The sequence below is a fragment of the Dermacentor andersoni genome, chromosome 2, assembly GCF_023375885.2.
Source record: "Dermacentor andersoni chromosome 2, qqDerAnde1_hic_scaffold, whole genome shotgun sequence".
Taxonomy (NCBI): domain Eukaryota; kingdom Metazoa; phylum Arthropoda; class Arachnida; order Ixodida; family Ixodidae; genus Dermacentor; species Dermacentor andersoni.
This window is the reverse complement of record NC_092815.1, coordinates 150,572,833-150,689,384: the sequence shown is the minus strand read 5'-3', so window position 1 is coordinate 150,689,384 and position 116,552 is coordinate 150,572,833. Positions and strand designations below refer to the sequence as shown.

The 116,552-nt window shown below is 46.0% G+C and overlaps 1 protein-coding gene and 1 long non-coding RNA gene across 2 annotated transcripts; one reads left to right on the top strand and one right to left on the bottom strand.

The window, feature by feature from the left end:
• The first annotated feature begins 4,003 nt into the window (after nucleotides 1-4,003).
• On the top strand, nucleotides 4,004-5,158 carry LOC129387447 (uncharacterized). The gene is made up of 2 exons (XR_008614663.2): nucleotides 4,004-4,589; nucleotides 4,654-5,158. It is a non-coding gene; the product is annotated as an uncharacterized lncRNA (long non-coding RNA).
• Nucleotides 5,159-39,218: 34,060 nt separating this feature from the next.
• On the bottom strand, nucleotides 39,219-88,818 carry LOC129387292 (uncharacterized). Its single transcript, XM_055076140.2, has 5 exons — nucleotides 88,576-88,818; nucleotides 86,321-86,678; nucleotides 73,973-74,205; nucleotides 62,332-62,764; nucleotides 39,219-40,538 (listed from the first exon to the last, which is right to left on the bottom strand). Exons 1-5 carry the CDS (start codon nucleotides 88,640-88,642, stop codon nucleotides 40,244-40,246), a joined length of 1,386 nt encoding a protein of 461 aa, XP_054932115.1. The 5' UTR covers nucleotides 88,643-88,818; the 3' UTR covers nucleotides 39,219-40,243.
• Between the last annotated feature and the right edge of the window lie 27,734 nt (nucleotides 88,819-116,552).

Here is a 116,552-nt window from a genome sequence, read left to right as displayed (position 1 = left end):
CTCAGCAGTATATTAAGGTAAGTGCAGGTTTAAACTGCTAAATACCCAGTGGGGCATAAAGGGATATCAACATAATTTGTGTTGATGTTCAACAGATCTGCAACAATTCTTCCATGGGCTTTCAATGTTGACGAACAACACATTTCAACAATACGTCAATGGGCTTTCAATTTTGAGACTGAACACATCTTCAACAATGCTTCAATGAGTTTTCAACATTGACAAACAACACATTTCAACAATACCTCAATGGACTTTCAATTTTGAGCTTCAACAATGCTTCAATGGGCTTTCAACATTGACAAACAACACATTTCAACAATACGTCAATTGGGTTTCAACATTGACAAACAACACATCTTCAACAATGCTTCAATGGGCTTTCAGCATTGAAGTACACCATAGTTTCAACGATATGCCAATGATCTTTCAAATTGAGAGGCCACAATGATGTTTCCAGTGAATGTCGCGGGCCAATTATCAACACTTGTCAACAGTTTCCTCAATGATGTTTCAACAATTCCTCGATGATCTTTCAAGGTCATTTGTTGACGTTGAACAATGATACGTCAATAACCTTTCAACAATTTTTTTTGTAAGGGTTTTTCACGGAAAGCAGTGACGCTGTCGTACGGCGAGTATCTGGAATAAATGAAACGGAGTGCCATGCGCTGTGTTCTATCAAGTTTGTCAACGAGGTAAGACTGCTGTGAGGACCATACAATACTGGCATACTCAAGTATTGGCTGAACGAGGGTTTTGTAAGCAGTTAATTTGACGTGGGATGGTGCTGTTACCAATTTCCGACGTAAGAAATTGAGCTGTCTAAATGCCTTTGCCCATGTGATACCAATGTGAGTGTCCCATTTCAGCGATCTCGAGAATGTCACACCGAAATATTTTACTGTATCTGATCTTATTATAGCTGTGCCTCTTATGTTGTAAGTGAACATGTCAGGTACCTTTTTATGTGTAAAAGTGATGCATGCTGTTCAGTGGCGTAGCAACAGGGGGGGCCGGGGGGCCGTGGGCCCCGGGTGCAAGGGGGCCAGCGGGGGGGGGGGGGGGGTTGTCGTTTACGTCTGAAGACACCCCTCTTTCCGCTGGCTACACCCATGGGGGGGTGACAAAGAAGACCTATGGGCCCCGGGTGCCAGACGACCTAGCTACGCCACTGATGCTGTTTTACTGATGTTGAACTTCATTCCCCACCTATCACACCAATTCGCAAAGCTGTTTAGTGAGGTGTTTAGTTTAGTTTGATTATTCACAGACCGAACAGTTGTGTAGACAACAAAATCATCTGCAAAAAGACGTACGGTTACGTTGGCTCAACACATCATGTGACGTCGTTGACATACAAAAGAAAGAGCAATGGCCCCAGCACGGACCCCTGTGGTACACCAGAAAAGACTTCAAGGGTTCTGACTCATTCTCGTTTACAGATACATATTGTGATCTGAGTGTGAGGTAAGATGCTATCCACGCAACAGTGCTGGATGCAATGCCAATAAATTTAAGTTTTTCGATCAGTTTACTGTAAGGCACGCGATCGAAGGCTTTGGAGAAATCGACGAATATGGCGTCTGCTTGTAGTCCGGAATTAATTATCTCTGCAAAGTCATGCGAAATTTCCAATAGCTGTGTCACTGCAGAAAGGCCCTTCCGGAAGCCATGCTGTTTAGAGTATATCAGGTTATTGTTTTCTAAGTAACTAATAATGGATTTGTTGATAATGTGCTCCATTAATTTGCAACAGCAGCTTGTTAAAGAAATTGGTCGGTATGTGTCTATGTGCAACCTATTGCCACCTTTGTGAATCGGCATCACTTTTGCGACGAGCCAGTCTGAAGGGAATCTAGCTGCTTGAAGCGGCGCCGTAAAAATCCTGTGTAAGAACGGAGCTAGTTCGGCAGCAAATCGTTTAAAAAACGTATTGGAAATATTATCAGGGCCGGGCATTTTTTTGTGTTAATGTTCAACAGCAGGTTCAGTACGCCTGGTTCAGTTATAACTACGTCAGACATGACTGAATCAGATGCAAACGAAACATCACTTGGACGGGGAGAGCGTGTGAACACGGATTGGAAATGGGTATTAAAAGCGTTAGCAATACTGTGTGCATCATGGGTAAGAGATCCTGCGATTTCACTTTGCACTATTGGGTTTTCAGGTTTTGACAGATAGCGCCAGAATTTGCGCGGCTGATTGTGCATGAAGTTCGTCAAAGTATTCGAGAACAGTTATCTCTCGCTTTTTTAATTCAGACTTCAACACAGCCTAAAGATGCGCGATATTCAGTGGGTTTGGCTTTTTCCTGCGCATCCTTCGCAATTTTCTTTTCAAGTGGATGATACTGCGGGTAATCCAGGAGGTTTTTCTATTTGTTCGTTTACGTATTGTGGGGATAAAATTTTCTTCACAGTGTTTTATGGCACCCTTAAATTTCGCCCACGATCCATTAACATCATACGAAGGCAGTGATGTGAAATCCTCAAACACAGTTTCAAAGTAATCTATGATGCTCACGTCATCTGCTCTTCTATAATTTTTAAAATCAATGTAAGGATGATCTTGGTGACCCATCTGTGACGTTAGCCTAGAAGAGGTAAAAAAAATCATTTTATGATCAGAAATAGCATCTTCTATGCTAATTTCTGGTTTGGGAGTGTTCGAGACAAATGCCAGGTCTAGCACTGATGCGGCGCCTCCCTGCTGCCTTGTTGGATGGTTAACTAGCTGCGATAAAGAGACGCTAAGCATTATTTTCACCAATTGGTCGCAGCTTTCCTTTTCCCTAGCCCCAAACATTAGGTTATCCCATTCTATTCCTGCCAGATTGAAATCAGTGGTTAATATCAGCTTGGTTCTGGCATTTACCTTGTGTGGAGGAAATCGTGCAATTGCATCACGTATTCGACGGAAGCGCTAGGACGCCTGTACACACCACCTATCAGAACAGACAGTCCGCACACGTTAACGGTACACCAGGGGTGCGATCTTGTACGCGTTCCAAAATAGAACGGAGACGGTCCGTTACATCGAGCCGCACACGATTGGTCAATTTGAACCGCGACGAACGCCATGACGTCAATTGTGACGTGAGCCGTGACGTCTTGCTGCTGTCAATCATTCCGTGTTGTATGCTAACGGACGAACGCCACGGAACGGACGCAGAGTCCGTCTGAATCACCATATCTGAATCGATGGAACGGATTAGAACGGCTACCAGACGGCTTGGATTGGATTAGAACGTAAGCACTTGGGACAGTTAGGATCTTTCGTATCCGGTTCAATCCGATTCCGCGCTCCCAACAGTTGGGGAACATATCGTTTGTTTTCTCTGCCGTGCATTTTCGTGTAGCCTGTGCGGCTGCTGCAGTCGCGCAGAGACGATGACCCGAGGTAGATGATGCATTTGAAGACTTGACGGAAGAAGAGTTTCGGCAGTATTTTCGTCTGTTCAAACGAACAGTGCGTAGCTTGTGCGACGAGCTTGACCCTATCATTGGATGCCAGCGAGCCAGTGGCGTTTCCACAGAAAGGAAGGTGTTGTGCGCGCTGCGATTCTTCGGCACCGGAAGCTTCCAGAGGAGCGTTGGTAGCGAGGAGCCCGTAGGCATGGCACAGTCGGCCGTGAGCAGCACCATTCACGAATTGACGGAGGCCATCATTTCCGTGTCTGCCCGGAGAAAGTTGGTACACTTTCCTTTCGCACCGTCTGCCAAGGATGAGGCAAAGGCGGCGTTTGCGCGACGCGGCGCCATTCCAGGCGTGCTAGCGTGCGTCGACGGCACGTTGATCGTCATCATGAAGCCAGAGGGACTCAGCCCGGCCGACACGGCGAGCTTCATGTCGAGAAAGGGTTATTACGCCCTAAACGTCATGTTCGTAAGTACCGTTAGAATTTTTTACTTCAGACTGTGGTCGCCATTTTTACTCGCCCAATGTCCAAACTGGGGCATAACTAGTAATGTAACGATTAAAAAGGACATGCGGGGAACTGTTTAGGAGCTCGTTGAAGTCTGACATGTCGGGAGTAATGATGAGTGCCATGTGTTTGTGTGCATAATCCGTCTGCCGTTCCAAAATTGTGTTTTAAATGTGCAGCAGTCGTAGCGGAAATGGATACCCTGTAGGGAAGACACGGTGGAAGCATTTTGAACACGGAAGTACTTACATCCATTGCATGGGCTGGCTTTGGCTTGTATGGGTGTTCTTGCGCAATATCGGGCCTCAAGTTTTCATTTAGCTATCAATTATTGCGAACCATAGGCGTGCGCACGAGGGGGGCGCATTGCCCCCCCCCCATCTATTGCAAGACCCTGTGCATGACTATGGCTGAAACAGTCTGCCACTTTTACCAGCGTACATGTATTCTTTTCTGCATATGAATGGCAAAACGGATTTCGAGCATATCTGCAGCGCTATTTTGTATTGCTCCCCATTGCAGGCGTGCAACGCGGAATTCCGCATTCTTGTTGGGGACCCCCGGTTCCCTGGTTCGTGCCACGACTTTTGGGTGTGGCAGCATAACCCACTGAATGCACGCCTAGCCACACAACTGCAGCCTGGCGAGTATCTGCTTGGTTAGTATTCGTAATGCGTACCCGTAACTAGGGCAGAGCACTCAGCTGTCACTTTCTGTAATAGGAGACTCAGGATATCCCCTCGAGCCATGGCTGCTTGTTCCAGTACCTGGCAGCCATGCCGGCACCACCTCTGAAGGCCACTACAACCGTGAGCACGCATCCATGCGCAATGCTGTGGATAGATGTATCGGGGTATTGAAAGCAAGTTCCGCTGCTTGCAGCACTTTCGGGCACTGCTATACAGCCCCGATAGAGCAGCCCGAATCATTTATACATGCGTTGCTCTCCATAACATTGCCTTGGACGCGGGCGACTGGGCATTGGACGATTATGGTGGGGAAGTGCCACCAGCTGACGAGCCAGAGGGGACAGGAGACATCCAGGTGCTGGCACCGCACGACGTGTTCCTCAGAGGAAGGCAGCAGTGCAGCGCCGTTGTCATGTATTAGGTTGACCTGTATATGTACTTTTGTGTATTGGACCAGCTACTAGCCACATAGGCTATTGGTCGAACAATTTTTGTACACATTACTTGCCCTGTTTAAATAAAGCTCACTTTTTTATTGTTTGATTGAACCTTTTCTGAAGGACACAGGAATGGTGAGTTTTCATAATACATAATTTATTTATACAAATTGCAGTGCCCTTAGGCTATCACAGGGCTGTGTTTGTACAGCGGAAAATACATTAAAAAATTTGTATACACAACAAGTGCACCTCCATACGGATGGTCAATGTTCCAAATCCACACATCCGACAGATTATGATAATTTAAACACAAACGAAGTACACTTATACGAAGAATCCTTTAAGTAGAATGCCACAGCCGCGGACTCGGAAACAATTGTACCCTCGTCACTATGCAAGAGTCTCCAAGGCTGCCACTTATTAACAGTAGTACTCGTGAAGCAGTCGTAAGGCAATGCTTCATGCGCCTTCATCTCTGAAGAACTGCATTTGCTGCTGCTCCCAAGATAGCGTTATCTTGTGCAATGTGCACATAACAAATTGCTTCTTTCCTCATGTAACATTAGAAATACGACGCTACAACAGCTTGTATGTGTTGTGTGCATCCTGTGATATGCCACTTTCTGCAGATGCAGCAGTTGTTACTTTCTACACATGTTCAAACATGTGTTTGCTTTGCCATAGTTGGTGGTTACAGTAATGGGCAAAGTACTTCTTTCCTAGTGCAACATGAAACACGGTAGCAACGTGAAAGTGCAGCCTTTTCTTTAAGTATCACATGAAATATTAAATGGAAACATCCTTTGACCCCTCATAGTCACGACAGACTTGATGGAAGCAGTACATATGATTGGCACTCTGTGCTCATGCTCACCATCAGCAAAAGGTGCGCAAAATTTTCATAAAACACACCAGAATGAACGAAACCGCGACATCCTGTGCATTCGGACGCTCAGTGTTCATTGGTAGGAGCGAGGCAATATGCTTGCTAGCCATCTCTTGTGCTAGGTGTATCAAAACTTCTGTGCAAGCATGAATACGCAGGCGAGGCAAACAAATAAAGCGTAATCAATGCGGATTCAAACACAAACAAAATGTAACGCTGAGTGTAGTGACAACATTACACTCGTCACATCATGTCCAAATGGGTAGACGTAAATTAACGTAAAAGCGCAAAAATAGACAGGTCAACTTTATCACACTCTATGATGACAAGTAGACCACAAACCTTGTAGTACAACATGCTTCAGGTAGCAAAGCATGTGACAACATTGCAACATCAGCATCACACAATTCGTTTTCACCACGGCACATAAAACTTGCAGTTACATTTACGTGACCTTGCAAGAAAGTATGACTTTCACAGGTATGTCCGTGCCCTTGTCAGTGTTATGAGTCACTGACTAGAAGCATTCATTTCTCGGCAGCAATTGTAGTGCGATCCTAACCGACAGGTGAATGATAATTGTAAAAAGGTGAGTGCACTTGCCAGCTGTGATGAAACATGTTACATAAAACATGAATAATTGGCTCTACAATCTCACAGCACCCAGAAAGTGTCACACGTGAAAGTTATTCTTGCAATGACTCCCTTGGAACGAAGACTAGAGGAAACCAATCACTGGCTTGGTGCAATGATGATGGTCATTTTCATTTGTGAAACTATGCAACTTAAAGAGTGACTAGTTTGGTGCTCTGAAAAAAGAGCACATTGTAGTTGCTGCACCTTAGCGTCACTGTGCCGAAATGAAAATATCACAGTGCAAACACTATGCGGTAACGCTTCGTAATGAGTGCAGTAAGCTACAACACAGTGAAGCAATATAAATATCACAATACAAAACCCATACACAGAAATCGACAACTATTTGTAATGATTCCAGTGTGAATCACAAGGCGCCTTCGAAATGTGTAAATAAAGAAAGCACGCTGGCATTGCAGCTGGATAAGCATAAACAGAAAGAGGCAAATACCACAGAACAAAAATGGGTGCACGCATTACACCTTTCAACCAAAAAATCCCCCTGTATTACTCATAAAGGAAACTCAAACAATAAATAAATAAAACAAACGGAACTGATGAAACACAAATGAATAAAATGATATTGACAGCGATAAATTAATTTCTGTCTTGCTGCAGGTCCGCAGCGATGTCTTGCGCACCTGCAGTACTGATGACGTTGTCGAAGGAAGATGTTCTATCAGTATCGGAAGGCCACCGCCGATGCGCACTTGCCCTTGCACGAACACCTGTAGAAGACGAACAAAGGATTGAGCATTGCGTCTCGGATGGTGCCACCAAGCCCACATCAGGCTGTTCTGCTAAGTTAGCACGTTTCGAAAGCAACCATCGAACCATCTTGGGTCACAGAATATGTGGCAATGTGTTCATACGTGCCGGTCTTCAAGGAACCTCATTCACGCCGACTTTGGTCACCGTAGACGCAGGACGGGGCAAGTACAGCTGTTCTAAGAAACTCTTTCACGCACCCTTGCAGTTTTCTGCCATTCAGTCTGTGCTGGTCTTCAATGAACCTCTCTGATGTCAAGTTGGGTCACATTGTATAAGTCAATATGTGTGTGCCGCGCTTCACTGAACGCCTCTGACGCCAGCTTAGGTAACTAGGTATATGGCACTGGATATGTGCCGCTCTGCGATGTACAAACGATCCCTTAAATTTCTCCGATAACAAGAAGAACTCGACCCAGACCACATTGTCTCCTCAAGGCCAGCAGCAGCGCCAATACTGCACTAGGTTTTCATCGCGATTCAACGAACCCCTCGTCAACTTCGGTGACTTAGCAGTCGCCGCACACTCAGCGGTGACCGCTGAGTAGGCGGCAAGCGAGGCAACAATTCTTAGATTTTGCAAGCACCCGCATGCCACTCCTTTTGTCTCAGAGACCGCGCGCGGACTTCTCGGCAGGACCACTAGATGGCGATTTGTATCCAGAAAGAAGGGAGTGAGAGGAGCCTTCTTGTAGCAGGACACGTTACTTAGACTACGCACGCAGCGACGCGCCATGCACAGGCTTCGCGGCAGCAGGGCGAGAAAGCGCGGAATGTTCTTAAGGAAGCGCCCGGTTGCAGAAGGGGACGAAGAGCGGTGAACGAGCGGCGAACGGGACCTACGACCTTGCGGAGACGGGGAGCAGCTGGATCTTGGTGGAGCACTGTCGGCGTTGATGTTCCTAGTCAGCGTATAGGGCGAGAAAGTACGATTGTCAGGTACATGGCGGTAGTGACTCGGAGACGACCATCGAGGAGGCGACGACCAGTGGTAGCGGCAATGAGGGGCGATGTGTCCAATACTGGAGCAATTAAAACAGATGGGTTTATCATCCGCTGCGCTCCAGTCAGCTGGGTTTCGACGGAGTGGCGGAAAGCTTTGCGTCTTGGAGCGAGCGGCCGGAGAAATTTTGTAGGTGTTTGTATGGCGGACCGAGCAAAGAGATGGAATGCCCAAATTTGCTATTTCATCCCGAACGGCCGCTTGTATAAGGGAGATAGCGGGCACGCTCTCCCGACAGTCGGAACGAATTGGAGCCGGAGCCATGGCCTCAAGCTCACGGCGAACGATGCGCGTGGTATCTTCCGGTCGTGTGGGCGGAACGAACCGCGGCGGGTCTTCGCAAGAAGATGTCGCGGCGGTATTGGGCAATCGGTCGAAAGTTTGAACGATGCGGCGGCCCTTCGCTTGTTCGAAGCGCCGGCACTCCTTTATAATTGCATCCACAGTGGCACAATCCTTGCACATCCGGAGATTGAAGGCATCGTCTGCAATACGTTTCAGTATGTGACCAATCTTGTCTGCCTCGGTGATCTTGTTACCAGCCTTGCGGCAGAGGGCCAGCACATTCTGTATGTACATGACATAGGATTCTGTGGACGTCTGAGCGCGGCACGCAAGTTCTTTTTTTTTGCTGCCAGCTGGCGACCGACAGGTCTGCCAAACAGGTCTAGCATTTTTTCTTTTTAGACATCCCAGCTCGTTAGGTCAGCTTCGTGTGTATCCTACCATTGCTTCGCAGTTCCTCTTAGATAAAATATCACGTTTGCTAGCATGATTGTTGGATCCCACCTGTTGTTGTCGCACACTCACTCGTACATCGTAAGCCAGTCCTCAACGTCGGCGTTGTCCGTGCCACAAAATGTCCCTGGGTCCCGCGGATGAGTGAGGATGACCGTTGGCATGGGCTGCTGAGGCGTTGTCGCTTCTGTCGGTTGATTTGCCATTGTTTCGGCAGGTAGATGACGTCCGCTGCGAAGTTCCGTAATTGTACCCCGCGCCTCCACCAAAATGTTGCAGGAAGAAAGCAGGCCCACGAGTATAAAATGATGTATATTTACAACAGAGGTATATGGCGTTCAGGCAACTGCCAGACTTCGTCTTCCTCTAGTACACTTCAACTTCTTCCTTCTCTTCACCATAAATATATATATATATATATATATATATATATATATATATATATATATATATATATATATTCCAGAAACCAACGAACAAAGACACCAAGGACAGCATAGGGTAAATTGCTGGTGCCTACTTTTTACGAACATTAATGCTAAATGAAATGCCGATGAAAGTGAATGAAAGAACAACTGGCCGCAGGTGCTATACGAACACTCGTCTTCGCATTTAACGTCTGATGCTCTTACCAACTGAGCTACCGCGGCGCCGTTTTCCCTTCCACTATCTGGGGTATTTACGTTTGTCTACAAGAACTAACCCAGGGAGCCTCAGCCAGCGCCGCCACTCACAAACCTTGGCGGCGCATGTGGAACATCCTTTCTGCCCCAGACGTCACGACTACGTGATCTAGTAGGCGAAGACAACTGGTCAATAAACCCAGTTTTAGTAGTACAACAAAATACCCCAAAAAGTGGATGGGAAAATGTCACTGCTGTAGCTAAATTGGTAAGAGAATCGAACATGTAATACCAAAACGTGGCTTCGTCTATAAAGAAAAAGATTACTGTTAAGAAAAGTACACCCAATGGGAATGGAACCGACATCTTCGGCGTGAGAGGCGGATAAGGTACCACTACATCGAAATCCAAAAATGTTTTTTGCCCTTTAATGTGTGACAAGCGGAACTAAAGATATATTACAGAGCGAACATCGATACACGCTCAAAACTTGGGCAAACACACACATCCATCCAACAAGTGCATACACTGAGGCGGAGCTACCTGTGCAGGTTACACACTTCTCATAAAAGCTGCACTTACAGGAAAGAAGGGTATTGTAGATCACGGGTTTTCATTTCAACACTGCGGGTCACCTGCGAAGGCTGATTGCTTACATCTCCGTGCAGCGCTCGCGTCTATTACAAGCTGTAGTCGCTGCAGTTTACTCACAGAGCACTCCTGCACTGCAAGACGAGCGTTACACAGCGCTGGTGCCATTCATGTTCCTGCCGCCAAAGAAGACGTCGCTGCCCCGATTTTCATTTGAGAGCTCCTGCACGTCTCATCGGCTGCCCCATCGCCTAAGTTCCAACAGACGATCCGCATCCTCAGGTGGAAATCGACCATTGGTTTGAAGAAACATCTAGCTTTATTATATTTGGGCACTTATTTTCAAAAATACCGAAACTAATATGCATACGTATGCTATAAAAGATAATCCTAATGCAGCAACAGGCTTCAAGCATTCCCGATTATGCAATGTGGGTAGCCAGTTGGATAGCTCATTAGAAAGACGTAACCTGTGGTAGCTGCGTAGCAGGTGAGCACAACTCAGTGTAGCGGCGCCGCTGCAATTGGTAGCGATGCACATTTTAAAACGCTAAAGCAATTTAAAGCTTCAGACGCAGCGCTTCCATCTGTTACTGCATGATCAGAGGGACCTATTATAAAGACTAAGTAGGTTTTTACAAAATGGTCAAATAATTTTCAGGGTCTCTTGAAAGAAATAGCCTGCGTAACTCAATATGAGTGCATCCAGTTGGGATCGTTCTTCTCAGGCACATATGAAAGTTTGGTTCTAATTACTTGAAACGCAGCGGCACCTTTGTTTTTTGTTTTTATAGACGAGAGACTACCAGGGAACTCATTATTGTTCTTCATAATTACGATTGACTCACTGCATTATAAACGAGAAGAAAAGAGGTTAACTGAGGGGCCCGATTTTTATTAGTCATATCATAAGAACCAACAAACACTGACACCAAGGACAACATAAGGGAAATTACTTGTGCTTAATAAATGAAATAAAGACAAGGATAAATTAATGGCAATTGAAGTGTACGAAAAACAACTTGCCGCAGGTGGGAACCGAACCCACAACCTTCGCATTTCGCGACATTTGTCGTTTCTTTATTTCGTTTATTAAGCACAAGTAATTTCCCATATGTTGTCCTTGGTGTCAGTGTTTTTTGGCTTCTTATGATATCACTGCATTATGCTCATATGTGCACGTTCGTCACTTAGATATCTGTAACGCCGGAATTTCTGCAATATAATAGTCCATTATAGTGAACGGTTTAATTTTAGAGGAGTAACAGCTAGGTTGTATCCGTATAAAAGCTTAGGTTTCTTGAAAACCACAGCGCAGAAACGCTCCTCTCTCAGATGTCCTGTGCACATATACATCACAATGCTCAAACAAACGAGGCATATGTGCAGCGAACCCCGTGCGATCATCGCCACCCCCACCCCACAGGTTCAAGTAGCCGAGGAGTGTGCCATAGCACTCGCCGTAACTTATACCATCCAAAGCTTTCCCTACATAAACCCAGTAACATTTATGAATAACCCACAAGATGCATGCCGAGCGCTTTCTCGAGGCATCATATCTCATCGTGAACCCCAAATCTTAAATGTACTCGCACCCACCCAGCACACCGCCCGCCTTGTCAGGGCGCCCGGGAGGCCAACTCTCCTGTGGAATATCTGCGCTCATGCAGACATTTCACAGGGGAAACCATTCAAGGACCCATTCAAGAATGACCCATTCAAGAACCCATTCAAGGCTGCCCGAGAACCATTCAAGGACGCCGGAGGAAGAGCTGTCCAACCCAGACAAAGCGGACCCACAATTCGTACCCCTCGGGTTATCGAGAGACTCAGGACTTCAATAGACCGGGCTACGACACATCCAACACACCCGATACACCCGCCACGGCATCCGTCCCTATCTCGATAGGACGCCGTGGCATTAAGGCAATTGCAGGCCAATACCTTCTATAATCCCCGCCACCCCCCCCCCCCCTTCTTACATGTACTTTAACCCACATCTTATTCATCCAGTTTGCGCGACAGCGCGACGTTATTTCAGAGAATGCTGAAGTGCCGCCATCCGCTGCATGAACACACACAAAACGCGATCCTTATCCCAAACAGGGATAGCTGGGAGGCTCTGCCAAGAAAGGGTACCGCAGGCGCTGCTCCGCGGGAATGCTAGATGACCATGGGAGACCTGGGCTAAAGACTCCAAGCGTTAAGCTTACGGCGACAATCAAGTTCTCTCTCTCTCCCCCTCCCAAAAACAGAGTTCAGATAAAAACTTTGGACTAGAAATTACGATACAGTGCAAATAGAGCACAGAAAAAGAACGCCAAGCCGAGAATCTTTATCGTGACCAAGGTTACCTTTATGATACCTTTATTAAAATACGATTCAACGTCAGAACAGCAGAGGTGCGACTTTTGCAGCTATGCCTAAAGGGTTAACGCTCGTCGCCCCGAATGCAGACTTCCGTAGCCGCAAGTGTTCGTAAGCAAACGTTCACGCTGCGCCATCCCACATGGTGTTTGTAACAGCGAGCTAGGCACTGTTACCACCGCTTGCTCTTGGTAGTACTGCTGCAGATAGTGAAATTTTCTCCAAAGTCGTTTGGCTGCTTTCCCGCGTGACTGCAAGCAATCTGCCATATCGAGTGCTGAAAGACGTGCGATGGTGCTGGGTGAGATTGACCTTTTTGGCGCTATGGCTCTGCGACTTTACTTTTTCCTCCACTTGAAGGAAGGCGAGTGAACATGGTTGTCAAGTGCAATGTTTGCGACGCTTTCTTCGAGGGACGCGCCCGCTTATTAGACCCAACGTAGTCCTCGTAGCAAGGCGTTGGCTGCCCCGGGAACTCGACGAATGTCGGTGACGAGTTCGGTATCGAGAGTAGCGCGTCGATGTCGTGATTGGCACAGTTTCGCTGCACGTGGTCGTGAAGCTTGTAATTTTTTGCTCGTCAACACCATTAAACGCGTGGTCACGTGACGCATCAAGCGGTCTTGAGGCCGACTCGTCAACCAGGGGCCGTAGCGCTGCTTCTGTGAATCTCGGAATCTCGGGTCTCTGGAAGAGCAGGTCCACCGCCATTAAGGCGCTGACGATGCCTGCAGCCAACGCCGCCACAAAGAACAGACCCTTGAGAGGATGCGGTGGCGGCGCCTTGCCACCTGGACGACGCAGAAATCGGCTGTCCTTGGAGCCGTGGTGGTACTGTGTCCCCGAGTGCAGCTGGTGACATGGTGTCGGCAGCGACTGTGAGCTAGCGCACGACATGAGCGAGGTCGTTGAGTCAGGAAGCGACGCTTGGTCGGGCACCTGGCTCAAGGCGGTGCACGTCAGGGAAAGCGGTGGCATCATGTAGTATTCGGATAGCGCCGGAGTAGACAGACTGCCTCGAGGATGCGGCGTCAGGTCGGCTCGGAAGATCTGCATGGCTGGCTGAGGTGCCAATGTGGTAGTCCACACTAAACATTCGCGCATGGGCGCCGTCAATCTCTATTCTAGAAAAAGAAAACTTTGTTTAATGCCGACTTTAGTCCACGTCGTCTTCTTCGTTGGAGTGTGGCGCTGTCCCATTGCAAACAAGTGGAGAGACGCCTCTTTTTTCTTCTGTTTCCTAGCTTTCTTTTTCTTCGTAATACTGACTTTGTATTGTTTCAGGTTGGTTCTACGTTATAGGCAAGTTCCAGAGTGTTGATCACTTTGCCGCTAACTTTATTTTGAATTGTTTTGCCCTGCATGGTAGTTAACAAGTAAGCGACGGAACACGACGTCAACCCCCAGCAGCAGCTAGCGGTGTGGCCGCGTTCACCAGGCGCCGTATTGTTTTTATGTAATCTTGCTACAATCAGTTAGCTGTCCAGGAGCAGTCGTCAGAGTATATGGCGATGCTGAATACCTGAAAAGGCTTTCTTAAATACGACCTACTTTGTATTTATTATGCAATATCCTTGAACTTCTTTCCGCTGCTTACATTTGTGACCTTGCATTTATTAAAATGTAACAGGCCGGCACAGCACACGCAGAAAAGTCACAGCGCAGGCTTTTGCGGCGAAGTATCTTCGCGTCGCTTTCATGCGAAAGATCTGTACTCTCCGCCTAGCCTCGATGGCGACCTGCTGCAGACCGCTGTGCGGCTGTGCACAGCTGTCAGCTGAGCCCGATGTTGCCTGTTAGCAGCCGCGCACGTAGCTCTACGAATCGATTCTTCAGGTTCATCCCTTGCGAGAAGGCGCCATAACTGGACCGAAGGGTAAACACAGGTACCTAGACTAAGAGGCGCACATGTCGCATCTCTTGACCCGTGGCACTGTACGTTGCTGTTGGTGATGATTATGATCATAATCATCGCTTATTGCAATCCCCTTCAAAACGGGATGGTGACAAATAGTCATCTAGCCTGCTACACCAGGGTAAGCTACATGCAGCATGCAGCTGCTATATGCAACTGCTACCTGTCGGCACACCTTGTGGAACATAACGCAACTGTAATGCAAAGTTTGTATGTATGGACGCTACGCGGCGCGCCCGTCAAATGGCATAAGACGGTGGTAATGATGATGATGATGATGATTTATTGTCGTCTCTTTGAAACGGCACGGTGAAAAACAGTCATCCAGCCTGCTGGAATTACCCAGGTATGTCGTACATGTTTTTCATTACATGATTATTTACACATCTCCATAATCTTCTGTTCCTTCCTCATGAATTCTGTATCTACCTTGCACCGCTACTTATGCATCTGCAACATGGCGTGCCACCTGGTGTAGTAATATGCAACTGTAATGCAAAGGGCGCACGTATAGATGCTACGCGGCGCTAATCTCATATTGCAATGCAAGTGGCACGACACAATATAATAGTGTCACCTAGCCACCTCGATTTGATCATGTACACAATTTATACTTTTCTCCTAGCATTGTTGTTTACATCTCCTTAAACATTTTTTTTCTTCCTCGATCCTTCTTTAACTACATGTCTTGTACTGCTACATGTGCATCTACTACATGGCGTTCTACCATGTGTAATATTATGTAAGTGGAATGCAAAACGCGCACGTATCGACGCTACGCAGCGCGCACGTCACATTGTGTGCCTCCTCGCACTCTAGAACGCGTTTGTAAGGCAGTTTTTCGCCGCATCCCATCAAGCGCTGGCATGGCTCAGTGGTACCTCACCACGCCAGCGCTGAGTAGCTGACCCCCACGAAGTGGGCCCGGGCTCGATCCCGGGGGGAACTATGTATCGTATCGTTCTCCGCGATAGCTGCTACGCACACTAGACACGTGCGTCAAGGGCGGCGGAGGCCGACACCATCTCCACGCCGAAACGACTGTTGGAATGAGCCCATAACAGCTTAGGCTGTAAAAAAACGGCAGCTCATTTATTGTTTCTTAGGTGATCGGTAGCGTTAATGAGAGTAGCACTGTCCCTTACGATGGGTGAGTAATTTTGGGAGCATAAGTTTTATCTCTTATGATGATAATTACAAAAAGCAGCCCAGTTATACGTGCCTTGTGGCACACACCAGGTGGCTAATACCACGTGAAACCTGCCCGGCTGTGACCGCTCTTCTTTTGGTCGAGGCTCCCTTCCTGGTGTGGACGAGGAGGTGACACGAGGCTCGTTTAGCAACAAAGGGTCGTGCTCCGATGGTACCTCGCTGGGCCCTCTGGCCTCCCTGTCGCTTTCCTATGCCTGCCTCTCGATATTTTCCCTTTGTCACATTTGCTGGCATTCTACGAGCATAATCTTGTACCTCTCATACCTGGTCTTATCTCACCAGCTTTGTAATGGTATCGAGTTATGTATTGCTTCTTTAGGTACTTGTTAAGTAACAAGTGATTCATTTTAAGCTCGGAAAACAAGTAGCAAATCTTTCGCGTACATTTGAACCAGCACAAAAAGCCATGCAGCGCTCCTATAAATTCCTACATTTGTCCCTTGCGACGAAGCTGAAAAAAATATAGTTGATGGAGTATAGCATACCGAAACCTCTTTCTGACTATGAGGGATGCCGTACCAGAGGGCTCAGGATTAATTTTGATACCCTGGCGATGTTTAACGTGAACCACGACGCAAGCGCACGGGCGTTTTTGCATTTAGCCTCCATCGAAGTGCGACCGCCGCAGGCGGGATTGGAAGCCGCGATCTAGTGCTCAGCGTGCAACGAAGCTATATCCTACATCGTTTTCTAGTTTTCCTCTACACAAACAGAAAACATTTCAATTTCCCATTTGCAGAACGGTACGCTTGAGAGAGCACCAGTGGAATAACCCAGCGACTGTACTTTATTAACACACGCCCCCAGCTGTCGATCTTACCCCGTACCACACGATGCGCAGCGTTGTCAAAGGTACGTGGTTATTTTTCTCTCGCGAGCCGGCATGCGCTGCACGTAGCATTCCCGTCGCGAGCGCTCTACCAAAACAGTCAGACAAATGTGAAACCTTGTTTATACTGTGGAATACGTGTTTTAGAAGCCCGATGTTTTGAGCGGGACTATTTCTCTGGTCGCGGAACCACTCGGCTGCCGCGGTTAGGTCATCGGGTCTCTGCTGCCTTCTTAACTCGTGCCCGACTAAACCGTGCGAGGCTTCAAATAATAAAAAAAGAACTGTTCAACAGATGGTACAGAGCACAGGAAGATAGACACATTTTCTAAAGAAAACCTCAAAGGCCGAATTCACAAAGCTTCTCGGTCTTAATTGCTGCTTTTCATTGGCTGATCGCCTTCGCGAATAGTATGTTCCCCGTCACTATTAGCTGACAGGAACGCTTTAGCGTAAGAACATTTGGTGAATAGGGTCCCTGAATTCTTGCATACCTTAGTTGTAATGCGGGCAGAATAGGTTACGCTACAATGGAGTTATATATCATATTAATGGCATATTTAGAACTTCCCATACAAGGCCAGCCCCGAGTGGCAGTGTAATCCTATGAAAATAGAGTAAAAACAGCTTTGCGAACCAGCAAAACTGTTCGGATTACACCACGTGCTTGTTTTGTTTGTGAATTAGGAAACGGCTACTACTTAATGGGAAGATTTCAAAGATCCTTCACTAATAAGTCACTGGCGCGTCGTTTTGCCTAAAGCTAAAACAAATTTTTTCTGAACAACCAAATTATTGTGCGCAACGTATGCAATATGTTTGTGGGAATTTCTGTAAGGAGGTCCGTATAATTATACTGGGTGTTCTTCCTAAGTTTACCGATCCCATAACGCAAAAATCTCAACGCGGTAGAAATTAGTAAAGAAGCTCAGCGCAAACATTCTCAGTCAGTGATTGCGTTGAGCAGCTACAATTTCAGCCATCTGTTTGTGCAACATATAAGCCTGGGTATTCTGAATGAACGAATACTAACACAAGAAATACTCTGCAACGGTTTATTATTTGAACGCTCATTTTTTCTGCTCAGTAAGTGCCGTTCATTTTCTGCTCCTGAAACAAAACAAATTTATCAAAAAGTAGCACTTCTAATTTGTTTTTGATGTGAGAAAATCTAGTCGTAAAGCTGTCCATTCAATAGAAATATCTCCTTTATAGACATTTGTATTAACAACGGAACCCATAGTAGGCTTCCGATAGCTAGCGCTCATCGTCCACATACTTTAGCTAGAACGGCAGCTTACATATGCGTCTAAATTTCAGGAAAGCTAGAGACCGGAGTCCTATCATCCAGGTTTAGGTGAGCGCGGTGTAACTCTTCCCGGCTGTGGAGGTGGCAGTTACCCACTGCACGCTATACTTTATGGCACTTGAAAGCAGAAATCGTTCACGTTGCGCTCCTTCAGTAGTAGTTAGGGTTTAACTAGAATAAATAAAATAAATAAAATAAGATCTCTCAGTAATATTGAGAAAGTAGAGCGCGGTATTGCATAACGTTTTCGATACCTCTGTTATGCGAATCAATTTCCTTAGAGACATTCGCTCCGTATAACGCCAGCCTCTGTTAACAAGGACGGCCCCGAGACGAGTGCTTCTGTAACACCCATTTCCATATATCACACAAAAATTACGCACTTCCAAATGCGTCATGCCTTTCTAATATTTGAACGCGTGACAGACACTTCTTAATCGCCTAAAATGGTCCATGTGTCTTCGTTTTCCTTGAGGGTGTCCTCGCCATTGTAGCTTTGTTGCGCACCATCAGTACCTTTTGTTTCTGAGTTCTTTAGTTAGGTAATCATCGCTCGTCATTCACATCCACTTCATGTGTTTTGCTCTTGCAAGTTTCTGCAGTAAGCAGTAAGGAGTTCACCGCAGCCCCACAGGAATACGCTGCAATCATGCATTATATCTGATACACCGGTGGGCGAAAATATGAGTTTCTGCGCAATCCTCCTTATAGTCTGGTCAAGCAGACCATTGCTGTAAATATTATACATGTCCGTAATAAAATGTGGACTGCATTAAAAAAAACAAAATCGCTGTAAGACACGAGCCCTGTGATCTGTAGGTAGCAGCTTTCTATCTTTAATAATAAAATCTATATATATATATATATATATATATATGCGGTACTTCGGCAGCCCGTCTTTTAAGGTGGCAGCCTTTAATGGCTCATTGTCAAAGTCAACTGCCGTTAGCGGAAACTGTCGCAGCTTTCTGGATTGGTCTCCTCTGTGTCGTGACGTCACTGTCACTAGGCGCTGGTGTGCGCCTCCTGATTGGAAGGAAGGAAGGAAATCAACTTTATTCAGGTCCTGCAGGCCACGAGAGCTTTGGGCTCTCATGGAGTGGGCGTCTCCCACGACGGAACCGGGAGGTTGAGTTTCCTGGCGGCGTCGTGGACCTGCTGGACGGCCCAGAGTTGGGGAGCGAGTTCTTCGCTTCGGATTCCTTCTTCAAACTTGCGCTTGTCCTGTTCGTAGTTTACGTGAGCTTGCGAGCATGGCCAGAGTAAATGATAAACGTTAAGGGATGTATTGCAATTGGTGCAATAAGACTTGTCGTAGAGCTCAGGCATGTAATGGTGTAATCTGTTTTGAGTGGGGTATGTGTCTGTTTGTAGCATTCTGAGTGTAACCGCTTGAGCTCGAGTGAGCGTGCGGTGTGGCGTGCTATATTGTCTGCGTTGTAGGTAGTAGTGTTTAGTGATTTCATTGTATGTAGTGGGCGCGTCCTTATTCTCCGATGGTCGGGTGAAGCCGCGCGGTCTGTAAGCGCGCGCGCAGCCTCGTGTGCCGCCTCGTCAAGGTTGGGGACGTCGCCGAGCTTTGGTCCTAAGTGTGCCGGGAACCAGTATATGAAGTGTTTCCTGATTGGCTCTCGCGTGTGTGACGTCACTGCCGTCAAGTGCGGGTGTCGGGGTGGTTCGGCGCCGCGCGGGATTGCTCATCACATCGGCACGCGTGGCGGCCGTGGGTTCTACGGTGCGCCCTGACGTCACTGTCGTCAGGCGCTTGCGGTGGGCTACCGATTGGGCGCTGTGTGGCCTGACGTCACTTCGCGAGGCGCGCGTGGCGACCGTCTGCATGAGTGAGGTCTGGCGGTGGCGGCAGCTCACCTTGCGGTATCGTGTGGGAAGTATGCCTCGTCTCGCCAAACCAGTGTCTCCCAACATGCCACGTGCGGCCGCCACTAAACGCAAGTGGTGCTCAAGAGAGGCTGATCGTATACGTCGCATGCATCAGGGCGGCGAGGCGCGTCCGACACCACAGAGTCCAAGGACGCGACGGCCAGCGCAAGAGAGGCAATGCGTTTGAAGCGACTCGCTGCATCTCCGGGTACCAGGCAAATGAAGCTCGGAAGCGCCGTGACCGCCATCTTGCCGCGGCCAGCCGAGCAAGTACAAGTCAATCAGCGAAGTGGATGATGAGGATGGCTAACTGCACCCCGACACCGCCATGGAAGACGCGTCTCATCCTGATCCACAAACGGCGCTACAAACTACTTTAGCAGACACTTCGTCCCGAACGACTGTTGCAGGCATTTAATAAACAAACATTCACATAATAATGTACGAGTTGTGTGCCTCCGTGGTGTTTCCGGCGCAACAAATTGGCATTGGCAATGGTGTGAGGCTTCCGCCGTTTCACTTTAGTCTCGACAAAGTGTCTTCCGCTTCTTTTCGCTCTAGATCAGCTTTCCGGGCCACACCCCACCAACTACAGATATGCCACGCCAGTCTAGAGCTCCAGTATTACTTCCCAGGGTAACTTAAGCAGGCTGTAAAGCTCATCAAATACAATATACGCTGCAAACTACTGAACTTTGACGGATTTGAGCTCATATATTTAGCCTACCACGAAACCTTAGATATAGCTCCCCTAGTACTCCCCTTAGTACTCCCCTTCTAGATCAAGCCGGCTGCATCCTTTGTAGAGTTGGTCTCACTCGACTAGGCGTACCATTGTTTCTTTAAAGTTTCTTGTATTTAAATGAATCACCTTGTATATGCCTCACCTATTAAGCGGCATAGTCACTTGTAATGTTGTACCCGTGAGCGCATCTCACTTCTTCATATTCACAAATAATTCAGAGCATAATAGCCCCCTGTTCACAATTCTCTATTACATACCTCTAACACATAAATACCTGTAAATATCAGACCACTTCTTATTTAACTTGTTTTAGAGATGCAATACATAGGGCAGATAGGCATAACACTTTGTGTTCTATACACGAACAAGGCAAAATACACTGAGAGTATCCAAACAACCTTATTGCGTTTAAAATTTAAGGCATGAATCATTCTGTGCCAACTTAAAAGCTGAGATCGCAGTATCCGACAACAAATTTTGATACTGTGGAAATTGTGCTTGAATGAGGTACAAGAAGCCAAGCATTTTTTTTTTGTATCGAGACCAATCTTCTCCTTGTGCTACGTTTATTAAATAACTGTTGAACAAGTGCGCTGCAGAGGAGTAACTGGTGCAGCTACACTTCAAAAGTTAAAGCACATTGCCCCCAATACAACCTTCTTCAGCTCCAAGTGTTCGTAAATGAACTTTCACGCTGCGCTTTCCTAGTTGATGCTTGTAACAGCTAGCTGTGCACTGCTGTTACCACCGCTGACTCGCGGTAGTGCCGTTGTAGACAGTGACATTTTGTTTAAAAATGTTTGGTTGCTTTTCAGCGTGACTGCAAGAAGTCTGCCAAATCGAACGCCGAAAGACGTGCGAGAGTGCCGGGTGTGCTTGGACTTTCTTGTGTGACGGCGCTGCGACTGTTTCCTTTTAGCTCTACTTGACGGAAGACGAGTCAACATAGTTGTCAAGTGCGATGTGCGCGACACTTTCTTCGAGGGACGCGCACGCTTGCGAGACCCAACGTAGGCCCTCGATGCACGGCGTCGGCTGCGTCGGGAACTCGAAGAATGTCGGCGACGCGTTTGGTGTTGAGAGCGGCGCGTCGAAGTCGTGATCAGCGCTTCGGTCTCTGTGGACTGACTCTCTCCCTCATCACTTTCCCTATACGCGTATGTCGTGATGCGCGTCGTTCGTCCCACCTCAGTATCACCAACCGCATGGGTACGCGACGCACCACGCGGCATTGCCGACGACTCATCGACAAGAGGCCGTAGCCCCGCTTCCGTGAAACTCGGGTCCTCGGCGAGGCCACTGCTCCGGAAGAGTCGGTCAGCGATGAGTAAGGCGGCCAAGATGCCCCCAGCCAACACCGCGGCCGAGATGAGGCGCTTGAGTCTGTGCGGTGCCAGCGACTTGTCTTCTGGACGACGCAGGACGCTGCTGTTCGTGGAACCCGTACGGGTTCCGTGGTCTCGCTTGGTATCCGGGACGCATTGGTGATGTGGTGTCGGGGATGACGGTGACCCGGCCTCACACGATAGGGGCGAGAGTGTTGAGGCAGTTACCGGCGTTTGGTCTAGTACCTTGCTGACGGCGGTGCACGTCAGGGCAAGAGGTGGCATCAAGTAGTATTCTGAGAGCGCCGGAGCGGACAAGCTGCCTTTAGGATGCGGCATCAGCTCAGCCCGAAAGATCTGCATGGCAGGATGCAGCACCGGTGAAGTAGCTCGCAATGTGCTCACGATGAAATGCGCTTTAGTTGGCGCTGGTTACTCGATGTGGCGGGGGTCGGTGCTTTCTTCAGTAAGCACCTTGGAAAGCACTGGGCCGCTCGGACACCCAAAGATGGTGGCCTTCTTCTTCTTCTTCTTCTTCTACCTGTCTTCCTTGGTCGGTTCAATTCACTGCTTGCTTAGCCACCACCGCCGGCATAAAGGAAGGAAGAAAAAAAATTGCAGGTTCGCTTATAACGTGAAGCAGTGGCATTATATTTGACACAAGTCTTTCCGCAGTAATTCTCGGGCTATTTAGTGTGCTACACTTTGCATTAAACAATGGCACATGCGCGACAACAGCGTGCTTAGCAGAAAAAGAAAATTTTCCTCAGTGTCACCCTGTCGATTCTGGAGGAAGCGCTTTATTTAGATTCTTTCAGATCCCTGCTACTTTATAAGCCAGACAAGGCGCGTCGCAGGACTTCTTTTCGGGAGGGTGGGGGGGGGGGGGGGCAACCCAAGGTAAGTTTTCTATGCAAATAACGAGGGCGTGCAGCTTTACTAGTACAAATGTCAATAACGCGCAGCATTCGCCATAAAGACGCGTAAACCCGCAAAAGAGAAATGAAATAAGCTGTACCTTACAGGTGCACCTTTGAGATACACCTCTCCTTTACTTATCGAACAAGGAACTACGTCAAATGGATTCAACCAAAAAGGAATCGTAAAATAAAGATTACTACAGTAGGGTACAACTTAAAAAAACAGCAGCTGACAACCAAGACACACGGACCGCGCGGGGTTGTGTTACTCCGGCAGCCAATCACAGAAGCAAAAATATCGTCGTCATGCGGCCTTTTCAAAATGGCGTCGTACTTAATACTCCCGGAGCGTCTGCTGTCCTTGAAGAGTCTTTTCATCAGCGGAAGCAATGAGGTATGCAACAGACATGGACAACGTGTATGCAGCCTGACCATTTCACTCTTCAAAAGTCTGCGGCACAGTTCATTTCACTGCTGAATCCGTTTTACTCATGAAACTTCACTGCTAACTGAAGTGAAACATGACAGTAAATATTGCGGCTAAGCAGGCGTTTTATTTCATTTCAATAAAGAAGTAGGCTTTCAGCGTTCCACTATAACAGACGAGTGAAAACGTACAAAATTACGTGCTAATAACTTTACTTTTGTGGTTACTGCCTTATTTAGGTAACAGGAAAAATATGAAGTCCGAATTATTTGCAGCCTCGTGGAGTGGCTGGCGGCTATGAGGGCGTAGGTAGGGCTTCACTGCAGATTTAAGTTGTGTCCGACTATAGTAGCATTTTTTGAATTAGCTCTGGAAGAATTACAGAGAAATAAATATTTGCGGAACAATCAGTTATTTTGCATTACTCGTTTACTGCTCTACCAACTTAAGTGCCCAAACGGACTCGCATTGTCATTTGGAAAGTTGTGTAACGACGTGTTGCCGCCAGTACCATACAGTCGCGTAGAGCGCAGGACGCTGCGGTTCTAGACGTACTGCGCCCCCCGTGGAAGGTTAGAAAAACACCTACATAAGCACAGCAGAGAAGTGGCTACGTCAGCCGGCTCGACTGATACCTGAAGACGCGTCATTCAATACACACGGAATTGTTCTCCACTTCCGGTGGAGTTTTCTGTACTTCCTTTTTAAATAAAAAGATGTTGATCCAGAAATATTTTCACAAACAGTTAAATTTGTTACTTTTCGATTTTCCTTCCTGTTTGGCTGTTGCCTTGGCTGCTGTTGGCTGCTTGGCTGCTGTTGCCTGGTTGCCTTAGTAGATCGCTTAATTTCACAACTACTTCCGACTCTTGTTTCCAGTTGCCAATTTTGCACGAAAAGTGCTGTACAATTAGGGAAAAATCAGACGATGTAACGGGTGACAGTCGTATTGCTTATGGATTAAGGGTTATTGCAGGGTTTGATGATGGACGCTGCTTCGCATGATTTTATTTTCCACCTTATCTGACCCATATCGCGGGTATATAGTTCCGAGGATCTGCCAGCGTCGCGACGAGCGGTCACTCGAGGAAATAATGGAGTGAAAGGAAACGTTAAACGCAAGTGGCGTTTTCTCCGGCCAAAACTCGTTCCACATGCATGCGGACCAGCCGACCACGAACCTAATCACTTTCCTGGTCCCTGCTTGACTCTGCACAAAGAAGGTTGAACTAACGATGCAACAGCGATGCGGGTGACCGTTCAATAGATGGTGACAACTTTCCCGAGTTAATCGTGCGGTCACCGAATCGATGAGAAAATTGTCCTTCACATCCCAGGAGAGGCCAATAACTACCGCCATCGAAAAGTAGTGAAAACGGCAGGAACAAGTTGACCGCCGAATGGCTGACAAGTCTCAACATTGATTAGGCGGCGCGTTATTAATGTGTGTGAGGAGTGGTGGCGTGGGCAGGGAGAGGGGGGAGGACGGTTATGCCGCTCAATTTCGGGGGGTGGGCCGGGCCCTCTGGCATCGGCACAAGCGTGCCTGGCATCGGCACAAGCTTAATAGCAGGTGCAGTAGGTCTCGCACAACCTTGAGCGGTAGAGGCTGGTGTACACAACCACTAGCGAGGCGGAGCAGTTTCCTCTCCAGAAGAATAATGTTTTATTGTTTTTCTCGTGAACGAAAAGAGACCATCCAGGCACCCTTGCGGGAACAAAACGAAATCATCTGGGTAACCAGCCAAAACTTAAGAAATTGCGGTCTCTGGCCGACAACCCTTTCTATAGGACCGCATGATATGCGCTAGTTACTGCCAAACAAGTTACAAAAAAAAAATTGCCTCCGATTTCCTCCTAATGTTCCTTCACAGTATCACTCAAGGTGTAAATTGTAATATGGTGAAATTTAATTTGTAATTTACAATAGCTACGTTCAAATGGCAGGTACAGGCCACCATACGCTTTATTGTGATATTTTGGCGACGAGACAGGGTTGCCTGCGCTCTTTTCAACGGCAGTGGTCCGTGACTTGCGCGGCGCGGATTTTGCGCCGCCTCTAGAGATGGCACCACGCTGCGTGACCAAGCCGGCAGCGTCTAACCCGCCGCGGATGGTTGTTTGGACGATACTTGCAATGAGGTTCAGTAGAACAATGTTCATTTAGGCTCAGTAAGCTTTCCGGCCACCGTCGTGTCGTAGACACGTATGCTTTAGCATCGTTTTTCATTTCATTGAGGTCGCCGTCACAAATGCTTAAGCCGAGCAATGCAGCGCAATGAAAGGAGATGTAGGAAGCGTTTTCCGGAAACCGATCGCTTAGCGACTTATATGCCAGACCTTAAGACTGCTTGACTCTGCCGACAACGCCAGGATTATGCGGCTGTTCACGAAGGTGACAACACTGTCAGGGACAGCGGCCGCCTACCTTAGGCCGCACATTTGCAGCCGACCACTTCGACACGACAAGAAAAAAAAAAAATGTAGCGACAGACGCTGAGCGCGTTGCACTGTTGGAGGAAGAAAAGCGTGGGTAGGAGCCACACACGTGACAGGCAACAACGACTACTAGAACAAAAGCGATTGAATTGGGGCGGCATCATAGGCAACAAAAGACGCCGTATGGACCCAATTGTTTCCTCTCAGTGTCTGCGAGAGGAAGCAATTGCTTCCATATATACCGGTGCGCAGTATGGCGGGGTGCGGTATTGCGCTGTGTAGTGTGGTGGAGGGTGTCATTGCTAACATGCACTATACCTACTTTAAGATTGTGGCTAGTCCCATCTGCAACCAATCTGCTTTGTCGTTAGCCATTTCATGCTTACGTCTACTCTAGATTAGGGGAGGGCCAGCAATTTTTTTTCTTTTCTCTCATATGCTGGCCTTACGCACTTTGTCGCGTTGCCACACTTTGGTGATGTTTCGTGGGTAAGCTGCTGAACGAGTCGTCAACATTTAAGACGTCTACAGGCGCTGCATTATTTCCCAAAATGGGCTTGCTAGACTGGGTACACGCTGCTCTGAAGCAGCCGCCAGAGTTGATGACTATGGTAATTTCAGGAACATATGCTTACTTAAATTTTTGGGGGTGTGTTTTGTATTGAAGATGCAATAAATTCTCTTTGAATTTGTTGGTGCTGTGCGCTTTGGCGATCTTCCATGTATGTGGAGTACCATACTTTGCTACTGGCGTTCGAGGCCACTCACGGAAGTGGCTTTCGGTTAAATATAGGTGCAAACATAATAAACAGTTCTATAAACGTTGTCAAAAGTCAAGGCGACGGAAACAATTTACCATTTATTTACGAACCAGGGCCCATATTCACAAAACACTCTTGGGATAGAGTTGCTTGTAAAAGGAAATTCAACCGAATCCTGATGCTGGACAAAATATTAGTGACGGCGCCCAGCGAATGCTAAAGAGAACTCACGAAAAAGAAACAAAGTGAGTTCTGCCCAAATTTCAGCTACAGTACACAAACGGCGTATGCGCTATGATGCTGATATACACTCACTGTAACCGAACTGTTAGAAACAAAAATGGTTGCGTCAGTTACTAACCAAAAGCGAGTAGCTCCTTGGCAGAAAGGTAACCAGTATTCTACAATGGACAGTTTGTAAAAAAGCCGGAAGTTGCGTTTACTACTCAAAGGATGTGGTAGTCAGGTTGGCAGTCAGAAAGTAACGGACCATGTAACAGCATACATTAACAAAGTAAATTAGTGCGCCCTTCTTGCTTACAAGCGGTTTGCCACTGCCAAGCAATTATTAGGTCGCTTCTGTACTAGAAGATATTTATAGTACGGATGCTAAGAAAAAGAAACAAAAAACGGTGATCACATTGCCACACAGTTCAGTGATGTTGACAACAGAATGAAATAATGGCACGTGAAATTGATGACAGGAACATAAGTGGCATGTAGTAAAGTGCTCTGTATAGAAATGACCCCAAAAATTGAAAATTCAGTCAATCCAAAAACAAAAGCGCCAGAGTAATGATGTATGGTTAGCATTTAAATGTCGAAAATAATGAGGAAACGAGAAAATGAAAGCAAACGAAAAGATAGCTTGTCACTGGTTGGAAACATACAACCTGCGCTTTGCTCGCGCGTTACACTAAAAATGGTCCTAAGTCGACGGCATCAATCCATCCACTGTCTCCGGTATTTATGTGAACTACATCTAGCCCTGGGAGTGCTAGCCAGTGACCGGCGGCGTCACGTAACATGTGAACTCTGGAGCCCACGCACCTGTCTAATAAACCCCCGCATGCTGCCTAAAGGCATCAAGGCTACCAGATCCGAGACTCTCGCTACGAAAGAACGAGAAGGGAAACAGAAGGAATATGTCACGACTATATATTCATGGCCATATAAAGCCATCAAGCAATGAGTCAAGGAAATCATATTATCAATAATTAGCTCTGGTTGAAATCGAAGTGTAGAAAAAAATACGCAGAAAACGGAAAATGAATGCGGACGCAAAAATAACTTGCCATCGATAGGAGACACACCCCCAGCCTCCACATGACGAGTGGTTTCCGCTTACAAGTGCGCTACGGCGGCGGCTATCAAATCCGCCCACTATCGTGAGTTTGTATATGTTTTCGAGTTAGCCCAGGTAGTGTTAGCCAGCGCGACTCAGGGCGATAGAGGGCGGATGTGGAACGTCCTTTATATACCCGACGTTGTCACATAACACGCAAGCTTAGCAGAGCGGGCACGTGACTAGTAAACCCTAGTACGCTACACAATGACGTTAGGTCTGCATATTCGAGACCCTCGCTATGAATTAAAATATACAAACATAACTTTCTTTAGAAAAGAAGGAATGGCGAAGGAGAGCAACGAATCGCAGTTTCTATTGATCGGGATACTATACTTGACACGGCATGTTAACGAATGTCGTATGAGTATACATATTAGTAAGATCTTGATGAGGGCTAGTTGGTTTACACTTAGAACTGAGGTTTAACAGCGCGAAACAGACGAGGACACAAGGAAACAAATAGCACAGACAAGCGCTGACTGCCAACTGGAAGTTTATTTGAAATTCACCGGATATTTATACGTTTTTCAGCATAGGCATGCGCACGCAAGGCGCAAAAACATCTGCAAATCAGCAACATTATAATCTTTCTTCTAAAAATGTTACTTCTTTTCCTGACAAGGCAAGAGAGGGAGCGCTTACACATTTATCTCCTTCCTTTCTAATGTGATAAGCCTCTACTATTTCCCTTTCCTTCTTACCTTTTCTTTTCCCTATGAATATTGTCTTTTGAAATATGGGGGTGCAGTGACATTTGTTACAATGTCCGGCTAAATGACTCCCACAGCGATTCTTTAGGTTACTGCTGGGCTGACGAGCTCTTTCATTGAAGCACTGTCCCGTTTGATCTATATAAGATCTTCCACAGCTGAGCGGTATCTGACAGATAACATTGCACCTGCACTCAGTGAAACGAGTTTTATGATTTGTGGAGCACAGGTGCCTTTCGCGCTTGTTCATGCGATTACACATCAAGGACAGCTTATACGGGGCACTGAAAACCAAATTAACATTATGCCTATTGGAAACTTTCTTTAGATTGTGTGACAACTTGTGTAAATATGGCACCACGTGCGCTAGTCTTTTGTTTTTCTTTTCTTTTTGGATAGTTTCGGAACTTCTTTTTTCTTTCTGCAAAATGGCTTCGCATGCTGAAGTGACCACAGAACTGAGAAAGCTTGCGTTCTGTAATCGCGCTATTTGATTAAAAAAAACTTTGATCGCACTCATGCTCACACGACTTACTAAGTGCTGCCTTAATGCACGTTGTTGCTGTGCCTCTCTTAATCAATTTAGAGTGTGCGCTGTCGTAGCGCAACAAGGTTTTCTTAGATCTGGGATGATATCCCCAGCATACATGCTCGTCCAAAGAAAAACAGAGGTTAATATCTAGAAACTCAATACGGTTGTTAATTGGCAATTCATACGTGAACTTAAGTCCTCCCGATGAGTTGATGAACAAGTCCAAAATTTCTTTAACCGCGTCATGAAAATGCATAGAGGTATCTTTCTCCATAATAATTAAGTAGTCGTCAACATATCTAAAAACTCGCGTTAGAGGCATGTCCACCAACTTAGCAGAAATAACATTGTCAACCGAGGCTAAAAAAATGTCAGATAAAATGGGGGCTGTGGCTGATCCTATACACATGCCAGTGCGTTGGATGTAGAATTGGCGATCATAATTAACAGCAGTTGAATGAAGATAAATATGTAAAAGCGTTAAATAATTGTCGCTGTTCACACCTACAAAATTCTGAAAATTAACTGCTCCGAAATCTTCTATCCTATCGCGCACAGCGCACATCCAACCATCTCGCGGCACAGAATAATATAAGTCATCTGCATCTACTGAAAATGCGGTTAGTGCAGTCCTCTGGCCTTCATTTATCGCCAGGATAACTTCTTCATAGCTTCTTACCAGGAAAGGGCCATTTATCTGCAACTTCTTGAGATGGCCTTGCAGAACTTTTCCTACATGACATTGCCATGACGTCTTCTCGGACACAATAACCCTAAAAAGGTATTCAGGCTTGTGGGTTTTGCAAGTGAAGAAAACATCAAGGAACTCCGTCTCCGTTTTGTTCACAAGCTGCCGTAACGAGCCTAGGTGCAAGTCGTTGAGTAGCTTCAGGGCATCCTTCTTTTGCTTTTTCGGATCGAAAGGAACAGCTTTGAAATTGTTCATAATAGCTAGCTTGTATTTTTGGTTCATAAGGGTTTTAGGCAGAACAACAAAACTGCCTTCTTTATCTGCCTGCAGTACTTCAAGCGCATCATTCTTTAGCTTCTTTACAATGTTCTCTATGGGAGGAATAGCTGATTTTCCACACGGTGCGTGCTTTAGGACGCAGTAACTCGTTCACGGTCTTGATGTACAGCTCTGTCACCTATGCTTCTACCCATGGCTAGGAGCTGTGGACCAGTAAGCTTTGGCTCCAAACTGTATTTCAGGCCTTTTTCCAGGGTCCTCCTAACTTGGTCTGGAATTGTATCCTCCCCAAGCGTGGTGACTACGTAGGCACTGGTGATCCAGTTGCACGGCTTCGGTAAGAAGATCCTGGTGCGTTCTTTTCTCCAACGAGTACTTTCAGCCAATCATTGTATAGTCGTATTTGACGTCATTTCTCAGACTTCAGTAATTTGCACATCCTTTCTGCGTGTCCCCAAGAAGGTTCTACGAAACCAAAAAGGCCTATGATTTCAGGTGGCGTGGTGCGTCTTCTCAAGTAGTAGCTCAAGGAACGCGAATGGCAAGTAGTTATGGCGATGAGGTTGACACATAAGTATGCTGGGTCTTGTAAGGCCGGTGATGAGAGGAAGGAGCCCATTATAAAAGAAATTTGCATTGGTAAGATCTTGATGAGGGCTAGTTGGTTCATACTTAGAAGTGAGGTTACACAGCGCGAAAAAGACGAGGACACAAGGAAACAAATACCACAGACAAGCGCTTACTGCCAACTGGAAGTTTATTTGAAATTCCCCGCACATTTATACCTTTTTCTGCATAGGCATGCGTACACCAGTCGCCAAAACATCTGCAAATCAACAACATTATAATCTTTCTTCCAAAAATGTTGTTTCTTTTGCCGACAAAGCAAGAGAGGGAGTGCTTACACATTATGAATACTATGAAGTTATGAATAATAATGAACTACTTATATATTGTGTTGAGACTAATATTGCCAGTCAGAAAATTGTACGTCATCACGAAACATTCCCGGTCCATCTTTCTGTTGCTCAATGCGTGCTATGTAACCGCTTTTTTTTTTCTAAGCTTGAAGGAAGCCCTAGAACGCGGGCGAAAACTGCCACACGACGCGGCACTTTATGGCTTAACGTCATTAATGCGCTTCCAGAACACGAGCAAAAATTAATCCGATGAATGATATCAACGCAAAATCTGTACAGAGAGAGTAAAGAAACTCTGATTTAGTCGTGCAAAAAGAGCTGGTAGCACAAAATTAAAAAAAAAAAAACATGCTATCCTGCTTGGAGAAAGAGGTAAAGAATCATGGTTTATTGGAAAGAGACCTGAAAAAAAGTGATATTTAAGGGAAGCGAAGGCGTTTCCTTTAGTATTCTTCTCTTCAGCGGGTCGCGCACTAAGCCAGCGAAGAGCCGCTGCAGTCTGTTCTATGTTTAGGTGTATTTTCGAATTAACATTTTAATTATTAGGTTTGCTGTCATTTGGTAAACCAAGTATTTTAACAAGTTGCCGCTGCATGTAAACGTCAATACCGCGATAATAAAAGAGTCATCCATCGTTCCGACATTCTTCGACAAAAATTCACCTCGTTCCACTCTGCTCAAAAAAAGAGGTTTCCTACCTGTGTGACATTCTTTTCTCGCGAAGCTGATCTGTCGATGACAAACCGTCGCATGCTTGACCGCGTGAGGTGACAAACTGCACGCCATTGCTACAGTCACAGTGGGCTGCTTTGCCTCGTTACAGTGAATATGAACCTGCAGTATGAACCTTAGGTTCTTGTGTTCTCTGTAGCCCTGTTTCTGAAGCCGCGGACAAAAAGGCGAACATTCGACGGCAACCATGTAAACAGCACATGGCGCTCCGAAAATGACGCAACTTTTATGGATTGCTGCTGTGCCCCCCTGCAGCACGGTGATTGCAACACCGGCCTCAAAATCACGAATAAATGTTTTAGTCAACAACTGTACGTTGAGTGACAAACTACAACGGCCATTGACCTATGTAACGTCCACCACGCTGAAGGGATGAACAGAAGAAAACATGCTCGTAATTCGGATATCCTTATTTTGAAAATGTTTATTAAAAAATATCTTGTCAATGCAAAAGCTGTGTTTTGATGGCTGCACCTGGAGGCATTCATTGGGAAATTATTATGATTCACTTCTGTTTGCTAGTGCAGTTTGCCAAAGCAGTGCTCGAATGCGTTCGCAATTGCCCGCGCACGTGTTGCGGGCTCCCCATAATGCATAATATATATGCAGAATCACAGCCTATGATAGGATGAGGAGAATGGGAGGAGGAGAGTAAAAAAGGAAAGAAAACCGAGCCACCTCCTAATCAATAACAGCTGCGCAGAAAAATGTTTTCGTTTTGGTAAAGTTTGACAGAAGTGTCGCTAACACATTTACCGCCGTTTTCTTTTATGTGGTAGGCCTCCAAAAGCTCACACGCTGTTGAATGCGCAACTTGGTTCTTCAAAGCTATGCACCAGCTAGCCCAGCAAGTTCTTCTAAACGGTGAAGGCTCGGCATACAACAGCTCCGCTGTTAAAAAAGAATCGCAAACGCGAAAGACAGCAAGGTGGCGCCGGTACGTTCTAGTTCGCGGTCCAGCTTGCCGTGACGTCATTCATTCTTCGTACCTTTGCTAAGTCATAGTTAATATTTTTTTTTGTGGCAAAGACAGAATACATTCTGGTCTCAAGTACCGAAAAGAAAACTTAGCAACTTTAGAGAACTATAACAGCGGCCCTAATGCACGGAAGGATAGCAAACTTCACGACATTATCCCGCCATTTCAATATATATATATATATATATATATATATATATTTATACGTGTGTGTGTGTGTGTGTGTGTGTGTGTGTGTGTGTGTGTGTGTGTGTGTGTGTGTGTTTGTGTGTGTAAAGGCTGGCTTTCTAACAATCAGCCTCTGACCACGAAAGTAAGAAAGAGACGTTTCCAACGAATATATTTTTTGTCAAGACGTATCAGCTGTTTCGTACTAGAACCCCTTGAATAACGTTCAAGTCCTTCGAACCATTACTATAAGGTAGAAAATATTTCAGCATAATTCCGCGTGTAATTTTTGCTCAAGCACATCAAAATAAAGTGGTATTGTGTCCTACGGTGAAATTTTCAGCCGGATTTAAATTCAGTCACTGTGTTTTGCTGTGTGTGCTGTGTTCACCCAGTTGAAAATGACAACAGAGGTTGCCTTCAGTGCTACAGAAATTTCTGTTGTACAACATGATTTTTCTGTAGTAACTACAGATTCTTGATGGAGGGACATACTTTTCTGATGTACAACAAAGATTTCTTTTTGTAACTATAGAAGTACACTCTGTCGTATGTCTGTTGTTACAACAGAGAGCTGAAGCTCTACAACAGATTTTTGTAGTACTACAGACAGATTTGTGATCACAACAGGCGCCCTGTTGTCCCAACAGAAATGTTCCTGAAGTAACCCGACAAACTTCTGTAGTGCTACAGAGAGCTGTTGAAATACTACAGAAACATATTGTAGCAACAGGCTTCCAATGGTCAGAACAGAAGTGTTCCTGAAGTAATGCGACCAACTTCTGTTGTACTACAGAAAAATGTTGTACGACAGAAACCTGTCGTTGCAACAGGCGCCCAATTGTCATAAAATAAGGGTTCCTGAAGTAATGCGACAAGCCTCTGCTGTACTACAGAGAACTGTTTTTGCACGCCAGAAACCTATCGTCGCTACATGTACCCAATGATGACAACCGAAGTGCATTGAAATTATGCGATGCGACAAGCTCCTGTAGTGCCCAGTTAAAAAAGACAACATGAATTCCTGTCGCAACTACAGAAATTTCTGTTGTACGATGGAAGTTCCTAACGTTTCTGTAGGTGCGACAGACATTTCTGGTGTTACGACAGAAATTCTGATGTCGTAACAGAAGCATTCTGTTGCGAACACCAAGAGTTCTGAAGTCGCAACAGAAACGTTCTGTCTAGACAACAAGAGTTCTGAAGTCAGAACAACAGCTTTCTATCGTGACAGCGACTCTGACGTTACGACAGCAATTGTGAGGTCGCAACAGAAACATTCGGTCGCGATGGCCAAGAGTTCTGAAGTCGCAACACAAGCGCTTTCCGTCGCAGCCCTTTAAAATTGTATGTCAGTTTCGCATCGGTGGTGTACACTGTACTTTTCTCTTGCGCGGTATTCAATCGTGCTTCTCTAAGCCGGCAATGCTGATAGCACCAACACCGGTATTAAAGTCGACGTGGCCAGTTGTTATAATTGAGCCGTGACAACGCTGCACCAGCAACGCTTTACCAGCCTCCTCAAAATCGGCCGCTGATCAAAATCATACCATCTGGGGGAATGGCTGCGTATCCGTTTTGTTTTATTTGGTAAGATGTGGCACCCAGGCCTGTGGACTTACATGTGCGGTTACAGTGACACATTAGTTAATTTCCCAGAAATATTGCACAGGCTTGGGTTAGGTTGTTCAGTTGATTGGGTTGGGAAGTTTTGGGTTGTTCTACAAAGTTGCGTGAAAAGCTGTCTCGCTCGAGTCTCATTAATCTGGTACAGCGCTGCCGAGAGAAGCCAGTATGCTGTCAGAATGAAGACTAATCCACGAGCATTTATGCAGCTATTTTGCATTGAACACACGAATGATATGCGCGCTCAAAAGTCTAAAGAGCGAGAGAGAACTGTCGAAATTAGCAGTAACAACCCTAACAGTGTCCCTGGTCACAGTTGTCCATTTCTGAATTTCTTATTTAATATAGATATCGTTACAGCAAAATCGATGTTCTAGCACTCCACGATGTACCTGTCGATGGTAACAACACTTTTGCTCTTCTAGAGATGCGGCAGTTGGCGCGTTGGAGTGAAAGCGCATTTTGGCTTTTAAAATGGAAATGTAAAGATCAACGCAGACAGCGATTTTTACTGTTAACATAGCGAAAATGTACTCTGACAGACACCTTCGGCGTGGTGCAGTGGTAAGATGCTGGGTTCGGGATCCTCGCGTCCCAAGCCCGAATCCCGAGCGGGAAGATCTTTCTTTTTCTGTAATAATAAATTTTCTTATCCTTAAAGAGGTCTCTGTCAATTTTTAATTAAATATTGATCAGGAACTACAGAACTTTCGACTACAGAACGACAGGAACAACGTTCCAAAATACGACAGACTGAACATTTCCTGTTGTGTTTTTCAAGTGGGCATAACAAACTGTCCGCATTGTAGAAAATGAACACAGTTAGCCAATGTTTATTACAACAATCTTCTTTTTTAGCGTCAATGCGATTGAAACCCCTGTCACTCGGACAGACTTAACTATCGGTAAGCCAACTAGGGTTATGGCTAACCACGGTTACTGCTAGCTACACGGAATATGTAACCGCAATTAGTCCTCTAACCATGGCTCTCACAAACCGAGCTTGGCAACCTCAGTTTCTTATCGTCAAACCGAGAACCAGGCGCAATAGCGACTCAGCAGTAACAGCGTTTCGTCGGCATCAGAATCTCTTCTAGCATGCAGACATATCGTTCCGCATTTCGCTGACATCGGAAAACGTTTTTACTTTTGCTGAATATTTACAACTTCCGCTGCTGCCATGACCACGTTTGATCTAAACGAAAGCGTATTTGCAAACTTAGATAATACCGTTCATTCAGGATGATGTGCGCTAGGCCTCCGATTTTCGGCAATGACAATGCTGCGTCGGCAGCAGCACCTCTCCTAGCATTTAGGCATAGGGTGCTGTGTTTCGATAAATTTCAAAATGCGTTTCTATTTTGTTGAATGTTCGCAACTTCCGCTGTTGCCGTGCCCCCGTTGCATCTAAACGTCAGCCTATTCGCGCAGTTTACTGGCCGATGCACACCGGTGGCTTAGGAATTCGAGAGTTGGCGGGTTACTTCTTTTTATATTTAATGCCCACGACCCCTTGCCCGCACCAATTTCCTAGCAGAGGCCTAGATTAAATTTTTATTCACTGCAGTGTTCAACATGCCATTCTGAAATAAACTTGTGCGGGCCTCTATCCGTTTCTGTTCTCAATGAAGCTCAACATCCCACATGTTTGGCGTTTTAGAATGACAGGTTTCTGTAGCAAGCAATAAAGTACCGCTTCTTAAGATAGGTATAACAGCGCAGTAATGCAAGAAAATAAATGAATGTGATATTTTGTTCTTAGCTATACTCAAATTTCACGTCACTGTTATGGTTATGAGTGGACACATTATTCTTGGTATTACCCACTACTCGTGAAAAAAAAAAACTTATGTGCAGGAATGTGTTGTGATAATATCTTCGTTATACGAAACGAGAAACCCCATTGCAATAATTTCAAATTGAATGCAGTGCTATGAATATTTTCCTCCAGCAATGTAAGGCTGCTCTGCAAAAGTGCGGGAGCTGGCTCCTCGAAATGGCTGCATTACTGGCTGCTACACATCCTTCTGGGATCACTGCCAATGAATGATGATCTTCTGGTTGAAGAAAACATTGAGGTAATGTTCAATTCTAGTTGGATGATAGCACTATTACTGCCTCGGTTTTGAAAAACAGTGTACGCTTCTATGCAGCAAGCGAAAAAATACTACCAACTTGTGCGAGCAGGCATAGTCCACTTTTGAAGGGGTACGTAGAAGAGGGAGGTGCGCTACATGTGGTCTTGGTTTCCTTCAGAAGTGCGGACTAGCTCGTGTATTAGATGTAAGGTAATAAAACACATGGGATGGTAAGCAAGACTATAAAGCATATGAGCAGGTAACTTGCAGTTTGCTAACTTGTAACTTTTGCTTTGCCAAACAGTCACATGCGTACATCAAGCCTTTCTGCGAACTGCAAAGATCAGTATTACAGTGACATAATTTTTTCAGTTACCTGCTTTTTCTGACTCACGGGATTAAATGCATGGAAGCTTTCAAATAAACTGTGAGTATAAAATATTTTTCACTGTAATAGTATCAGGCCGACAGCTGATCAAGCATAGTTAGTTCATACCATAGCTACAAACCACGCATAGCAAGCAAGACTGTTTCACATATGCGGTTTTCTCAGTATGTGTTTAGTAGCGAGGTAGCATTGTATTCTTTAGTCTTGCTCCCTGTCCTGAGTATTGCGATATTTTGCTCTCAAGAAAACTGCCTTCTTCCGTCACCTTATCCCTCGTTGCAACATCTCAATAAAAACATCAATCATGATCAAACTGAGAGGAGCGTACAGAATCAGTTTTAGTTTTGCCTATTCGTGCACTTTGAGAACTATGAATTGCTCCGTGTGCTAACTCTTCACAGTAAGTGCTGTATGCGACATAAATATGCAGATATGTAGCAAATGACAACTTATTGGATAATGAAGAGCACTTATTGCTCGGAAAAGGAATAAGTTTGCATTGCGGTAGGCTTGTTCGTGCAACACTGAAGGTTAGCACGCCAACGTTTAACCATGTCCATGACCTGTATATCAAGATGCGCGAAACATATAGAAGTATACAAATATATTTATTGTCACAACAACAAAACACCTGTGGTGCAGTTTTATAATATTTATTTATGTTTTCTCGGCTTCTTGTCACAGGTACCAGAAGTCAGCGAGATTCCCGAAGGTGGCATTGTTCTTGCGTTGTGGTTAAGCGGTAATAATGAAGGTGTTGCAGAAGATATGGCCTCCGCAAATGCCCCTTCAAAGGCCACAGAGACTAATGGTGACGGCTGTACACCTGGTGGCAGAAATGGAGCCAAGACTACGTGAAACAGCAAATGTCCTCCTACAGCACTGCTGCTGCTTTTAGCCAAGCACGAAACGAAAGCTCAACACATGTTAAAAGCTGATAAAAGGTGGTTTAAGATAATGGAGAAGCTCGCACAGCTGCAAGCAGAGGCCAATGACATGTACGGAAGCATGTTAGGCATGATGGTTATTACTCTGAAGCAAAAGTGAACGGTTAATAAATGCTGAAACGAACACACTTTTCATTTTACCAGTCCACCTGTTAATTACTATGCCAACTTTGTCTCTCACACACATAGACTTGCTCATGTTTTTTCAGGTGTGGAGTCTCTTAGCACCAGTAGGTGCTGTACCGGGTTTATTTGCAACTTAAAAATAGCCGCGTTATCTAGATGGGTTGTCACACTCTGCCACTGAGGGAAATTGTCAATAATGAAGTCCGATGGCATCATATACACATTTTCTATTATATAATTATGTACATACAACATGATATACAAAGAGAACACTGCAAAATAACACTACAAGCCATATTAGGCAAAAAAAGCAGATACAGACGAGAAAGCACGCAAAATCAACAAAATGAGAGTTCAAAATTTATTTTGTTGTTGTTCCTTATTTGTCCTGCTGAATACACGTTTTCGCATACTGCATAACCTTGAGTGTGACATTGACCGCGTGAACTGCGTAATCCGTGCATGTTCTGTGCTGCACAACATTTGTGAGCAGCTTATTGGCCGCTGCGATGCCACATGGGTTGATGCAATCGAAATTATTGCTGTATAGGTGATTCACATGCTGCGGTACTTTCAATCACCTATATATATGTTGTTAGTTTCAGTAAAAATTTAGTTGGGAGTTAGCGCTCGTCCTGTCGGCTTCTAATCGCTGTCCGTCTCACTTCGCGCTACAATGCAAGATCGTGTTACCGCACCAACTCGCCCACCTTTCTATTATTTTGTGTTTTAGTTCGATGCTTTCATTCAATTAACAGTTTTTATGAAATAATACCCTCCAACCAACCTATCTTGATTGTATAGCCTACCAATTCTCAGATTTTTATTTTTTTACAAGTTTTGTTTGACCTTGCATATAACGCGCCCCACTTTTAACAATATATTCTTAGTTCCTACATGCTACTAAATCAAGGACACTGCAGGTACACCTCGACGAGCAGCGATTGGTTGGCGGTTGTAGAGAGTGTAGGAAATGATGGCCACTGCCAATGAATATATCGGGTGGACGTGCACTGCTGGCTAGACATTGGGAGTATTCGAGCGGTGTGCGTATTGCAGGCCGCCATGACGCCCTACGCCTGTGTACCTGAACTTCCATGTCCTCTGGGAGTCAGCACGATGCGCCTGAGGGCATCCCGAGAACTCTCCAATGAACTATACAGGCCAATCCACCTGAGAGTGACACTCCACCTGATGACTGGTAGCTGCTTAGAATGTTGTGTGTGTGTGGAAGGGCGGGGGGGGGGGGGTGGAGGGTAAGAGTAACTTTAGTGTAGTGCTCATTTTTTCCCATTTCAATATACAGAGTAACTGTACCGTGGGCGGTGAATTTACCACCTTCTACAATACTTGTGCGCCGAAGTTTCTTTAGGACAATCCACACGTGTTAATCGTGCACCGCATAACCGTTCTTTTGCGATGGTAGATGAATATATATCATGGATTAAAGCACATTCTATCCATATAGCGGGGCTCTAGGTCACGCGCTAACAGGCTTTCAGCATCATTGAACGACATGGTACCGACTCAATAGCATGAAAGAGGAGATAGAAGGCAGATAGATTAGTGCCGAAGTGGCTCTTTTAGTCTTCAGGAGGAAGATGAGAGCATAAAAATGTTAAGAGAGGCAGTGCCTGTGTGCACACTAATGAGCAGGGCCAGACTCATGCGGTTCGCTCATATAGCCACATCTGGTCGTAGAAACCAAGTGCCTTCAACCTTAACCAACGGCTAAGTTGCATGCTTGTAAGGTGAATGAGATTGCTAAAGATCAATACACTTTACGGGGTAAATCTTAACTTTTTACATTGTGCATACAACGTATAAAAATGCACACATTTACATCACTATACACCGAGAGAAACGACAAATGGCGATGTTTCCATTAGAAACTTTATACTGTATGAATGTTTTCTATTTTGAATTGGTCTTTCTTTATTGGAGCCCGTCCGTGCTAGTTATTGCAGTGCTCATTGAGCTTCTTCTTTTACTATTTGTATTCACCCTTGAAGTGGTTTAAGCAGCAGCCATGTTTAAAAACAACCTGTTTTCAGAATGATCCTTTATATCTGATATGATTTTACAGTTTCGTAGATTTTAATATTTCAAAGTGCTGGAAAATTAATTCCACGGCTTCATAAGTGACTGTATTGAGCAAAGGTTACAGGCGTCTTATAATTAATTAACAATTTCTAACTGGGTAAAACAGTTTTCATTATGTATCTTTACTCTGCCTGCATGGAGGGAACGGGTGTGGCGACCAGATTGTGTACCATCACGTGCTCTAAGAACTTTGCTGATCTCTATATCTACTATATGCTTCTATAATAGAATTGTTCCAGGCCATCCAAGGCGCCGGATCTTTGATGAATTCTGTAATTTCAACTATAGCTTTGTTGATGTATTTCTTCGATACTGTTTCCAAACTTTTCGCCTCGTCTGCGGTTAACAATCTTCTCATATGTCCATTGAACAGCCGAAACAGCCGTCCTAAAATGGATCCTTGAACGTGCACTTCATACTCCAGTGGAACAGGAAAGCTCAGCTGGTAATCTTCGATTTCAATTGTCGAGTTATTCCTGTGCAAAGAGAAATCAAATCATGTAAGAGAATATTGATACTGGTGCGATTCATTCGAGTACCATTCTATGTTTTATTTACTATTGAGCAACATGTCAAACATCGAGAGCCAACACGACAACACACAACGCTGTGAAACTCCTGAGACACAACTCGGACGTGACTCAAGCGCAGCGAGGCGCAAGAGAGACTCACCGGCAGTCCGCGGCATGTTCCCTATAACAGATCCACCACAATTAATGCAAGACCCATTCACCCACATGCAACCTTCCTGTAAACAAAATGAAAGTTAGCCACGCATGTTCCTAATTGGTTCTGGCCGACATAGAAAGTTTGAATGAGCAAAGACGCCTTTACCACATCTGATGTACGTGGTTTCACTGAGATATTGATTCCCCTTTTATTCAGCGATGGAGTGCAATGCAAAGAAACCCTCGTATCTTGCATTAGGCGAATCTTAAAACTCCGGGGGTCAAAGTTAACGCGGAGTCACTACGGCGTGGCTCCTAATCATATCGTTGTTTTGGGCCGTAACCCCTTGACTTCTTTAGTCCTGTCTACCCCATCTTTCGGTCTGTTCCCCTTTTAATCACTGCTGATGGAGAATCAGATGTCAGCGACATGCTGGACAGTTACGGTTTGGTCAGCCTTATGCTTTCCTCTTCTATGTCAACCAATCCGTCTCACACTTAAAACACGTTATCGCCATCGTCCCCAGCGCCGTTGAGCTCCCATGGTATCGACGCGCCTGAACTGCGCACGCATGGCGGGTTAGTAGGTCTTTAGATACGCCAGAGACAGTTTACAGTGCATTTGACTGTATAAATGAGAAATTCAAGTGCACGCGCCGGTCAACGGACTCTGCAGAGACAGTGCGGATTCATAGTGCCCCGCCGTTGCTGGCATGAGGGCTGCGCTCATAGAGGTTAGCATCCCTTCTTAGCAGCTGCGTGAGTACTTAAAAGGGTGCGTACAGTCGTGAGAGTGAAATGAACAGTAAACATCAAGCTGCAGACGCAGTTTTTCGTTTTGCCTACTTTCCTGTTACATTGAGTGGGATCTCCTAAAGTGGTAGCCCTCGTCATCGCCGAAGCGTTCAAGGATGATAACTACCTACGAATGAGCTGGTTTTACTAGGCAAGAGCAGTTGCTTCCCGTGCTGAGAGGTGCCCGCGTATTCTTAGGAATCTAAGAGCATTTACTGCAACGCTGAACATCGCTACATCTTCCGAATTCTCGCCCTTCGAGCGAAACTGATCCGCATTTTTAACGACACTTCCTGACCATTCCGGCATGTCACTCGCATGCGGCACCTCACTGAGGTATCAGGCACTTGGGAATCCTTCAGTGGGGAACATTGCAAATAATCTGCAGGAAAGAAGCGCGCCACTTTCTCCAGGTACGCAAAGCACATCACGAGAGACTTCAGTCAACAATTTTTCCTAGTCACCACTTCAAACATCCGCAGCGAGTAATGTGCAGGTACAGATTTTACCAGCACAAACTTTTCTAGAAGTCCGTCGGCAGCTAATCGTTCGAAACACAAAAGCGGAATTTTACTATGAAGTTTAGGTGCCATCGCTTGAGAAGAAACAGAACTTCGCTGTAGGAAAGCTCACTAAGGTAACCTTTCGCTTGCAAAAAGAAAGAGCTGATACCCAGCGTACGTATTGATACGGAAAAGCAGCCACAGTAGCGGTTGCACTCAAGGAGAGGACGCGTTCCCGATTGCTATAAGGTCCCCGTCTCGGCCACCGTTGGCCTACGTGTAGAGATATTGAAATAGCCTTGCGCATCCCGGACACGTAGCGCTATCTGGTGGAGGCCGAAGTTCCCCGTGCTCGCCATGTGGCCTTGCAGCGGTCGCACGTCTGACAATGCAACTTCGGCTCCAATTGCGGCACTTCGTCTGCGCAAGCCTCTACGCCTGAAGCCACGACCTACATCACAATTCTCCCCCTCTCCTCGGTACACTGGTATTTTCATCGGAGTTAGCAGTCCTGATGTTGACGACTGACTCCGCTTGTATGAACGTGTCAGCACGAGTAACAGATGCGATCCGGCTATTATGCCCGCAAAGTTTTTTTTTTCTACCTCGATAGCACACCACGGGCATGGTTCCAAGTTCACGAAGAGGAGACCACGAGCTGGGATCTTTTGAAAGGGAAGCTCCACCAAGACCTTATTACCCATTTAGTCGCTAACTCAATCCAAAGTAGGCCTTTGTAGCAAGCGCACAGACGTCGTCCAAGTTCTACATTCTCGATGTCTCCGGCCTTCGTAGCAAGGCCGGCCCGAACATGTCGAAGCATGATAAGATAGTCACGTCCTCAAAGGCATTACTGATAACGCTTCAATCTACTGGTGTTTAATAACGTCACCAGCATCGACACGATCATCATGAAATGCCGCCGTCTCGCGCATGCTAAAAGCCATGGAATATCGCAACCCATCATGTTCCTTCCCAACGCAGCCGCTATGTCATCTTATGACGACCTCTTCCACGCGCCCTCGCGATGTCAAAGGTTAACCCACAACACCCATCGTGAGGTCCAAGCAGCACCGCCGGCGGCCAGTCAATTCCCGTCATCTGATGCTTCTCCGAAGACAATCTCCTTGACACAGGCCGTCGCCTGCCAACAACTGTCCAACGTCCGCCTTCATTCCATTCGTCCCGCGCCCTATGAACCTCTTCATTCAACCACTTTGCCACCTCGCTGCTCTTACAACTCTTAAGGACAGCGCAACCCGTCCGAAAGGCGCACCGTTGGCGACAAGCCCATATGTTTCAACTGCTGACGCATCGAGTATATCGCTCGCCACTGCCGCAGCCACTGGACTCCTGGAATAAATGGGTCGTCGTCGCTACCGATTAAGCTGCGCGGTACGCCACCGCAAGAGACTTGCCGAAAAATTGTGCTACTGACATAGCTAATTTTCTTCTGTACGACATCATTTTAGTGCTTGGTGCTCCGCGCCAATTGCTAACTGGCCATGGCCGTAGTTTTCCCTCGGCAGTCGTCGAAGTCATCCTCCGATCAAGCACAACATAGCACAAATTCAGCATGTCATACCACCCCCACAGACCAACGGCCTCACGGAGGACCCAAACCGGGCCATCTCCGACGTGCTTTCGAAGTACGTTGCAGCCGACCACCAGGACTGGGGTCTTCATTTACCATATGTTATGTTCGCGTATAATTCACCATGTCACGAAACTTCCGGCTATTCACCATTCTGTCGCCTATACAGCCGAGAACCCGCGTTGGCCTTGGACACCTTGCCGCCATCACACGCACCGCCCACGCGCGGCAACTCGCCGGCACCCGTCTAGAGGCCTCACAGAAGCATCAGAGACGCCTCTATGATTGCCACCCCCGCGACGTGCACTTTTATGCGGGTTCTCTGGTGATCCTATAGCCACCCATCTTCCGTGTTAGCCTTTCGGAAATGTTGTCGCATTGCACTGGTCAATAGTGCATGGTCCGATAAGTGAGCGATGCCACACACAAAATCATCCGCACCGACCACTCAGCATCGTCGTTAGCTGCAAGTGACATCGCTCACGTGGTGAGACTAAAGCGTTATGACACACCTTTCACCACGGATGTGTAGCTGGGTGCTTCTACTGCCGGGGTAGATGATACAGAACAGCCGCCACAGTCTGGCTCCAGTGTTACCGATTGCTATAGGGCCGCCATCATTGCCACCGTTAACCTAGGTGGAACTATATTGTCGACAGCCATCACCTACACGTAAGAACAATGACCTGCGTGAATAGATCTTACTTTCTTTTATATCCCTAGGACAACAGTGCCTATTCAGGTCTCGCAGCTACAGGCTTATCTAGGAAACGAAAGAGAGTATTACTGAATTCGTCAATAACTTGAGAAGTACACAATCACAGCTCTAGCCCTTATTGCAGAAAGTTGTAATCCTTCTAATGGTAAATACTGTAATCCGTCAGTGTTTCGTCACTCTTCCGCATAAGCAGTCCGACAGAACATCACCTGGTCAAATAATGTTTAGAACTCACAAAAGAGCAAGCTTATCACGAACAGTTCAAAATGCCCGACCCCAAAGGCGTTCAAGCATTCGCGCGAAATCGCAAAATGTTTAGACGTCATTTTCATTTCCAGGCGTGACGTCCTACTTTGGAGGCATTTACATTGCTGCTGCTGCCGTGAACGCCGCATAGGGGGGGGGGGGGGGGGGGAAGTTCAGTAGACAGATAACCGCCATGCCTTCTGAAGCACCTTACAGGACGCAGCAATGCCCTATGGACGCCAGAATTAGGCGCGACTACCCGCAAAATGATTGTAGGAGCTCTCGCGCTTGACTCGACAGCTGATTGTCAAGGCAAGCGTTCTCATTCGGTCTCTCTTTAGTGAATGAATGAGGAAATGAATGACGCGGCTTTCTCTGTTCTGTTCCTAAAGAGCTAAAATTGAGCATTGCAAAATCCTGCATGATCAGAGGCAACATGGACGTCTTTGACGGATTAGTCAACTGCAATGTCGGCTTACTAAAGCACATAGATACTAACGAGAACTGCGATTCACAAGGCCTCTGGCTCGAGTTTCCTAATTCGTCAGTGGGTGTCGTCGCGAACGACCAGGAAGACATACGTCAGGGTGTACCATCCTCCACAAGAACCCTAGTGGGTGTCCCAGACAAGCGCAATGTGACTGTAATTTTGTACGAGCGCGATAAAGTAACTTGCAGAAGAGTCCATTTCCCTCTCGTACAAGCCAATGCAATTACCATACCCAAATCATAGGATGGCACGTATGTACAGGTTGTGTGCGACTAGAGTAAGAGGCACCCTTTGCGGCTTTGTGTACGTCGCACTATCGCGTGTGACCGCTGCTGGAGGCTTGTACTTAACAAACACTAACCTTGACTTCACATTGGAACACCGCAGTGGTACCACGGATTGAACTCTGCGCGATAGTATGGTTCTGCTGAATAAGCTGAAATTAACCCGTTGTTTTCCTCACATGACTGACAGGCTGCTACAAGCCACAAGAAGCGGAGACGTTTCAATCACGCCATTTAATGTATAAACTCTACATGCTGCCGCCCCAGGAATTGTAGGAGATTGCGTACTGCCGAAAGCAGGTATCATCGCGTTGTCGGAGACATGGAGTGCCGACCCGCAACCGATTGCTGGTCTCCAGCGAATGCGACACTGGAAGCGACAGTATGTCAGGTGCACTGGAGTGGCCATTCGCAAGAACAAAATGGCCGCCAATCTATCAATTTGACCGGCAATGCTGTCCTTTCCACCAGATTTCGAAGCCAGGTGAGCACTGGTCGACGATGTTGCTGACGCATGCCTTGTGACACTCAAGTACGGGTACGTGGACGCTTCACTGGCCGCTGTCTACATTATCCACTCGGCAATGCGAAAAGAAATCAAACACTCGCGTACGCTCGAGTGCGCTCGATATGCACCCAGGGATTGATCCCTGTTTGTGGCAGCACCATTGTAGATACAATGTTGTTGGTGTTATCCAGGCATTTCGACGTCAATTTGAGGAAACCCGAAAACCGCTGCCTGCCAACGCACATACAAGAGGTCTTCGGATTGCGGTTCCCGAGCTGCGACTCCGGCAAACCAAATTCGAGTACTGGTGGTTCCATCTATCACGTTTTTGCTAGGGGAATTCAGACGGTCAAAGTTCAGCGCTACATTTCGTACTTCTCCGTTCATGCTTCCTTGCTCATCGTTCTCTCGGCGTCGCTGGGTCAGGACAACCCTATCCAAGCGGCCGTTTAGCATATCAACACCTCTGCCATGATGTGACACGATGGGAGAGCCAATGACACTGCTAACCTTCTTGCTGGCTACCAACAACGGCGCACAACGCCTCAAGCAATCACGTCTCTCCGTGTTCCGTGTACTACGTGGACAAACATAAGTAGTGGCAGCAAAGTGGCCTTTGAGACGACATCACGACTGTCGAATGCCATTAAGGTCACCGCCAACCACCGTCGATGAGCGCAAGCAGCACAGGAAGCTTCATTTACATCGATTACCACAGTGCGTGACATCTGCATATTTCTCTTCATTTTTGATCGACATAAGTTGTGCGCGCGTCGTATATGTGGCGACGGTTGCTACACACCGCAACTTCTAGACACGTACGCTTCTTTGAAAGCTTCTCGAACAGTGTACCTTGGTTTCAGTCGCCTTTTGAAGTTTACCGTTAAACCCTGAACAGGATGCACAGCAAATACTTGAAACATGGCACTAGTGGTCAAACACATATAAATGAATTTTACAATTTCCATCTCATTGTGAACGAAGCATCTCTAAAGATATCTAATTGACAAATTTTGTGTTTCTTGACATCGATCAGTCACCTGTTCTACTAACAATGCTTATATCTGACCACACGTTGCACCGTTTAACCATTCATACATTATTACGCAAAATAAACATGTGTAACCAGTCGCTTTAGAGATTCCGCACGTCCTAAGTGAGTGTTTTCACTGGCCGCCTTCGATACGCGCCTGCAAATCAAACAAACCTGCAAGTGAAAGCTTCTAGTTAAAAAAAATATCTGCCCCTAAAACACCGGTGAACTCTTCCTTTCGCCAAAAAATTATTGAAATAGCTGAGCGGCGGCTTCTCCAAGTAGGCATCCAAGAATGCATGCCCCCAGTAGAGCGCCTACATATTCTTCGCACGGCACATTCGGACTTTCGGTTTCCCAATATGGTATCTCCTATTGAGTAGACCACCAATCAAGAAAATATACGAAGCAAAGTTGGATCTTTCGCTTGAAGACGAAAGAATGAATGAACTGTACCTGGAGAACCTGGATGACGCCCCCTCAACTCTACTGACAAGAAGCCATCATTGCGCATGCGCACCGCCGGTCCTGCAGCTATAAAAGCAAGATCGACGTGGTGATTACCTGGAGAACCTGGATCACGCCCCCTCAACTCTACTGACAAGAAGCCATCATTGCGCCTGCGCACCGCCGGTCCTGCAGCTATAAAAGCAAGGTGGTGGAACCCTGTCGGCACAGAGCAGCGGGCGGCTCAGTGGGAATAGCTCGCATGGAACAGCGCTGCTAAAAACGCCCTTCGCCTTCTTGCAGATCGACGTGGTGATTACCTGGAGAACCTGGATGACGCCCCCTCAACTCTACTGACAAGAAGCCATCATTGCGCATGCGCACCGCCGGTCCTGCAGCTATAAAAGCAAGATCGACGTGGTGATTACCTGGAGAACCTGGATCACGCCCCCTCAACTCTACTGACAAGAAGCCATCATTGCGCCTGCGCACCGCCGGTCCTGCAGCTATAAAAGCAAGGTGGTGGAACCCTGTCGGCACAGAGCAGCGGGCGACTCAGTGGGAATAGCTCGCATGGAACAGCGCTGCTAAAAACGCCCTTCGCCTTCTTGCAGGTGCGTGACTTAGACGCTTTCTTTCTATTACCTACTCTAAGTCGCTCGCTGCTCTGGCTCTATGATGGGAGAAAAAGCACCTACCACCATCAAAGAATTGGCGAAAATTGTTCAGGACATGTCACTGAAGCTTGACAAAATTGATGCAATCAGGACTGACCTTGACGAAATCAAGGATGCGACTCAGTATATTAGTAATTCCTTTGATGACCTTAAGACCAAGCTAGAGAGTGCCTGCGCGGATCTCAAGACTCTCAAAGACGACAATGAGCAGCTTAAAAAAGAAAACCTGCACCTTAAACAGGAACTTGCCGCCACAAAGAAAGACGTGATTGATTTGAAGCAATACAGCAGAGCAACGAATTTGGAAATTAAGGGTCTTCCTTTCACAGTTGATGAGAACCTTGAAAATACCGTGCAGGTACTTGGGGCTAAACTTGGTATGGAAATCTCCGCATCGGACATTGATGTAGTTCATCGCGTGTCAACTAAAGATAAAACAAAATCCAACATTGTTGTCCGATTTACATCTCGCAAAGTCAGAGACAACTTCCTCCAACTCGCAAAAAGGAAGAAGCTTTCCACATTAAACTTGCAATTAGAAAATGATAATCCTATTTACATAAATGAACATTTATGTCCGGAGTTGAAGATATTGCTCGGCAAGACCATTCAGAAAAGGAAAGAAAAACAGTGGAAATTTTCCTGGGTTTCCAATGGAAAAATTCTTGTCCGGAAAACTGAAACCTCGTCAGTCATTCACATCACTTGTGAGGAGGACTTGAATTTAATTGCATGATTTTGTGGCCTCTGCAGTAGGTAAGCCATTTCCAGAAATGTGTAATGTGTCGCATCTGAACGCGGCTTTTTCAGCTGCGCATAATCTGAAGATACTACACTGCAATATTAGAAGCTTAACTAAAAATATTGACTCTTTGCTGGTTTTATTAAAGTCCCATTCCTTTGAGTATGATATAATCGCGTTGTCAGAAACTTGGTTGAAACCTGATGAATTCTTTAATATTCCAAATTTTAATTCAGTTTATCTCTCGCGACCAACAAAGACGCGTGGTGGAGGAGTTGCTTTGTATGTACACATGAATATTCCTTTCAAGCATTGTCCCAAACTAACATGTCAGGTTCCCGATGCATATGATTTCTTATTCCTTGAGCTGAGTTCCAAGTTAACTGTAGGTGTTTTATACCGTTCCCCAAGTTCGCACATTAGTCTTTTTCTGGAAGCCTTTGAACCTGCTCTAGAACATCTCGCCTCTATGAATAATCCTGCAATAATATGTGGAGATATTAATATCGACACTCTTAATGACAATGCAGCACCATACGTGAACCTGATTGAGTCTTACGGGTTCCTTAATCAAATAACACAACCAACTCGAGTCACCCCCTCCACAGCGACGCTCATAGACCATATCCTATGCAATTTTGATACCTCACTATCTTTCTCTGGAGTTATTGATGCTGATATTTCTGACCATTTTCCAGTGTTTTTTCTAGCATCGTGTTCTCCTCTCAAAAAAGAATTTAAGAAACGCGTGAAAACAACTATTGATCACAACCTGTTAAGTTCCCGTATACGCACTCTAGTGATCAATGTTGAGAACAGTAAGAATATTAACAAAGAATTCGACCACCTTATAAATGTTATCTCATCTTGCTTTACAGAAACAATTGTTAATGCAAAATTTTATTATTCTGACCCAATATGTCCTTGGGTAACGACTGAGGTCTTAGCTGCTATACAAACTAAAGATAAATGGTATAGAAAGCACAAGCAGTTCAAAGCTAATGAATACTATCGTACACAATATAAAATACATAGAAATAAAGCTCTGGCCTTACTTAGAAAATCCAAAAAGAAGTATCATACAACTCTTATAGAAAGCAACCAACATGCCCCGCGTAAAATGTGGGAAATAGTAAACTCGGTCATCACACTTCGAGAGAAGGATCATATATTGCCAGAAATTATCCCACCTACTAGAACCACAGAAAGCCTTGCGGAAGACTTCAATCAATACTTTTGCAATATAGGTCCAGCTCTTGCGAAACAACTAAGTATGCACGAAGCCCCCGAGCTCCCAGCTCCTGTACTTAATTCTTTTGTTTTCGATGACATTACTCAGGATGAAATAATTTCTACCGTTAAAACAATGACTGGAGGAAGAACACCAGGTAAAGATAAGATCCCCTTATTCGTCATTAAACAGCACATAGAGGAACTGAGTGGGCATTTAGAAAAATTATTTAATGCATCCTTCTACATGACCACATATCCAGACGCATTTAAAATAGCGCAAGTCACACCAATATACAAGTCCGGTAGTAAGGATGACATCCAGAACTACCGACCAATATCAATACTTAGTGCCCTTAACACAGTATTTGAGAAGTTATTGATGAAACGTTTTACCCATTTTCTAGATAGATATAACGTACTAGTAGATAACCAGCACGGTTTTAGGAAAAACAGATCTACTTCCACGGCTGTACAATGTTTAAGTGAATTTATTAACAAAGCATTAAATAACAGAGTATGTAGTTGGCATTTTTGTTGATATTAAAAAAGCGTTTGACACTGTGAACCATGATATACTACTATCAAAACTGCATCGGTATGGATTCAGAGGTCAAGCGAAACAGTTTTTCGAAAGCTATCTTTCTGGTCGCAAGCAATGTGTTAAAATCGACAAATCCGTATCAAGCGTTCATTCCATCCTTTGTGGCGTGCCTCAGGGCTCGGTATTGGGACCATTACTCTTTTCCTTGTACATAAATGATCTGCCAGATGCTTTGAATTATGCCCAAACTATTATGTATGCTGATGACACAGCCCTTCTCTTCTCTAGTCATGACCCTAATATGCTTGAAAGGCACGCTAATAGTGATCTTTCTCAGATGTGCCAGTGGTTTTTACAAAATATATTAACAATACACACCTCAAAGACTAAATACATTGTGTTCTCTAGTCCATATAAAAATTCATATAGCTTAAATGAGTTACGAATAGGCGCAAACCCCCTCGAACGAGTCGATCAACAGGTATATCTTGGTATAACTCTAGATTCAGCCTTCAATTTTAATCCTCACATAATTCGAGTAAGCAGCAAATTGAGACGGGCTTGCTTTATCCTAATAAAAGCTAGAAAGTTCTTCTCGCTTCGCACATTAAAAATTTTGTATTATTGCCTTTTTCAAAGCAATATGACTTACTGCGTGGAGTCCTGGGGACTTACGTATAACACGTACTTAAATCAAATAGTAATCTTGCAAAAAAGAGCACTTCGAATAATAACACATAGTAAACACACAGATAGATCCGCTCCGCTCTTTCGTCACTTAGACATTACACCTTTCTTTGCTATCCGGGATTTCAAACTAGCTTGTGTGGTTATACATATACTAAACCATAACATCCCACTATCATCATCTGTTTTTGTATATCCATCTCGTCCAACTAGAAATTTTTTCAGTTGTCGTTTTAACCTTCCAGCTGTTAATAATGTGTACGGAAAAAGAACTATCGCCTATGCCACTGCTAAAATTTGGAACCAACTGCCTGCTAACTTAAAAGTAGGTCAATTCTCAATCGCCGATATAAAAAAATTTTTCCGAAGCCAGCAATATTCGACTCCACTATAAGTCTGTGTTTTTTCTTTGATGCATTCTTCATTTTATTTTTTTATTTTTCTCTATTTTTTTTCTATGTTGTCCTCCGAATTATTGTATAATTTCTTGAGCATTTCCCCTGCCTGTGTATAACTGCAGTATAACTGCCGTTACATGAATCCTGTGTAAAATACTGAGTTGTCTCGCTATAACGATTTTTTCTTTTTCGCACTTCCTGCATGGGCCCAAGTCTAGCCGAGGAGGCTAAGGGCCCAGATGGTTCACATGTATTTCTTATTAGTCGTTTGAATAAACTGATTTTTGAATTTTTGAATTGAATCCCATCTTCGAAGTGCACAGCCTATGCTGAACTAATTCACTACTGTGGAAGAAACAATTTCGAGCTGGGGCCAGAATTTTCCTCAAATCGTTCGTTAGAACTACGATGGAACTTGCCCTCGGGCGATAACACGGCAAAACTTGTTCAAGTAGGGCGGGCGAGAGCAGCATGCTTGCAATCGTGGCTTAGTATTCGCTGTATTGAGCCAATTTTAATCTTATTGTGCCTGGAAACAAATGTCGCAGTTTTACCCAAATGGGGAAGCATCGATTGGGATAGCAAATTATTAGACAGCTACACGAAGTAAGGATAGTAGATTAGTAGAAGTAAGGACAGTAGTAGAAGCATTACCTTAATATTTAAGAAAACAATCATGCTGTCACGCGCACAGGGAAACGAACACACCTCACTCGATCACTGCGGACACTCGCAGTCAAAACGTTATCAAGAGGGAGAGCAGCAGCAGCAGCGAGCGAATGACCCTTCGTACTGCCTCTGGCTTTAACGCGAACTGAGCAGCAAGGACACAGCACGCACGAAGCGGTTAGCTCTCCGCACGCCTAGACTTCGTAGCCACCCCTGATTGATTTCAAGATAAGGCACGCACAGCCGGGACATACGCAGCCGTTGCCTTAGTTAAACGCCCCTCAATAATCCCCCCCCCACCCCTTGCGCGATGGAAGACTGCGTGCTTCATCCTAGCGTTCCTCACTCGCACGAAGCGATTTAGCGGACAGTCTTGTCGGCTCCACCTTTCACGCTTTCTCTCGCACCAACAGCATACAGCGCGCGGCCGCGATTTTATCGCACTTGGAAGTTTAACATCGCGGCAATGGCGATGTCGACTGGAGAAATGCGCCTGGAGTTTTTGTAAAACTTCTATCGCAATAACGTAGGTCTGCTCATTTTTAACAGTTACAACCTGTTTCAAGTCTTCGATTTCAGTGTAGGTCATCTCTTTGTTTGTATTAATGACGCACGAAGTTTGGCGACACAGGAAAGACATTCCTGCCTACCTTAAATACTTCTATTTTAAATTTTCACTTGAAGGATACTAGTGCAGATCCCAAGCACTGTGCCAATCGACGGTATGCGTAGCATTGTGCAGGCAGCTAGCTATATACTATTGTTTGGGGTACCGCAAACAGATACCAGGTCGGCGAACGTGCAAAGTAGTTGCGATTGTAGGTCGTCAGTGCGCGTGCCTTTCACAACAGTAGCACGATGACCACGTTGAAGGTGATCGTATGGCGCCAGCGACACGATTCTACGCTTGCCGTTTCTCGCGAGATCAAATGACGATTGCTGCTTTCTACGAAGATAGTGAAAAAGCGTAAAAGAAAGAAACACAGAGTGTGAGGTCCACAGCAACTGCGTGTTATGCTGTCATATGCATCTATGTCGATGTCGTGTATGTTAATTAATTTAATTTATAGGGTTCTAAATGCAAAAATCACGATCTCATTATGGGGCACCCGCACCCAAATCTAACCACATGGGTGTTCTCGCTTCGAAAGCGCAACCTCATGCTTAGCCGTCCAACCCCATAGCCACTAAGCCAGCATGGCGGGTTCATGTTGTGTGTGTAAAGCAACGATGACATGTGTGCTCCGGCGAAGACCTGGTAAAGCATCATTAACTTGTGCCATCGTGAAGTCAATAGAACGCCGGACAGTTTCTGCGTAGCGTGCTGCGAGGAAAGCACTGAGGAATGTAGGTGAGTCCCTGAGATAGTGCTTTCTGTCACATCACCTAAGAGTGCGAGCTGTCACAAGGAAATACGATAAGGTAATAACACTGAGCATTGGCAAGGGCTTTCCGGCTCTGGAACTAGATAAATGTGCGCTTGATCATGGCCTAAGCACGTCTTGTCCTAGGTCTACAGATTACAAAGAGTGATACGACGGTAGAGCAAAAATAGTACTTACAACGTCCTTATACAACTTCTTACGCTTTATATCACTTAGACAACTAGTAAAAAACCTTGCAGTTACAAAAATATATGAAAGAACAATTTCTATGTAGTAGCCACGTATGGTTCCAGGCAAACGTGTAGATGAAACAATGAATTCACGTAAAGCGTGGCATAAGCGAATTTGTCACAGAGTCTGCAGAAATGGATCCATGTTATCATGCAAAAGCAGAAAGTGATTGAGCATCTGGCGTGAGTGCATTTTACAGCGAAGCTGTCTGGGTTATCTCTAGCCCCCGTATGCATCCCGCATGCGTTCCGAGGGCGGTTACCCTGTCCGTATCGGTCACACGGCGCGTGGACAGGATGGGGATGGGTAGGGGAGAGGGGGACAGAGTGTGGCGACGACTCTGCAGCAATGGAGGCGGGTAGGGGAAGAGAGGAAAAGAGTGCGGAGGCGGCGCCTGTGCACGTGGTTTGCGCTTGTGTGGTTATGAGGTCACGTGCGTCGGAGGTGCTGGCACGTCTGCAGCAGAGGTTGTGGCAGATGCATGGGAGGTGCGGTGAGAGCGGCGGCACTTGTGTCGGCGTAGTGTGGTGCACCACGCCGGAGGAAAAAGCGGAGAGGCGTCTACAATAGAAACACCAATAGAACCACTGACGGCGGTACGGCGCAGAAGAGGAGAGTTTGTATTAGAGTGTGCTAGACAGTGCTTGAGTGGGCCGAACGACGCCTTCCCGCGAACTGGATTGGGGCGGAAAGGAGCTTCGCGGAGTATTCAACATAATTTCGCTGCGGCCGCTCAGACCGATTCTGCGCCTATGCTCTTATAACACTCTTTTATTTAGACTAGAAATGTTTATTGACATCTGCTTGCTACGTATACATATTTGACGAATGGGTTATACAACATGACATCTTCAAATTAGCTGTCGTTGTCAAGTGCGTCGTCTGCTAGCGAGCGCGCGTTCGTTGCGCGGACGCTGGCTGAGGCCCACTTTCTTTCGCGAAAGATCTGTGCAATAAATATTTCGATAGGTTTACTTGCTTTAGTGCACCCGCGACACGTGTCGGCCGGTACCAAATGTATTTTTAGCCAGTTGAGCTGCTGTTTTTAACACTGCTTTCTAAAATCAACACGTAATTTTGCCCACTGTAGCCACATATCTGCAACATACAAAGCTACACATGATAATTCGATTGATGTGGCGTCATTATACGTGCGCTTCTTGTTAGTGGAATACTGATGAGGGTCCATGATCAAAGAAAACAATATTATAATGAAATAAACCAGGTTAATAAATGCGTGGCGCAAAGAGATGGAGATGAACAATGCACTCGTAGGTAAATCTAAAGGTACAGAGACTTATATATCCACGATATATAAGAGGAAAATTATCAAATATTCTAACTGCACTCAATGAAGAAATGAGAACTCCCGACTGGATTAAGCGTGTTTCTTTTGAAAGATGCACCAGCCCCAGGTGAGCCAATCATTATTCCGAGAAAGGAAACAAGACAGTTGTTGGACGTTAATATGAACAACAGTGTTAGGGAAAATATATTGCATATGTACTCAAACTGAATCTAGGAGACCGGGCATTCTTTACCAATGTAATCTCCGTGGCTTGTCTGGCGATCTCCTTCAACGTTCCAGCTGGCGAAATGAAGCAGAAACATATAGTCAAATCGAATGGCATTTGCTATTCAGATCGTATCCGAATTCAGAATTCACTATTAAAATGATCGAACAGCCATTTCCCTTCGGATGTAACGCCTAATAGCACGTTTCAAGTCTCGACAATGCGAGGTCAGTGCAAGTTAGGACTCCTATTCCCAATGATTGTGCTGCTGCAAAGTCGTGACTTTTGCACAGAGGCGTACCAATTCCTGAGAGAATTAACGCATGGGTGCTAATCGGTTGTGCTGAAAAATTTCCTAGCGGTCATTCAATATAAACGCCCCGTTTTGGGGCAGCCTGTAAATCTGCTAACTTAATTGAGGCAAGAACAAGATTTTTTTAAGTTTCACCACGTCTGCAACCCATTCAAACTTGGTGCCCACCCCACTTGCCTTCTTCAATGAACACACCAGATCTACAAATATATTTACGTTATTGCGAGGCATGCCAGTCTTTAATTAGTTCATTAATATCCTTATGATAGTGCACCGGATAACTGAAAGCAGCGGTTTATAATACAGAAGCTCCTTAGTCGATCGGACGTACTGTTGGGAACATCATTAAATTTAGGTATGAAATATAGGCGTTTAAAATTTTCCTCTGAAATCGAATTCGATAATGATTTGTTTTGTTTGCATCCCTAAAAAACCCCGAAGGATGCAGCTACCGTCATTCTTTTATTTAAACAAATTCTGGCGCTTTGCGTCTGGTGCTATGATTCTGAGGCACCCTGTTCAGTTCTCACACGTGGGGTTCTTTAACGCGCACCTAAACAACAGTACACGAGTGTTTTTTTCATTTTGTTCCCATTGAATTCCGCGACCTGGTTTGAACCCGTGAGCTCGAGTTTATCAGCGCAACACCATATCCACTATGTACATGCTGAGATACATGCTGCTTGATGAACAAGAAAAATATTTGTTCTCGGAAGGGAACCGTACAATAACACAGTACAATGAAAGCCGACGCTGCGGCCGCGATGCACGCGCTAGCACCGAGCGTCAATTAAAAAAAAAAAAGAAGAGGAGGGAACGCATCTGTTTTTATCCCATATATGCATGCCATATGCAATTATCTACAGCGTTTGAGCCGTCGGAACAAATATACCAGCAAGCGAAGTAGTACGAGTGACCCTTCCGAGAAGTTTCGTCAGCAGTTTCGAAAGGCGCGACCTTGATGCGGCTCAATCCATTTCCATCGAAGCGCTACCACAGCATTCTTCGTCGTCGCACACCTCACTGCAAAGTACGCGCTGCCTCCAGCCGCTCGTCCCCCTCAACCATATTCTAGTACACTCCAGTTTTTATTCAGCCTAAACAGCTTCGCCAGTTATACACCTCTATATGAATGTTGCATACCCACGAATTTTCTTCAAATTGCAAAGTAGTACACTACTTCTGTACCCTGGCCGTAAGTACCCAACAGCTGCGAAGCAAATGAACACGGCGGCGGTCCGACCTGTGACGCAGCAGAGCGTGCTAAGAATCTCTGGATCCGGACAGGCCGCCACTGAAATTTGAACCGGGCAACGTTTAACGCTAGAACGTTATCTAGTGAGGCGAGTCTAGCAGTGCTATTGGAGGAATTAGCGCGCATTAAATGGGATGTAATAGAGCTCAGTGAGGTTAGGAGGACAAATGAAGCATATACATTGCTAAAAGCTGCCACGTCCTGTGCTGCCGGGGCTTAGCGAAGAGACGAGGACTAGGAGTTGGATTCCTGATTATTAAGGATATAGCTGGCAACATACAGGAATTCTATAGCATTAACGACAGGTTTGCAGGTCTTGTGGCGAAACTTAATAAGAGGTTCAAATTAAAGTTCCTACAGGTCTACGCGCCTACATCCAGTCATGATAACCAGCAAGTTGAAAGCTTCTATGAAGTCGTGGAAACGGCGATGGGTAAAGTCAAAACAAAATACACTATACTGATGGACGACTTCAATGGCAGGGTAGGCAAGAAGCAGGCGGGAGACAAGACAGTGGGGGAATATGACATAGGCTCTAGGGGAGAGTTATTCGTAGAGTATGGAGAACGGAATAATTGGCGGATAATGAATACCTTCTTCGCAAGCTGGATAAGTGAAAGTGGACGTGGAGGAGTACGAATGGCGAGACTAGAAATGAAATAGGCTTCATACTCTGCGTTAACCCTAGCTTCATACAATATGTGGATGTGCTCGGCAAGGTGCGCTGCAGTGACCATAGGATAAGAACTAGAACTAGCCTAAACTTGAGGAGGGAAAGGAAGAAACTGGTACATAACAAGCCGATCAATGAGTTAGCGGTAAGAGGGAAAATAGAGGAATTCCGGATCAAGCTACAGAAAAAGTATTCGGCTTTCACTCAGGAAGGGGACCTTCCTGAGATATGAACGATAACCTTATGGGCATCATTAAGGAGAGTGCAATAGAAGTCGGCGGTAACTCCGTTAGACAGGATGCCAGTAAGCTATCGCACGACGCGAAAGATCTGATCAAGAAACGCCAATGTATGAAACCTTCTAATCCTACAGCTAGAATATAACTGGCAGAACTTTCCAAGTTAATCAACAAGCGTAAGACAGCTGACATAAGGAAGTATAATATGGATAGAATTGAGCATTCTCTCAGGTACGGAGGAAGCCCAAAAGCAGTGAAGAAGAAACTAGGACTAGCCAAGAATCAGCTGTATGCGCTAAAAGACAAAGCCGGCAAAATCAATACTAGTATGGATAAGATAGTTCAAGTGAGTCAGGAGTTCCATAGATATTTATACAGTACCACGGGCACCCCCGACGATAACAGAAGAGCGAATAGCATGGAGGAATTTGACAACCCACTAGTAGCGCCGGAAGAAGTAAAGAAAGCCTTGGGAGCTAGGCAAAGGGGGAAGGCAGCTGGGCAGGATCAGGTAACAGCAGATTTGTTGAAGGATGGTGGGTAGATTGGTCTAGAAAAACTGGCCACCCCGTTCAAGCAATGCCTCTTGACCTCAACCTTACCTGAATTTTGGAAGAACGCGAACATAATCTTAATCCATGAGAAAGGGGCGTCATAAACTTGAAAAATTATAGACCGATCAGCTTACTGTCCGTTACCTACAAAATATTTATTAAAGTAGTCGCAAATAAAATCACGAATACCGTATACTTCTGTCAACCAAAGGACCAGGCAAGATTTCGTAAGGGCTACTCAACAATAGGCCATATTCACACTATCAATCAAGGGATAGAGACAAGTGCGGAAGATAACCAACCCTTATATATATTTCATTGATTACGAGAAAGCGTTTGATTCAGTCGAATCTTCAGCAATCGTACAGGCATTACGGAATTAGGGTGTAGACAAGCCATATGTAAAAATACTGAATGATATCTATAGCGGCTGTATAGCCGCTGTAGTCCTCCATAAATAAAGCAAAAAAATCCCTATAAAGAAGTGCGGCAGGCAGGGAGATACGATCCCTCCAATGCTATTGACTGCGTGTTTACAGGGGGTATTCAGAGACCTGGATTGGGAAGAATTGGGGATAAGAGTTAATAGAGAATACCTCATTAACTTGCGATTATCAGATAATATTGCCTTGCTTAGTAACTCAGGGGACTAATTGCAATACATGCTCACTGACCTGGACAGGCAAATAAGAAAGTTGGACCTAAAACTTAATCTGCAGAAAACTAAAGTAATGTTTAACAGTCTCAGAAGAGAACAGCAGTTTAGTATAGGTAGCGAGACACTGGAAGTGGTAAGGCAATACACCTACTTAGGGCAGGTAGTGAAAGCGGATCTGGACGATGAGGCTGAAATAATCAGAAAAATAAAAATTTGCGGGGGTGCGTTTGGCAGGCATTCTCAGATAATGAACAGCAGGTTGCCATTATCCCTCAAGAGAAAAGTGTATAACAGCTGTGTCTTACCAGTACTCACCTACGGGGAAGAAACTTGGAGGCTTACGAAAAGGGTTCTACTTAAATTGAGGACGACGCAACGAGCTATAGAAAGAAGAATGATAGGTATAACGTTAAGGGATAAGAAAAGAGCAGATTGGGTGAGGGAACAAGCGCGAGTTAATGACATCTTATTTGAAATCAAGAAAAAGAAATGGGCATGGGCAGGACATGTAATGTCGAGGGAAGATAACCGATGGTCATTAAGGGTTACGGACTGGATTCCAAGAGAACGCAAGCATAGCAGGGATCGGCAGAAAGTTAGGTGGGTGGATGGGTGGAAGTTTGTGGGGAACATGGCCACAATTAGCCCATGACCGGGTTAGTTGGGGAAGTATGGGAGAGGCCTTTGCCCAGCAGTGAGCGTAGCCAGGCTGCTGCTTTGCTGCTGCTGCTGCTGATGATGATGATGATGACACTACTTGTAAAAACATAGATGGAACAGAGATACGTCGTTGTTCTTTGGGACATAAACTATTTATTATGTCGAAAGCCAGAGACGAATGAGCACGTTTTTCTTTACTGTTGGGACGCAGTTTTTTTTTTCGCACATTGTCCAATGTACCTTAAAGAAAAACCTGACATTGGATGCGCATTGTATAGAGTTTTTGCAGTAGACATGGATGACAGGGTACCTGTTGATGTTTTAAGCCTATTGGACCGGCACAGTTTATGGAGTTCTCGGTTCGTTTCTCGTCTTAATGATTTTGATTCAAAACCAGCCCGCGAGAACTTTTGCGAGGGTGTAACACTTTTTCTCGAAGTGCACAAAACGCAGATTTGCACACCTCAAAAGAGGTGTGCAGGAACTATACGAGAGGCAGAATCAGCAAAACTGCCCTCAGAATACTCAGCGGAGCCACCTCCGCCGAGAAGGAAAAGCCCAGGCACAAACTGATCTGGATCCCGGGTCACGTAGGCATAGGGGGGAACGAAAGGGCAGACAGCCTAGCTCGAGGTGCAGCGTTCCGAGCTGGGCGGTCGGATGCCCCGGAGACCCACCTACAGGCTTGCGAGGGGGGCTACGCAGAGACCCTGAACTTACATAGAGGAACTAGAATTAGATATCCGCCACCACACAGAGACCTCACAAAGGAGGAAGCGACCAGCTGGCGCAGACTACAAACAAACTCCTTCCCCAACTTACACGTGCTCAATAAGATGTTTCCGACACAATACAGGGCCACCTGCCCTTGGTGCGGTGCCAAACCTACACTCTACCACATCACCTGGGAGTGCGAACGCAACAAAGCATTCCACAAACACGAACACCCGAGTGCGGAGCAATGGGAGAGTCGGCTCACCAGCAGCGAGCTCACGGCCCAAAGGGCCCTAGTGCAGCACGCGAGCGATGCAGCACGACTCAGTGGAGCCTTGGAATAGGGGCCCACCCTTGCTGAAGAGGAGTCTCAAGTCGCCAGCGCCAAGAAGATGAAGACGACGGAGACCTCGTAACCGCGAAACTCTTGAAAGACTCAAAAGTTTTCACTCACTCACTCACTCACTCACTCCGGAGGGGGTGCTGCTTGCACAAACTGTACTGCTGACGAAACATTTCTAATTTCGATAATTTCAGCTCATGTTGTAATTCTTTTCACATTTATGCTTGACTGTATTTACGTACACTGACTTTCACCGGCAAGCAAGAGAAAAAGCTATCAAAGCCTAATGGTTGCAGCACTGGGCTGCTGTGCACGACGGCAGAGGTTAGATTCTACCTTCGGTCACACATAATTTTCTTTTTATTAAGGCGTCATGAAAGAGGAACCTACCTACAGCAGAATGCCAAGAACGAGGCAAGAATTCTTCATAATAAATCGTTTTTCTTTGTCCAGCCTCGTCCCCCGCCAACACTGCCTCCATGGTCAGCTCAAGAACATCTTGAATCCGTACGCCGCCTCAAAGCGACAGACTAATTGAGTCGCATGCGCAATTTTCAAAGTTATCACTTAAGTTACAAACACAGATCAGGGTTCAAATAAAAGAAACGAATGTGAACATGACTTCCAAAGAAGTCAGAAAAAAAAGGCTACAGCCACAACCTCCCGATCCAATTATCAGGCCTCAGTGCTCATTACGGAAAAAGCCATTTATTCGCAGGTACATGTTTTCATTACCCGCTATATTATTCGGTATTACCTCAACAAAAAACTGTTCTTTTCTAGGGCCATCATCTGGTGTGGGTACCTGCCATGTTTTGAAGGCACAACAACCAGAAGTCATCAATCTTGCCCGAAGCAGAGCAAGGCCTGCCTGATGAAGAAAGCGCAACTGTTCCTTGAGTTCCCGTGCGTGAGATGCGCCGTTTTAATTTTGTTACCACGATCATGCTTTTTGCACAACCTCTTACATATCTGTAAGGCTAGCTATGCTATTTCTTGACTGCCATTTACCTATTTCATTTTACTGTGGCCCACATAGATGGCGTATTAGGAAACAATTATTTTGTTCAGCGCAATTTGCAGACGGCGTATGAAAAACTTATTATCCACATAAATGGCGTAATTACAACCTCACGTTTAAATGTTAAACAAATTACTTTTCTAACAAATTTGGGTGCACAGCTGTACCTTTTGAGGCGACACAGTGTGGCAAGTTATCTTGTTAAGTTCCAATCTGGTTTTGAGATTCCCTACGACTGCCTTGATTAGAAAATGACTGCGAACTATGTAACACCTTTAACACATGTTTTTTATGTTTAAATAGATTAAACAAATGTTGGCACGCGTGTGTGCTTTTGTTGCTTTTACGATGCACTTAATTTGCACAGCGGCAATTGCAAGAGCGTCATTTGATCATGTTGCTCCATCATGAGAACATATTGCCTGCTGTCCCGTAAAGTGCATTCTAGCCGTGAGGCTCAATGAAACAGTACTCACTCTTTCACTTGGAGGATCACGTCAACTGCCTGGATTATTGCGTCCACTCTTAATGGAACCTGGGGACGCTGAGTGCTGGCGTAAATTTGGACATGAAGATTCTCAAATGAGAGTGCCACACGAGCGTCGATGCCACAGGGCTTGACTGCAGCGTAGTTGTCACTACCTCGGCGCATGTGGCGGAGACCTTCGACGGTAACGTTGGATATCAGGAAGTTCCAACCTTGCCATGCGACGTCATCAACATCATTGAACACAATCGGATCTAGTCGAGACTTCAGCACGATTCGCTTGACTATGTGGTCGAAGATTCCCAATTTGCTGGTATCCTGCCTTTGGCCCAAGGGAAAGTCTGAGGAAGAAGCATTTGCTCCAGGTGTCGGAACACTGATGGCAGAAGTGTAGGCGGGATCCGGTTGTTCTTTCGGTATACCTGTAAGAGAAGAGTACAAGCAAATGATATGTGTAATACGCATGGAACTGCGAGCTATATGCTTCACGTAGAAAACTTCCTGAATGTGTACCTTACGAAAATGAACGCGCCTCGTGCTGGGAAATTTTTCAGTACTTTGCGCTCATGTTGTCTGTACGTTCTTCGATAAATCGTGCAAGACATACGTTGACTGGAATAAGCCACTATAATATCGTACAATTTGAATTTAGGAATCTTGTGCAATGAATTGCGCAAAATATTCATCCAGAATGGAAAGCTGGAGAACTTCTGGAAAGTAATATAAGCATATTTTTGCAGTACGCTATAGGCAAAATTTACACCGATTTCATCCATAGCATTATGTCGTAAGGAACGACAATACAGCACCCGTGAAGTACATTTCGAATAGCGCGGCCGACGAAAAAGTCCAGAATGTCAGCCACATGCCAACATATGACGCGGTGTAGCACTTTCGTCACAGAACTTTGATCAAGACTGTGGCTATTACGGTAACTAGCAGGAGGAAGCATGCCAGTTTGGGCGAGTTGGTGTGTCATGACTGTCTTAAGCTTCTAGCACAGCTCAGAAAGAGCAAAAATGATGGTGGAAGGGGTAATGAAAGGGAACGGAGAAAAGAGTGAGCGCTAACTTCCAACTGATGGTCTATTTTGTGACAGAGAAGGCTACTTATACACTCAGCCAACCATGTGTCATCGAGATTACACAAAAGCAAGCAACAAAACCGAAAGTAACCATGTAAAAACATATTCAGACAGCCTGTGGCGTCTGTCTGAGATATGCAATTCATTGGTTGGTAATCATAATGAAGGTGAGATTACACATGTATGACCCAGAATGATGATGGCGTTTGCTTCGATGTTTTCTCTTGTGAGCTGATTACGACTACGACCTAGAATGATGCATTCCTCGAAAACAGGTTCGCAACCAGACGATTTGCAGTGCTGCGCAAGAAACCATCCAGCTGTAATACAATTCATAGCATTGTGACCATGTTCGCGGAGCCTATCATTCAGACATCGGCCACTTTGAAATAAACCATCAAACTCATCAAACCATCAGTTTGAAATAAACCACGAAGTAAACCATCAGTTTGAAGTTAGCGCTCACTCTGTTCTCCGTTAATTTTTATTACCCCTTCCACCTTCCTTTGTGCTCTTTCCTAGCCACGCTAGAAGCATAAAAAGATAGCAGGAGAAAATAATTTAATTATCGACGAACACGGAGGTGCTGCATTAAAAAAAAAATTATTCAAAATTCGCATTTTAGGGATTTACGTGTTTCGCTCGAAATTTTTCGAAAACGATTTTGCACGTACCACTGCGCCGTTTTTGCTCAAAATCCGCAGAAACAATACACATCGTCATCTACGTCGTTCAATGTAACACGGCGAAGTTAGTTGCTCGGTTGTTTTTTAAATGCAAACCTCGCGTCATTTCACGTGGATAATAGCTGCAGGCAAAGCGGCACTAGCATAAACTTCTTTCACCGCCTTACGGCAGCTGCCCAAATGAGGCGTTAAGGGAGGGTCGCCGTATGAATACCGCTACTCTGGAACCTACGGCAATCCCATCTGAAGAGCAACTTTCTGCAGCTGCCGGAGGTGTGAACGCTGCACTATTGCTCTTATATTTACGTAGAACCATCTCGCGCTCCGTGAGTGGAGCGTAATGCTTGGAGGACGCGGAGAGTTGCAAACACCGGGGCAGTTAGCGATTAAACGCGTCTGGTGTTTTCGTCGCGAAGTGTGATACGTTGTTCAAGTTCTGTTTGGTTGATGCTGTAATGTCTAAACGAAGACGAATGCGTAAACTGTACATACAGAGTATCGAATCGAGCGAGCAGTGCTTTCTGCTTTCTCGGAAGAACTGCGAATACAAATAAGAAAATTACGACCAGTTTTACGGTTTTAACACGAATAAATATATCTATTGTAAACGCCTCAACCTGGCCAACGACCTCAGTATATTCAGCATTATCTGGCTCAACAGCGCATGCCACCGCCTACCGGACGACAGTCACGCTCGACGTAGCCAAGGCGATTTTCACCAGTGCCCCAACGGTATTCGAGTGCACGATCGCCAAGTCCGCGCCGGGAAAACTAACTACAGCAACCTCTGGGGGGTGAGCCCACTGGTAGTCGACGCGTGGAAGACCTCCGACTGAAGCGAACAAGGACGGGCACCGATCCGACGTCAACTGCAGCTGAACGGAATGACCGGCTTTCGCTCGACATGCCCGTGGTGATCGACGGTTACGTGGTTAGCGCTTTAGTAGATACTGGTGCGGACTTTTAAATTATAAGCGCGAAGATAGCGTTATGTCTAAAGAAAGTAAGTAGTCCTAGGCATGTCTCGCAGGTTCGGACGGCTGGTGGTCACGGCATTACTGCGCTGGGAACCTGCAGGACTCGAATTCGGATTCGAGGATCTACATTTGTGGCCAACTGCCTTGTCCTACACGAATGCTCCCGTGACTTCATTCTTGGGGTTGACTTTTTGCAAGAATATGGCGCTGTTATTGACCTACGGGGAGGTGTAGCCACTTTCTTAGCCGATCGAGCAATCGACGGGTACGAAGACAACTGACGTGGCGACGCCCTTCGTGTTTCCGCTGAAATTGTTCCGCTTCCTCCGAGAGCCAGTATCCTCGCCGAAGTTATGTGCGGTGGAATGCGTGAAGGTGAAGTGATAGCAGAAAGTAACTGATCACATCTTCTGACGCAAGGTGTTTGTGCGGCTAAGAGTGTGCTCCAGCTTAGTGATGACCGTTCTCAGTTGCGTGCCACCAACTTCAGTAACGAGCATCGACAGCTTTTCCGCGGTACTTCGATTACGTTGGCCGACGAAATTGAAAACGTGGCTGAATGTTTTGCCTCTGAACCAGTGGGGATGGTTGACCAGTCACTGGTTAACACCAACATTAATTCAGAGCTATCGCGAAACGACCAGACACCACTGTGCGAGCTCTTGCTTGAATTCGGGGCATGTTTCGCAAGTTAGTCTAAGGTTCGCCGGACTTCAATAATAAGGCACAGGATCATCACATGCGATGACGCACGCCCGATACGCCAGCAGCGCCACTGCGTGTCGGCGAAGCAACGTGAAGCGATTCGTACGCAAGTAAAAGAGATGCTTAAAGGCGGCGTTATCGAACCTTCCAAGAGCTCATGGTCGTCTTCGGTCGTTCTTGTCAGAAAAAAAAAAAGATGGAACACTACGCTTCTGCGTCAACTACCGGAAGCACAAAAACGTACCTAAAAAGGACGTGAATCCACTGCCGAGTATCTACCAATCGTTAGACAGACTGCGGCGCGCCCAGTATTTTTCGTCACTCGATTTGAGAAGCGGATACTGGCAGATTGAAATAGATGAAAGAGACTGCGAGAAAACTGCCTTTGTGACTCCCGACGGCCTCTATAAATTTCTAGTACTCCCTTTCGGCTTGTGTTCAGCTCCGACTACGTTCTAACGAATGATGGATACTGTCCCCACTGGACTGAACTGGCAGACTTGTATCGTGTATCTCGTTGACATAGTAGTCTTTTCTTAAACATTTGAGCAACATCTTCATTGCCTGCGGAACGTGCTTGAAGTGATCTGATTGGCTGATCCCACGCTTAAACCAGAAAAGTGACAATTTGGCTATGAAGATCTCAAGTTTCTAGGACACGTCGTAAGCGCTAGAGGAGTCCGACGCGATCCCAACAAGCTTGCCGCCTGCAGTAACCGCTTTTCCTCCTCCAGCCGACAAGAAGGCCGTGTGGCGTTTCCTAGGTTTGTGTGCGTATTACCGCCGTTTCATTGACAATACCTAGCCGATAGTGATACCCCTGACTCGTCTTACAAGGGATGACACGCCATTTCGCTGGACAAATGAGGAAAAGGCGGCCTTCGCTGAACTACGACAACGCATGCAGTCGGCACCTGTGCTGGCACATTTTGACGACAACGCTGACACCGATGTACGTACTGACGCCAGTAACATTGGTCTTGGTGCAGTACTCGTGCAACATCAAGACGCTAATGACAGAGCAATAGCTTAGGCTAGCCGCTCGCTGTTCCTGCCTAGACGAACTACTCTACCACAGAAAAAAAGTGTCTCGCTGTTGTGTGGGCGATCAAGAAGTTTCGCCCTTGTCTCTACAGCCGTCCTGTCAAAGTGGTGACTGACCACCATGCCCTATGTTGGTTGGTCAACATACGCGATTCTTGAGGACATCTGGCAAGGTGGAACTTGCAGCTACAGGAATTTGACGTCACTATCGTTTACAAATCTGGCCGCAAGCATGAAGACGCTGATACACTGTCGCGTGCACCCACCGAATCTGTCAGTCGAGAGTCAGAGCGCGATGACGGCTGCCCAGGCGCCATTACTGCATCCGACGTGATAAGACAGCAGCGTGACGACGCTGAAACTCGACCTATCGTCGACTATTTTGAGGGCTGGCCAACAGACATTCCCCGCCATCTATGTCGCGTATTGACCTCTTTCTGTCTGCGAGACAACGTGCTTTACAAGAAAAACGCCCGTTCAAATGACCGAGCCTACCTCCTGGTGGTTCCAAAAGACTTGCGGGACGGCATACTTTTCGCTTGCCATGACGAGCCCACATCTGGCCACTTAGGCTCCTAACGGATGCTTGCCAGAGTACGCGAGATGTAATAATGGCCCAGTTTAGGCAAGCGTCAAAAAGTACGTTAAAGGCTGCCTCGAATGTCAGCGGCGAAATTCACTGAATTCCAATGAAGCCCGCCGGATTATGGCAACCTATCGAACCACCTCATAAGCCATCCGACCAAGTCAGCTTGGACATGCTTGGGCCTTTTCCTTTGTCACCCAACGGTAACAAGTGGGTGACTGTCGCGACTGGCTAATTAACCCGCTATGCTCAGACAGAGGCGGTACCACGAGTCACGGCTTCTGAGGGAGCGCAGTTCTTTATGTACCACATTTTCTTGCCTCATGGTGCCCCGTCCACTGTTATCACAGACCAAGGGTCGGCGTTCACAGCTCTGCTCATGGACAAAGTTTTCATTTGAGCAACACTAGGCATCATAGTGTTGAAGCAATGAACGACAATCTTATGGGCATCATTAAGGAGTGCGCAATAGAAGTCGGTGGTAACGCCGTTAAACAGGAAACCAGTAAGCTATCGCAGGAGACGAAAGATCTGATCAAGAAACGCCAATGTATGAAAGCCTCTAACCCTACAGCTAGAATAGAACTGGCAGAACTTTCTAAGTTAATCAACAAGCGTAAGACAGCGGACATAAGGAACTATAATATGGATAGAATTGAACAGGCTCTCAGCAACGGAGGAAGCCTAAAAGCAGTGAAGACGAAACTAGGAATAGGCAAGAATCAGATGTGTTCGTTAAGAGACAAAGCCGGCAATATCGTTACTAATATGGATGAGATAGTTCAAGTGGCTGAAGAGTTTTATAGAGATTTATACAGTACCAGTAACACCCACGACGATAAGGTGAGAGAGAATAGGCTAGAGGAACTTGAAATCCCACAAGTAACACCGGAAGAGGTAAAGAACGCCTTGGGAGCTATGCAAAGGGGGAAGGCAGCTGGGGAGGATCAGGTAACAACAGATTTGTTGAAGGATGGTGGGAACACTGCCCTAGAAAGATTGGCCGTCTGAGCAATGCCTCATGAGCTCGAACGTACCGGAATCTTGGAAGAACGCTAACATAATCCTAATCCATAAGAAAGGGGACGCCAAAGACTTGAAAAATTATAGACCGATCAGCTTACTGTCCGTTGCCTACAAAGTATTTACTAAGGTAATCGCAAATAGAATCAGGAATACCTTAGATTTCTGTCAACCAAAGGACCAGGCAGGATTCCGTAAAGGCTACTCAACAATAGACCATATTCACACTATCAATCAGGCGATAGAGAAATGTGCGGAATATAACCAACCCTTATATATAGCCTTCATTGATTACGAAAAAGCATTTGATTCAGTCGAAACCTCAGCAGTCATGAAGGCACTACGGAATCAGGGTGTAGATGAGCCATACGTAAAGATACTGGAAGATATCTATAGCGGTTCCACAGCCACCGTAATCCTCCACAAAAAAAGTAACAAAATCCCAATAAAGAAAGGCGTCAGACAGGGAGATACGATATCTCCAATGCTATTCACAGCATGTTTACAGGAGGTATTCAGAGACCTGGAGTGGGAAGAATTGGGGATAAAAGTTGATGGAGAATACCTTAGCAACTTGCGATTCGCTGATGATATTGCCTTGCTTAGTAACTCGGGAGACCAATTGCAATGCATGCTCACTGACCTGGAGAGGTAAAGCAGAAGGGTGGGTCTGAAAATTAATCTACAGAAAACTAAAGTAATGTTTAACAGTCTTGGAACAGAACAGCAGTTTACGATAGGTAGCGAGGCACTGGAAGTGGTAAGGGAATACATCTACTTAGGGCAGGTAGTGACCACGGATCCGGATCATGAGACTGAAATAGCCAGAAGAATAAGAATGGGCTGGGGTGCGTTTGGCAGGCATTCTCAAATCATGAACAGCAGGTTGCCACTATCCCTCAAGAGGAAAGTGTATAACAGCTGTGTCTTACCAGTACTCACCTACGGGGCAGAAACCTGGAGGCTTACGAAAAGGGTGCTGCTGAAATTGAGGACAACGCAACGAGCTATGGAAAGAAGAATGATAGGTGTAACGTTAAGGGATAAGAAAAGAGCAGATTGGGTGAGGGAACAAACGCGGGTAAATGACATCTTAGTTGAAATCAAGAAAAAGAAATGGGCATGGGCCGGGCATGTAATGAGGAGGGAAGATAACCGATGGTCATTAAGGGTTACGGACTGTATTCCAAAGGAAGGGAAGCGTAGTAGGGGGCGGCAGAAAGTTAGGTGGGCGGATGACATTAAGACGTTAGCAGGGACAACATGGCCACAATTAGTACATGACCGGGGTAGTTGGAGAAGTATGGGAGAGGCCTTTGCCCTGCAGTGGGCGTAACTAGGCTGATGATGATGATGATGAGGCATCGAAAGACTAATGCTTACCATCCGCAGCCCAAGGGACTTACAGAACGCTTGAGTGAGACCATCTAGGACATGATTTCTATGTACATCAACGTCCAGCACAAAACATGGGATCATGTGGCCTTACGCGACCTTCACGTATAAAACAGCCGTACGAGAAACGACGCGCTTTAGACCATTTCGTCTCCTTTACGGCCGCGAAGTTCAGGTGATGCTGGACGCCATGCTACTGTTTCAAGACGACGAGCGCCTAACTACTAACGCCTGAAGAATTTGCTGAGCGCGCTGAGTAACCTCGCCAGCGTGCGCGTCTTCACATCGGTGAGCAGCAGCACGCCTATGCACGCCATTATAACAGCCGCCACAGACAAGTATGCTGCAACCTCCGCGACCCAGTGTCGGTAACTCCCGTTCGACGCCGTGGCCTTAGTGAAAAGTTGCTCAGCCGGTATTTTGGGCGATGCAAAGTGCTGCACCCCATTAGTAACGGGGACTACGAAGTCGTTCCGGACAGTGCAACTCGCACTAACCTAGTCCTGACTAACCTAGTCCTGACAATAACCTAGTCCTGACGTCGTTCACGTCGTCCAAATGAAGTCATATGTTGCGCACTCCTGATTGTTTTGTTTATTTATTATTTTTTATATTTGCACTCATATCAATCAATCAATCAAAGTTTATTTCACCAGAAAATTATGGATGGTCTTAGGGGCTAAAAGCTGCTCTAGGCAGCTTGACTGAGTCCCTGAAGACCTTTACACCGGCAGCATACGACGTTGACAGCACATATATGCATATCGCGTCATAATTATAACGTATGTGTGTAATACTGTAACAAAGTTTACATAAGGATCACTTGAAGTTAACATACAGAGTTACAGTAGGATTCGCATCAAACGTTTAATACCGCATAAACATCGTATAAAGACTTGTGAATTCAAAAAATAAAACAAAAGTGCATAAAAATAAAATTCTCTAATTTAACTGGTTCCACACACAATAAAGATTAAAAATAACGCTGATAACAGACATCCCGCAACGATGTCAAGACCAAAACAGAATGCAATAAGCACAGGATAGGCAAAAGCCACGCAAATTAGACACATGCCCGCCATTCAAAAGATAACTATTTGACAGCTATTTACAATATTGATGTGAAGAAGTGACATAGCTGCCGTTGTCTAGCAGTAGTTAGTTCAGGAAACTCGTTTAGAAGGGGGGGGGGGGGATGGTAAATTGAAATGGAGTGCCTGCGAGTTGTAGGTGGTCCGGTAACGAGGAACAGGCCATGGTAAGGTATGTCGCGTACGCTTATTAGGGTAATTAGATGTTAGGTTTGATATAGTTACAAGGAATTCATTATAAGTGTTGGGAAAGAAGAAGGATCGCAAAATCCGAAGTTTGTATAAGTGCTGTACCCGCATGATACCGTATTCCTGAAACACCGTTTCAGTTGAAGCCAGGTAGGAAATGTTTGCAACATGGCGAAGAATCTTTTTTTTTTTGAAAAAGCATAATTTTATTTAAGTTCTGTTTAGTTGTGGTAGCCCAGACTAGACAACAGTAGTTAATGTAGGATGCGAATAGTCCGTAATACACTTGAAGTCTTACCTTCGAGGGGAGTAAGCATTGACATCGTGATAATACTCCAGTAGTTGATGACAGTTTCCTACATAGCTCTTCCAAATGCGAGTTCCAACTAAGGTGAGCAGAAAACGTAACGCCGAGTATCTTTTGTTCGTTTACTACAGCGATGTGTAGACCTTCATATGCAATAGGGCTTAACCGAGAAACTACTTTGCTCCTTGCATGAAATATAATAATTTTAGTTTTTAGAGGATTAGTCTTTATTTCGTTAAGGCTTGACCACGTGGATAGCTTTGAAAGTGTGTTATTACATTGAAGTACTAGATCATTTATGTTTGGCCCAGAAAATAGTCGGCTACTGTCATCGGCATATATGACAAATTTTGCTGATTTTTCAATATTTTCGAGGTCATTGATGTACGCATTGAGCAAGAGGGGATCCAGAATGCTTCCTTGTGGCACACCTCTTGAAATAGGAAGAAAAGGCGATTGGAAACCCTGCAAACATACGTTATGCAGGCAGTTTTTAAGTAAGATTTCAACAGATCCAAAGGCTTCCCAGGAATTCCACATGCGAACAACTTGTCGCAAGAATCTCATGACTGAGAGAATCGAATGCCTTGGAAAAGTCAATAAACAGGCCTAACGTGTAAAGTCTGTTATCTGTGTTGGAAACTATAATTTCTTTCATTACTAGTAGGGCAGTTTCTGTCGACCTTACCTTGCGAAAGCCTAATTGCACATCTGATATGATATGTTTGTTAGAGAAAAAACCGATTATACGTGTACAAATGATTTTTTCTAAACCTTTGGAAAAAGCTGGGAGAACAGATATGTGCCTGTAGATTTTCACGGACTGATGGTCACCTCCTTTGTGTATTACAGGAACCCTTGCTATCTTCATTTCTTTGGGGAAGGCGGAAGAAGTTAGCGCAAGGTTGAATATATGCTTTAGCACGGAAGAGATACACGCAAGGACGTATTTTACGGCCTTTATCTGCAGGTCATTTATATTTAAGGCCATGCTGTTTTTCAGGTTTATGGAGGTTCTGAAGATTTCAGCTTCATCGGTTGTAGCTAAAAACAAAGTGTCGCTAATGTTGTAATTCAAAAATTGCGTATGTGACATGTAGGCCTCTTGTTATAATCAGGCACGCCAGCATTCACAAAGTATGCATTGAAGTGTTCAGCTGGATTTGTGCCAGTAATATGCTGACCATTGACTGTGTGGTGAAGAGGAAGACGATCATCACACTCAACTGTAAATCATCACATTACTACTGTAATACTTTCTAGAGTGATATGCTTCTTGTCGCGACACATGACAGAGTTCATCACCCTCCAAACAGCCTCTGGGCGTTTCTTAGTGATATGAAAGTAAAGTGTGCAGATTGTCTGCAGATATGTGCAGAGAATGCACATCACGCTTCACCTGTGTTGTACTTGTGTCTTTCCTGTGGCGGTAACTGCAGTGTTCTCGTTGCGCCAGCATCTCCCTTGACAACGTTTTTGTTCCCTTTACCTCGTTTCTTAAAATCCAGCCAATTCTCTTTCGTGGAAGGAGGGAAATGCCACCTGTTGTAGTGGGGACAGTGGAAAAGAAGAGACAGCAAGGCCAAGGAAGAGGAAGTGCGCGTGCTACCCCTGGCCCGCTCGATAGCCTGATCCCGTCGCCGTTGTTTTTCAAGAACCAGCTGTCCCCAGTAAACCTTGCCAGTCCTTTTTGTAGACGCGTGACAACATCGAGGAGGTGGCGGGTAGGATTGCGCTGCCTCTAAAGCGTGATAATCTGCTGTATTAGTGACTAGTGGCATCGAGACAATCTTCTAATTCGCAAAGTACTTTGTTTTCAAAAGGTTGTTTATAGCGGCGAGGTACTCGCTACAGAAATCTTCATGTAGCTCGTCCATGTGTTTTCATGCTTGAGTATTGGGAAGCAACATTGAGTAATCTTACGCATGTTATGTTTGAATAGTAAAGCAGAGGATGGGTGTATAATGTCGACTTGCTATATTCAGAGCATCTGGCTGTAAAAGTATTGCGAAACTATCACAGTTCTCGCTGCGGAAAAGAGCCACCAAATGCCTCTCTAGAATCTATAGGACTGCGCTCTTCCTCAAGTGCGTTAAACTTGCTATGATGTTACATACATCATAGAAAGACATCATAGTGCATTACAGATGTCTAAGAAAGGGGACATTTAATAGCTCTTGATTAGGGTGGTTTGAAGTTTTCTAGGTCCTTGACTCTTGTAATACAGTGATTCCAAGTTAGGCGGATAATGAAAACAGTGACTGAATGCGTGAGAAAATATCGTAAGCTCTGTGATCTGGCTTGTTCCCTCGCGTAGCTAACAATAGCGTCAGAAAGACTGCTTAGGACACAGCACACAAACATTTTCGAGAAGCAACATGCTAATGAAATGTTCTTACATAGGCACACTTTTGTCTCCCTGGGAAATAGTTTTCATAGAGAGCTAACAAGAATGGTGGCAAACCCGTTCAAACTAGTCGAACTGTATTATGCAACTCCCCACCAAATTATTGCCTTTGGAATCTTGATCTTGATCTTCATACCTTGAAGTGGGGTTCCGTCCATGGCAAATAGCTCAACCTTGCTCACGAACTTTTCCACGATCTGCAGCATCATGGCATTCATTCCCCTGTCAATGGCCTTCTCGATGGAGCTTCTGGCGACGGACAACAGCAAGTCAAACACGACTCTGCTCCCACGAATCTTGGAAGCCGAAAATTCCACCGGGTCGGCCCAGAAGCTAAAATGAGTCACTCTGAGATCGTTTGGAGATGACCTGCACAAAGCACCGGTTGAGGAAAGAGATTAACGGTGAACACAATCACGTATCTCGCGAACAATTATAACAAATGTGGTTCTTTTTGCAACTACCTTCTCGTCACTCGAAAAATCACTCAGCGCGGCTATGCTCCTAAGCAAAGGGACAGTGCGAAAGGTACCCCTGTGCATTGGCACACAGTATGATTTATCTATTCGCCGAAGCAGCAGCCCCATTGTCGAAAACGCACTTTTGCCATGCCTCAGACATCGCTGAAACGTCAGTTTAGTTTCTTAATAAATCTATAGTGACAGATGGTCATACATGCTCTCGAAGCTGGACAGTAGAGGCCATAGGTAACTCTGCAACGTGCCACCTATCACAATGCATGATTGGAACGCGTGAATAAAAATCAACCCGTGAAAGTTGGTAATGCCATCTTACATAAAACTCACATTTGGTCGAGAACAAGTTTGTCTCTGCTTGCCTTCTGTCGAGTGCTGGCGTTTTTTGTGGTTAAATGCCTCATACCGTACCACGTTTGAGTTGCTAAGAAATGCGCTCGAGCAATTGCAGCCACGGGCCGCATTGAACAAAAATTATTTCCGCAATCTCTGCGCAGCGATGACAGCCGTTTTCGGGGACTTCTGTACAGTAATGTGGCTTCGAAAGGTAAACAACTTATTTTTTTTTGATAACCTTGTGAAGCACTTGCCTACTTACGGTAGTGAAGCGCAAACGAAAGCCCACAATGAAAACCGAGACCCATCCCATGCTTTTTTTTTCTTATTTCTTTGTTCACCTTCTTACTATCTGACTTGCCGATCACCTGTCTTTACACCTTCTGCTTCCAATAAATAGGCTTAAGAAAGTCCTTGTTCTGCCTTGGTTTTCTACACAAATGGAAACATTTTGTTTCAATGCCATGAATATATATTAACTAGCCGCACTCTCCAGCGTTTTTAACCATATGTATCGCGTCTGGCGACTTTGATGGGCAGTATGACACACGGTCCGCTCGGCAGCGTTTCACAATTTGTTTTGGCTTGTTACCCGAACCTCACCGGGCGAGGAAGCGGCAGTGCAGAAAGTATGGGAGTGTCAGCTTCGAATCGTATATTAATGGGGTAATACTACCAATTTCTGTCAGTGTGTCGCGCTTGTGGACACGCAGCCATTTTTGTAACGCGCACACTCCTGACTCCCACATTTTGGGAGTGTGCTTGGAACGGGAAGCTGTTGCTATATCTACAAATTCAGACTGACGTGGTATGGCGGCATCCAATGGGATAGATAGAGCAGAAAAAGAAAAGCTTTCAATGCTTTTGTTCAAACTACAATTAAGTGATGCATGAAACTGTAACACACTTTTTATCTGCTAAGGAACGTTGATATTAGGGTTGGCGCGAACGACCTTAAGTCTCCAGCCTGTATAATTTTCTCGCGTTTCCATGCCACAAGAGAAAGGGTGTCCTAATAAACGCCAACTGATGGATTCCCGTCCAAGGAAGCTAAGTTGCCAAATAGGGTATATTTCAATTCTGCCGCATTAGTCACTTCCTAAAAAAATCTCGCCTTGCAAATATATTTCTGGCCACATTGCGAAATCGGTCACGTAGAATTAATTAACTTGCACAGTCCTCTAGGCCCACCCACTAAAGCACGCGCATGGCCGCCTGTGCTTAGCGCGCACATCCGCTGCTATCCTTTGTAGTCGCAATGAAAGCAAATGATTCAATTTGCCTCATTTATTCAACATGCGCGAAGGTCAAATGCGTCAACGGCCTCAATGCTAAGCGCGCTGTTTAAGGTGTAACAAAGGACAGCTTCAGGGAGAAAAGAAGGCTGACGATGCCCATCACCTTGTCTTTCTTGCTGTAGCCCTTAACCGATCATTTGTCGCGCCTTTGGCAGTGTGTATAGCCCTGATATTTCGTCAACTAGCCCGTTCGCAAAATTACTAGTGTCAACTGTATTCGCACAGAAGAGGCGCGGGTATCCTGAAATATTTAAAAAATAGGCATAAAGTAATTCAAGGACAAACTGAGTGCGCGCTCCAATACTTCGTCTCACATGTCGTTTGGGACACTGCGGAATGGCACGGCTCCCCCCACGTCGTCAGCCCAGCGTCTGCTTGTATGTGCAAGATGGCACATCACATACAAAAATGCTTTCTTACTTTCTTTAGAACTGTTATCAACTTTCTATCAACTTTAGTAACATTCTATAGACTTTTATATTCAGTAACGTTTGTCAAAATAAGTTGCTTACTTTTTTTGTAACTTCAGTATGTTAAAAAAATCACTAGAATGTTAATGCACACTATTTTAACTTTTTAGAAACACCATTCAATCATCATCATCATCATCATCATCAGCCTGATTACGCCCACTGCAGGGCAAAGGCCTCTCCCATACTTCTCCAACTACCCCGGTCATGTACTAATTGTGGCCATGTTGACCCTCCAAACTTCCTAATCTCATCTGCCCACCTAACTTTCTGTCGCCCCCTGCTACGCTTCCCTTCCCTCGGAATAGGAAGTCAATAAAAATAATTATGCTTTTTAAGGTATGTAACCCAAGTTACAGAACTTGCATGAATATTAATAAATAAGCTTATAGTTATTAAGTGAACATTGCTGGTGCCAGAATGTCTTGTTTCATACACAGGTGTAAATTTGCTTCATTTTTAATCAACGTTCTAGTAACACTGGTTATTAGAATGTTTGTAAAAATGATTTATTGAAAAATGAACCGATGACATAATCTTAATTATGAATGAATATGCAAAGACTGGCTGCTTTTAAACATTATTTTTTGCACAGTAACTGTTTTCTTAATTTTAATCAACTTCCTATAACAGATGATAGTAGAATGTTCATAGAAAAAAACTGCTTCTAATGCTGGACGCTAAGAGGAAGTATGGTATCACCAATTCAAGATGAGCGCACGTATTCTCGAAAACACGACAGCTAGCGCCATAGGAAGCGTGTATATGAGCGGTGATCATGAATTTGTGCTCAGTAGGTGTCAAAGAACCCCGTAGGCCATCCACCATTGCAAGCAGACGGAGTTGCACGGACGGCGCGCAGATCGGCTCGTGTTCGCCAACTAAAGCGGGAGACACACGGTCCGATTCGGTGTCCAATACGGCGTCCGACGCGCCGGAACGGCAGCTGGAATCAATGTGTTTTGCCGTGCCGAAGCGCCGGATCGGACGTGCGGCGTGCGACAAACCGCGGAGATCAACATCGTCCGATGCGTCCGACAACCGCACCCTCGTTTGGCCGAAGCCCATGACAGCGCGGCTGGCATGTGACGTTCTCTGACGCTCCCTCCACGGAGGGGGCGCTGGCAGGCCGGTTTCTCGCCGTCTTGTTTTTTTTCCTTGCCTGCTGCAGTTTGTTTCCGACACGGAATAGTTACCAGTTCAGTAAAATTATCTCCAACGTGTGCTTATTATGCAAAGCAGCGGCTAGTACTACTAAGCTACTGGCGAAATCGGGAGCGGCGACGCGAGGGCATTTCGTGGGCAGACAGCACACACCGACCGTCTGAGCGGGGCTGCTCGCTTCGCTTGCACGTTTGCCCTTCGCAACGAGTGCGTCGATTAAACCAATTGTATTTAATTACGGGCAACTTAAGTGTACAGTGTTAATTGTTTTGGCAAAAATACGCACTCTTCGACGAGCTCGGGCTGGATCGCAAGCACCGTCGGCCGCAGCATCCGCCTAGCGATGCCTACCGGCCCTATCGCTGGCTTTAGCAGAGCCGTCAGTGAACAACGCGCCGTCGTGAAGTGTTCTGTCACTCGCAGGGGCATAATTTGATTGACAGTGTTCGCGTAAAGCGAAGCAGTGTTGTGCAGAGTAGTTTATATTGCGTTTCTCGACGTGGATATGAACTCAAGCTGCGGAGCTGGATCTGGGCGGAGCTAACGCGCCCCTCAATCATTCGTATGCACGCACCGTGTGCCCCGAATCGTCGTATCCCGTATGCCCGAGCATGCAGCGCCGCACGTCGGATCGGACGTCGAATCGTACCGTGTGTGTCTGTATAGCTCGCTCATGGTTGGGCTTATGTCCCTGTGCATGCTTTATAAATAAGGAAGCCTACCTAGGCACAAAAACCCAACGATTGGGGCCTAAATGCCTGTGCTTCTCGCAGCTACGGCTTTCTTTGAGTGACAGAGTCTAATCTCGAAGGCCGTGCTTTTGCAAACTGGATGCACCTGAAGCAATTGCGAATCTTGAAGGCAACATCCGCTTCGTTTTCATTATATATGCATTTCCCTAAACTTCGTATGAGAAAGTACAAAGTACACACTTTTGGATTCAACAAATCTATTAGAAGACCCTGCGGAATGTTATTATCAAAAACACCCAATTTTCTCATGTAAGATACATTTTTCCAAAAACCGCAGAATGGCGTTACTGCAGTATTTGTTTGGTCGGCACACCAGGCCCCCCACACTCTCAAGTTCAATAAATGGCCACAGAGGGCGAAAAATCAATCGAGGCGCGTTTCAGCGGAAGCGCGCAAGTGGAGCTACTGTAATTTGGTCGCAGACTTTAATTTGTGCTTTCTCTGCTAGGGGCGCTGAACATGCTCAATTTTTTACTTTACACAAACCATTGACATGAGCAATCGAGGTGTCTAAGGATGTTTTTTTTTACCTCAGGCAAATAGGCAGTTGATTTTCTTTTACATTTGATTGTTGAAGCTGCTTTTCAGTCATACCGTCAAGGTTTTTGTACTTGATTAACCACTGACAGCCGACAGCCTATTGGTATCGATGTGTTTCCTGGCCGCTGGCGTTCGAATACTACGGCGGTAAAACATTCTTGACTATGTTCTTGACTATGTAAACGCCTTTGTGTGGATGCGTAGAGGTGTGCTTTTTGTGGTACTTGTAAAGTGCAAATAAAATATTTTCAAGCTTATTCAATCTTTGGTGTCGTGCGCGTTTATTCCAGTCGAGGCCATCATGCCCTACACGCCCTACAAATACCCCCGCCCTACACCCCACGCCCTACAAAATACACCACGCCCTACACCACGCCCTACAAAATAAGCCCTACACGAAATGCAACAGCTGGAGCGCGGCGGCACAACTCGGGGTAACGGCGGCGTAATAAACGCAAGACCACTCGGAATGCCCTTAAAAGTCAGTTCAGAGTGTGCCTTAACTCGATATGACACAGCGCTACATATATTTATATATGAGGCGCTACGTTTGCCACACAGCAACCAAACTGGCGGGAGCACGATCGAGGCGCAGCAGCCAGAAACCCAGTAAAGCCACAGAACACCTGGTAAAGCGGCCATACTGTGCAAAACACCGTTTCCTTTTCCTGTTGTACAGCGCCATCTGTGGTCGCATACTTTATTTCACGACGCCACAGCTACGCTTATTTCCGTTGCACTGTGGAAGGTACAGTTTCCCTTTTCTAAATTTCTATAGGTGTTCAGTGGACACACCACGTTGGCTGTACTCAATGCTGCTTGCAGTAAGGCGGTAGTTGAATTATATCTTGGAAGTGCCTCGACAAAATGCGCTCCTTGTCGTGTACATTAACCATCGCAAACCCTCCGGACTCGTGTAACGCCATTAGTTAGCCGTGTGTTTTGGGCGATCCACCAGTGTCGACAGTGAGTGCTTACTACAGCGCCCGTCCGAGCTGCCTTTGTTCTGCCCGCGCTCTCGTGAAAAGTCTGGTACTGGGGCTTCGAATGGTAGTGTATGGAAGACTGTTGAAGGTTGTGCTTTTGCGAAGTTTGTGCTATTGTGGAGCTGGAGTTCATCGCAAGTTCTACAGTGCTTGCGCCAGAAAAGCGTCGGTGCCTCGGTACCTGTTAGACGAAGGAGCGTTTGCTAAGTCTTGAAAGGTAAGCAAGTTTGGCGCTTGCGCGCATTCTTGAAGCGTATGATTTACGTAATGAGCGTTGTGTAACTAGCTAGAGCAAAGCGCTTTCTGATCGTAGGTTAGCCCTGTTGCTTTGCACATTTAGCAAGCAATTTCACGAAAGCTTCCTCTGATGTTACAGCGTACTTGTATTCTGCTGTGAAATATATGCTACCCGCCTTGACTGCTATTCCTGAATGGGCACACAGTTATGAAAACACTGAAAGTTGGTGTTCGTTCGGTAGTTTCCTGGCAAGAAGTCATTCGTTATACAGGCATTCCCGCAAGTACAGTACATGTGTAACGTATACGTCGGTGTATCATGGGCTTCGCGCGTTGGCACACGATTGCTATGTTTGACGCTTAAGCAGATAGAAGCTTGTATGAAGATTTTTGGGCGTATACAGTTCGGTTTGGAGGTCCGCGTCGTGAGAGCCTGTGTGTATTGTTTATGTTCTTGAGTGTCTTCGCGTATTTGTCTTCTATGTTGCACAGCGGATATAGGCCGATATTACAATAACGAGGTTTATTTTTAATTGAGGCATTTCGATCAGACGCCGGCCTTTAAGAAAGACATAGACCAACCAAATATTAATAACGGGATGTCAGCTCTTGCAATAGTGGGTTACGGCAGTGCGTAATAAAGTAAGGACTGTAATTTTGCAGCGATACTTACCCCTCAATTCTATATCACTCTTGTCGCCCACCGCTAACGGCCGGCTGTTCCAGTACGTACCGCGGGCCGGGGCGTCGGTCAGACCCCTAACGAATAGCGAAAAGGAATAGCATCGCTACAAAATCGCGGTCTAGCTTTCAGAAAGCTTTTCATGTGCTCAATATTTTTTTTTAATCCAATGCTCTATGTTTTACTACATATTTGAGTTTTATTGTTGATTGTCTCGGTAGTCTGTTGCTGCCGATTTTGTTCCTTCCTGTAATTTCACTTGTTACAATATACCAGTGTAACCTCCTGAGATATAACACAGACACTTGTACAACCAGACGCAAATCCATGCAGCTGGCTGTGTGAGGCTCTATTTGCAATTCTACATGACACTGGTAAATCACAAATTTTCAGGTTCACAGCACATAAATTAAGCATTTCTTTTTAACGCTATGCGCATTTTGGAGGCATCCCTACATCCCCTAGGAACCTGCTGCACTGCTGGAAGCTGGACAGCACGACGATAAAGCACCTGATCTGTGTGCTTTCACAAAGGTGTGTACAAAACTGGTGCTACTTTTCGAGTTGTAGGATACGTTTGTGCAATATGCAATCATTTGACTGCATTGACATTTTCAGGATTTCTATTGGCTGATCACGAATTTTATGTTTTGTTGGAGTGCCCTCAGTTTAATGAGCTTACCAAAAGTAGCCTCCTCTGAGTTAAATATAATTGGGGGCTTGAGTAATTACGCCTGATATACTCGATATAGACTCTATATTATTCTAGCCAAATTGCCTTTTTAAGACCCACGAATTGAGGTTCCGTGCTGTGAATAATGTGCTCTAGAGCGTTTAGAAAAATGTGTTCTAACTTCTAAAGACATGGTTTAGGCAAAAAAGCCTTAAGGAATGCCTTCGCACAAAAGTTGATCATCAAGAGTTTCGCGGAAGCCTGTGTGGTCGGTATGAAACATGACAAAGAAAGACATGGACCAACCAAATACAACATTAAAAGCAATACATTTCGGCTTCCATATGGAAGACTTGTTCACAATGTGGCGAAAAAGGTAAAAGTGCATATTAAGTACGTTTTAGCATAAGACGGGGGAGGGCACCTTGGTTTCAGATGAGCATGTGTCCTCTTGATTGCATCTCTAGCGAATTCAGGTACAGGCATGGCTTCCAATTTCTTTCGTGGCCGATTATGCTAGAGTTCATTCCGTCGCTATTGTGTTTAGTCATTGCTGCATGCTCTGCCAAAGCATTTGATGCCACTCTTTTCTTATCCACATCGTCCTGATGTTGGCATAGCCATTGTTTAATGTTGCCCATTGCCCAAATGTAGATAAAATTCATGTACACGTTATGTTTCAAAGGTAAGAATTCATGTCAGTGAAATTTTTTATACGGTTTGTTACCGGGATGGCTGTCTCGCTGGTTTAGCATGGCTTGTCGCTGGGATTGCTCTCTTGTTTGTTTAGCTTCTTGTCAGGTTCTTATGGCTTTGATTTTGTGCACAATGAGATGTTGCAAACACACCTTGCATATACGCGAAAAAAAGGTTTACAACAGAGATAACATATATGAATGGGCACATATATGTGTCAATAAAATACTCGAGCCTCTTTCTGCCTACATAAAAAGAAGTTATGTCTCCTCGAGGGCATGGCTGCTTGCACTAATTAATCTGCAAGCGAAGGTTTTCTCTAATTTTTAATTTTTATATCTAAATGCTTATGTGTCATGTACAAACTGCTTGCATCATTTTCTCATTGGGATGAGCTGTCTAAAATTTAATTTAATTTAAATTTCAAAAATTAACTTCTTTTACCTGTCTTCTAATGACTAAAATTCTATGCTTCTACCTTGACAAAGCTTTTATGAAATTAGTTTGAAGAGGCCCAATATACAGGGCTTTCTAAATTGAAGGTATCAGTATCTATTAAAAACTATGCTAACTATGAAAATGCTGCTTGTGTATGTGGTTTATACACAAGCGGTTATTAACTCTGTCAGACAAAATCTTTACACCCAAGTGCAGTCAGTAAATTGAAAACTGCATGTCTGCAAGGGGAAGTCAGACAATTGTATATGAAGATAATTGCATCTTGTTTGATAATTCTCGAGCACTTGTGCGTCAATTATCGAGCACAGCTTGACCCAATACTCAATCAGGCTTGAAGCTTTCAATGTCTGCTAATCGCTAGAACAGCACCAGATCTCACTCTGTGTCACGGGGTGACACACATTTGCTTAGATCTAGGCAGATGCATGACTTTCTTTCGCATTGAAGTTCCCAATACTTTCTAGACTTACGGGAAAGTACACAGCTCAGTACAATACATGTATTGTATACGTAAGGCTGCTTTATCTTTAAACTGAGTCAACAAGAAGCAGCTACTTCCGTTTTTGCAAACCTTACCCTATTTCCTAACCATTCCTTCATCAAACGTGTATAAAATGAAATCCCATCATTTCATCCCATTTCATCCCATTCCCCATCCCTATACAGAGTAGCATGCCAGCGGTTATATACGCGCCGGCAAAATTCTCTGTTTTTCTAATAAAGAGCCCTCTCTCTCTCTCTCTGTATAAAATGAATCTGTGCTTGTATTGTTCCACAGGTAGACATCGGTGATGATGTATATGTTGAAAAGGGCCTGCTGAACAGGCTGCGCCTGGATGCTAACAACTCAGGCTTTCAGTTCGAGGGGGGCCTCCTTAAAGCTTCTTTTTCAATATAAGAGGTTGAAGGAAAGTCCTTCCTTGGGCAGCCGTCAAATGCCTTCCACAGGAGGATCCGTTGGATTCCAAGAAGGTCAACGCCATACTAGGTACGTGTGTGACAAAGAAGCATGTGAATATTCATTTGTGCAGTTTTCAAAAAAACTCTTTTCATGGCAATTTCAGTGCTATCTTAGTGTATACTCATTTCTTTCCTGCTAAAATAGCTATTAACCTGATTATAATAGCATATTATAATGCAAGCTTTGCCACCATAACTAGAAAATTGTCATTACTGTTGGCATATGTATTTTTGTGATAGAGGCCCTGGTCATATGAATGTACTGATAATATAATATCCTGTCTTGTGGAAAGCTAGCATGTTTAGTAACAAGCTCACTTTGACAATGTCTGCCTTGAAAGCAAAGGCATTTTGTAATCTTGCTGTAGAACGTCCATAATGCCTGTTCAACTGCTCACATGTTGCTTGTATCATTTCTTGGTTCTTAAGTGCCACACATAAGTCAACTCGCCTATGTACCTGTTGCTGCAGCACAGTTCCGACTGGCACCTTGCCTTTCCTAAGATCATTCACACATAAAACTTCCATGTACTGGGCACGATACGAATAGCGAAGTTCATTAAACAGAAGTTGATTTACAGCCTTTCTTTGTGGATGACAATTGGTATGATAGAGCTTATGTGTCGTGCATCTGTTGGTGTTAGGGACACCCATCAAGCTCCCAGCCCTAATGTACTAATTCAGCCATTTCATGCATTTTCGGACTTTGCACAAAACAGGTGGAGATGTTTAGAGCTCACAGGGTTGAAAACTTGTGCCTTGTGCACTTCCTTTTTAAGAAATGGATGCATGTGTGTTGCAATGTCACAGTAGCAAAACCAACATATTGCCTTTTTTCTTCTCTTATGTAGACTACACAACGCAACATTTCAGCGTACTTCCAGGGCAGCTGGAGAACGCGTCCTCATTACTAGCCTGGGGATATTAAATGTATGTGTTCAAGCACGAATGTAAACCTGTCTTCTCCTGTTGCATGCCACACCTAGCCACTTGGCAACCACTATTCGCCACAGACAGATAGTTGACAGGATGTTACTAGCAGGTTGTTAGGATAAATAAACGTAGTTATAAATTTTCGCTGCACAGTTTTTAGGAAGTACATAACATTTTATTGAGAAATAATGAAAGGTTACTTTTGCAATATATAATTACAAAAGTAATTATCTCTGAATAAATTTTTATGTACTTCCTAAAAACTGTGAAGCGACTATTTATTAACCACCTTTATACATCCTAACGACTTCCTAGTAACATACTGTCAACTACCTGTCTGTGGCCAATAGTGGACAGCATGTTACTAGCAAGTTGCTAGAATGTATAAAGGTGATTAATAAATAGTCGCTTCACAGTTGACACTTTCTACCGACATAAGATAATAAACAGTCGGTAAGAACCCTATCGACATTTTATATCTATACTTTCAATTCAATATCGGTGACCAATAGTCGGCAGGCGGTTACTAGGAAGTTGTTACGGTGTCTAGAGACGGTTTGTAGAATGCTGATAGGTTCTAGTAACATTTGTCTAAAGACGGTTTATAAAATGTTACTAAAAATTTTGTAAGGGATGTGCACGTGCCCATGTGCTAAGCGTGCATATTGTGCACGCTTTGTGGATTGACGAAAAAATTATTTGGTCTTGTCACCGTAAGCTATGTCTACATGAATGTCACAGCGCAGATCTGCTTCATCTGTATGATTTGTCAGCAGGCCCTTGCCGCCTACGTTGCCATAATAAGGGCTAACGCCCAGATAAATGCTCCCCTGCGCCGCATCCTCTCCTCGGCGTATTTGGGCGTTTGCTTGCAACCGTCACCATGCACCCTACTTGTATTTAATGCAGTGAATGATTATGCCTTTAAACCATTGTACATCGCCAACACATCAGCGCTAGAGCTGTGGTGCCACCTGTTAACTAGAAATAAAACAACCTTTACGGCTCGGCGAAGCCTGTGTAGACTTAGAACATTCAAAAGCAAAAGTATACCTCAACAATTGCGACATACCTAGCTAATGTTTTGCCCACGTTGTAGATGAGACTGAGTGGTGACTGTTTTTCACCACCTCTTTTTTGCTTTGAGTGCGAAGAACCAGTAATAAGCTCGAATTCTGTTCGAAGCAGGCGGTCTGCGTTCTATGTGCGCTGCCACATTTACGTAATCACGGTTGGGATGGCTGTTACGCTCGCAGGGGGTAATTAATATTTCACTGTCTACGGCACACATGCGCAAGTTTCCTGGCAAGTTACATATCATTGTAAAGCATCAAGTTCAAAGCAAAAATAAATCTTTTCCGCCAATATTCAGACAGTTGTGCTCGGAACTATATTCCTTTGCGCAAGCATATTGCCTAAGTACTCCTCGTACATTCAGGAATGCTCCAAACAACCACCGAGGTGGATTACAGAGTGAAACAACAAGACACGAGGAATGCAAAATAGAAGCCTTACAGTCAACGAAGGTCAGTCTGTGGTCAGCCTTTGTTAATCCCCCTAAATTACAAAGATGGTTGCAAATTCCAGAAACCATGCAGTGATGTTTGTCTCATGTTGAGATATTGCCGCGAAAGTTCTGCTACTTCTACATCAAAGATGTTTGTGCGCCTGTCCACCCAGTCAAAGCGAAAACAATCTGTTTAGGCCTACAGGGAACTGCCAATAATTCAGCTAATGGTGGGGACAAGTGCACAATCCCCCAAAACTAACTGTAGGAGCTTCGGTTCTTGTTCTAGGGCACTCTTATTGTCTGTGTACTCACTCTTCGACGTAGATGCGCATGTAGATCTGCCGAATGTAGACCGCTACCCTTACTCGTGCGTCCATCAGAACCGAGCGGATAGTGCCCGTGTAGGCGACGGCAAGGGGCCCACCATGGATCTCGAAGTGGGCAACCACTCCACTGTCGGTGACATTTATGAAGTTCCGCTCACCCCTTATTATGTTCCGCAGGCCCCGAAGTTTCCCATCCCACAGCCACACTCTGAACGAGCAGAATTTTCTGAACGTTTGGTGGATCTCTTCCAGTTGGAAATCTCTGAACGACGACATGCCGAACACCCTGGTCAGCCCGATGTCGAACAGCGTGTGGCGGTGTTGACGATCACCACACCAGTTGTCTGAAAGAAGTGGAATGTTCGAGCGTACAGTTAAATTTGTCGTAATCAAAGGACTCAGCTCTTGTGCTGCTTGGGTTTTCTCGCAAAAATCATTTCTGCAAAAGTGATTCTTCGCATGCACACGTATCGAGCTAAGAGCTGTTCCCCGTAGGTCACCTTTCAATAATGGTAGTACTTTTCAGCAATTCCAGACGTTTTTAAAGGTACCTGAAAAAAGTCAGTGCCCTTCCACTCTGTGAAGAAGGATGACCAGCGAAGTTGTGTATGTGGGCCCCTTAATTGGGAACTGCGCCTCCGCCGTAGGTCGGCCCGGCATTGCACTATCTTCGGTATGAGTGCACGCATGGGGAATGCTTAACGCCTACGTCATCTGCACCGCGGGTTGACCCGGTATTGCGCTATCTTAGGGATCGGCTCACGTATGGGGAGCTCTGTGAATACACACGGACGGGATCCTGGGGAACTAACACTTAACAGCTTCACTGTAATACTGTTTCATTAAATGCAGACAACTCAGCTATCCTTTCAAGTAGCCCTGTTAATGCTCGTCCGTAAATTAGGAAATTGACTCAGCACGTCTCTTCTTTGTCTGGGTAAACATACTGAAAAAGACATACATAGTAAGAACCCTGTCACGTCAAATAAGATGTTAGGTTTCGTTCAATATCTGCAGTAAAATTTCTAGCTGGTCAAGGGGTACATCCTTACAGAAACATCAGCATCGCCAGTTAACAGTGCTAGATGACGAAAAAAACAGACAGTGCTAGATGACGAAAAAAGCACTGATTCTGAATTGTGATTTTTTTTAAAGAGCACTCACTACTATACAGGGTGTCCCAGCTAATTTTAGCCATAATTTAAAGATATGCGAATGCCCCGTAGCTAGACATAACAAAGGTAATGTTGTTTGCCGTCACTTGGAGATATCAAAATAATTTTTTTTTCATTCCAACTAGCCAGATACTTTGCCATAATTAATCAATGAAATTCTCAAATATTATAGCTAGACGAAAACTGTCAATGGGAAAATTGTAGCGCGACATGAAAAACCCACGACACAGCTTCCTGTTGCTAAACACGTGCTACATAAAAGCGTTTTTTGGAACGTGAAAGTAGCCCGCAAATGCACGCGGAATGGCCGCGTGAATGGCCGCTCGAGGTACTTTGCTTCTATTCGCGTGCTCAAACGCTCGTGAAAAAATTGTTTATAGCACGTATTGAGGAACACAAAGCGGCATTGGGAGTTTTTCATGTTTGTCTCCAATTTTCTCATTGACAGTTTTCACATTATTATACGAGTTGCGAAGTTGGTTAAATAATTAAGGCTAACTGCCTAATTAGGTGGAATGAAAAAAAAACACAATTAAGTACCTCCAAGCAACGGCGAACAACATTACCTTTGTTTTGTCCAGCTGCGTGGCATTCGCCGATTTTTAAACTCTGGCTAAAATTAGGCGGGACACTCTGTATAACACAGGAAATCATAAGTGCTTGATTTGAGGCGGAAACATAACTTAAATATGCAAAACAAGCAATAACTACAAAGGTGTACTGTAGCGTAACGTCATCTTACAAAGTACAAGATAACAGAATATTTGGCAACAGACATGTCCCTTAGTTATGCATGCTGCTGGTAGCGAATGCTCTGTATTTCTTCAAGCTCATAGAATTGGTGGAGTACTTATGAATAATGCGTGTTTAGATTGCGCATATATGAAGAATTTAAGCGGAATAGTGAATTACATAAACATTTCTTGTAAGTACTTTTAACAAAATTCGGAGATTCGTGAGCATGCCACAGTGAACGTTGTTAAATTCAAAACTCGAGTAAATATGCAGGCTAGAGCCAGGCTCACAACGGAAAAGAGAACGAGAAATTCCAAGAATCTAGACTCACCGGGAGGGGCTGCTGCTTGCGTCACTGCCGCAAGCAGTAACAGCAGTGACGGAGTCACTATTTCCATGGTTCCGTCGAGAGTCACGTTGGTTCGAAAACACTAGGTCGTAGTGGCACGAATTTGGTACTACGTTCCCTACCAGCTACAGTGCCACTGCTGCCTGCCTGACCATAGGCATAGCAGACCAATGTGCAGCAATGACGAGCAGTAGCGCTGGTCATAGTGCTTCATTCTATGTGCAGTTACGCCAAGGCACGCAATGCGTCCCGCTCCAACTAGGGCTGAGCGGCAAATGTTTGGGAAAGAGCCCAAGGGAAACGAATGTTTACAGTAGAAGCGTGGGAGTCGCAGTAAGATAAACCGTGCCCGAGACCGGGACTTCCGTTTCTCGACGCCGTGTCGTGTTGCGAGGCAATCGGCGTACGCGCCTCTGGACGTGTAGCGGTGCGAAGTAACGCAATAGTCGCTATGCGAGGAACTCGTAACACATGAATTTCTGGGGCTATATATTAGCCGAAGTAGGAAAGCTGACTACTAGTAATGGCGATCGTCACTGTTATTCACCCCTAGTTTGTATGTTTATTTTCTTGCGCCGTTGGGGCGAAGGGCGCGGCGAGCAAAGCCAAACACTTCCTCGTTTTGCGGAACTTAGAAGCAGCCAGCGCATGGAGTTTATTTACTGTAGCGAGATAAGAAGCGCTGCACAACCACCGTTGTTGCAGAAGCGCGCCTTTCCGATAAGGAGCTGCTGAAGGATAAGTTGATCGTGCTGCTTCAAGAAACACGTGAGCTTGGAAGCAAATGTTGCGAGATGTATCATTTTGTTTGAAACTCTGCGACCTCGCTGAAGCAACCGGCGCAATGATTTGTTCTTGTCAGAGTGGCCGGCAGAATTCGGTTCCGCAGCAAACATGTAGTCACTTAGAAAGATATAATCAAAGTCGCGAATACGTAGAAAGCAGTATAAAATTGAAATATTTTCTTGAAGAAAGCAGGCCACTGTCACTTCTGGGCTTATATAGCGGTGTTTATCAGAATATGTGTCGTCGTATTGGACACCTAGGATGTGCATGTTAGCTAACGCATAGCCAAAGCCGTATAAGTATAAAAAATTTGCCGGTTGGCATTTTTATTGTGTGGTTTCTAGTGTCGCCTCTTCAAATGAACTTCGCATGCGATTGTCTTTTTTTTTCTAGCCAGCAAGACGTAGCGGTACGCGGGGACGGTTTTCAGCGGCGCTGAAGATGAGAGTTCGTAAACTTCGACGAAGCGAATGGCAACGTGGTCGCTTAGAGCCGGTTTGGTGTTTATGAAGAAAAAATGTGCGTTATTGGCGTGCACAAAACGGAAAACTGCAGGCCCGCGACTCACGTAATAATTAAAATCGTCGTTTCGTGGGTGTCGTAAACAGACAGCCTGGAGGAGCTCCGTGCACGCCCGCTACCATTTCGAAGACGTTGGGTAAATGAGCGCCTTTCGGTGACATGATATTCCGGTTTACATGGTACTCCTTCTTTTTAGGGTTGTTGATTTGGAAAGTAAAACGGCATATGCATTGGTGCAGCGCATACCGTAACCTTCGTACTTCTAGATCGACAATTACCTATGCACTGCTGCCGTTGACTACGTTGCCTAGCCTTGCTACACATTATGTTACTACAGTAGGCCGCGTATACATGAATTTGTGTCGGTGCGACCAAATACCGTTTCCCTGAATTTTCATGGCCTATCTCCATGCTTAAAATGTACAAGTGCGCGCTACAAGAATTCAATCAAATTACTATTGCTCACTGTCCTCTTGCGTATAGCTCAAGATAATTTTAAAGCGATTAACATTCTTTCCCTAGTTCACGCATTGTGACCCTAACTATCCACATTTCTAAGGTCGTTGTATTGTGTTCGTTCTCACTTCGTTATCCGGCTCTTGTCAAGCCGCTGTCGTCACGCGATCGTCTTCACAGAGTCATCATCATAGCATTGTCGTGATGCCCCCCCCCCCCCCCCCCCCCATCTTTCACGTCGTCGTTTTACCATCATCATCCCTTTACTGACGTCGCCTCATTGTCTTCATGGTGTCGTAGTCATAAGGACTTTGTCAATCCCTCGACGTCATTCCTTCTTCATCGTTCTATTGTAATCAAGCTGTCATCATTCAATCCTGGTTGTGCGCCGGTGCCATCCCATCGTCGTTATTGTGTCATTGTCCGACAGTCGATATCATACATCCCTTGTTATGCTGTCGTGGTAATTCAAGCTTTGTCATCATGTCGTCATACCATCGTCATCTCATTGTGCTCATGTCACCGTCGTTAGAGCTTATTCTCAATTTGAGAATGGTCATCTCATTATCGTTGTCATAACGCCATATTGTTTTACCGATGTGATTCCTCCTGGATTGCATCGTAGTCATGGAGTCAGTGTCATGCAGTCGTCGTCATGACTCCATGCTCATGGGTGACCTTTTCAAGTGGGGTCCGAACGAAAGTGGAGCAATACATGTGCATTTCGCATATTGCCGTCAGCAGTCATCGCGAGATGAGTTCTGTCGTAATTTCTTACTGTGAGCTTAGATGAATAATTCATATGCCAGTAAGGAATTGTATTCAACCTGAAATATGCAATGGCCTATTTGTGCGGCCCATTGATAAATATTTAAATATATTCATTTCGTATTGCTAAATATTTTTCTGTAATTAGGATAGTTGCTAGGGGTTTAATTTTTCCGGGCTGCAAAGACGAAAACGACCACGCGAATAGAGGCGCTTGGCGACATTGCGGTACAGAAACGTGGGACCAGCGAACGACCAAAGATACACGCAGACGAAACAGCTGATTAAGCATTAAATGCCCTACTCAAACAAAATTTTGCATCCCGTAGCCTAGTTTGAGATAATAGGAAGTTTTATATTTTGCGTGTGCAAATGAGTTTGAGTAGTCAAAGGGAAATTTTCATAGGCAAAGCGCTATGCCCAGCTTGCGTACTTTTGTACGTAGTCCGCTTTCGCGTGCTTCTGTACGCACGGCGGTTGGCGTCCCCCAACTTTGCGCACGTAAAATCTAAAGCTCCCTAAAGTAGATATAAGGCAGCCTCCTATCTAAGTTTTACGCTTTAAATACGAGTTGGTGCATCTTGAACTGGAATGGTCGCCAAAAATAACGTTTCCTAAGTGCCGCGATAAGAGACTACCGGTTGTGACACGAGATCTAGAACACGTAGATCAGCGGCAGAACTTGTAGTCTACAATTCCGCGCCTACGCACGCCGCGCAGGAAAGCGTCGTAGTTGCAAACGGTTTAAAAACTTTATACTTTAGTTTCTTTAAAACTGTATTTCTTGCGGATTGATTTGTAAACATTTCATTGAAGAATTTAAAGCTTTACTTTGTGCAGTCAATAGTGTTAAACTTCTCATCAATGCAACAGCCCTCATCAAAATGGCAGCAGGGTGGGCTTCGAAACTTTATTTCTCCTTTCCCATATGATAATACAGAGCATCCCAAGCTAAAGCTTCCTGTTAAGGGGAATTACATAACGCAATTTAATAACTGCTTCAATAACTACTTCTGGCAGACCTCCTCTTAGGGGTTTAATCTCTGTTTGCCGAAATTAATGAACGCCAAAGAACACACCTAGATACCGCCTCCGTTTCCTTTTTGATGCCTGAAATTTGCATGTAACATTAGAAGCAATGGCTTTACTCGACGCTTTTATTTCAAAAGCACGAGCTACCGCGCCGACAATGAAGATACGAAGCGATGGTGATAGTTATGTACAGATGAGGAAGATTACGTCCATATTAAAAATACCCACAATATATGCCACCATTAACGATTGCAAGTGCCCACAACATATTTCGCGGCACTCTTGCATATCAGTGTGGGTGCTAGCAAATTAAACGTACCAGTAAGTTTGAAAGTTACAGTGGTGGCTCATAAAAAATACACAGAACGAAAAAACTGGAAGTATTCAGACTCAGCCTGGGTCGCCCCTGAGTACGCCATTGTGAGAAGGGTGACGTCAACCGCGGAGTCGCAATTCTAACGGTTCTTTGGAAGATGCTCTGCATTGAAGGCTACCTTTGCGGCAGGTGTTTTCTCCCACAGGTACAAAAGTTCAGTCTTTTATATACTTTCTACCTGCTAATGTGCGACGGCTGTTTCCATAACTGTAGGTGGAGTAGAGCAGTGTGCAGCGGTACGGTACGAAGTACGAGCGCTACTATAACTGCTTTATTAAAGCAAAAGCTTTATTACGCCAGCCAGCGAGCGATTTCGGCTCGCTGTGCCGTATGCCGTATGCAGGCAGCCGTATGCCGTATGTCATATGCCGTGGCCGACAAACGAGCTTGAGCCACCGTTGTTTAGCAACGCCGCAGCCACGCTCCAACAGATGGCGCCGCAGTCGACGCCGCTGCCATCGCCGCTAGTTTCACCCGATGTGCTCCGCAGGGGTGGAGGGAGAGGAGGTGTCGCCTCGCGGGGTATATATATTGTCACAGTCGGTAATGTGGCAAGAAGAGGACGATGATGGTGGCCTTGGAGGCGACGAAGAAGAGTTTAGCAGTATCGCTGCTCTACGCTTGTTGGCTCAGCCATGAAAAGCCATCTGAGAATAGACGCACGCTTCTTCCTTTCCGTAACATCATTTTTTCAGGGGCGCCGTAATCACTTGCACAAGAGGGAGCTCCGCAGTGGACGTAACCTGGCCGCCATGTCATCCGAAGGATAGAGTCCCACCACAACCACGTCGTCGCCACCGACGGTCATCCTGGCCTAGCCTCGCGACCCTGGCATGTTTTCCGGTATCGGCAACGTTGACGTCGACGACTGGTTGCAGAATTACGAACTGGTCAGCGCACACAACAGGTGGGATAACACGCTTATGCTGGCCCAGCACGGGTCTGGTTCGAAAACACCACGGGTCTGCTTCGAAACACACGAAGAAGAGATTACGAGTTGGGACCAGTGCAAACAGAAGCTTAGAGATTTGTTCGGCAAGCCCGTCGCCCGCCAACGTGCTGCGAAGAACCTTGGGACCCGGGTACAGACGTCCATTGAATCTTACGTGGCGCATATCCAGGGCGTCCTCGCTCTTTGCCGCAAAGTGGATAACAATATGGCAGAGGCAGACAACGTCAGCCACGTTTTAAAACGCATCGCGGATGACACGTTTAACCTGCTTGTTTACAAGAACATAACAACGGTCAATGATCATTAACGAATGTCGCCGCTTTGAACACGCGAAGAGTCGCGGCATAGTTCAATAGTTTACGCGTTTACCTAATACCGCAGCTTCATCGACGTGCGAACACGTTTGTCCACCGTGTGAGCCCACCTCCTGCGAGAACGTCGTACGTATCGTTCGGCGAGAAATCGAAGCAGCGTCTCCTGCCACGCCAGTTACGCAGTGCTTTGACGATTCCCGGCCGCTTGTGTCTCTCATTCAGTCGGTCATTCGCCAAGAAGTTGCCATTGTGGGTCTTCCATCCATCTCCTCCGCCAGCCGTCCTGACTTTGCTTCATCCGCCGCCTCTGCCCCTGCTCACCGAAGCCAGTACGGTCCATATCCGAGCTATCGCAACCCGGCCGAATGGCGCACACATGACGATAGACACATCTGCTTTTACTGTGAACGTCTGGGCCACATCTCTCGCCACTGTCGAAGCTCCTGGCCAGCCCACTCTCCACCAAGCTTTCCCGCCTGCCGCCGCTCCCCACTGAATCCTCGCCCGCCATACTCTCCACCGAGGGTGAAGACGCACCTTACAACGCCCGAGCCACCGCGACGAGCCGCTCGCCATCACCACATAGTCGCCGCTCCCGTTCGCCCCAGCTGCGTCACTATCCATCCCCAGCTTAGCGTCGCCGCTCTCAGACGGGAAAGTAACTGGGGCGGCTCCTGGAGGTGACACTGCTCTGGAACCCCGGTCTGAAATTCTTCTGCTGACCCTGCCTACTAATCGGAACCTTCTGTACGTGGACGTGGATGGTTTGCCCGTTACAGCACTCATCGACAATGGAGCTCAAATTTCCATCAAGAGTGCGGAGCTTCGAACGCGCTTGAAGAAACTATTTACTCCTGCTTCGACTCGACTGCTCCAGGTCGCCGACGGTGGAACTCCGGCTGTGCTTGGAATGTGTACTGCTCGTGTCAGTGGCACCGGTCGCCACACGTCCATTTTGTTTAGTGTGCTCGAACGTTGCCCTCACAATGTAATCCTCGGACTCGACTTTTTGTCCGCCCATCCTTTTCTGATTGACTGTTCCACCGGTGTTGTACAACTTGACCTACCCCTACCTGTTTCCGTTCACCTTCCGGCTGAAGCTCCAAGTCAGATTTGTTCCGCGGATTTTATACGCCTACGTTCTCTTGCAGCAACCTGCATTCCCGTCTTAGCCTGCCCACCTGTACCTGATGGACCCACCTGTACCCGCACCTGTACCCACCTGTACCTGTACCTTACTCCCGCGACTTCAGTCATGCTTTCTCACAATGTCTTCTTTCCGCACACCACCGTTTCTGTTGCCGGCAATCAAACATATCTTCCTATCCTAAATTTCGGACAGTGCCCACAAGTACTTCCTCGAGGCATGTCTCTTGCCACGTTGTCACCGACGCACATGTGCCACATTTCCACTCTATCTGTTGCGCCGTCTTCGACCAATGCTCATTCTGCGCCATCTGCATCAGCGCCGACCGACTACTTTACAAAGATGATTGCACAGGACCTCTCAACCCAACAAGTTGCAGAGCTCCGTGACCTGCTCGAGTCCTACTCCGACATTTTCGACCTGAACGATCGCCCTTTGTGTCAAACTACGGTCGTGAAGCATCGTATAAATACCGGCGATGCAGCACCTGTTCGCCGGCGCCCATACCGGGTGTCGCCCTCTGAGCGACAAGTTATCCAAGGCGACATTGACAAGATGCTTGCCAAAGGGATTATTGAACACTATTCCAGCCCGTGGGCGTCCCCTGTTCTCGTCAAAAAGAAGGATAACAGCTGGCGATTCTGCGTTTACTATCGTCATCTAAACACGATCACCAAGAAAGATGTATATCCACTTCCCCGCATTGACGATGCTCTGGATATTGGCAAATTGCCGTGGATGAAATGGACCGTGAAAAGACCGCATTCGTCACACCAGATGGCCTATATCAGTTCCGGGTAATGTCTTTTGTCTTGTGCAATGCCCCGGCGACCTTTGAACGGATGATGGACATGCTCTTGCGTGGTTTGAAATGGTCCATCTGTTTGTGCTACTTGGATGACGTCATCGTATTCTATTCAACTTTTGCGACTCATCTTGAAAGACTCTCATCTGTTTTTTCTGTTTTTCGCACCGATGGCTTGCAGCGCAACTCGTCCAAGTGCAACTTCGGTCACCACCAAATAACCATGCTCGGACACCACGTCGATTCGTCAGGCATTCGCCCCGACCCCGCTAAAGTTCATGCTGTGCAGAATTTCCCCATACCAACATGTGCCAAAGATGTTCGCAGCTTTATTGGCCTTTGCTTTTACTTCCGTAGGTTTGTGGCAAATTTCACCCATGTGTCCCGTCCTCTGAGCGACCTCCTGAAGAAAGACGTTCCTTTCTTTTGGGGCTCTGAACGAGCGTCTGCTTTTTCGCAGCTCATCACGCTGCTCGCCACATCTCCTGTTCTCGCCTATTTTGACGCCTCCTCTCCGACAGAAATCCGCACTGGCACCAGTAGCTACGGCATCGGCGCAGCTTTAGCTCAACGCTAATATGTGCGCGACCGCGTCATCGCTTACGCCAGCCGCCTCCTCTCTCCCGCAGAGCGCAATTACTCGATTACTGAGCGCGAGTTTCTCGCCCTCATTTGGGCGGTGGGCAAGTTCCGCCCCTACATATATGGTCGACCATTTACAGTTACAACCAACCACCACGCCCTTTGTTGGCTTTCCTCCCTCAAGGATTCCACCGGACGCCTCCGTCGCTGGGCCCTAAGGCTGCAGGAATACACATACACTGCGGTCTACAAGTCGGGTCGTCTACATCAGGACGCCGACTGCCTGTCTCGTCATCCCGTCGATGTACCGGATGGTTTAGTGGATGTCGCACCGATCTGCGTTCTTTCACTCTCTGCCTTGCAAGACATTGCGCTGAACAACGACGCAATGAGTCATTACGCCCCATTATCGAACGCCTGTTCTGTGATCTGTCTGACCCATCTCTTCACATATTCGTACTACAAATTGGCATCCTGTATCGCCGCAACATGCACCCCGACGGGCGCGAGCTCCGAACCATCATTCCGTCCCATCTTCGACAGATTGTACTGCAGCAACTGCACGCCGTTCCCACAGCTGGACACCTTGGCGTCACGCGAACCTATGACCGAATTCGACGACGGTTTTTCTGGCCCCGTCTCAACCGCTCCGTCCGGCGCTATGTTGCCGCGTGTGAGTCGTGTCAACTCCGGAAAAAACCAGCTGTGCCTCCTGCCGGACTGCTGCAGCGTTTGGACATACCGGCCGACTCTTTTTTCGCGTTGGCGTTGATCTTCTTGGACCATTCCCTATATAAAATGACGAAAATAGGTGGATTGCCGTCGTTACGGACTATACAACTCTCTATGCCATTACTAGAGCCCTACCGACTAGCAGTGCCACAGACGTCGCTGATTTCTTGCTTGACGACGTTATCTTGCACCACGGTGCACCTCGTCAACTTCTCACCGATCGCGGCAGACACTTTCTTGCCAAGGTCATAGGCGACCTACTTCGTTCATGTGCTAGTAAACACAAACTTATTACCGCTTACCATCCTCAAACTAACGGTCTTACCGAACACCTGAGCCGCACATTAACTGAGATGTTGGCAATGTATGCTTCCTCTGATCATCGCGACTGGGCCATTCTATCATTTCTCACGTTCGCCTACAATTCCTCGCGCCACGACACAGCTGGCTATTCACCCTTCTATCTCCTCTTCGGTCGTGAGCCGTCTTTGCCTTTTCAGACTCTCCTTTCGACCACACTCGACTCGCCGATAGAGTACATTCAGGATGTCATAGCCACAGCGACCCATGCGCACCAGATTGCCCGCATTAGTCTTTCTTCTTCCCAAACAAGCCGGAAGTGCCGTTACGACCAGCGCATTCACGACGTGCACTACGATCCAGGTGCTCTTGTGCTAGTTTGGTATCCAACTCGGCGTGTTGATCTTTCGGAGAAATTCCTCTCGCGATACTATGGCCCTTACCGCATTCTTTGCCAGGTGACCCTTGTCACATATGAAGTTTCTCCGCTGGATGCCACGATGCATTCACCTCTCTCTGACATCACCCACGTCGGCCGCCTCAAACCCTACCTTTCTCAAACCGATGGGCCGCGCAAATAAGGTGCTTTTTCCGACGTGGGTGATGTCACAGTCGGTAATGTGGGAAGAAGAGGACGATGATGGTGGCCTTGAAAACGACGAAGAAGAGTTAAGTTTTACCGCTGCTCTACGCTTGTTGGCTCAGCCATTAAAAGCCATCTGTAAATAGATGCACGCTTCTTCCTTCCCGTAACAATATATATATATATATATATATACATATATATATGTGTGTGTGTGTGTGTGTGTGTGTGTGCTTCGCCTCAGTGTATTTAGTCGTTATGGAGGGCGCGAAACAGACGCAACAACGAAAGAACGAAGCCAGGAAGAGACAACGCGCCCAAGAGACACGAGAAGAACGCGCCGCACGACTCGAGAAGCGTCGTAACGAAGATGCGGCTAGAAGACGTCGTGCCACGTCCCAGAGTGACTCTTCAACTGCGTAAGAGGCCGCTTTGAGTTCCCAAGAGCGTCGGAATGAGACGCTACGTAGACGTTACCTAGCCTAGTCGCTACCTGAAAAGTGTGTCTTGTCGTGTCTATACAATAGAGCTAAATCAAACGCTTAACCACAAGCTAACACCACAAGCGAAGCCATGCAGCTCGTGCTTTCGTAATTCAACTAGAGTTAACCAGAGCTAAACCAAATGCAATTTTTTGGGGAGATGTTACCGAGAGGCATGAGATGTTCCCTGATTGTGTACCGAATCTCAGGGCCGAATCTACCAAGAATTAGCCTGTGAGAAGTGAGTGCGTACATTAGCAGTGCGGGTCGTCGCAAAAAGCATAAACTATCTCCCTAATTCAGGGCCTCCACGTGTCCTCCAGCTCCACGTGGAGGCCCTTGTCGTGAGGCAGCATATGCTCATTACTACAAAGCACTTCGGTAAGCGCTAAGGCGCAAGGTCGCGACATTTCACGTATATATATATATATATATATATATATATATATATATATATATATATATATATATATATATATATATATATATATATATATAATTCCGAAGTAAGGTTAGTTGTACCACTCCTAATAAATCTGTGTCTTTTTGTACTCGTTAGCAACTCGACGCCGCTTTTCAACCAGTTAGCCTGTGACAGCATCGTCATCGATATCCAGATGTACTTGACGCTTAGCGTACATCTTGTTCGTACCACCGTATTGTTCGTTCTCGTATTTCGGATTCTCCGGGGATCTTGCGCCTTCTATGTTTCCCATAGTTCGATCATACAGCGGTCCTCGCATACATAGCGTTGTATGGGGACTGGTAAAGTACGGTCTGTCAGCTTCAATCCGCGCCTTGGGCAGCAGCTTGGCAGTTCCGTCAACCAAGTGAACGAGGCTGCTTGCCCAAGTTAATTAGTCTTCGTTCACCAGGTCAGTCTTTACAATCACCGTGTTGCACCCTGTGTCAAGCAACGCTGAGATATCTCTCCCACCTATGGTCCCGGAAGCAACCGGAAAGGCCTCGGCGAGAAATTTTAGCGGCGTTGACATTATCGCATTGATGACGGGAACCTTGTCCCCATTTCTCAGCTTGAGATATCCGTCACGTATCTTATCCTGGTGACCTACTTTAGTGCAGGCGAAAACGCACGATGCCTGTAGTCTGCTAATATTGCCCGCTTGGCTGTTGTACGATATGTAACCCTTTCCACTACAAGTGTAACATACGATGGCCGCGTTGGCCATGGGTTTGTTGCGACATAGCAGGGGTGGATGGTTTCCGCGTTTACACAGCTGACAACGCGGTAGTGGCGGGCAGCCGTTTCCCCTGTTTTCAGTTTCCTGTCCCTCTGCTACGACGGGATCACCTTTCTTTGTTTTGACGATATTTGCTTCCCCCTGAGCTTCCAAGAATTGGTCTGCCAGCTCTAACATATCCTCCAAATATTCTGCTTTCCTCTACTTTATGTAAAGCGACAAATTCGGACCGCAACCGTGCAAAGATCTCTTTCTAATCAGCAGTGCGCGAAGGGAGCTGTACACGGTCTGGCTTTTGGAAAGTTAGACCCATCTATCGAAATATTTACTTAGCCGAGCTGCATATTGGGTTGCCATTTCAGCCTACGCTGGTTTCTCGTTATTGAACCTGTCTCGAAACCCATCTGTTGTGAAGCGAAAGGGCCGCAGGAGAGCAGTCTTCCTTTTTGTGTAGTCCGCTGCATCGTCCGGCAGTAACCTTCCGTAAACGCTGTGCTTGTCCTCTTAAGCTGGTCGGAAGCGCGGTCGACCACTGGCTTTGGGGCCACTTCTGACCTCTGTCGATACTCTCAAACAGCCGTAGAAATGAATCCCAATCTTCCCTTCTTTCCTCGAAGGAGACGAGAAGCCTGCTAGTGTTTATCGCAAAACTGTGCTCCTCCGGTACTTCTAGGTGCTCGCCGCTAGCCCTCCTTCCGTTGCCACATTGAAGAAGCTGGAACCTTAATCGTAACAACTGTACTTCCCGCTCTGCGCCTTCCTTCGCGCCACTCGCTCCCTCTCTTTTTCCTCTCGAGCGACGCTCGCTCTTCTCGAGCCTGCCCCGCCTGTTCCACAATTCATGCCCTCTGCTCACCAACCACTAGACCTAACTGTTTGCCTTGTTCTATCCACTTGTCGAACTCCATTCCCTCCAAAATGCCGCTACACCTCCGAACCATGCGCGCTCACAATTCGCATGCACGGGCATCCGACATTTAGCAATAATGTGTCCGTAGCGCTAATCAATCAATCTCCACGACTCTCGTTCTTCGTTCACTGTGCTGCTTTTGTACAGAGCATCCTATCTGCGGACGCCGGTCTAATGTCACGGCTTGTCACCCGTTCGCAGTAGGCGCAAAGTCATCGACGGTGTACAAGTGGTTTGTCGTTCTGTACTCAAGCGAACACAGCGAAGAAGTCAGAGTCGGTAGAAAGGGAGAAAAAAATTATTTATAGACCGACAACGACAGAGAATTTAAATGAAACACACAAAAAACACATGAACACAAAACTCATGCACTCAATCTAGACCAATTATGAATACGAAAGAAATACAACGAACAGTTAACAGTCGATATAGAAATTAGCACTACACAAAACACACTTAGTGGTGGTCAACTAAACAGACTTCAAAATAAAACAAATTGTGGCATACGCATTGCCGGGCAGAATCAGCAAGGCCATGAAGCGTGGAGTGGATGGCAGAGCTTTCCCGAAGAACGCTGTCAAACCGATCTCGATGGATGCGATTGCAGGACTGGGTTTCGCGGAAGTCTAGTTCTGACGTCTTCCCTCCAGCAAGTTAAGAGGGGAACTACCGTGCGCTTCGTTGGAGACGTTGGTTTGTCGTCTTTTACGTCAACTAGTAACTCGCAATTCAGACGTAGCCCAGGCGATACTGGACGGCACTAGCTCCTTGACGCTTCTCTGCGGATTGTAGGCTAAGTTTTTAGACTGCTAAGCTTGGTCTAAAACTTTCCTTTAAGTAACTTTTCCTTTCCCTAGTTTTCTGTGTTGGGGAATGGCAGAAATTGGTCGCGATCCTATGAAGTTCACCCAATGGTATCCCGGCTCATTCTATCCCGGCAATTGTATCCCGGTCTTGCCCGCGCCTCTTTAATTTAGGGGCGAGGGAACGGGTGATTGACCCCCTGCTATTAGAGGTGGCGCACTTGTATTGCGCCACATACACACACCCTTGAGTTCGTGGCGGGCCTCTATTGTTCGTTCATAAACACAGGAGAAGCGACGGCAGCCGGTCATACCGCGCTCCCGGCAGACATACACTGTCAGCATTTCGTGGACACAGTTTTGCACTGACACACCACATATTTCGGTGTATTCGCTCCCCTTGTATCTTAGCAAGCTTCTCAATGCATGCCCAGGGCAGAGAATACACGGTGGTTCCCACAAGATACCGTCAGTGGGTCACGGTCCCACAGACGACAAAAACAATAATCTCCAAACCTGCCTTCGACTTCTTTCGGCCGCTTGTCCGAGTGGTCGGCAATACCTCTGTTGTTAGCCGGTTCCTATTTTTACGACCTTTTGGCGACCGTTGATCGGTGGTTCGCCGAATCGAATAATGTCGCACCGTGACACCTCAGTAAACGTCTGCCCTGTACCAGAACAAATTTCAATATTTCCTTGGGTCATCTGATATCACAGCCCACCACAGAGGGACGTAATGCCTGTGCTGCTTCCTGTAGAGTATGTTCTTTGTGTCCGAGGGAACCTCTGTTCATGTATAGTGTGGTGTCATTGGCTTACAGGGCGTAGTCCAAATTCGGCATGGACTCGAGCTATAGGGGGAGGCGAACCCTAGCAATGTCGAAGAGTAGTGATGATAATGTGGCTCCATGAGGCGTTAGTCTATTGGGCATGGTGAAAACAGACGATCTGGTTCCTCCTATGCCACGGGTAGGGAGAGTTTACGTGGCTTAGGGTATCCCATGCGGCCGCAGTATAGTGACGAGGAACTCGCACCCCTTTCTGCCAATACGGCGGAAAGGGGTGCGAAAGACGGCGAACGGGTGACAAGCCATGACAGATGGCATATACTTCAAATAATTTGTATTGCTTGTTCGGCTGCGCAGACCTACCTTCACGCAACTAGGGTCAATGCCGGCCACACAAAGGAGAGAATATGCGAGGTGGTGAACGTCACCACACGGTGAAGATGCTTTTCGGCACGATTGGACAACAGGGTTTCGCGTAATGAGCCGCAAAGGTGGCAAGCTGATCCTGGTGCACGCTGGTAGCAAGGATGGTCTCTTAAATGGTGTGTGCCTCGTTTTCCGAGCGGCGAAAGGAACTGCTCACTAATTCAAGGAAATGGATGGGTCGCACTTCAACAAGTGGTTCACTCAGCAGCCTTTGCCTAACATCAAACCTTGCAGTGTTATAGTAATCGACAATGCGTTTTCCATAGCGTTCGCCTCGAGGAAATTCCAACGTCGTCGACAAGAAATATGCGCATTAAGTCTTGGCTCACGGAGAAGAGCATCGCATTTTCCCAGTACCAATTAAATGCAGAGTTATTGGAGCTAGTGAACCAACACACAAAGATGTTTTCCTAGGGCTGGCGTTCCCGACCGTCGTGAGGCTTCTTCCATATCCTTGCGAGTTTGATCACATCGAACTGATATGCAGCCAGGTAAAACGTTGCCTCGCTTCTAGTACCATATTCACCCTTGCCACCATCAAAAATTGCTGAATGAAAGCTTCCATGTTCTTGCGGCAGACAAGTGGCTTCCGGTGTGTTCTCATGTTCACAAAAAACGAAGACAAGTTCTGGCAACGTGAGAGCCTCATTCTAATTTACTCGGATCGGATTCGACCAGCGAGAGTGATGCGAGTGACAGTGAAATTAGCTGAATGGAACAGCTCACGTGAATGTGAACACAGTCGCAGAAGCCACCGCGACATTATCTGGTATACTTGTGCATATGTCACGCGCTTTTACTAATCCTGTGGCATTATAATTGTTTAATTCTGAAGTTTTACGTGTTAAATAAACAATACAATCAGACACGGTGCAGTTTCAATTTCAAGATATTACACCAGCCTCTGTCACTTAACGTACGCCTAATTATAACTGTATTGGCGTTGTTGTATTTTGCGCACAGCGCAATATGCCGATATCTTTCCGAAGTAAAGTTTGTTTTCGCAGAGACGTTTCCTATATTCCTTTGCAGTAAAACAACGCATGGCATGTCGCTGTTCTGCATTTCAACACAGTTAATATATATATATATATATATATTGAAGAAACCAACGAACAAAGACACCCAGGAAAGAACACGGGAAATTGCTAGTACGTATTATTTTATTAAAATAAATGCTCAATATAAAAGAAAGTGAAATAAAAGAACAACTGACCACAGGTGATACACGAACCGTCGTCTTCGCATCACACGTGCGATGCTCCTACCAATTGATCTACTGTGGCACCGTTTTGCCTTCCACTTTTTGGGGTATTTATGTTTGTCTACAAGAACTAACCCAGGGACTGTAAGCCAGCGCCACCACTCACAAACCTTGGCGGCACATGTAGAACATCCTTTCTGCCAGAGGCGTACGAGTACGTGATCTATTTGGATGACGGCAGCTGGTCAATAAACTCAGTTTTAGTAGTAAAATACTCCGCAGAGGGGATGGAAAAACTTCGCTGCGATAGCTCAATTGGTAAGACAATCGCACGTGTAATACGAAGACATGGGTTCGTCCATAAAATAATATACGGTTAAGAAAAGTACATCCAGTCGGAATAGAACTCACATCTGTGTGAGAGGCGGATACGGTAGCGCCACATCGAAATACAACATTTTTTTTCTCTTAATTACGTGACAAACGGAACTGAGGATATATTACAGAGCGAACATGGCTACACGCTCAAAACTCGGGCAAACACACACATGCGTCCAACAAGTGCACATACTAAGGCGGAGGTACAGGTGCAGCGTACACACTCCTCGTAAAAGCCGCAGTTGAATGATAGAAGAATCTCGTAGATGACGCCCTTTCATTTCGACACTGCGGGTCACCTGAGCATGCAAGTCGCCGAGATTTACGCGCAGCGCTGGCGTCTATTACAGGGTGCAGTTGCTGCAGTTTACTCCCAGAGCACTGCTGCTCTGCAAGACGAGCATTATACAGCGCTGGTACCATTCATCTTCCTGCCACCAAAGACGACGTCGCTGCTCCGATTTTCAGTTGACAACTCCTGCGCGTCCCATCGGCTCCACATTGCAAAAGTTGTAGCAGACGATCCGCATCCTGAGGTGGCAATCGACCATTGGTTTGAAGAAACGTCTACATTTATGATATTTGGGAATTATTTTTAACAATACGCAAATTGATATACATACGTATGCTATGAACTATAATCTTAATGCAGCGAAAGGGTTTAAGCATTGCCAATGACGCAATGTGGGCAGTCGAAAGGAACCCCGGGCATGGTGCAGGACATCTTGCAAGACGCAGTGAATACCGTAGAATAATTTCTAATTCCCACAGGACTCAGATGCTCGCCTACCAAGTCGGAGCTGCTCGTACGCAGACCCACGCAGAAGGGCCGCAGGCCATAGTCGTAAGACATCGATTATAATGAGGAAATTACCGTATGAACTAATTCGGGACACGCCATCCCGTGCGTACACAAAATCAGAGTCCTGGGTATGGTCGTAGAGAATAAAGACATCAATGCCTCTAAGGATCAGAAGCTAATCACCAAGACCAACAATGCTATCGGGCTCATAGGAATAATTGCCAATAGACACAGGGGTATCAAGGAACATAATCTCATCAAACTCATACACGCGGCCGTCAGCTGTCACTTCGAATACGTTGGAGCAATGCTCAATTTGTCAAGATCCGAAAGAGGCAGACTCTATAATTAATTATGGGGTTTTACGGGCCAAAAGCACTTTCTGATTATGAGGCAAGCCGTAGTGGAGGACTCCGGAAATTTTGGCCACCTGGGGTTCTTTAACGCGCGCCTAAATCTCAGTACACGGGTGTTTTCGCATTTCGCCTCCATCGAAATGCGGCTGCCATGGCCGGGATTAGATCGCGCAACCTCGTGCTCAGCAGCCCAACACCCTAGCCACTCAGCAACCACGGCGGCTAAAGAGAAAGACTCAATGCGCAAATCAGAAAGGTCACCAAGGAAGTCCTCGGCATACCGACCAGCACCAGCAACGAGAAGCTGGGGCACCTGGTCATGAACAACACACTGGAAGAAATTGCCGAAGCCCATCAACGCGTCAAGCTTGCTAGGCTCTCGACGACGCCTCCGGGGCGCACGGTCCTAGGAAAGCTAGGCTTTGCTCAAGGAAACATAAAAAAATAGACGTTGCGGACCTCGCACGGGTCATCCGCGCCAAGATCACTGTCCGCCCTATATCCAGAAACGTACACCACCAAAACAACAGGGGCAGAGGACAAGCGAGAGGACAATTCCTTCTTAACCAGGCCTCTGCGAACCGCGAACGCGCAGCTTTTGTGGACGAGGCGGTATACGCGGGAAACAAAGCTTTTGCAGTGGCGGTTGTGGACGGCTGCAGATCCACAAGACATGCAGCCACTCTAATTGCAGGAAAGCCTGAACAGGCCGAACAGGTTGCGATCGCCGTTGCGCTCACCGACAACAGCGTTTCTCACATCTACGGCGACTCCATAGCTGCTATCAGAGTTTTTCTAAAGGGCACGGTCTGCGCACAGCCTCTCAGAATTGTCACAAAGATAGAGATTAAGAACCACGTCATATACTGGTTCCCGGCACACTTAGGACGAAAGATCGGCGACGTCCCCAACCTTAACGAGGCTGTGCGCGCGCTTACACACGGCGCGGCTTCACCCGACCCGTCGGAGAACAAGAACGCCCCCCACTACATACAATGAAAACACTAAACACTACTACCTACAATGTAGAGAATATGGCACGCCTCACCGTACGCTGACTCGAGCTCGAGTGGTTACACTCAGAACGCTACAAACATACACATCAGACTGCACCACTACATGCCTGATCTCTACGACAAGTCTTATTGCACCAATTGCAGTACATCCATTAACGTCTATCATTTACTCTGGCCGTGCTCGCAAGCTCACATAAACTCTGAACCGGACAAGCGCAACTTCGAAGAAGCAATCCGGAGCGAAGAACTCGCTTCCCAACTCTGGGCCGTCCAGCAGGTCCACGATGCCGCCAGAAAACTCAAACTACCGGTTCCGTCGTGGGAGACGCCCGCTCTAGGAGAGCCCTTAAGCTCTCGTGGCTTGCAGGACCTTGAATAAAGTTGATTTCCTTCCTTCCTTGGATAGGTTATAAGAATGACATAATGTGTGCTTGCTGCGTAGCGAAGTGTCTTCAGGGTTTTTTTTAAAATATTAGCCTGCGTAATTAATATAAGTGCGTCCAATATGCTGTTGGTATTGTTCTTCTCAGGCGCATTTAAAAGTTCGATTCTAATTACTTGAAACGCGGCGGCACCTTTTGGCTCTTTTTGATCTACAAAAAACTACCAGTGACCTTATTATCGTTCTTTATAATCACGAGCGATTCACGACATTATACTCATATCTGGACGTTCGTCAGTTATATATCTGCAACACCCAAATTTCTGTAATATAATACTCCATAATATTGAACCCTTTTATTTTAGAGGCGTTACAGCTAGGTTGCATCGGTATAAAAACTTAGGTTTGTTGAAAATCACCGCACGGAAATGCTTCGCTCACAGATGTCCTCTGCACATATTCATCACAGTGCTCAAACAAAGGAGGCATGTGCACAGTGAACCCCGTGCAATCATCGCCATCCCCACCACCCAGGTTCATGTATCTGAGGAGTGTGCCATAGCATTCGCGGGGACTTATGCTACCCAAGTATTTCCCTACTTAAACTCAATAACATTTATCACTAACCCGCAGGATGCATGCCGAGCGCTTTCTCGGGGCATCGTATGTCATAGCGAACACCGAATAAGTGCACTCGCACCCACCCATCACACCGTCCGCTTGGTCAACACCCCCGGGAAGGCCTCTCTCGCTTGAAATGACTATGCTTATGCAGCTGCCCGAGAACACACTCAAGCACACCGACGGAAGAGCTGACCAACCAGACAAGGTGGACCCACAATTCGTACCCCTCGAGTATCGAGAAACTCTGGACTTCAATAGTCCGGCCCGGCTAATAGACCCGTCCCTACATCCGTCCCTGTCTCGATAGGACGCCGTGGCTGTAAGACAACTGTAGACCAATACCTTCTACAACCCCCACCCCACACCCTTCTTACACGTGCTTGACCCCCCATCCACATCCCCACACCCGCTGCATGGACACGCACCAAACACCAACCTCATCCCAACCATGGATAGCTGGGAGGCTGTGCCAAAAAACGGAAACTAGCAGGTTCCGCAGGCGCTGCTCTAGCGGGAATGCAACATCGTCAGGACCATTCGAGCCCTAGACTAAGAACTCCAAGCGTTAAACTTACGGCGGCAATTAGGTACTCTCTCTCTCTGCCAAAAATAAAGTTTGGAAGAAAACTTTGGAATAGAAATTGCGATACAGTGCATATAGCGTATAGCAACAGAACACCAAGCCGAGAATCTTTATTGTGACCAAGGTTACTTTTATGTTACCTTTATTAAAATACAATTCAACGTGAGAACAGCAGAGGTGTGACTATTGCAGCTATGCCCGAAGGGTTAACGCACGTCGCCACGAATACAGACTTCCGTCGCCGCAAGTGCTTGTAAGCAAACGTGAACGCTGCGCTATACCATTTGGCGTTTGTAAGAGCGAGCTAGGCACTATTACCACCGCTTGCGCTTGTTAGTACTGCTGCAAATAGTGAGCTTTTCTTGAAAGACGTTTGGCTGCTTTCCCGCGTGACTGCAAGCAATCTGCCATGTCGAGCGCCGTAAAACGTGCGAGGGTGCTGGGCGAGATTGGCCTTTTTTGTGTGACGGCGCTGCGACTGTTTCCTTTTTCCTTTACTTGAAAGAAGACGAGTGAACCTGGTTGTCAAGTGCAATATTCGCGACGCTTTCTTCCAGGGACGCGCCCGCTTATGAGACCCAACGTAGGTCCTCGTAGCAAGGCGTCGGCTGCCCCGAGAACTCGAAGAATGCCGGTGACGCGTTCGGTATTGAGAGCAGCGCGTCGATGTCGTGATTGACACAGTTTCGCTGTACGTGGTCGTGAAGCTTGGGGTTTTTTCCTCCTCAACACCACTAAACGCGCAGTGACGTGACACATCAAGAGTTTTTGAGGGTGACTCGTCAACCAGGGGCCTGAGCGCCGCTTCGGTGAATCTCGGGTCTTCGGCGAGGCCGCTCCTCTGGAAGAGCAGGTCCACCGCCATTAAGGCGCCAACGATGCCTGCAACCAACGCCGCCACAAAGAACAGGCCCTTGAGGTGGTGCGGTGGCAGCGACTATCCTCCTGGACGATGCAGGAATCTGCTGTCCTTGGAGCCATGGTGGTACTGTGTCTCCCAGACCAGCTGGTGAGATGGTGTCGGCAGCGACTGTGAGCTAGCACACGACATGAGCGAGGTCGTTGAGTCGGGAAGCGGCGCTTGGTCGGGCACCTCGCTCACGGTGGTTCACGTCAGTGAAAGCGGTGGCATCACGTAGTACTCGGATAGCGCCGGAGCAGACAGACTGCGTCGAGGATGCGGCGTCAGCTCGGCTCGGAAGATCTGCATGACTGGCTGAGCTGTCGATACGGTAGTAGTGACAATCCCCGATGGCGCCTCACTTACTACCAGTTGCCAAATGTGCTAATAAGAGCTATTTTCTTGGCCGGGCTCTCGGAAAGCACTGGACACCGCGGCTGTCGAATATGCTGGTCTTCTTCGTCTTCCTTGTTCGATTTAGTTCCGTTGAGCAACCTGGATGTGAATCAAGGAGTGAATAAAAGAAAAACTGCTGCCTTGCACCTAATGCTAGGCAGTGGCCGGATAGATGACACAATATGCCGCGCAGTAAGCGTAGCGCTTTATTTTCGAGCATCTGTTGAACTAAACATTCGCGCATGGGCGCGACCGATCTCCATTCAAGAAAAAGAAATCTTTGTTTAATGTCGACTTTAGTTCACGTCGTCTTCTTCGGTGGAGTGTTGCGCCGTCCCATTGCAAACAAGTGGAGAGACGCCACCTTTTTCTTCTCTTTCCTAGCTTGCTTCCTATTATTAATACTGACTTTTTTGAATTATTTCAGGTTGGTGCTACTTTATGGGCAAGTTGCAGACTTTTCCTCACTCTGCCGTTAACTTTATTTGAATTATTTTGCCCTCCATGGTAGTTAACAGGTAAGCTACGGAATACGGCGCCAACCTCCAGCAGCAGCTAGCGGTGTGGCCGCGTTCACCAGGCGCAGTATTCTTTTAATGTATTATTGTTTCAATCAGTGGGTGTACAGGAGCAGTCGACAGAATTTATGGTGATGCTGAATACATGAAACTTTCTCCCTAAATACGGCGTACTTTGTATTTATTATGCAATATCCCTGAACTTGCTTGCGCTGTTTACATTTGTGACCTTGCATTTATTAAAATGTGGCAGGCCCGCCCCGCACATGCAGCACAATCACAGCGCAAGCTGCAGGAGCGGCTACATAGGAGCTCCATTTCCGGCACCACGCACTACAGGTCTTTGCAGCAAAGTATCTTCGCATCGCTTTCATGTGAACGATCTGAACTCTCCGCCAGGCTTCGATGGCGAACTGCGGCTTGTCGTGCTCTGTGCACAGCGGTGTGCTGAGCCCGATGTTGCCTGGTTGCAGTCGCGCACGTTGCTATACAAATCGCATCTTCAGGCTCGTCCCTTGCGAGGAGGCGCCATAACGTGTACCAAAGAGTAAACCCAGGTATTCAGACTACGACGCGCACATGGCACATCAAGAGCATGGTGCATTGCAGTTGATAATTATTATGATGATAATCATGGCTTATAGTAATCCCTTTCGGAACGGTATGGTGACAAATAGTCACCTAGCCAGCTACAGCGAGGGTCAGCTGCACGCAGCATGCGACTGCTATATGCAACTGCTACATGTCGGGATACCTTGTGGAGTATAGCGGAACTCTAATGCAAAGTTTGTAAGTATCGAATCTACGTGGCGCGCCCGTCAAATGTTAGAATACGATGTTAATTATGATCAGGATGTAGTTGCGTTCGCTTTGAAACGGCACGGTGAAAATTAGTCATCTAGCCTGCTGGAATTACTCAGGTATGTGGTACATGCTCTTCGTTACATCATTATTTACGCATCTCTATAATCATCTTTTCTTTCCTCGTGATTTTTGTATCAACCTCGCGCCGCTACTTTCGGATCTCAAACATGGCATGCCACTTGGTGTAGTAATATAAAACTGTAATGCAAAGGACGCACGTATAGACGCTACGCGGCGCGAATCTGACATTGCAAGGCAAGTGGCACGCCAGCTAATATTGATGTCACCGCCGCGTGATAGAGTCACGCGGCGTTGACATCGTCACCTAGCCAGCTTGATTTGACCAGGTACACAGTGTATACTTTCCTTCTAGAATTTTTTATCATCATCATCATCATCAGCCTGGTTACGCCCACTGCAGGGCAATGGCCTCTCCCAGACTTCTCCAACTACGGCGGTCATGTACTAATGGTGGCCATGTCGTCACTGCAAACTTCTTAATCTCATACGTCCACCTAACCTTCTGCCGCCCCCTGCTACGCTTCCCTTCCCTTGGAATCCATTTCGTAACCCTTAATGACAATCGGTTATCTTCCCTCTTCTAAACATGTCCTGCCCATGCCCATTTATTTTTCTTGATTTCAACTAAGATGTCATTAACGCGCGTTTGTTCCCTAACCCAATCTGCTCTTTGCTTATCCCTTAACGTTGTACCCATCATTATTCTTTCCATAGCTTGTTGCGTCGTCCTAAATTTAAGTAGAACCCTTTTCGTAAGCCTCCAGGCTTCTGCCCCGTACGTGAGTACTTGTTAGACGCAGCTGTTATGCACTTTTCTCTTGAGGGATAATGGTAACCTACTGTTCATGATCTGAGAATGCCTGCCAAACACACCTCAGCCCATTCTTATTATTCTCATTATTTCAGTCTCATGATTCGGATCTGCAGTCACTACCTTTCCTAAGTAGATGTATTTCCTTACCACTTCCAGTGCCTCGCTACCTATTGTAAACTGCTGTTCTCTTCCGAAACTCCGAAACTGTGAAACATTACTTTAGTTTTCTGCAGAATAATTTTTAGAACCATCCTTCTGCTTTGCCTCTCCAGGTCAGTGAGCATGCATTGCACTTGGTCCCCTGAGTTACTAAGCAAGGAAATATCATCAGCGAATCGCAAGTTACTAAGGTATTCTCCATAACTGTTATCCCCAATTCCTCCCCATTCAGGTCTCTGAATACCTCCTGTACACACGCTGTGAATAGCATTGGAGAGATCGTATCTCCCTGCCTGACGCCTTTCTTTATTGGGATTTTGTTGCTTTCTTTATGGAGGACTACGGTGGCTGTGGAGCCGCTATCTATATCTTTCAGTACTTTTACATACGGCTCGACTACACCCTGATTCCTAATGCATCCATGACTGCTGAGGTTTCGACTGAATCAAACGCTTTTTCGTAATCAATGAAAGCTATATATAAGATTTGGTTATATTTCGCCCATTTCTCTATCAGCTGATTGATAGTGTGAATATGGTCTATTGTTGAGTAGCCTTTACGGAATCCTTCCTGGTCCTTTGGTTGACGGAAGTCTAAGGTGATTCTATTCGCAATTACCTAAGTAAATACTTTGCAGGCAACGGACAGTAAGCTGATCGGTGTATAATTTTTTAAGTCTTTGGTGTCCCCTTTCTTATGGATTAGGATTATCTTAGCGTCCTTGCAAGATTGCGGCACGCTTGAAGTCATGAGGCACTGCGTATACAGCGTGGCCAGTTTTTCTAGAACAATCTGCCCACCATCCTTCAACAAATCTGCTGCTACTTTATCCTCCCCAGCTGCCTTCCCCTTTTGCATAGCTCCCAAGGCTTTCTTTACTTCTTCCGGCGATACTTGTGGGATTTCAAGTTCCTCTAGACGATTCTCTCTTCCAATATCGTCGTGGGTAACACTTCTACTGTATAAATCTCTATAGAACTGCTCAGCCACTTGAACGATCTCATCCATATTAGTAATGATATTGCCTGCTTTGTCTGTTAATGCATAAACCTGGTTCTTGCCTATTCCTACTTTATTCTACACTGCTTTTTGTATACATCTCCTTAAACACATATTTCTTGCTCGATCTTTCTTTTACTGCATGTCTTGTAGCTCTACATGTCCATCTGCTGCATGGCGTTATACCAGGTGTAATAACATGCAAGTCGACTGCAAAACGTTCACGTATCGACGCTGAGCAGCGTGCACGTCACATTGCGTGTCTCCTCGCGCTCTAGAACGCGTTTTTAAGGCATTTTTCCACTGCATCTTATTATGCGCTGCCATAGCACAGTGGTAGCTCACTACGCCGGCGCTGAGTAGCTGAACCCCACGAAGCGAGCCCGGGGCTTCACCCCGGGGGGAACTCTGAATGGTATAATTCCCAGCGATAGCTGCTACGGGCACTAGACACGGGCGTCGGAGAAGGAGGCGGCAGCCGACACCATTGCCACACCGAAGCGGCGGTTGGAGTGTGCCCATAACAGCTTCGCTGTAAAAAAATGGCAGCTCGTTTACTGTTTCTTAAGTGATCGGTAACGTTAACGAGAAGGATCAACATTTGTGCTAGTTGGCATTGGGTGAACATCTTGAAGGGGCAGCGCAATAAGACGAAGCCAGATGGCAGGAACACACAGGACAGCGCTGAACTCACAACTAACTGTATTCGAAGGCATACACAAACTTATGTACACAACCCATAGCCACGTGCTCTCCCATTGATGGCGTCATTATCAGTGCGCAGTCAAAAAACGCAAAACCCTGTAATCTAATGCTACGCTATGAGGCGGCTTAAAAATTCAAATTCACTGTTATGCAAATTTAACGATGGCATGCTTACACAACGCGACCCTTTTTTCCTGATATAGTAGGCCTCAATAATCTCCCTCGTGGTCTGATTTTTATGCATAAAAATTTCTATCTGGTAGGTATTTGTCAATGAGTTGTTTGGTAACTGTTTCGATGTGCTGTTCCTTAAGGGCTTTGTGTATAGCTGGAGTAAAGCTGTATCTCTGGTTGATTTTAGTGCCTTCTTCATCCAGCAGAGGATTTATCAATTTCCACGCCTTGCTGTTCCTTATTTGCCCATCGATTGACTCATAAACTTATGCCACTGTTGCTGGCAGAGTGTGTTAGTGTTGCTCGATTTGTTTGTTAAGTTCTGCGATTCTTTTTCTCAGCCTACGATTTAGCCTTCGAGCCCTCTACCTTCGGGTTATGGCTTCCTTGGCTTAGTGGGCAAGTTTCGAGTCCATTGCCTCCACATGAGTACCTGTAACAATCCTTTTGGAAGCTGTTTTGATGTCCCTTCTGGTGCCCTCACACCAGTCTCTGAGATTGAGTTCGGTGATTTCTTTTCCGCTTTGGGCTCTTACGAAGAAGGCCCCAATCTATGACCTCGAATTCTCAAGTTCGGCCTTTCTCAACTTCCAGTTTGACTTCTGTTACGTAATGATCGCTGCCAATATTCATGTTTTTTGTTAATCCATGAAACATTCTCTGCGTTCTTAATGAACGTAAGGTCAGGTGTGTTGTCTCTGCAGACAGAATGGCCGACCCTGGTAGGATGTGTCTTATCCGTGATTAAGACCAGATCTAGCTCATCCGCGTGGTTCCACAGATTCCTGCCCTTGACATTCGTCGTAACGTAGCCCTATAGCGCTTGGGCTGCATTGAAGTCTCCTAATATAATCTGAGTGAGTTCCAGCTAGATTATTAGCCTTTTCGAATATTCTCTTTAAGTGTTGTTTCTGGTGCTTCGGATTGCTGTAGATCTTGAGTAAGAATAAGGTATTGTTCCTGTGATTTTTGTGTGCAGTTGGTACTACAACCTTAACCTTGACGTACCCTCGGTTTTGCCCATGATGCCTCAGTCATATGGAATGTGTGTAAGCTGCTTATTTACAAGCACGTATCCCACCCCAGCCGCACGTTTGACCCCATATGGCCCTGTATGCCGTGAGTGTGATATGTCCATATTGTAAATCAAGAAAGGGGCTGACAGATGGAATAGCACACTGTGGTATAAAGGTTATCAACAAGGATAAGGTGCCTCAGAAAGGCTGGCCAACGTTTCGATAGGAGGACCTATCTTCGTCAAAGGCGGCCTCGTCATTCTCCTCATGCTAGTTTTAAAGGGTTATTGCAGTGACGTCCCGTGCGCTTGTTGTCGGTGGCGGCAGGCTGTAAAGGGAGAGACTTCCAAGAGAATGAGCGCTGTCGCCTGACATCTGTGAGCCTGGTTCCCAAGACGAGTGGACCAGAGCGGGAGAGTGGGAAGGCGGGGAGAAAAGCAAAGAAAAAAAAGGGGAGAAAGAAAAAAGTGGGGACACCGGAAAGAAAAGAACAAGGAAAGAAAAGAGAGGCATGAGGGGTGTTGGGGAAGCGAGAGATCAGGGAGCATTCAGGGGTGTCGTTGGCGGCATGTTCTTGTGGCTTTAGAAGAGCCGGTCTGTGCGCAAGTAGCAAAAAAGACCCAAAAAGACATCAGTTGAAAGAGTGACTTTAGTAACATAGCAGCAATGCATCGAGCAATTTTGAAGGAGTTAAGATGGCGACAAGGAGTGTGGGGTGCAATGCATGGGGTAACAGGAAGGCGGCGGCATGGTCCTTCAAGGGACGTTAGCCGCAGTAGCTTAACGTAGGTGTCGTTACGGCGGTATACAGAAATGGCGATACCCTGTGTGGCTGAGGCGCCGAAAAAGGTATAATGGGGTTTGAGACTTTGGAATGTGTTGGCGAGGGTGTTTAAAAAAATATAGACAACAAAAAAACAGGCGAAACAAAAAAGGGGGGAACCAAAACCGGAATAACAAATAGGAGGGTGGCGTGCGCAGAAGCGGACAGGGGCAGGTGTTTTTGAAAAAAGGGGGTCGTACAGTTGATATAAACGTAAAAACATGAAAGATTATATTAAATTGGTTAGTATGCAGGAAAATGTTTTTTTTCTAAATGGAGGAGTAGGTGAGGTTAAGAATAAAGGTTAGCTGGTGGCATAATGTGTTTTGTGCCTTGGTTCATGATCTGAGAATTTCAGATTTAAGTTACCGCTTTAAAGATTCAAGCTGCCACGTGCCAAATTAATTCCCCTCGAGTGTAGACAAAAAATCACGTGTATGTGGTATGATTCCGTATAGCTACTTTCGCGAGCTGAACAGAAATTTGTTTGCATTTATATAGAGGCTTGCTTTGTCGAATATACGACCATGTTCCTTAAAGTGCCTGGCTACTGCTTTAGGTAAATTGTGTTTTGTAACCACGCGGTGGTCCTTTAGTCTTGTATGAATTTGTTGTCCAGTCTCGCCTATGTATTGTTTGCTACAAGCAGCACATTCTAGACAGTAGATTACATTGCTTGATGTGCAGGTGAAACCCGAAGTTACCTTGTGTAAGTAATTCAACGCTGTATTTTTTTTTACTGTAGTAGCTGAGTGAATATGTTTGCATGTAGAGCACCTGCGGCGGCCACAGGGCCATATTCGCAACTTCGTATTTGTCCTTAGTTTGGCACGCACAAGAATATCTTTACAATTAGTTTTGCGTCTGTAGGCTAATATGGGCGGGTCGAGGAAAATCTTACTAAGTTTCTGGTTGCTGGTCAGAATTGGGTAGTATTTACTGAGGATGTTGTTCACGTTTGGGAGGGCGTTTAATTTAGCAGTAAGAAGAGGCGTTGTGTTCTTGTGATCCTCGGGCGGGGCTTGAGGACCTCGGCTCGATCAAGTTTGGTTGCAGCGGTGTAACGCTTTTTGAAGGTCACTGTTTGGGTGGTTCCTGTTTGATAGGGTTTCTTTAAGGTCATTGAGTCTATCGATGTAGTCTTGGTTTTTAACGCAAACCTGACGCATTCGTATGGCTTGGTCGTTAAAGATGCCTTGTTGGCAATGTCTGGGATGGTGGCTCGTATATTGTAGGTAATGTTGTTTGTCGAAAGATT

Bases quoted from the DNA above. Each gene is read 5' to 3' on its own strand.
- LOC129387292 (XM_055076140.2), bottom strand. From the start codon at position 88,642: ATGGAAATAGTGACTCCGTCACTGCTGTTACTGCTTGCGGCAGTGACG. The intron at 74,206-86,320 runs GTGAGTACACAG...TGCTTTGTGCAG, and splicing joins ATGCGCATCTACGTCGAAGA to GTCATCTCCAAACGATCTCA. The intron at 40,539-62,331 runs GTGAGTACTGTT...CTCTTTGCACAG, and splicing joins GTGATCCTCCAAGTGAAAGA to GAATAACTCGACAATTGAAA.